Source organism: Moschus berezovskii, chromosome X (assembly GCF_049115385.1).
Source record: "Moschus berezovskii isolate FMDL1 chromosome X, NW_MosBer_1.0, whole genome shotgun sequence".
Classification (NCBI taxonomy): Eukaryota; Metazoa; Chordata; class Mammalia; order Artiodactyla; family Moschidae; genus Moschus; species Moschus berezovskii.
The window spans coordinates 132,741,264-132,885,442 of NC_142488.1; positions in this window are offsets into that span (position 1 = coordinate 132,741,264).

Below are 144,179 nucleotides of genomic sequence, written 5' to 3' on the forward strand. Positions count from 1 at the left end.
TGTCACCTAAATTATTTCAGTTTATTCTTGAAACAATTCCTTGAGGTACATGGCTCAATATTATCATCTTTATTTCAGAGACTAATAAAGTGTCAAAAGAATAAATAATGTCTAAATTAGCATGAAACTATTTAGTGTTGAAGCCCAGATTCAAACAGTGAATCATACTTTGCAGTTTTTCTGACGGCACAACATGATGGTTGTGTATTGTTAACCAAGGATTCTCTCTGAACTCAGTGTAATCACTTTTCCTTCATAAGCCTCAGTCTGAATTTGATAAGAGGTAGCATTAGGACAGCTCTGAAGAACATGTTTAGCTCTGATAGCCTGCAGATCTATTCAAAGTACCCACATTTGGCCTCTCAGGATTCACCAGGTCCTAGAACATAAGATTTTGCTTTCTCTTAGTGACCTGCTAAACTCCTGCTATGATAAAAATGTGTTACCTAAACATATCCCCACAAAGAACATTATGAGCATACCTATAAAATTTGACAGTCAAATCTTTACTGAGTATTAACTACCTGAAGAACTATGTGCTCAGAATTGAGGCAGGGAAAAGAATAGAAATAACGAAGTTTGTTCTGTAGGTAGGGAACTCAATTAAACTGAGAAGTTGTCAGGTTTCTTTTTTCATAAGTTGTAACTTGTTGAGACGGAGAAGGCAATGGCAAGCCACTCCAGTACTATTGCCTAGAAAATCCTATGGATGGAGGTGCCTGGTAGGCTGCAGTCCGTGGGGTCTTGAAGGGTCGGACACAACTGAGCCAATTCACTTTCACTTTTCACTTTCACACATTGGAGAAGGAAATGGCAACCCATTCCAGTGTTCTTGCCTGGAGAATTCCAGGGACGGGGGGAGCCTGGTGGGCTTCCGTCTATGGGGTCACACAGAGTTGGACATGACTGAAGTGACTTAGCAGCAGCAGCAACTTGCTGAGAGATGAGAGAGAGGAAAGGGTCAAGGAAAGAGAGAGGAGGATATAGGCATCAGAGAGATGAGGATGCATATGTGTGTGGTACTAAAAAGAGATGAGATTAAGAGAAAAAAAATTGTGCTACACTATGTAAAAGGAGATAGAAGGTCCACTTAGAAGGAACTAGCAAAACAGAAATAGGAGATAAAAATAGTTACCCAGAGCTAAATAGGATAGGAAATGAGTTGACTGTCAGGCCTGTGACAGAGAAAAGGAAAACTGTCTCCCTACTCTGAACTTTGGGAATTTGGGAAAGTGGATTTCGTTTAGTTGTCAGATTTAGAAAATAAATTTACAGGGTGCTCAATTCAATTGGAATTTTGTGTAAAAATCAAATGTGTTCTTAATGTATCTTCTCTGTAATTTGGGGGACATATTTATATTAAAAAAACATTTGTTGTTTATCTGAAATTCATGTTTAACTGAATACCTTGTAATTTTTTTAAAATATAGCAACCTGTTGCAAGAGAAATGTTACCTAAGAGCACTACTGTTGGGGGGAGGCAAAGCAATCCCCCGAATACTGCAGCAGATGGTGAGGCAGGGAGGAGGGTGGTGAGTCACCCTCTCCAGTCTCCAGCTTTAAGTTCCACTACATGGAGACCTCGAAGACATAACTTAATTTACCAGCACTTTCAGTTCAGTTCAGTTCACTTCAGTTGCTCAGTCGTGTCCGACTCTTTCCGACCCCATGAATCACAGCACGTCAGGCCTCCCTGTCCATCACCAACTCTCGGAGGTCACTCAAACTCATGTGCATAGAGTCGGTGATGCCATCCAGCCATCTCATTCTCTGTCATCCCCTTCTCCTCCCGCCCCTAATCCCTCCCAGCCTCAGAGTCTTTTCCAGTGAGTCAACTCTTCGCATGAGGTGGCCAAAGTATTGGAGTTACAGTTTTAGCATCAGTCCTTCCAGTGAACACCCAGGATTGATCTCCTTTAGAATGGACTGGGTGGATCTCCTTGCGGTACAAGGGACTCTCAAGAGTCTTCTCCAACACCACAGTTGAAAAGCATCAATCCTTCGGTGATCAGCTTTCTTCACAGTCCAACTTTCACATCCATACATGACCACGGGAAAAACCATAGCCTTGACTAGACGGACCTTGGTTGGTAAAGTAATGTCTCTGCTTTTTAATATGCTATCTAGGTTGGTCATAACTTTCCTTCCAAGGAGTAAGCGTCTTTTAATTTCATGGCTGCAATCAGCATCCGCAGTGATTTTGGAGCCCAAATAAATAAAGTCTGATACTGTTCCCACTGTTTCCCCATCTATTTCCCACGAAGTGATGGGACCAGATGCCATGATCTTTGTTTTCTGAATGTTGAGCTTTTAGTCAACCTTTTCACTCTCCTCTTTCACTTTCTTTTTTTTTTTTATTTTTTAAATTAATTTATTTTTTATTGGAGGCAAATTATTTTACAATATTATATTGGTTGGTTTTGCCATACATTGACATGAATTTGCCCCAGGTTTACATAAGATACCCCTCTTGAACCCCCCCTCCCACCTCCCTCCTCCCTTTATCCTCCCTCTGGGTCATCCCCACACGCCAGCCCCGAGCATCCTATAACATGCATCAAGAAGCTTTTGAGTTCCTCTTCACTTTCTGCCATAAGGGTGGTTCCATCTGCATATCTGAGTGTATTGATAGTTCTCCCAACAATCTTGATTCCAGCTTGTGCTTCTTCTAGCCGAGTGTTCCTCATGATGTACTCTGCATATAAGTTAAATAAGCAGGGTGACAATATACAACCTTGACGCACTCCTTTTCCTTTTTGGAACCAGCACTTAGTTTCCAACAAAGGTCCGTCTAGTCAAAGCTATGGTTTTTCCCGTGGTCCTGTATGGATGTGAGAGTTGGACTGTGAAGAAAGCTGATCGCCGAAGAATTGATGCTTTTGAACTGTGGTGTTGGAGAAAACTCTTGAGAGCCCCTTGGACTGCAAGGAGATCCAAGCAGTACATTTTTAAGGAGATCAGACCTGGGTGTTCATTGGAAGGACTGATGCTAAAGCTGAAACTCCAATAATTTGTCAACCTCATGTGAAGAGTTGACTCATTGGAAAAGAATCTGATGCTGGGAGGGATTGGGGGCAGGAGGAAAAGGGTACGACAGTGGAAGAGATGGCTGGATGGCATCATCAACTCAATGGACATGAGGTTGAGAGAACTCCTGGAGTTGGTGATGAACTGAGAGGCCTGGCATGCTGCGATTGATGGGGTCGCAAAGATTCGGACATGACTGAGCGACTGAACTGAACTGAACTTAGTTTCCTATTTGTAGTATTGTATATTGTGACACTAAATCAGCTCCCTTGGGGCATTGTGCACATTAAATGAGTATACACACGTACAGACACATAGAAGAGGGATACACGGATATTTCACACAGTGATATATATATATAATATATGTAAATATTCTCGGGAACATAGTAATTGCTCCATAAATTTTAACCCTTATTATCCAAATATATCATGATAATGAGCTTTCTCCTGGGTAACACCCAGAGACAGCTTATGGAACACATTAGAATTTCCTGAAGATCCCTTATGTTTGAAGGACAAGCCAGAACTTCCAGCTGTCAAATGGAAACAGACTATTTTAATTTGAAAATTAAAAGGAAGTATGCACTTAAAACTTGATGACATCTGAGTTATTCATTCTTTCTTGGCTAACAATACTGATTAATTTAATCCTCCCTTTACCCATCCATTTAACAGCTTTCATTTAGCAGTTACTATAGTACCTGGTCGGAGAAGGCAATGGCAAGCCACTCCAGTACTCTTGCCTAGAAAATCCCATGGATGGAGGAACCTGGTAGGTTGCAGTCCATGGGGTCGCTGGGGGTCGGACGCGACTGAGCGACTTCACTTTCACTTTTCATTTTCACACATTGGAGAAGGAAATGGCAACCCACTCCAGTGTTCTTGCCTGGAGAATCCCATGGACGGGGGAGCCTGGTGGGCTTCTGTCTATGGGGTCGCACAGAGTCGGACACGACTGAAGTGACTTAGCAGCAGCATAGTACCTGGTACACAATGATTGCTCAGTATATTTGTCCCTATCAAGAGATCATTAAATTATTACAAACTGTGCGAAAAGTAAAGGAGAAAAGGAAAGATATAAGCATCTGAATGCAGAGTTCCAAATAATAGCTAGGAGAGACGCTGGCCCCGGCGGCGCAGACGCGAGAGACGCCGGCCCCGGCGGCGCAGACGTGAGAGACGCTGGCCCCAGCGGCACAGACGCAAGAGACGCAGGCCCTGGCGCAACCGACAAGGCAAAGAGGCGCGGCCGAGAGGAGCTACCCCACGCCTGAGGCCAGAGCTGGCGGCCGAGAGGAGCTACCCCATGTCCAACAGGCGGTGGCTGCCCGGGCGCAGGAGGGCCGAGAGGAGCTACTACATGTTCAAGGTCAGGAGGGGCGTCCTTGAGGAGATACCCCTCGTCCTAGGTAAGGTACAGTGGCTGCACTTTGCTGGAGCGGCTGTGAAGAGATTTTCCTCAACCAAGGTAAGAGAAACCCAAATAAGATGGTAGGTATTGCGAGGGGGCATCAGAAGGCAGAAAAACTGAAATCATAATCACAGGAAACTAGCCGATCTGATCACATGGACCACAGCCGAATGTGGTCCACTGGAGAAGGGAATGGCAAACCACTTCAGTATACTTGCATTGAGAACCCCATGAACAGTAACAAAGGGCAAAATGATAGGATATTGAATGAGGAATTTCCCAGGTCGGTAGGTGCCAAGTATGCTACTGGAGCTCAGTGGAGAAATAACTATAGAAGGAATAAAGGGATGGAGCAAAAGCAAAACCAATACCCAGTTGTGGATGTGACCAGTGATAGAAGCAAGGTCCAGTGCTGTAAAGAGCAGTTTTGCATAGGAACCTGGAATGTTAGGTCAATGAATCAAGGCAAATTGGAAGTGGTCAAGCAGGAGATGGCAAGAGTGAACGTCGACATTCTAGGAATCAGTGAATTAAAATGGACTGGAATGGGTGAATTTAACTCAGATGACCATTATATCTACTCCTGTGGGCAGGAATCCCTTAGAAGAAATGGAATAGGCATCAGGGTCAACAAAAGAGTCCGAAATGCAGTACTTGGATGCAATCATAAAAATGACAGAATGATTTCTGTTCCTTTCCAAGGCAAACCGTTCAATTTACAGTAATCCAGGCCTATGCCCCAACCAGTAATGCTGAAGAAGCCGAAGTTAATCCGTTCTATGAAGACCTACAAGACCTTTTAGAACTAACACCCAAAAAAGATGTCCTTTTCATTATGGGGGACTGGAATGCAAAAGTAGGAAGTCAAGAAACACCTGGAATAACAGGCAAATTTGGCCTTGGAGCACGGAATGAAGCAGGGCAAAGGCTAATAGAGTTTTGTCAAGAGAATGCACTGGTCATAGCAAACACCCTCTTCCAACAACAGAAGAGAATGCTCTACCAATGGACATCACCAGATGGTCCACACTGAAATCAGATTGATTATATTCTTTGCAACCAAAGATGGAGAAGCTGTATACAGTTAACAAAAACAAGACCAGGAGCTGACTGTGGCTCAGATCACGAACACCTTATTGCCAAATTCAGACTTAAATTGAAGAAAGTAGGGAAAACCACTAGACCATTCAGATATGACCTCAATCAAATCCCTTATGATTATACAGTGGAAGTGAGAAATAGATTTAAGGGACTAGATCTGATTGATAGAGTGCCTGATGAACTCTGGACGGAGGTTCGTGACATTGTACAGGAGACAGGGACCAAGACCATCCCCATGGAAAAGAAATGTAAAAGAGCGAAATGGCTGTCTGAGGAGGCCTTACAAATAGCTGTGAAAAAAAGAGAGGCGAAAAGCAAAGGAGAAAAGGAAAGATATAAGCATCTGAATGCAGAGTTCCAAAGAATAGCTAGGAGAGATAAGAAAGATTTCCTCAGTGATCAATGCAAAGAAATACAGGAAAACAACAGAATAGGAAAAACAAGAGACCTCTTCAAGAAAATTAGAGTTTTCAAGGGAACATTTCATGCCAAGATGGGCTCGATAAAGGACAGAAATGTTATGGACCTAACAGAAGCAGAAGATATTAAGAAGAGGTGGCAGGAATACACAGAAGAACTGTACAAAAAAGATCTTCACGACCAAGATAGTCACGATAACATGATCACTGTCCTAGAGCCAGACATCTTGGAATGTGAAGTCAAGTGGGCCTTAGAAAGCATCACTACGAACAAAGCTAGTGGAGGTGATGGAATCCCAGTTGAGCTATTTCAAGTCTTAAAAGATGATGCTGTGAAAGTGCTGCACTCAATATGCCAGCAGATTTGGAAAACTCAGCAGTGGCCACAGAACTGGAAGAGGTCAGTCTTCATTCCAATCCCAAAGAAAGGCAATGCCAAAGAATGCTCAAAATACCGCACAATTGCACTCATCTCACATGCTAGTAAAGTCATGCTCAAAATTCTCCAAGCCAGGCTTCAGCAGTATGTGAACCGTGAACTTTCAGATGTTCAAGCTGGTTTTACAAAAGGCAGAGGCACCAGAGATCAAATTTCCAACATCCGCTGGATCACGGAGAAAGCAAGAGAGTTCCAGAGAAACATCTATTTCTGCTCCATTGACTATGCCAAAGACTTTGACTGTGTGGATCACAATCAACTGTGGAACATTCTGAAAGAGATGGGAATCCCAGACCACCTGACCTGCCTCTTGAGAAACCTGTATATTGTCACCCTGCTTATTTAATTTATATGCAGAGTACATCATGAGGAACGCTGGCTTGAGGAAGCACAAGCTGTAATCAAGATTGCTGGGAGAAATATCAATAACCTCATATATGCAGATGACACCACCCTTATGGCAGAAAGTGAAGAGGAACTCAAAGGCCTCTTGATGAAAGTGAAAGAGGAGAGTGAAAATGTTGGCTTGAAGCTCAACATTCAGAAAACGAAGATCATGGCATCTGGTCCCATCACTTCATGGGAAATGGATGGGGAAACAGTGGAAACATTGTCAGACTTTATTTTGGGGGGCTCCAAAATCACTGCGGATGCTGATTGCAGCCATGAAATTAAAAGTTGCTTACTCCTTGGAAGGAAGGTTTTGACCAACCTCGATAGCATATTAAAAAGCAGAGACATTTCTTTGCCAACCAAGGTCCATCTAATCAAGGCTATGGTTTTTCCCGTGGTCATGTATGGATGTGAGAGTTGGACTGTGAAGAAAGCTGATTGCCGAAGAACTGATGCTTTTGATCTGTGGTTCTGGAGAAAACTCTTGAGAGTCCCTTGGACTGCAAGGAGATCCAACCAGTCCATTCTAAGGGAGATCGATCCTGGGTGTTCATTGAAAGGACTGATGCTAAAGCTGAAACTGCAATACTTTGGCCACCTCATGCGACGAGTTGACTCACTGGAAAAGAGTCTGATGCTGAGAGGTATCGGGTGTGGGAGGAGACGCGGACGACAGGGAATGAGATGGCTGGATGTCATCACCGACTCAATGGACATGAGTTTAAGTGAACTCCGGGAGTTGGTGATGGACAGGGAATCATGGCGTGCTGTGATTCATGGGGCCGCAAAGAGTCGGACACGACTGAGCGACTGAACTGAACTGAACTGTGCTAAGATTATTATGAAGGCCTTTTGCTAAGATAGTAGGTGACAAAGTTTATATCAGACCTGATCAGGAATATCAAGAAAGTGATATTTTAGCTAAGCTTTGAAGCATGAATACCAGTAAGCCAGTCAAAGTTTAGTGGGAAGAATATTCCAAGCAGAAATAAAGGTTATTCAAAGACCTGGATGTGGGAAATAAGGTACCCACAAGAACCCATCTGGGGAAGTAGGGAAAGCAGATTGGAATGTTCATAGAATGAAAGGAAGAATCAAGTCATGCAAAGTCTTGTAAGTGTGAAAATTTGGGGACTTTTTGCCAAAGATCAGAAGAAAAAAGTAAAGAGTAACATTGTCAGGTCTTTGTTTCCAGAAGATCCTTCTAGCTGCTGGGACAGTGATTTGGAGTATTTCTGTGGCATCTGAATTATAAATAATTAGATGTTTTAATATTTAAAATGTTTCTCATTCTACTTTCCTTAGTCTGACTTTCAAGAGCTTATGTGATGCACTTCCAACATGTTACCCTCAACCCATTTAATCCTATCCCCTAACCTATCTGGAAAGCCTGTCCCCAGGCTTGATGTGTGTCTATCTGACCTGTGAATTGGAGCAATGCTCAGAGCCACCTTCTCAATGAGCCTCTAAGTTCTCAGCAAACAGATTTTGTAACTTTCTTTAGGTATTGTTTATTTTTTACATAAAAATGGCTCTGAGCATTGCTCCAATTCAAGGTCAGATAGACACACATCAAGCCTGGGGACAGGCTTTCCAGATAGGTTAGGGGATAGGTTTAAATGGGTTGAGGATAACAAGTTGGAAGTGCATCACATAAGCTCTTGAAAGTCAGACTAAGGAAAGTAGAATGAGAAATATTTTAAATATTTATAACATCTAAATATTTATAATTCAGATGCCACAGAAATACTCCAAATCACTGTCCCAGCAGCTAGAAGGATCTTCTGGAAACAAAGACCTGACAATGCTTCCCTGGTGACTCAGAGGTTAACACGTCTGCCTCCAATGTGGGAGACCCGGGTTCGATCCCTGGGTCAGGAAGATCCCCTGGAGAAGGAAATGGTAACCCACTCCAGTATTCTTGCCTGGAGAATCCCATGGATGGAGAAGCCTGGTAGGCTACAGTCCATGGGGTCGCAAAGAGTCGGACACGACTGAGTGACTGAATGGAACAGAACTCTTTTTTAAATTCTTTTCCCATTTAGGTTATTAGAGAATACTGAGCAGAGTTGGTCCCTGTTGCTTATCTGCTTTATATTTTATTTATTTATTTTTTACTTTACATTATTGTATTGGTTTTGCCATACGTTGACATGAATCTTCCCCGGGTGTACATGTGTTCCCCATCTTGAACCCCTCTTCCACCTCCCTCCCCATCCCATCCCTCTAGGTCATCCCAGTGCACCAACCCCGAGCATCCTGTATCATGCATTGAACCTGGACTGGCGATTCGTTTCACATATAATAATATACATGTTTCAATGCCATTCTCCCAAATCATCCCACCCTCGCCCTCATAGTAATGTGCACATGTCAATCTCAAATTCCCAATCTATCCCTCCCTCCCACTTTTCCCAGCTAGTAACCATAAGTTCATTCTTTAAATCTGTGAGTTTGGTTCTGTTTTATAAATAAGTTCACTTGCATCATTTTTTAAAGATTGTGCATATAAGTGATATTATATGATATTTTTTATATAATATCACTTATATGCACTCTGACTTACTGGGGTACCTAGGTGACTCAGTGGTAAAGAATCTGCCTGATGATGAGGGAGATACAGGAGATACCGTTTTATCCCTGGGTCGGGAAGATCCCCTGGAAGAGGGAATGGTAACACACTCCAGTATTGTTGCCTGAAAAATGCCTAGGACAGAGAAACCTGGTGGGCTTGAGTCTTTGGGGTTGCAAAGAGTCAGATACGACTGAGCATGTCTGAGTTACTTCATTTATCATGATAATCTCCATGTCCATTCATGACAGTGCAGTTCAATTCAGTTCAGTTCAGTCGCTCAGTCACGTCTGACTCTTTGTGACCCCACAGACTGCAGCACGTCAGGCTTCCCTGTCCATCAGCAACTCCAGGAGGTTACTCAAACTCATGTCCATCAAGTCAGTGATGCCATCCAACAATCTCAACCTCTTTTGTCCCCTTCTCCTCAGGCCGTCAATCTTTCCCAGCATCAGGGTCTTTTCCAGTGAGTCAGTTCTTTGCGTCAGGTGGCCAAAGTATTGGAGCTTCAGCTTCAGCATCAGTCTTTCCAAAGAATATTCAGAACTGATTTCCTTTAGGATTAACTGGTTTGATCTCCTTGCAGTCCAAAGGACTCTCAAGAGTCTTCTCCAACACCACAGTTCAAAAGCATCAATTCTTTGGTGCCCAGGTTTCTTTATACTCCAACTTTCTCAACCATACATGACTTCTGGAAGAACAATAGCTTTGACTAGACAGAACTTCGTTGGCAAAATAATGTTTCTGCTTTTTATTATGCTGTCTAGGTTGGTCATAACTCTTCTTCCAATGAGCAAGTGTCTTTTAATTTCATGGCTGCAGTCACCATCTGCAGTGGTTTTGAAGCCCCAAAATGTAAAGTCTGTCACTGTTTCCATTGTTTCCCATATATTTGCCATGACGTGATGGGACCAGATGCTATGATCTTAGTTTCCTGAATGTTGAGTTTGAAGCCAGCTTTATCACTCTCCTTTTCCACTTTCAGCAAGAGGCTTTTTAGTTCCTCTTCACTTTCTGCCATAAGGGTGGTGCCATCTGCATATCTGAGGTTATTGATATTTCTCCCAGCAATCTTGATTCCAGCTTGTGCTTCTTCCAGACCAGCGTTTCTCATGATGTACTCTACATATAAGTCAAATAAGCAGAGTGACAATATACAACCTTGATGCACTCCTTTCCCAATTTGAAACAGTCTGTTGTTCCATGTCCTATTCTAACTGTTGCTTCCTGACCTTCATACAGATTTCTCAGGAGACAGGTCAGGTGGTCTGGTATTCCCATCTCTTTCAGAATTTTTCACAGTTTGTTGTGATCCACACAGTCAAAGGCTTTGGCATAATCAATAAAGCAGAAATTGATGTTTTCCTGGAACTCTCTTGCTTTTTCAATGATCCAATGGATGTTGGCAATTTGATCTCTGGTTCCTCTGCCTTTTGTAAATCCAGGTTGAACATCTGGAAGTTCACGGTTCACGTACTGTTGAAGCTTGGCTTGGAGAATTTTGAGCATTTCTTAGTAGCATGTGAGATGTGTGCAATTGTGCAGTAGTTTGAACATTCTTTGGCATTGCCTTTCTTAGGGATTGGAATGAAAAGTGACCTTTTCCAGTCCTGTAGCCATTGGTGAGTTTTCCAAATTTGCTGGCATATTGAGTGCAGCACGAATCACAGCATCTTCTTTCAGGAGTTGAAATAGCTCAACTGGAATTCCATAACCCCCACTAGCTTTGTTCATATTGATGCTTCCTAAGGCCCACTTGACTTCACATTCTAGGATATCTGGCTCTAGGTAAGTGATAATACTATCGTGGTTATCTGGGTCATGAAGATCTTTTTTGTATAGCTCTTCTGTGCATTTTTGTCACCTCTTCTTAATATCGTCTGCTTGTGTTAGGTCCATATGATTTCTGTCCTTTATTGAGCCTATATTTGCATGAAATGTTCCCTTGGTATCTCTAATTTTCTTGAAGAGATTTCTAGTCTTTCCTATTCTTTTGTTTTCCTCTATTTCTTTGCGTTGATCACTGAAGAAGTCTTTCTTATCTCTCCTTGCTCTTCTTTGGAACTCTGCATCCAAACGGGTATATCTTTTATTTTCTCCTTTGCCTTTATCTTCTCTTCTTTTCTCAGCTATCTGTAAGGCCTCCTCAGACAACCATTTTGCCTTTTTGCAAGTGATATTATTTTATTCATTTTAATGGCTGAATAGTATTCTATTGTATATATGTACCACATTTTCTTTATTCATTCTTCTGTAGGTGGACATTTAGGTTGCTTCTATGTCTTGGCAATTGTAAACAGTGCTGCAATGAATATTGGGATGCATATATCTTTTTGAACCATGGTTTCTCTAGATATATGCCCAGGAGGGGGATTACTGGATCATATGGTAGCTCAGTTTTTTAGGACACCTCCTTACTGTTCTCCCCATGAACAGTATGAAAATACAAAGATATGACACTGAAAGATGAACCCCCCCCCCCGAGGCAGTAGGTATCCAATATTCTACTGGATAAGAGCAGAAAAAGAGCTCCAGAAGAAATGAAAAGGCTGATCCAAGGCAGAAACGATGCCTAGTTGTGGTTGTGTCTGGTGGTATAAGTCCAATGCTGTGAAGAACGATAATGCATATGAACCTCAAGTGTTAGATCCATGAATTGAGGGAGATAATTGGAAGTAATCAAATAGGAGATGGCGAGAGTGGACATTGATATTTTAGGAATCAGTGAACTGAAACGGACTGGAATGGGCTAAGTTAATTCAGATGACAGTTGCATCTACTGCTGTGGACAAGAATCCCTTAGAAGAAATGGAGTAGACCTCATAGTCAACAAAAGAGTTTGAAATGCAGTACTTGGATACAATCTCAAAAATGACAGATTGACCTCGGTTTGTTTCCAAGGCAAACCATTCAACATCACAGTAATCTAAGTCTATGCCCCAACCACTGATGCCAAAGAAGATAAAGTTAAATGGTTCTATGATGACCTACAAGATCTTCTAGGACTAATTCCAAAAAACAAACAAACAAAAAAAGATGTCCATTCCATCATAGGGGACAGAAATGCAAAAGTAGGAAGTCAACAGATACCTAGAGTAATTGGCAAGTTTGGCCTTGGAGTACAAAATGAAGCAGGACAATGCCTAAGAATTTTGCCAAGAGAATGCACTGATCATAGCAAACACCCTCTTCCAACAACACAAGAGACAACTCTACACAGGGACATCTCCAGATGTCAATACCGAAATCATGTTGATTATATTCTTTGTAGCCAAAGATGGAGAAGCTCTCGGGGCAGATTCATGTCAATGTATGGCCAAACCAATACAATAATGTAAAGTAATTAGCATCCAATTAAAATAAATAAATTAAAAAAAAACCAAGATGTGGAGCTGACTGTGGCTTAGATCATTAACTCCTTATTGTAAATTCAGACGTAAATTGAAGAAGCTAGGGAAAAACCCTAGACAATTTAGGTATGACCTAAATCAAGTCCCTTATGTTTATACAGTGAAAGTGACATATAGATTGAAGGGATTATATTTGATAGAGTGCCTGAAGAACTATGGACAGAGGTTTATAGCATTCTACAAGAGATGGTGACCAAAACCATTCCCAAGAAAAAGAAATGAAACAAGGCAAAATGGTTTTCTGAGGAGGACTTTCACACTGTGGCCCTGGAGAAGACTCCTGAGAGCCCCTTGGACAGCAAGGAGGTCAAAGTAGTCACACCTAAAGGAAATCAACCCTGAATATTCACCGGAAGGACTGATATTGAAGCTGAAGCTCCAATAATTTGGCCACCTGATGCGAAGAGAGAACTCATTGGGAAAGACCCTGATGTTGGGAAAGACTGAGGGCAGAAGAAGGGGCTGACAGGGGATGAGATGCTTGGATGGCATCATAGACTCATTGGACATGAGTTTGGGCAAGCTCCAGGAGATAGTGAAGGAGACGGAAGCCTGGTATGCTGCAGTCCATGGATCTCAAAGAGTCAGACACCTTGAGGGACCAAACAGCAACAACAAAAACTGTTCTCCACAGTGGTTTTACCAATTAATATTCTGACCAACAGTGTAAGAGGGTTCCTTTATCTCCACACCCTCTCCAGCAATCAGTGCTTGTAAATTTTTTGATGATGACCATTCTAACTGGTGTGAGGTGAAATCTGATTATAGTTTTGATTTGCATTTCTCCAATAATTAGTGATGCTGGGCATCTTTTCATGTGCCTCTTAGCCATCTGTGTGATTTCTTTGGAGAAATGTTTATTTAGCTCTTTGACCCAATTTTTGCTTACACTGTATTTTATATATAAATATTGAACCCCATGAACTGTTTTAAATTTTGGAGATTAATCCCTTCTTTCACATCATTTGCAAATTTCTTTCTTAAAAAGCATATTCTAGATTTAAAATCCATTCTCAGCTCTCTCACTGGACTGTCAGTTCCTTGAAGGCAATCACTAATGTTCTCAATCAACTTCCTGAATATGCTACGTGCACAGTACAATTTGTGTCAGCAAATAAGTCAGTAAATACATATTCTCTATTCAAATGAATGCAAAGTAGAAGCAAAATAAATGGTTAAATTGACATAATTTATTTTTAATCTCAGTGCCTTCTATTACTGATCATTTTTTTAAAGTAAAGCTAAGTTTTATTACTTTCAATGTAAAATAATTTGTAATATTCTGAGGCTTTGTGATCAAAAGAACAATTATTTTCTTTTTAAAAAATTCAAATTTTTATACAATTTTAAAGGTTACTTTCCATTTACAGTTATTACAAAATATTGAATATATTCCCCATATTGTATGATACATCCTTGAGCCTATCTTAGCTTTTTTTTTTTTTTCTTAAGGATTGCTTTGTTTTTGCCTGAATGGTACCAATTTCCATTCAGAGGTCTATCTATGTGCTTGACTGGACAGGACAAGATAATTTTTTCAACCTCTTCCATACATACACAGTTATACTCTTTAATATATGAATATATTTAATTAATATAATATTCATTGGAACGACTGGTGTTGAAGCTGAAACTCCAATACTTTGGCCACCTGACGCGAAGAGCTGACTCATTTGAAAAGATCCTGATGCTGGGAAAGATTGAAGGCGGTAGGGGAAGAGGATGATGGAGGATGAGATGATTGGATGGCATCACCGACTCAATGGGCATGAGTTCGAGTAAACTCCGGGAGTTGGTGATGGATGGGAGGCCTGGCATGCTGGAGTCCATGGGGTCTCAAAGAGTAGGGCACCATTGAGCAACTGCACTGAACTGAACTGAATCTTTAAAGTTGGTATAAGAATGGAATAGTGTAATGTGTAATTATCTATCCTAAGTTCAAGTTCCAGATAACTACCTATTATGTATGCATTAACTTTTATCAAGTCTTTAGTAAACCAGGTCTATAATTCTACAAGAATATAAGCTTTAGTAAACCAGGTCCATAATTCTATAAGACAGACATTTTTTATATTCATGAGGTTATGTACTGTGTGTCCAACCTCATCCTTCTGTCACACACACATCATCAACATCATCATCATTCATCATCCTTTTTCATAATCCGCAGCTTAAGTGAGAGATATTCCCATGCTCAAAATTGTGTAATCTTTTTGAGTTTATTGTTATCTTCTGGAGACTACATAATAAAAGATGAAGGAAAAGACATCAGGATGTCCCTCTGGAAGCCTGTACCTGAGTAGTACATTTCCAACTATAAGTGTATGATGCCATGAAGAACTTTTCTATTGAGTTTTCTTTAAGATTTTTATGACAGTAGCCATTTATAAAATCTTAATGAATTTGTTACAATATTGTTTTGGTTCAGGGTTTTGGATGTGTGGAATGTAGAATCTTATCTTCTCAATCAGGGATCAAGCCTACACCCCCTGCATTGGAATGTAAAGCCTTAATTTCTGGAACACCAGGGAAGTCCTTAGGAAGAATTTTTAAACAACTATTATTTTGTCATACCTCCTTAATAGAAACTGATGGGGGGTGGTTAGAAAAGTTTATGTGTAACTCTTGTTATCCATCTGGTTAGTATTTAGTCTTAAGATGTAATGATATCAATAATTTTAATCTGCAATTTATGAAACACAGCTGGGACTTCTGTTGTTCATTTTGTCATCCCTCCCCATGCCCTTTAGAGATGATAGTGTATAGGTTCTCACTCCTAAGTTTAGTCCAGCAGATGGAAGTTTTGAGATAGTTTCTCCATGAGATTGCCATAACAAAATATGCATTGAATTCTCTAAACAAATTTGTCAAAGATTTCAAAAAATAGCTATCCAAATTTATTACCAAAAATGAAGATCAGATATAGCATGTCATTCTAACTAGGACTAGCAATTCACAACTGATGTTCCTCTGATATGCTGAAACCATTTTAGCATCTTTGTTGTTGTTCAGTTGCTAAGTACTGTTCAACCTTTGTGACCCCATGAACTCGAACACAACAGCCTCCCCTGTCCTTCATTATCTCCCAGAGTTTGGCAAATTCATGTCCATTGAGTCAGTGATACTATCTAACCATCTCATCCTCTGCTTCCCTCTTCTCCTTCTGCCCTCAATCTTTCCCAGCATAAGGGTCTTTTCTAATAAGTCCACACTTTGCATCAGGTGGCCGAAGTACTGGGGCTTCAACTTCAGTATCAGTCCTTCCAATGAATATTCAGGATTGATTTCCTTTAGGATTGACTGGTTTGATCTCCTTGCTGTCCAAGGGACTCCCAGAATCTTCTCAAACACCACAATTCAAAAGCATTAATTCTTCAGCACTCAGCCTTCTTTATGGTCCAACTCTCTCATCCATGGATGACTACTAGAAAAGCCATAGTGCTGTCTATATGGACCTTTGTCAGCAAAGTGATGTCTCTGGTTTTTAATATGCTGTCTAGGTTTATCATAGGTTTTCTTCTAAGGAGGAAATATCTTTTAATTTCATGGCTGCAGTCAACGTCTAAGAAAATAAAATCTGTCACTGTTTATACTTTTCCTTTTTCTATTTGCCATGATGTGATGGGACCGGATGTCATGATCTTAGTTTTTTGAATGTTGAGTTTTAAGAAAGCTTTTTCACTCTTCTTTCACTTTCATCAAGAGGCTGTTTAGTTCCTCTTTACTTTTTGCCATTAGAGTGGTATCATCTGCATATCTGAGGTTGTTAATATTTTTCCTGGCAATCTTGATTCCAGCTTGTGCTTTATCCAGCCCAGGATTTCACATGATTAAATAAGCGGGTTGACAGTATACAGCCTTGATGTACTCCTTTCCCAATTTGGAATCGGTCCATTGTTCCGTGTCTGGTACTAACTGTTGCATCTTGACCTACATACAGGTTGCTCAGGAGACAAGTAAGGTGGTCTGGCATTCCCATCTGTTTCAGAATTTTCCACAGTTTTTTGTGATCCACAGAGTCCTTACATAAGTCAGTGAAGCAGAAGTAGATATTTGTCTGGAATTCCCTGGCTTTCTCTATGATGTAATGAATGTTAGCAATTTGATCTCAGGGTCCTCTGCCTTTTCTAAATTCAGCTTGTACATCTGGAACTTCTCAGTTCACATACCACTGAAGCCTATCTTGAAGGATATGGGGCATAACCTTACCAGAATGTGAAGTGAGTGGAATTATTTGGTAGTTTGAACATTCTTTGACACTGCACTTCTTTGGGATTTGAATGAAAAAACTGACCTTTTCCAGTCCTGTGGCCACTGCTGAGTTTTCCAAAGTTGCTGGCATATTGAGTGCAGCACTTTAGCAACACTATTTTTTAGGATTTGAAATAGCTCAGCTGGAATTCCATCACCTCCACTAGCTTTGTTGGTAGGGATGCTTCCTAAGGCCCACTTGACTTAACACTCCTGGATGTCTGGCTGTAGGTGAGTGACGACACCATCGTGGTCATCCCAGTCATTAAGAACTTTTTTGTATTGTTTCTCTGTGTATTTTTGCCACCTCTTCTTACTCTCTTTTGCTTCCATTAGTTCCATACCATTTCTGTCCTTTACTGTGCCTATTCTTGCAAGAAATGTTCCCTTGATATCTCCAACTTTCCTGAAGTGATTTTTAATTTTTCCCATAGTATTGTTTTCCTCTATTTCTCTGCATTGTTCACATAAGAAAGCTTTCATATCTGTCCTTGCTATTCTCTGGAACTCTGCTTTCAATTGAGTATATCTTTCCTTTTCTTCCTTGCTTGTCAGTTCATTCCTCAGCTATGTGTAAAGCCTTCTCAAACAACCACTTTGCATTCTTTCATTTATTTTTCTTTGGCATGGTTTGATCACTGCCTCCTGTAAAATGTTACAAACCTTTGTCCATAGTTCTTTAGATACTCTGTCTACCAGATCTAATCCCCTGAATCTATTCATTACCTCCACTGTATAATCATAAGGGATTTGATTCAGGTCAACCCTGAATGTCCTAGAGCATCTTACACAGATCATAAATAACTTGATGAGTAATATGATCTAAAAAGGAAACATAGGGATCATTACTTGGCTGAAAAATTAGCTTCAAGGATAATGTGTCCCAATTTGAAATGAGAATTGCTTTTTTTCCCTCTAAGTTAATATCTGGAGTCTGATTTTATATTTGAATATATAACTCAAAATGACAGCAACAGTTTTCAACCTCTTCTACTGTATGTTTGTTTCATATAGTTGTATAAGATTTAGTAAAATCTACATTCCATGTCTCATATCATTTTTAAAAATGCCTAAATGTTTTTCTGATTCAAGTGTAATTCATTTTCAGTGTTGGGAAATCTACGTGCATTGTGTTCATATAATTTGTAAAGGACTCCCCCTCTTCATCCGAGCTGTAATATGTTTAGAAACAAAAAGCATGCCTGGACATCATGTGTTCTACCATCTAATATACAGTGGATAATTAGATATTAAATATATGATCATAACATCAATAGAACTGGAAATGTAATGTGAGGGAAGCAGGTGGTATTAGGAGATTTTAGCTCAATATAAAAAGGCTTTCTTCAGTTTTAATTTCTGAGATTCTGTTGTGAGAGAGCAGCAGTGAAGGTTTATGATTAGAGGCTCTGCCATATGTAGAATATGTTACCGGAGAGTTTGGGTAGAATCATGACCGAGAGCAATGATACAGGATGCCATTTCAAGAACCTACTGGGGGGAAAAGAAAGTAGATCCAACTGTTTGAAAATGGCAAGATGAAGTAGGGGGTTCTTAGACATAAAAGCAGAAGAAATGCTATAGTCATACTGAAGATCTTTCAGAATTTCAGCAAATATTGGTGTAAACACATTATTTTTACCAGACAGTTTACATTGTATTGCTTCATATTGACTTAATTAGTGTTCTCAACAACCCCAAGAACTATTATTATAATTATTATATAGGTGGAGAGACCGAGGTGCAGAAAATGGTGTAAGATCCTATCAGGGCTGAAACTCAAACCCAAGCTTGTTTTATTCTAATGCCATTATGCTTTCCAGTGCATCACACTGTCTCTCAATACCTAAGGTATATTATTTTGAATAATATTTCAATAACCATTAATGGTCATGTTTCTTGTTTAAAGGTAATCTGTGATTTGAAAATCAGTTCTAAAAAATAAGATAGATGACGATACAGCTTTTGTTAAACAATAAGAACAAAATAAAACAAGGTATCATCAGTAGGTACTAGATACATGTGCGTCCAAATATATATTATTTTTCAGATTCTTTTCCATTACAGGTTATTGCAAGATATTGAACATCGGACAATAAGGACCTACTGTATAGTACAGGAAGCTGTATTGAGGTCTGTAATTTCAGAAGTTAAAACACTTTTGAGCAGAGAATGTGCTTGCACTCTGAAAGTAGACATGTATTCGGATGAGTTTGCTAAAAAAGAAGAACCTGACTCTTTTGTATCCGTTAGTGGTTCCTCAAAGTCTCAAATATAGCACGTAGGACACTGCACTTTATGCTGTGTTTAAACATCTACTTCATTTCAATAGAGCCAAAGTTCTTTGAAAATAGGGACTCTTTTGGATTGCACACCTCACAGAATGTCTGTAATTTCAGAGGAAATAAACAGGTTAAGTAGGTTAGGATTAAACTTGATTCCAAATATTTTATTCTTTCTAATGTTTGTGAAATTATTTCCATTTCTCCTCATTAAACTTTTGGTTCTTTGGAATTAAAAGCCACAGGAAATAGACACTACTTTTAGGTGTTCTAGGTGAATGTTTGCCTTTGTTTCCCACCCTATCCTTAATCTAGAAATTACACAACATTAAAATGGCTTTCCAAATTTTCTTTGATCTCTGAGAACAATGTGGTTTTATTAAAAAAAAATACTCTGCATATGTGCCATGTGGACTCCCCACAGCTGCTTGAGCAATTGATATAGTCTCACTTTTGTGCCTTCAGTTTAGTTCAGTTCAGTCACTCAGTCGTGTCCGACTCTGCAACCCCATGAATCACAGCATGCCAGGACTCTCTGTCCATCACCAACTCCCGGAGTTCACTCAAACTCATGTCCATCGAGTCGGTGATGCCATCCAGCCATCTCATTCTCTGTCGTCCCCGTCTCCTCCCACCCCCAATCCTTCCTAGCATCAGACTCTTTCCAAGTGCCTTAATTATGGAATAACAGTTCAGTTCAGTTCAGTCACTCAGTTGTGTCCGACTCTTTGCAACCCCATAGACTGCAGCACGCCAGGCTTCCCTGTCCATCACCAACTTCTGGAACTTACTCAAACTCATGTCAATCGAGTCGGTAATGCCATCCAAGCATCTCATCTTCTGTCGTCCCCTTCTCCTCCTGCCTTCAATCTTTCCCAGCATCAGGGTCTTTTCAAATGAGTCAGCTTTCCACATCAGGTCGCCAAAGTATTGGAGCTTCAGCATCTGTCTTTCCAGTGAATCTTCAGGACTGATTTCCTTTAGGATGGACTGGTTGGATCTCCTTGTGGCCCAAGGGACTCTCAAGGGTCTTCTCCAACACCACAGTTCAAAAGCATCAATTCTTTGGTGCTCAGCTTTCTTCATAGTCCAACTCTCACATCCATACATGATTACTGGAGAAACCATACCTTTGACTAGACAGACCTGTGTTGGCAAAGTAATGTCTCTGCTTTTTAATATGGTGTCTAGGTTGGTCATACCTTTTCTTCCAAATAACAAGCCTTCATTAAATTATAAGCCTACAACTTAAAACATGCAACATATTTTTCAATGATTTTTTTGTGTGTGTGCCACTTGTTTCCCACATGATAATCTCTAATTGAGCTCTGAATTTTATAATTTGGGTCAAATACAGTGTTTTTCTTAATGTTGTTTTATTTATTTGTTTTAGCGCTGAAACAAGCATCTTATGCTTTTTAAAGCCTACCCCAAAGGAATAATTGTTTTGGGGCAGTCACGAATATAGTAAACAAAACACACTGCTTCTTTTCCACTTCACACTTGTCTCTGATGGTGGCACCATATGATTTTTGTTCACAAGCATCTCCCTCCTCGACATGATTAAATAATTCATTACTTAGATAAGTGGTGCAACAGACTGACAAAACATTTATTCTGTTAAAGTACAAAAGCATACTTAGAAAAATTATACTTAGTTCCAAATGATAGATCACATTTAATATATTTTCTTGAACTATTATTTACTAGTTTTCACTAAAAGTAGTTATTTGTGAGTTCTCCACAAATGTTAGACATGTATGGTTTAGTTTGGCTAGTAAAATAGATGAAGAGAAGTCAGGTGTTGTATGACCAGGCCACCCAACATGGCTGTGGTCTTGCTGTCTGTTCATGACCCTGCTCCACCAGTGCCTGCTTCACCTACACCTACTCACATGACTGACTTTCCTACATACTTGCTCCCACCTCAGGTGGTGATTGTTCTTATCAAAGGGGAGGTGAGGGGCGTGCCCCTCTGCTGGTTTCCCTGCTTGCCAATGAGCCAACCTGAGGTCATTTCCCTTTATAACTGATAATCCCCCCTTCCCTATCCCCTCCCCAGCAAAGACTGCCACTATGTCCTGCCCCCCATCCATTGCACACAGGGCGGAGGTACTCTGGGAACCTTGCTTCAAACCTTTAAGATCCTCCACCCATTAACACTGATGTATCTCTCTTGCTCACTCTGGGCTCTTTCTTAGGTTTTGACGCTGGGCAAGTACAGGGCCTATAGACCTGTGGGATGCAGTTCAACAGGTACCTTTTCAGAAGTGATTATTATGTATCTGCAATCCTGTGAGAATATTTAGCAAATTGAGGCTTGTGATGGTCAATAACACCTATCGATCACTCAGTCACACTTAGGTGACTGCTAATTAGTTACAACAGATAAGCAGGCATAAGCACAAAGTGTAGACTCACTTGATTAGCTACAAAGGGGAAACAAAAACAGAAGAAAAGCTTCTGAATTCATAGTCCAGACTGATATTGATTAACCACAGAGTAGGAAAAAAGGCTTTCAAAATATAATTGTGAGTACAGATGTGTCTAAGTACATGACACTGTAGATCCAATATTTAACTAAGATTACACCTGTCCCTGTGCTCTCTCCAAAGACACTTTATTTGAATGCCTGGGGGACCTCCATGGAAAAGAGGAACATGATAATCTTTCTGATATTTGCAAGAGGAATGCTTTTTTAAATTATTAAAAATTAAGATAATTCTGGATTTTCTTTTGTGTTTTTTATTCCCTCCCTATGGTTTCTGCATGAAGTAGGTTTAAAGTAATATCTCATCATCTTTTCACTTTTTACATCATTCTGGGATTTAAATTTTTGACTAGAAAACAAGCCAAGTCTATTTTCTTTCCTCTGTGCAGTGCTTTCTCTTACATTCAAAGACAGAGGTCAATAAACTATGACCACAGGCCAAATCTGGCCCTGTGGATTTTTTTTTTTTTTGTAAATAAAATTTTATTGGAACCGAGTCAGGCCCATTCACTTGTGTATTGTCTATAGCTGCTTTCTTGCTACACCAGCACAGTGGATAAGCTGCATCAGAGACCACAGGGCCCACAAAGCTGGCAGTATTCAGTGTATGACCCAACCAAAAATAATTGTCAATTTCCTGTTCTAAGAGCAAACAGATAAGCTTAGCTACCAAGAATGAGATTTTTCTGTAAAGATACTTAAAGTAATCTTTAGTTATTGAAAAGGAAAAATGGTTTAGAAATCAAATCCAATTAACATTTTAGGGCATAGTAACCTGTCATTTTCTCATTTCACTCTTCACAATAACCCTATGTAGTGGGTGTGACTAATTCTTTTATACAAAATTGGAAACTGAAACTCAAAGATCTAAAGGTATTCACTTGCCCAAAGTTGCACAGTTACACAGTGAATAAGGCTGATATTTGAACCCAGACCTATCTTACATGAAGTGTAGTGCTATTTAAACCACATTTGAAAATCTAACTAGGAATATAGGTGTTGAGCAACAGGGGGAATATGAAGCCGAATTTCCTGATTTCTTTAGCTGGAAGGATTTTCTATTTTCTTATTACTCAGCAAGAACAAGTAGAAAAGAATGATTGTGTAAACCCCTGTCAGGAAGGGAGACAAGAGCAGAATTGTTATTAAAGAAGATTTATGGTATCTGATTTATGAATGAAATCTGTAAATGTTGCAATAGGGATAACATGATGGGAACGTTGATCATGAATTCATTAGGAAACCTGTGAAGGAAAGGGTTCCAAAGAGTCTTGATTCCAGGACTGATTCAGGAAAGGGATCAAAGGAAATAATTTTTGGAAACTCACCTTAGTGAAAGTGTAGAGCTCTCACACTCAAGATCAGGGCACGTGGGGGACACTGCTGCAGGAGTGGCTTCTTAGAAATTCCCTAGTGTTCTAGTGATTAGGACTCCACACACTCACTACCAAGGACCCAGCTTATGCCTGGCTGAGAAACTAAGATCCTGCAAGCAGCACGGCGTGGCCAAAAAAAAAAAAAAAAAGAGTGGCTTCTTTGTCATTAAGGATGAAGTCATGTTGCTTGTCATCGGTTCAGTCAAGTTACACTAGGTTATCTCTCCAAATTCCAAGGCTATTTGGGGCTAAATTGGAGACAGGTGATTCCAGTATGCAGCTGATTGAGATCCATAGTCTCAAGCAGAAAGCTTTATTCTCACGCTTGTATCAGTGATTTTGTACAGACTGTCTTTAATGCACTTACCACTTCCTCAGTCTGTCAAAACCCCCTTATCCTCCAAGACCAAGATCAAATGTCCCTGACCTTTCTAGTAGAGTGGGTATATTATACTTCAGAGTATGTATGGCCTTTTATCTTATTCTATCCAACTGTTGCTCACCCAAGACTGAACTCTGAGGGTGGGAACTGATTCTTATTAATCTCTTTTATTTTTAATGTTAGACTTTAGGATAATGCTGTGCATATAGAAAACATTCTATAAAATTTTTAATGAATTAACACTTTTGAAATAGAATTACTGTATATATTTAGGCAGATTAAATATAGAATCCTTTATTTTATTTTTTTTTAATTTTAAAATAATAAACTTTATTTCAGAGCAATTTCATATTTACAGAATAGTTGTGAATATAGTAGAGAGTCCCCTTATAGCCCACCCTGTTTCCTCTTTTTTTTTTTTTTTGGACTGTGTTTTTTTAATTTTTTTAATTGGAGGCTAATTATTTTACAATATTATATTGGTTGGTTTTGCCATATATTGACATGAATCTGCCCCAGGTGTAGATCAGCTCCCCTTCCTGAGCCCCCCCTCCCACCTCCCTCTTCCCTTTATCCTACCCTCTGGGTCATCCCTGCACACCAGCCCTGAGCATCCGGTAACATGCATCAACACTAAACTAGCGATTCGTTTCACATATAACAACATACATGTTTCAATGCCATTCTCCCAAATCATCACACCCTCAAACTCTCCCACAGAGCCCCAAAGACTGTTCTATACATCTGTGACTCTTTTCCTGTCTCGTATAGAGGGTTATCATTTGCATCTTTCTAAATTCCATATATATGTGTTAGTATATTGTATGGGTGTTTTTCTTTCTGGTTTAATTCACTCTGTATAATAGGCTCTAGTTTCATCCACCTCACTAGAACTGATTCAAATGCATTCTTTTTAATGGCTGAGTAATATTCCATTGTGTATATGTACAAAAACTTTCTTATCCATTCGTCTGCAGATGGACATCTAGGTTGCTTCCATGTCCTGGCTATTATAAACAGGGCTGCAATGAACATTGGAGTACATGTGTCTCTTTCAATTCTGGTTTCCTCAGTGTGTATGCCCAGGAGTGCGATCAGTCTTCATTCCAATCCCAAAGAAAGGCAATGCCAAAGAATGCTAAAACTACTGCACAATTGCACTCATTTCACATGCTAGTAAAGTCATGCTCAAAATTCTCCAAGCCAGGCTTCAGCAATATGTGAACCGTGAACCCCCAGATGTTCAAGCAGGTTTTAGAAAAGGCAGAGGCACCTGAGATCAAAGTGCCAACATCGGCTGGATGATGGAGAAAGCAGGAGAGTTCCAGAAAAACATCTATTTCTGCTTCATTGACTATGCCAAAGCCTTGACTTTGTGGATCAGAATAAACTGTGGAAAATTCTGAAAGAGATGGGAATGCCAGACCACCTGACCTGCCTCTTGAGAAACCTGTATGCAGGACAGGAAGCAACAGTCAGAACTGTACATGGACAACAGACCTGTTCCAAATAGGAAAAGGAGTACGTCAAGGCTGTATATAGTCACCCTGCTTATTTAACTTATATGCAGAGTACATCATGAGGAACACTCGGCTGGAAGAAGCAGAAGCTGGAATCAAGATTGCTGGGAGAACTATCAATAACCTCAGATATGCAGATGACACCACCCTTATGGCAGAAAGTGAAGAGGCACTCAAAAGCCTCTTGATGAAAGTGAAAGAGGAGAGTGAAAAGTTTGGCTTGAAGTTCAACATTCAGAAAACAAAGATCATGGCATCTGGTCCCATCACTTCATGGGAAATAGATGGAAAAACATTGGAGACAGTGTCAGATTTTATTTTTTTGGGGCTCCACAATCACTGCAGATGCTGATTGCAGCCACGAAATTAAAAGATGTTTACTCCTTGGAAGGAAAGTTATGACCAACCTAGATAGCATATTAAAAAGCAGAGACATTACTTTGCCAACCAAGGTCCGTCTAGTCAAGGCTATGATTTTTCCCGTGGTCATGTATGGATGTGAGAGTTGGACTATGAAGAAGGCTGATCACCGAAGAATTGATGCTTTTTTACTGTGGTGTTGGAGAAGACTCTTGAGAGTCCCTGGACTGCAAGGAGATCCAACCAGTCCATTCTAGAGGTGATCAATCCTGGGTGTTCATTGGAGGGACTGATGCTAAAGCTGAAACCGCAATACTCTGGCCACTTCATGCGACGAGTTGATACACTGGAAAAGACTCTAATGCTGGGAAAGGTTGGGGGCAGGAGGAGAAGGGGATGATAGAGAATGAGATGGCTGGATGGCATCACCGACTCTATGGACATGAGTTTGGGTGAACTCCGGGAGTTGGTGGGAGGCCTGGTGTGCTGTGTTTCATGGGGTTGCAAAGGGTCGGACACGACTGAGCGACTGAACTGAACTGAACTGATGGCAGTTCTATTTCCAGTTTTTTGAGGAATCTTCACACTGTTCTCCATAGTGGCTGTACTAGTTTGCATTCCCACCAACAGTGTAAGAGGGTTCCCTTTTCTCCACACCCTCTCCAGCATTTATTGCATGTAGACTTTTGGATTGCAGCCATTCTGACTGGTGTGAAATGGTATCTCACTGTGGTTTTGATTTGCATTTCTCTGATTATAAGGGATGTTGAGCATTTTTTCATGTGTTTGTTAGCCATCTTTATGTCTTCTTTGGAGAAATGTCTGTTTAGTTCTTTGGCCCATTTTTTGATTGGGTCATTTATTTTTCTGGAATTGAGCTGCAGGAGCTGCTTGTATAATTTGGAGATTAATCCTTTATCAGTTGCTTCATTTGCTATTATTTTCTCCCATTCTGAAGGCTGTCTTTTCACCTTGCTTAGAGTTTCCTTTGCTGTGCAGAAGCTTTTGATTTTAATTAGGATCCATTTGTTTATTTTTGCATTTATTTCCACTCTCACCACTACTATTCAACATAGTTCGGGAAGTTTTGGCTACAGCAATCAGAGCAGAAAAAGACATAAAAGAAGTACAAATTGGAAGAGAAGAAATAAAACTTTCACTATTCACTGATGACATGATCCTCTACACAGAAAACCCTAAAGACTACCAGAAAACTACTAGAGCTAATCAATGAATACAGAAAAGTTGCAGGATATAAAATCAACACACAGAAATCACTTGCATTTCTATACACTAATAATGAGAAAATAGAAAGAGAAACTATTCCATTCACTGTTGCAACGAAAAGAATTAAATACTAGGAATATATCTACCTTAGGAAACAAAAGACTTGTACATAGAAAACTATAAAACACTAATGAAAGCAATCAAAGAGGACACTAACAGATGGAGAAATATACCGTGTTCGTGGATTGGAAGAATAAATATTGTAAAAATGAATATACTACCCAAAATAATTTATAAATTCAGTGCAATCCCTATCAAGCTATCAATGATATTTTTCACAGAACTAGAACAAATAATCTCACAATTTGTATGGAAATACAAAAAACCTCGAATAACCAAAGCAATCTCGAAGAAGAAGAATGGAACTGGAGGAATTAACCTGCAGGACTTCAGGCTCTACTACAAAGCCACAGTCATCAAGACAGTATGGTACTGGGATAAAAACAGAAATATAGATCAATGGAACAAAATAGAAAGTCCACAGATAAATCCACGCACTTATGGACACCTTATCTTTGACAAAGGAGGCAAGAATATAAAATGGAGAAAAGACAGTCTCTCTAACAAGTGGTGCTGGGAAAACTGGTCAGCCACTTGTAAAAGAATGAAACTAGAACCCTTCCTAACACCATACACCAAAATAAACTCAAAATGGATTAGAGAGCTAAATATAAGACCAGATTCTATAAAACTCGTAGAGGAGAACGTAGGCAAAACACTCTCCGACAGCAGGATCCTCCAAGACCCACCTCCCAGAATATTGGAAATAAAAGACCCAGAATTTTAGCTGAGCCTCTCTCTTTCTCTTTACCACCTTTTGACTTCCTTCTACTATTATCTTCCTGTACTTTCTCCAGCAAATCCCATCCAAGTGTATCTCTATAATTTCTTTTTTTAGACTTGATTAAGTGAGACTCTTGGAGGAACAACAACAAAAAAAGATAGACTGGGAATGAGATATCAGTTGCATCACACAAAATCTATGCAACTTTTAAAGTTTTACTTAATCTTGTACTTCTATTTCATTATGTGTAAAATGTCCACTAGAGAAGTTTATTCAAACAATTATGATATGCTTCATTCACTCTTGTCACTTTGCTATGGCTATAATTCCCTGCACTACACAGTATATCCTTGTTTATCTATTTATATTTTACATCTGTTAATCCTGTACCCCTAATTTGTTTCTCCCACCTTCCTTCTTTCTTTTGGTAATCACAAGTTTGTTTTCCATATCTGTGAGTCTGTTTCTGTTCTATATACACATTCCTCGGTAGCAAAGATCTCCTGGAGAAGGGATAGGCTACCCACTCCAGTATTCTTAGGCTTCCCTTGTAGCTCAACTGGTAAAGAATCCACCTGCAATGCGGAAGACCTGGGTTTGATCCCTGGCTTGGGAAAATCTCCTGGAGAGGCTACCCATTCCAGAATTCTGGCCTGGAGAATTCCTTGGACTCTGTAGTCCATGGGATCACAAAGAGTTGGACATGACTGAACGACTTTCACTTTTCTTAAGTGATATCATACAGTATTTATCTTTCTCTAATACCACTAGCCATAATATTCTCTAGGTCCATCCACATTCCTGCAAATGGCAGTATTTAATTTTCATGGCAAAATAATATTTCACTATATATGTGTGTGTGCCAGTTTAGTTCAGTTCAGTCGCTCAGTCATGTCTGACTCTTTGCGACCCCATGAACTGCAGCACACCATGCTTCCCTGTCCATAACCAACTCCCAGAGTCCACCCAAACCCATGTCCATTGTGTCGGTGATGCCATTCAACCATCTCATCCTCTGTCGTCCCCTTCTCCTCTGGCCCTCAATCTTTCCCAGCATCAGGGTCTTTTCAAATGTGTCAGCTCTCTGCATCAGGTGGCCAAAGTATTGGAGGTTCAGCTTCAACATCAGGCCCTCCAATGAACACCCAGGACTGATCTCCTTTAGGATGGACTGGTTGGATCTCCTTGCAGTCCAAGGGACTCTCAAGAGTCTTCTCCAATGTCACGGTTCAAAAGCATCAATTCTTCTGCTTTCAGCTTTCTTTATAGTCCAACTTTCACATCCGTACATGACCACTGGAAAAACCATAGCCTTGACTAGATGGATCTTTGTTGGCAAAGTCATGTCTCTGCTTTTTAATATGCTATCTAGGTTGGTCATAAGTTTCCTTCCAAGGAGTAAGCATCTTTTAATTTCATGGCTGCAATCACCATCTGAAGTGACTTTGGAGCCCAGAAAAATAAAGTCAGCCCCTGTTTCCACTATATCCCCATCTCTAGTCATGAAGTGATGGGACCAGATGCCATGATCTTATTTTTCTGAATGTTGAGCTTCAAGACAACATTTTCACTCTCTTCTTTCACTTTCATCATAGTTTCATCTTTAGTTCTTCTTCACTTTCTGCCATAAGGGTGGTGTCATCTGCATATCTGAGGTTATTGATATTTCTCCCGGCAATCTTGATTCAAGCTTGTGCTTCCTCCAGCCCAGCGTTTCTCATGATGTACTCTGCATATAAATTAAATAAGCAGAGTAACAATATACATCCTTGACATACTCCTTTTCCTATTTGGAACCAATCTGTTGTTCCATGTGCAGTTCTAACTGTTGATTCCTGACCTGTATACAGGTTTCTCAAGAGTGTGTGTGCGTATATAAACATACTGTATATAATGTATACACACGTATATTATATATACATATACAGACACATAAATACATACATACATATACATATATATATATATATACACACACACATATCACACATCCTATTAATCCAATCATTTGTTATTGGGAACTTGGATTGCTTCTATGTCTTGACTATTGTAGACCGTGCTGCTATGAAAATTGGGGTGCATGTATTTTTTTTAATTACTTTTCTTGATTTTTTCAGATACATACCTAAGAACGGAATTGCTGGATCATATGGCAGTCCTATTTTTAGTTTTTCAAGGAACTTCCATTATGTTTTCCATAGTGGCTGTGCCAATATGCATTCCCATTAATGGTGTATAAGAGCTCCCTTTTCTCCACACCCTTTCCAACATTTGTTATTTATAGGCATTTTGATGATAGCCATTACAACTGATGTGAGGTGATATCTCATTATAGCGTTGATTTGTACTTCTCTAATAGTGGTGTTGAGCATCATTTTTCATGTGCCTGTTAGCTATCTGTGTGTATTCTTCAGAAAAATATCGGAGGTATTCTGCCCATTTTTAAATTGGGTTGTTTTTTGATATTGACTTCTATGAGCTGTTTGTACATTTTTAATATTTACCCTTTGTCCATTACATCATTCGCACATATTTTCTCCCAGTCAGTAGGTTGTATTTTTGCTTAGTCAGTGGTTTCCTTTGCTGTGCAGAAGATTTTAAGTTCAATTAGGTCCCATTCGTTAATTTTTCCTTTTGTTTCTTTTGCCTTAGGAGACTGATCCAAAAAATATTGGTATTATTTATGTCAAGGTGCGTTCTGCCTATGTTCTGTTCCGGGAGTCACGGTCATTTATCTTAAAGATGACTACTCTAAGCTCCTTCACACTCTATATCTCTATGCCTTTCCTCCATCAAGAAACAGAGCTCTTCTGTCCAGTTGCTTGAATCTGGATTAGCTTGGATTACTTTGACCAATAGAATATGGCAGAAGTGATGCTCTGTGATTTCTGAGGCTAAATCATAAGTAGCCATGCAGCTACTTCCTGTTTTGTTTTGTTTTTCTTTGAACAATCCATGTAGGAAAATTCAATAGCCATGCAAGAAGTCTGATATCTCTGAGACAATTGTACTGTGAAGAAGGCCATGCCAGCCACATGGGCTGCATTATGAAGAAAGAGATTCCCAACTAGCCTCCAGATGTTCCAATTCTCTCAGTCTAGGCACCAAACATAAGAATGATGAAGCAACTTTTATGAGACACCTCAATGAGAACCACTTAGTTGATTGCATTAAATCATAGAACTATCAGAGATAAGAATTGATTTTGCATTATGCCATAGATTTATAAGATAGTTTGTTATGCAATGATAGATAAATGGAAACAAACGTTTCTTTCCAAGACACATAATTACCCCTGATGTACTGGTTTAGGACTGATTCAAGTATATCATATACTCTTTTAGGAACTATTTTCCCCTTCCTATCAAAGTAAAAGATATTATATTGGAGGAGTGGAGTATATTAGTTTATATAATAAGTACATAGAATGTATTTGGTTAATGGTGGTGACAAGTTATAATTATGTAATTACACATGCTCAGAAATATTTTGTGTTTGACTAATTCAAACAGAATGCATCAAATTGGTGGATTTAGGAGAATTGGCCTTGATCAGGTAGATTAAAGAAAATATATCTAAGATGAAGAATAGGAAAGGGAGGAAAAGGTCTGTTAACATTTCCAAAGGCAATCCAAGAACTAAAATTTTACTGAATACAGCAGAAGACTTAGATAATAATAAACTTTCCTCCATACACACCTATTTTGGAAACCCCTCCTCATGATGATGCTATTGTAATTAGGGGTAAAACATGTAAATGAAGTAATTAGTAATCCTCGACAGAAGTATATGTGATTTTGTAAACTCTAGCTTTCACAGAAAATTAGATGAATTGTGAGAGGATTAGAAGAGAACATAGAACTCGAAATTATATATGGGTATCTTGGATAGTAAATAAAATGATACAATACACTGATGACCTCTAGATTCTTTTCACTTTAAATGTGGTCCCTGGACCACCATCATCTGAAAGCTTGTTAGGAATACAGAATCTTGGACCCCACTCCAGACATATTGACTCAGAAGCTGCATGCAGAAACAACTCTAGGTCACTCTTATGATAGTAGTACTTGAGAAGCACTTACCTACAGCATTTTAGCATGATACCTACCCGCCATTTTTATTTTCCTACCTTTGTGGTATAAATAAATAAGGTATGCATGAATTCAAGGTGCCCTACTATCTTGTCTGTTGTCACTACTAAATGGGAGGAATTTTGGACTAGGGGCTAAAAGAACTCACTTTTGTTTGCTTTTGTGAATTGGTTTAGGTTTCAAGCTATTGTAGCAAATTGCTATTTGTGTTGTTGTCCTTTTCTCTTCCTGCTGACACGAAGTACAGTTGTCCCCATCCCCATCCTACCCCTGCTTATCTGTGGTTTTGCTTTCTTCGGTTTCAGTTACCTGTGTTCAACCATGGTCTAAAAATATTAAATAAGAAATTGCAGAAATAAACCATTCAAAGTTTTAAACTGCATAGTGTTCTGAGTAGGGTGATGAAATTTCATGCCGTCCTGGACCATCCCACCTGGGATGTGAGTTGAATCAACCCTTTGTCCAGTGAATCCCACCATATAGTCACTCAGTAACTGACTCAGGTATCAGATCAACTGCCAAGGTATCACAGACTTGTGTCCAACTAACCCTTGTTTTACTTAGTAATGGTCCCAAAACACAAGAGTAGTACAGCTGGCAATTTGGATATTCCAAAGAGAAGCCATAAAGTGCTTCCTTTAAGTGAAAAGGTGAAAGTTCCTAACTTGATGAACAAAGAAAAAATTGCATGCTGAAATTACTAAGATCTACAGTAAGAATGAACCTTTTATTTGTAAATATGTGAAGAAGGAAAAAGAAAAATAAATTTGTCCTAGTTTTCACTGTTGCACTTCAAACTGTAAAGGGCTAAATTCTTAGTTAAGGTAGAAAAGGCATAAAATTTGTACAATAAGACATTGTGAAGACTTCTCTGTGGCACATGGGTTAAGCATCTGCTTTCCAGTGTAGGGGACATGGGTTCAATCCCTGGCTGGGGAACTAAGATCCCACATGCTGCAGGGCAACTAAGCCCACATGTCGAAACTAGAGAGCCTGCATCCTGCAACAACTAAGTCTGAGTGCTCCAGAGTCCACATGCCACAACTAGAGAAGTAACCAGTATACTGCAATACATGTTATGTGAATGTGGTCTGTCTCTCTCAAATTATCTTATAAAAATATATGTATTAATATTTCATAAATAAGCACTGAATTACAGAATATTGTTAAAATTTTTCTATTTAGTTACTAATTATTGCCATTAATTTCTTACAATCCTTAATTTATACATTAAGTTTTATCATAGGTATACTTGTATAGCCAAAAGCAGCATATGTACGGTTTGATACTATCTGCAACTTCAGATATCCAATGGGGAGCTTTGGAACGTATATCCTATGGATAAGGCATTACTAGTACATTCAGTTCAGTTCAGTCTCTCATTCATGTCCAACTTTTTGTGACCCCATGAACCACAGCACGCCAGATCAACCAGTCCATCATCAACTCCCGGAGTTTACCAAACTCATGTTCATTGAGTACATGCTATCATCTAACCATCTCATCCTCTGTCGTCCCCTTCTCCTCCTGCCTTCAATCTTTCCCAACATCAGGGTCTTTTCACATGAGTCAGGTCTTCACATCAGGCGGCCAAAATATTGGAGTTTCAGCTTCAGCATCTGTCCTTCCAATGAATATTAGGGACTGTTTTCCTTTAGAATTGACCAGTTGGATCTCCTTGTAGTCCAAGGGACTCTCAAGAGACTTCTCCAACACCATAGTTCAAAAGCATCATTTCTTAGGTGCTCAGATTTCTTTATAGTCCAACTGTCACATCCATACATGATGACTGGAAAAACCATAGCCTTGATTAGACAGATCTTTGTTGACAAATTAATGTCTTTGCTTTTTAATATGCTGTCTAGGTTGGTCATAACTTTCCTTCCAAGGAGTAAACATCTTTTAATTTCATGGCTGCATTCACCATCTGCAGTGATTTTGCAGTGCAAAAAAATAAAAGTCAGCCACTATTTCCACTGTTTCCCCATCTATTTGCCATGAAGTGATGGGACCGGATCACTTCATGAACCGGATGTCATGATCTTAGTATTCTGAATGTTGAGCTTTAAACCAGCTTTTTCACTCTCCACTTTCACTTTCATCAAGAGACTCTTCAGTTCTTCTTCACTTTCTGCCATAAAGGTGGTGCCATGTGCATATCTGAGGTTATTGATATTTCTCTTAACAATCTTGATTCCAGCTTGTGCCTCCTCCAGCCCAGTGTTTCTCATGATGTACTCTGCATATAAGTTAAATAAGCAGGGTGACAATATATAGCCTTGACATACTCCTTTTCCTACTTGCAACCAGTCTATTGTTCTATGTCCAGTTCTAACTGTTGCTTCCTAACCTGCACACAGGTTTCTCAAGAGGCAGGTCAAATGGTCTGGTATTCCCATCTCTTTCAGAATTTTCCACCGCTTATTGTGATCCACACAAAGGCTTTGATATAGTCAATAAAGCAGAAATAGATGTTTTTCTGGAACTCTCTTGGTTTTTCCATGATCCAGCGGATGTTGACAATTTGATATCTGGTTCCTCTGCCTTTTCTCAAACCAGCTTGAACATCTAGAAGTTCACGGCTCATGCATTGCTGAAGCCTGACTTGCAGAATTTTGAGCATGAGTTTACTAGCATGTGAGATGAGTGCAATTGTGCGGTAGTTTGAGCATTCTTTGGCATTGCCTTTCTTTGTGATTGAAATGAAAATGGACCTTTTCCAGTCCTATGGTCACTGCTGAGTTTTCCAAATTTGCTGGCATACTGAGTACAGCACTTTCACAACATCATCTTTCAGGAGTTGAAAAAGCTCAACTGGAATTCCATCACCTCCACTAGCTTTGTTTGTAGTGATACTTCCTAAGACCCACTTGACTTCACATTCCAGGATGTCTGATTCTAGGTGACTGATCACACCATGGTGATTATCTGGGTCGTGAAGATCTTTCTTGTACAGTTCTTCTATGTATTCTTGCCACTTCTTAATATCTTCTGCTTCTGTCATGGCCATACCATTTCTGTCCTTTTTTGAGCCCATCTTTTCATGAAAATTTCCCTTTGTATCTCTAATTTTCTTGAAGAAATCTCTAGTATTTCCTATTCTATTGTTTTCCTCTATTTCTTTGCATTGATCACTGAGGAAGACTTTCTTATCTCTCCTTGCTATTCTTTGGAAGTCTCCATTCAAATGGATATATCTTTCCTTTTCTCCTTTGATTTTTGCTTCTCTTCTTTTCACAGGTATTTGTAAGGCCTTCTCAGACAGCCATTTTGCTTTTTTGCATTTCTTTTTCTTGGGGATGTTCTTGATCCCTGTCTCCTGTACAATGTTTTGAACCTCCGTCCATAGTTCATCAGGCACTCTATCAGATCTAATCCCTTAGGTTTATTTCTCACTTCCACTGTATAATCATAAGGGTTTGATTTAGGTCATACCTGAATGATCGAGTGGTTTTCCCCACTTTCTTCAATTTAAGTCTCAATTTGACAATGAGGAGTTCATGATATGAGCCACAGTCAGCTCCCAGTCTTGTGTGTGTTGACTGCATAGAGCTTCTCCATCTTTGGCTACAAAGAATATAATCAATCTGATTTCGATGTTGACCATCTGATGATGTCCATATGTAGAATCTTCTCTTGTGTTGTTGGAGGAGGGTGTTTTCTATGACCAGTGTGTTCTCTTGGCAAAACTCTATTAGCCTTTGCCCTGCTTCATTCTGTACTCCAAGTCCAAATTTGCCTGCTACTCCAGGTATTTCTTGACTTCCTATTTTTGCATTACAGTCATAATATTACACAAAGTGAGAAAAGGTAAGGGTCTACATCCATGTTACATCCATGTTTTCTGCTGAGTGTAAATCACTTTCCAGTGTCCTTCCAAAGTAGAATACCAAAAACAAAACAGGGATGACAATAACGAGCAGGCACCCCATGGTAATCAGATCAACAGATGCCGCCTTATGTACCAAGGTCTTAGACAGTGGTTCTTCAGTAATTGTTGTTCAATTGCTCAGTTTTATCTGATTCTCTTCGACCCCATCGACTACAGCATGCCAGGCTTCCCTGTCCTTCACCATCTCCTGGAGTTAGCTCAAATACATGTCCATTGAGTCAGTGATGCCATCCAACCATCTCATCATCTGTTGCCCCCTTCTTCTCCTGGAGTTCCACAAAACAAAATCAACACGTGCCTCACTAAGAAGCTAACTGACTTGTATAAAGGGATCTTGTCAACAGAGACCAGACTTGAGCCACCACAACAGAGGGAGGCAAATTCTGGATCAGTTTTCAAATCTGAGCTACAATGTAGATCCAGAGTCTCACGAATGAAAAAAAATAACCTGGCATTGCTAAGGAAAGACACAAGTAAGTTGTGAGTTTTCTGCTTATTACCTTCCACAAAGAATGCTTATAAGTATGTATTGGGACAACAGTACACTGGGGAAAGGTGAAAATCAGAAATTTCAGGCATGAATGAACATTAGAATGAAACTAATTCTAGTTTTTGGGAAGTCAACATAATTATAACACACTAGTAACTGAAATTTATAAAGGTCAGGTGATAAATATAATTCTGGCCAACATGTATATCATGGTAAGTCCAATTAGACTCTGAATACTCAGTGTATATCTGTCTATGTGTGTACATGTCTATGTGCAAGTGACTTCTACCTTTATTATAACTTCACATTTTGGGTTCTAGCTTGCCTCACTGATATTCTATACTTGATCTGTTTTTTTTTTTTTTTGACATGATTATCACACTGCTTTATCCACTCTAATGTATTCCAGCTGAGCTATTTCAAAATCCTAGAACATGATGCTCTTAAAGTGTTTCACTCAATACACCAGCAAATTTGGAAAACTCAGCAGTGGCCATAGAACTGGAAAAGGTCAGTTTTCACTCCAGTCCCAAGGAATGCTCAAAGTACTGCACAATTGCAACCATCTCACATGCTAGCAAAGTAATGCTAAAAATTCTCAAGCCAGGTTACAACAGTGTGTGAGCTGAGAACTTCCAGATATTCAGGGTGGGTTTCGAAAAGGTAGAGGAACAAGAGGTCCAATTCCAAACATCCATTGGATCATAGAAAAAGCAGGAGAGTTCATAAAAACAAAAACAAACAAACAAACAAACAAAAAAACATATACCTCTGCTTTATTGACTACTTCAAAGCTTTTGACTGTATGGATCACAACAAACTGTGGAAAAATTCTTAAACAGATGGGAATACCAGAACACCTTACTTCCCTCCTGAGAAACCTGTATGCAGGTCAAGAAGCAAAAGTTTGAAGCTGACATGGAACAATGAACTGGTTACAAATTTGGTAAGGAGTGTGTCTAGGCTGTATATTGTCACGCTGTTTACTTACCTTATATGCAGAGTATATCATGCAAAATGCCGGGCTGGATGAAGCACAAGTTGGAATCAAGATTGCCAGGAGAAATATCAGTAACCTCAGATATGCAGATGACACTAACTTATGGCAGAAAGTGAAGAGGAACTGAAGAGCTTCTTGATGAAAGTGAAAGAGGAGAGTGAAAAAGCTTACTTAAAACTCAGTGTTCAAAAATCAAAGATCGTGGCATCTGGTCCATCACTTCACGGCAAATAGATGGGGAAACAATGGAAGCAGTGAGAGATTTTATTTTTCGGGGATCCCAAATCACTGCAAATGGTGACTTCAGCCATGAAATTAAAAGACGCTTGCTCCTTGGAAGAAAACCTATGACCAACCTAGACAGCATATTAAAAAGTAGAGAAGTTACATTGCCGGCAAAGGTCTGTCTAGTCAAAGTCATGGTTTTTGCAGTAGTCATGTAGGCATTCAAGAGTTGGACCATAAAGCTGAGCACCAAAGAATTGATGCTTTTCAACTATGGTGATGGAGAAGACTCTTGAGAGTTCCTTGGATGGCAAGGAGATCCAACCAGTCCATCCTAAAGGAAATCAGTCCTGAATATTCATTGGAAGGACTGACATGGAAACTGAAACTCCAATACTTTGGCCAACTGATATGAAGAACTGACTCATCTGAAAAGACACTGGTGCTGGGAAAGATTGAAGGCAGGAGGAGAAAGGGACAACAGAGAATGAGATGATTTAATGGCATCACTGACTCAATGGACTTGAGTTTGAGCAACCTTCAGGAGTTGGTGATGTATAGGGAAGCCTGGCGAGCTGGTCTGTGGGGTCACACATGACTGAGTGACTGAACTGAACTGAAAACTTTAACTTATTAATAATTTCATTTTAATTTTAGTATTTTTAAATTGTTTTTATTATTAGGACAACTTCTGACACTCATCTCTCAAAAGAAATGGAATTCTTTTTTTTTTCTTTTTCTTTTTTTTTACTTTACGGTATTGTATTGGTTTTGCCATACGTAGACATGAATCTGCCTCGGGTGTACATGTGTTCCCCATCTTGAAGCCCCCTCCAACCTCCCTCCCCATATCATCCCTCTGGGTTGACAAGTGCACAAGACCCGAGCATTATGTACCATGCATCGAACCTGGACTGGTGATTCGTTTCACATATGATAATATACATGTTTCAATGCCATTCTCCCAAATTATCCCACCCTCTCTCTCTCCCACAGAGTCCAAAGACTATTCTATACATCTGTTTCTCTTTGGCTGTCTCGCATATGGGTTATCGTTACCATCTTTCTAAATTCCATATATATGTGTTAGTATACTGTATTGGTATTTTCCTTTCTGGCTTACTTCACTCTATGTAATAGGCTCCAGTTTCATCCACCTCATTAGAACTGATTCAAATGTATTCTTTTTAATTGCTGTGTAATACTCCTTTGTGTATATGTACCACAGCTTTCTTATCCATTCGTCTGCAGATGGACATCAAGATTGCTTCAATATCCTGGCTATTATAAACAGTGCTGCGATGAACATTGGAGTACATGTGTCTCTTTCAATTCTGATTTCCTTGGTGTGTATGCCCAGAAGTGGGATTACTGGGTTGTGGGATTCCCTGGTGGTTCAAACTTTAAAGCGTCTGTCTGCAATGCAGGAGACCTGGGTTCGATCCCTGGGTCGGGAAGATCCCTTGGAGAAGGAAACGGCAACCCACTCCAATATTCTTGCCTAGAGAATCACATGGATGGAGGAGCCTGGTGGGCTACAGTCTATGGGGTTGCAAAGAGTCGGACACGACTGAGTGACTTCACATCACTTCACTTCATGGCAGTTCTATTTCCAGCTTTTGAAGGAATCTCCACACTGTTCTCCATAGTGGCTATACTAGTTTGCATTCCCACCAACAGTGTAAGAGGATTCCCTTTTCTCCACATCCTCTCCAGCATTTATTGCTTGTAGAATTTTGGATAGCAGCCATTCTGACTGGCATGAAATGGTACCTCACTGTGGTTTGATTTGCATTTCTCTGATTATGAGTGATGTTGAGCATCTTATCATGTGTTTGTTAGCCATCTGTTTGTATGTCTTCTTTGGAGAAATGTCTGTTTAGTTCTTTGGCCCACTTTTTTATTGGGTCATTTATTTTTCTGGAATTGAGCTGCAGGAGTTGCTTGTATATTTTTGAGATTAATTCTTTGTCAGTTCCTTCATTTGCTATTATTTTCTCCCATCCTGAAGGCTGTCTTTTCACCTTGCTTATAGTTTCCTTTGCTGTGCAGAAGCTTTTAATTTGGTCCCATTTGTTTATTTTTGCTTTTATTTCCAATATTCTGGGAGGTGGGTCATGGAGGATCCTGCTGTGATTTATGTTGGAGAGTGTTTTGCCGATGTTCTCCTCTAGGGGTTTTATAATTTCTGGTCTTACATTTAGATCTTTAATCCATTTTGAGTTTATTTTTGTGTATGGTGTTAGGGAGTGTTCTAGCTTCATTCTTTTACAAGTGGTTGACTAGTTTTCCCAGCACCACTTGTTAAAGAGATTGTCTTTTCTCCAGTGAATATTCTTGCCTCCTTTGTCAAAGGTAAGATGTCCATAAGTGCGTAGATTTATCACTGGGCTTTCTATTTTGTTCCATTGATCTATATTTTTGTATTTATGCCAGTATCATACTGTCTGGATGACTGTGGCTTTGTAGCAGAGCCTGAAGTCTGGCAGGTTGATTTCCCCAGTTCCATTCTTCTTCCTCAATATTGCTTTGGCTATTCGAGGTTTTTTGTATTTCCGTACAAATTGAGAAATTTTTTGTTCTAGCTCTGTGAAAAATACCATTGGTAGCTTGATAGGAATTGCATTGTATCTATAGATTTCTTTGGATATTATACACATTTTCACAATATTGATTCTTCCAATCTACAAGCATGGTATATTTCTCCATCTATTAGTGTCCTCTTTGATTTCTTTCACCAGTGTTTTATACTTTTCTATATACAGGTCTTTTGTTTCTTTAGGTAGATATATTCCTAAGTATTTTATTCTTTCTGTTGCAACGGTGAATGGAATTGTTTCCTTAATTTCTCTTTCTATTTTCTCATTATTAGTGTATAGGAATGCAAGGGATTTCTGTGTGTTGATTTTACATCCTGCAACTTTACTCTATTCATTGATTAGCTCTAGGAATTTTCTAGTAGAGTCTTTAGGGTTTTCTGTGTAGAGGATCATGTCATCTGCAAACAGTGAGAGTTTTACTTCTTCTTTTCCAATTTGGATTCCAGGTCCAGACGGCTTCACAGCTGAATTGTACCAAAAATTTAAAGAAGAACTAACACCTATTCTACTCAAACAATTCCAGAAAATTGCAGAGGAATGTAAACTTCCAAACTCATTCTATGAGGCCACCATCACCCTAATACCAAAACCTCACAAAGATGCCACAAAAATGGAAACTACAGGCCAATATCACTGATGAACATAGATGCAAAAATCCTAAACAAAATTCTAGCAACCAGAATCCAACAACACATTTAAAGGATCATACATCATGACCAAGTGGGCTTTATCCCAGGGATGCACGGATTCTTCAATATCCACAGATCAATCAATGTATTACACCACATTAACAAAATGAAAAATAAAAACCATATGATTATCTCAATAGATGCACACAAAGCCTTTGACAAAATTCAACATCCATTTTTGATAAAAACCCTCCAGAAGGCAGGAATAGAAGGAACATACCTCAACATAATAAAAGCTATATATGACAAACCAATAGGAAACATTATCCTCAATGGTGAAAAGTTGAAAGCATTTCCCCTAAAGTCAGGAACAAGACAAGGGTGCCCACTCTCACCACTAATATTCTACATAGTTTTGACCAGAGCAATCAGGGCAGAAAGATATAACTTATTAATAGTTTTAATACCTACTATGCTTAGCCCTTTTTTTAAAATTTAATTTATTGGATGCAAATTACCTTACATTAATATATTGGTTGGTTTTCCATACATTGACACGAATCTGCCCCGGGTGTACATGTGTTCCCTTTATGGAATCCCCTCCCACCTCTCTCTTCCCCATATCCTCCCTCCACGTCATCCTCGTGCACCTGTTCCAAGTATCCTGTATCATGTGTCGAACCTGGACTGGTGATTCATTTCACATATGATAATATACATGCTACAATGCCGTTCTCCCCAATCATCCCACCTTCACCCTCTCCCACAGAGTCCCAAATACTGTTCTATATACCTATGTCTCTTTTGCAGTCTCCGATACAGGGGTAAGGTTACCATCTTTCTAAATTCCATATATATGCGTTAGTATACGGTATTGATGTTTTTCTTTCTGGCTTATTTCACTCTGTATAATAGGCTCAAATTTCATCCACCTCATTAGAACTGACTCAAATGCATTCTTTATAATGGCTGAAAAATACTCCATTGTGTATATGTACCAAAGCTTTCTTATCCATTCATCTGCAGATGGACATCTAGGTTGCTTCCATGTCCTGGCTATTATAAACAGTGTTGCAATGAACATGGGAGTACATGTGTCTCTTTCAATTCTGGTTTCCTCGGTGTGTATGCCTAGGAGTGCGATTGCTGGATCATATGGCAGTTCTATTTCCAGGTTTTGAGGAATCTCCACACTGTTCTCCATAGTGGCTGTACTAGTTTGCATTCCCACCAACAGTGTAAGAGGGTTCCCTTTTCTCCACACCCTCTCCAGCATTTATTGCATGTAGACTTTTGGATAGCAGCCATTCTGACTGGTGTGAAATGGTATCTCATTGTGGTTTTGATTTGCATTTCTCTGATTATGAGGGATGTTGAGCATCTTTTCATGCGTTTGTTAGCCATCTTTATGTCTTCTTTGGAGAAATGTCTGTTTAGTTCTTTGGCCCATTTTTTGATTGTGTCACTTATTTTTCTAGAATTGAGCTGCAGGAGCTGCTTGTATATTTTGGAGATTAATCCATTTTCAGTTGCTTCTTTTGCTATTATTTTCTCCCATTCTGAAGGCTGTCTTCTCACCTTGCTTATAGTTTCCTTTGCTGTGAAGAAGCTTTTGATTTTAATTAGGTCCCATTTGTTTATTTTTGCTTTTATTTCCAATATTTTGGGAGGTGGGTCATGGAGGATCCTTCTGTGATTTATGTCAGAGAGTGTTTTGCCTATGTTCTCCTCTAGGAGTTTTATATAATCTGGTCTTACATTTAGCTCTCTAATCCATTTTGAGTTTATGTTGGTGTTTGGTGTTAGGAAGTGTTCTAGTTTCATTCTTTTACAAGTGGCTGACCAGTTTTCCCAGCACCACTTGTTAAAGAGACTGTCTTTGTCCATTTATATTCTTGCCTCCTTTGTCAAAGATAAGGTGTCCATAAGTGCGTGGATTTATCTCTGAGCTTTCTATTTTGTTCCATTGATCTATATTTCTGTCTTTATGCCAATACCATACTGTCTTGATGACTGTGGCTTTGTAGTAGAGCCTAAAGTCCTGCAGGTTAATTCCTCCAGTTCCATTCTTCTTCCTCAAGATTGCTTTGGCTATTCGAGGTTTTTTGTATTTCCATACAAATTGTGAGATTATTGGTTCTAGTTCTGTGAAAAATATCGTTGGTAGCTTGATAGAGATTGCATTGAATGTATAAATTACTTTGGGCAGTATACTCATTTTCACAATATTTATTCTTCAAATCCATGAACATGGTATATTTCTCCATTTATTAGTGTCCTCTTTGATTACTTTCACTAGTGTTTTATAGTTTTCTATGTACAAGTCTTTTGTTTCCTTAGGTAGATATATTCCTAAGTATTTAATTCTTTTCGTTGCAACAGTGAATGGAATAGTTTCCTTAATTTCTCTATTTTCACATTATTAGTGTATAGGAATGCAAGGGATTTCTGTGTGTTGATTTTATATCCTGCAACTTTACTCTATTCATTGATTAGCTCTAGTAGTTTTCTTGTAGAATCTTTAGGGTTTTTCTGTGTAGAGGATGATGTCATCAGCGAACAGTGAAAATTTTACTTCTTCTTTTCCAATTTGGATTCCTTTTATGTCTTTTTCTGCTCTGATTGCTGTAGCCAAAACTTCCAGAACTATGTTGAATAGTAGTGGTGTGAGTGGGCACCCCTGTCTTTTTCCTGACTTTAGGGGAAATGCTTTCAGTTTTCCACCATTGAGGATAATGTTTGCTGTGGGTTTGTCAAATATAGGTTTTATTATGTTGAGATATGTCCCTTCTATTCCCACTTTCTGGAGGGTTTTTATCATAAATGGATGTTGAATTTTGTTGAAGGCTTTCTCTGCATCTATTGAGATAATCATATGATTTTTATCTTTCAGTTTGTTAACGTGGTGTATTACATCGATTGATTAATGGATATTGAAGAATCCTTGCATTCCTGGGATAAAGCCCCCTTGGTCATGATGTATGATCTTCTTAATGTGTTGTTGGATTCTGATTGCTAGAATTTTGTTAAGGATTTTTGCATCTATGTTCATCAGTGATATTGGCCTATAGTTTTCTTATTTTGTGGGATCTTTACCAGGTTTTGGGGTTAGGGTGATGGTGGCCTCATAGAATGATTTAGGAAGTTTCCCTTCTTCAGCAATTTTCTGGAAGAGTTTGAGTAGAATAGGTGTTAGCTCTTCTCTAAATTTTTGGTAGAATTCAGGTGTGAAGCCGTCTGGACCTGGGCTTTTGGTTCCTGGAAGATTTCTGATTACAGCCTCTAGTTCCGTGCTTGTGATGGGTCTGTTCAGATTTTCTATTTCTTCCTGGTTCAGATTGCCAAGGTGTAGTTTTCTAGGAATTTGTCCATTTCTTCCAAGTTATTCATTTTATTGCCATATAAGTGCTGATAGTATTCTCTAATAATCCTTTGTATTTCTGTGTTATCGGTTGTGATCTCTCCATTCTCATTTCTCATTTTATTGATTTGATTCTTCTCCCTTTGTTTCTTGATGAGTCCGTCTAGTGGTTTGACAATTTTATTTACCTTGTCAAAGAACCAGCTTTTGGCTTTGTTGATTTTTGCTACGGTCTCTTTTGTTTCTTTTGCATTTATCTCTGCCCTAATTTTTACGATTTCTTTCCTTCTCCTCACCCTGGGCTTCTTCATTTCTTCCTTTTCTAGTTTCTTTAGATATAGAGTTAGGTTATTTAGTTGACTTTTTTTCTTGTTTCTTGAGGTGTGCTTGTATTCCTATGAACTTCCCCCTTAGCACTGCTTTTACCGTGTCCCAGAAGTTTTGGGTTTTTGTGTTTTCCTTTTCATTCATTTCTATGCATATTTTGATTTCTCTTTTGATTTTTTCTATGATTTGTTCATTATTCAGCAGCGTGTTGTTCAGCCTCCATATGTTGGCATTTTTAATAGTTTTTCTCCTGTAATTGAGATCTAATTTTAATGCATTTTGGTCAGAAAAGATCCTTCGAATGATTTCAATTTTTTTCACTTTACCAAGGCTAGATTTATGGCCCAGGATGTGATCTATCCTGGAAAATGTTCCATGTGCGCTTGAGAAGAAGGTGAAATTCATTGTTTTGGGGTGAAATGTCCTATAGAGATTTATTAAGTCTAACTGGTCTATTGTATCTTTTAAAGTTTGTGTTTCCTTGTTAATTTTCTGTTTAGTTGATCTATCCATCGGTGTGAGTGGAGTATTAACCATAAACTTGACTAGACCGACCTTGGTTTTCAAAGTAAAGTCTCTGCTTTTTAATATGCTGTCTAGGTTCCACTTATCTCACACGCTAGTAAAGTCATGCTCAAAATTCTCCAAGCCAGGCTTCAGCAATATGTGAACCGTGAACTTCCAGATGTTCAAGCAGGTTTTAGAAAGGGCAGAGGCACCAGAGATCAAATTGCCAACATCCGCTGGATCATGGAGAAAGCAGAAGAGTTCCAGAAAAACATCTATTTCTGCTTCATTGACTATGCCAAAGCTTTGAACTGTGTGGATCACAATAAACTGTGGAACATTCTGAAAGAGATTGGAATACCAGACCACCTGACATGCCTCTTGAGAAACCTGTATGCAGGTCAGGAAGCAACAGTCAGAACTGGACATGGAACAACAGGCTGGTTCCAAATAGGAAAAGGAGTACATCAAGGCTGTATATTGTCACCCTGCTTATTTAACTTATGTGTAGAGTACATCATGAGGAACGCTGGGATGGAAGAAGCACAAGCTGGAATCAATAACTTCAGATATGCAGATGACACTACCCTTATGGCAGAAAGTGAAGAGGAACTCAAAAGCCTCTTGATGAAAGTGAAAGAGGAGAGTGAAAAGGTTGGCTTGAAGCTCAACATTCAGAAAACAAAGATCATGGCATCTGGTCCCATCAATTCATGGGAAATAGATGGAAAAACAGTGGAGACAGTGTCAGACTTTATTTTTTTGGGCTCCAAAATCACTGCAGATGCTGTTTGCAGCCAGGAAATTAAAAGACCCTTACTCCGTGGAAGGAAAGTTATGAACAACCTTGATAGTATATTAAAAAGCAGAGACATCACTTTGCCAACAAAGGCCGGACTAGTCAAGGCTATCGTGTTTCCTGTGGTCATGTATGGATGTGAGATTTGGACTGTGAAGAAAGCTGATCGCCGAAGAATTGATGCTTTTGAACTGTGGTTTTGGAGAAGACTCTTGAGAGTCCCTTATACTGCAAGGAGATCCAACCAGTCCATTTAAAGGATATCAGTCTTGGTGTTCATTGGAAGGACTGATGCTAAAGCTGAAACTGCAATACTTTGGCCACCTCATGCGACCAGTTGACTCACTGGAAAAGACTCTGATGCTGGCAAACCTTGGGGGTGGGAAGAGAAGGGGACGACAAAGAATGAGATGGCTGGATGGCATCACCGACTCGATGGACATGAGTTTGAGTGAACTCCGCGAGTTGGTGTTGGACAGAGAGGCCTGGCTTGCTGTGATTCATGGGGTCGTGGAGAGTCGGACATGACTGAGTGACTGAACTGAACTGAACTGACTGAGGTTGGTCATATATGGTTGTGAGAGTTGGACTTTGAAGAAAGCTGATCGCCGAAGAATTGATGCTTTTGAACTGTGGTGCTGGAGAAGACTCTTGAGAGTCCCTTGGACTGCAAGGAGATCCACCCAGTCCATTCTAAAGGAGATCAAGCCTGGATGTTAATTGGGCGGACTGATGCTGAAGCTGAAACTCCAATTCTTTGGCCACCACATGCATTGAGTTGATTCACTGGAAAAGAGTCTGATGCTAGGAGGGATTGGGGGTGGCAGGAGACGGGGACGACAGAGAATGAGATGGCTGGATGGAATCACCTACTAGATAGACGAGTTTGAGTGAACTCCGGGAGCTGGTGATGGACAGGGATGCCTGGCGTGCTGTGATTCATGGGGTCGCAAAGAGTCGGACAGGACTGAGCGACTGAACTGAACTGAACTGAGGTTGGTCATAACATTCCTTCCAAGGAGTAAGCATCTTTTAATTGCATGGATGCAGTCAGCATCTGCAGTGATTTTGGAGCCCAAAAAATAAATTCTGATATGTTTCCACTATTTCCCCATATATTTCCCACGAAGTGATGGGACCAGATGCCATGATGTTTGTTTTCTGAATGTTGAGCTTCAAGCCAACTTTTTCACTCTCTTCTTTCACTTTCATCAAGAGGCTTTTTAGTTACTCTTCACTTTCTGCCATAATGGTGTTCTCTAGGGATTGTCAAATGTCTCCTGAGGGACAAAGTCACCACTGAATTGGAAACCACTGCATTAAATATTGATGCTATAATAGGAAAATGTTGAGAATCATTCATCCAAATATTTACCTTAAGAAGTAAGTAAAAGAAAAGCAAATCAAGGCAAAATACATAAAAGGAATTAAATTATTAAACTTAAATAAATGAAATAGAAAACCAAAATCAGTGAAATTAACGCATATTTGTTTCTTTGAAAAAGTTAACCAAGAAGTTAATTTCCTAGCACTATTGACCAGCAACAGTAAAAAGAAACACAGATTACAAATACCAGGAATGAAGGAGAGAACTTTATTGTGAGTCCTATACTAATTTAAATGATGATAAAGAGATTTATGAACAACTTAATGCTACCCTGCTGGCTCAGATGGTAAAACGTCTGCCCACAACGTGGAAGACCCAGGTTCAATCCCTGGGTTGGGAAGATACCCTGGAGAAGGAAATGGCAACCCACTCCAGTAATGTTGCCTGGAAAAGCCCATGGACAGAGGACTCTGGTAGGCCACAGTCCATGGGGTCGCAAAGAGTCTGACACGACTGAGCGACTTCACTTTCTTTTTTCGTGAACAACTTTACACTAATAAATGTAGTAATTTAGATGAAATGGACATAGTTGTTGGGAAACACAATTTGCCAAAACTGACTCAATATAAAAGAGAAAATTCAAATAACATGAATTGATAATTAAAAACCTTCTCACAAAAACAAACTCCATATCCAGATAGTTTTAACAGTGAATACTATGAAACATATAATATAGAAACAACATCAGTCTTACACAACATTTTTGTAAGGATAGAATCATTGAAACATCTCAACTTGTTTTCTGACAACATAATCTTGAAATCTAAAACTTATAGATCTGTCATGAAACAAAACAAAACAAACAAAAACATCTCTCCTGAAGATAGATGCAAGAATCCTAAATAAAATACTATCTAATGTTTCATGTCTAAGTGGAATTAGTCCCAGGAATACAATTTTGATTCAACATAGGAAAAACAGTCATTGTCACTCCGTACATTAAAAGAAGAAAAACCATATTGTTATCTCAAAAGATGGAGGACAAAAAACTTTGAAAAATTCAACAGCAATCTGTGAGAAAAATACTTGACAATGAATATAAGGGGATTTCTTTCCCCTCATTAAAGGCACTTATGAAATTTCTAGCACTAACTTCATACTTAATGAGTAATAGTAAACACATTTCCCTTGAGATTAAGGACAAGACAAAAGTACACGCACTCACCACTTTTGTTCAATATTGTATTAGATATTCTATCCAATGCAGTATAGCTAGAAACAAAATGTTAAAGAGGATAAATTGAAGAGAAGTAAAATTATCTTTATTTGCAAATTTATTGATTGCATGGAAAACCCTAAGAAATTTACAAAAAAATATTAAAGCTAGCAATTAAATATATTACATTTTCAGGATACGAGGTCAATAAAAAATTTCATATATTTTTATTCCAGTGAGAATGAGATGGTTGGATGGCATCACTGATGCACTGGACAAATTTGAGCAAACTGTGGGAGACAGTGAAGAGCTGGTAAGCCTGGTGTGCTGCAGTCCATGGTATCACAGAGTTGGACACAACTGAGTGACTGAACAACACCAAATTCTATTAAAAACTAAACTAACTAGCACTTTTAATAGCATCAAATAATAAAAACTAAGGTACTTAGAACTAAATCTAGAAGAAGGCAAACAAAACCTCTATATTAAAAAATGAAAAACATTACTGAGAAAAAGAAAAATCAAATAAATGGAGAGACAAATCCTGTATGAGATTTGGAAGATTCAATGTGAGTAAGATGCTGGTTATTTTCAAGTTAATCTATATATCTCTCACTATCTTAATCAAAATCCAAGCATGGCTTTTGGTACAAATCGGAAAACTGATTTTAACTCTGTATGGAAATGTAGTGGATCTTGAGTAATGAAAGCAAGTTTCTTTTTTTTTTTTTACTTTATTTTAATTGGAGGCTAATTACTTTACAATACTGTATTGGTTTTGCCATACATTGACATGGATCCGCCCTGGGTGTACATGTGTTCCCCATCTTGAACCCCCACTCCCACCTCCCTCCCCATACCATCCCTCTGGTTCATCCCAGTGCACCAGCCACGAGCATCCTGTATCATGCATCAAACCTGGACTGGTGATTCATTTCACATATGATAGTATACATGTTTCAATGCCATTCTCCCAAATCATCCCACCCTCACCCTCTCCCACAGAGTCCAAAAGACTGTTCTATACATCTGTGTCTCTTTGGCTGTCTCATATATAGGTTTATCATTACCATCTTTCTAAATTCCATATGTATGTGTTAGTATACTGAATTGGTATTTTTCTTTCTGACTTACTTCACTCTGTATAATAGGCTCCAGTTTCATCCACCTCATTAGAACTGATTCAGATGTACTTTTTAATTGTTGAGTAATACTCCATTGTGTATATGTACCACAGCTTTCTTATCCATCCATCTGCAGATGGACATCTAGGTTGCTTTCATGTCCTATTATAAACAGTGCTGCGATGAACATTGGAGTACATGTGTCTCTTTCAATTCTGGTTTCCAATAAATGAAAGCAAGTTTTAAAAGATAATTAGAAAATTCACACTCTCTGGTTTCAATACTTACCATAAAGCTATAGCAATTAAGACAGGATCACATTTTCCTAAGTATATAGATATAAAACAAGATTAAAGGGACAGTATAGCATACAGAAATATACTCATATACATGGTGAATTGATTTTGTTAAAATTTTATATGCAATTTGGCTAGAACTGTAAAGTATTTTCAACAAATAATGCTAGAAAATCTAGATATTGATGCAAGGAAGAAAAAATATTTCAATATTACCTATCATCCTAGACAAAAGTCTTCCCAGGTGGAACAGTGGTAAAGAATTCGTCTACAATGCAGGATATGTGGGTTTAATCCCTGGGTCAGAAAGAAACCCTGGAGTAGGATATGACATCACACTTCAGTATTCTTGCCTGAAGAATCCCACAGACAGAGGAGCCTGGTGGGCTACATTCCATGGGCTTACATGATGGAGAAACTGAGCACAAGCACTACACAAAAATTAATTTGTAATTAATCATGGACCCAATTATACAAGCTAAAACCATACTTGTAAACAAAATTTGGTAAATCATCTTTACAAGTTAAGCAAAGATTTCTTAGGATAAACACTTTGTATAAAACAAAAAGTAATAATGAAATGAACTATATTAAATAAAGAACTTTTCTTTATCAAAAGTCTTAATTAAGAAAATTAAAAGATAATCCATGGAGTATATCAAGATATTGTTTTGGGCTTCCCAGGTAGTGCTAGTGGTAAAAAATCCACTTGCCAATGCAGGAGACGTAAGAGATACAGGTTCATTCCCTGGATCGGGAAGATCCCCTGGAAAAGGAAATCGTAAGGCATTCCAGTATTCTTGCCTAGAGAATCCCATGGTCAGAGGAGCCTGGCGGGCTACAGTTCATGGGGTCGCAAAGAATCAGGCATGACTAAGCATCTGAACACATAACTAATAACATATTTACAACTATTGTACATAAAGTATTCCTCCATTAAATAAGAAAATCCAGACAACTTTTCGACAAAATATATGAACATACACTTCACCAAAAAAGACATAAATTGGTAATAAGTTCATGAAAATTTGCTCAATATCATTAGTCATTAGGGAATGCAAATTCAAAACATAATGAAATACCACTTCACACCCACTGGAATGGCTAAAATTAAAGACTGACAACTCTGAATGTTGGCAAGGATGAGAAGCATCCACCTCTTTAGTACACTGATGGTGGGAATGCAGAATGTTGTCCTCACTGGGTGAAACAATTTGGCCTTTTCTTCTAAAGTTAAGGGCTTCTTCTCTGATGGCTCAGATGGTAAAGAGTCTGCCTGCAATGCAGGAGACTTGGGTTCAATTCCTGGGTCAGGGAGATCCCCTGAAGAAGGGAATGGCAATTCACTCCAGTATTCTTGCATAGAGAATTCCATGGACAGAGGTATTCTTACCTGGAGAATTCCACGGGTAGAAGCTACAGTCCGTGGAGTCACAAAGAGTCAGACATGACTGAGAGACTCACACTTACACTATAAATTTAAAGGGCTTCTCAGGTGGTGCTAAATATGTACTTTATACATGATGCTGGAAATCATCATGATAGTATCTCTCCTAGAAAAATAAAAGTATCTGCCCAAGAAGAGACTCTTAGAAGTATGATTTATAGAAGCTTTATTCATCATGCTTGAAAAGCGAAAAAAAAGGTCCATCAACAGGAAAATGGATAAATAACTTGTGTATTTGCAAAATGAAATGATATAGAAAGAGTTAACTACTGATATGTACAGATTTGTGAATAAACTGAAAATATCTTGTTAGGTAGAGAAGCTGACAATAGAACATATATATGTGTGTGTAAATTTTATATGTATATATGTATACATACATACATATATATGTATATACATTTTTATGGACTTCAAGAACAGAGGATTCTAACCTATAATTATATAAATCAGAACAGAGATTATTTATGGGGGTAGGAAGTGGCTACAATGAGGCATTGGGTAATTTTCTAGGTTGATAAAACTATTTAATAAGTTAATTCATTTTAGGTTACATGGATGTACTAAGGGTATTCTGGCATCAGCTCTTAACACCTTGAGAAAGCCAACAGTGCACATCTTTTTCCAAATCTGCTTGCAAGGTTATCACATCAGTAGGTTGAAGTAGGCCATTGATTGGAGAGTTTTCATCCTGGAAATCAGCAAAAGTTGCATATCATAGCTTTGCTATTCAGAGAGCTGTGGTTTTCAGCACATAACTGAATTCTATAAAGTTCCAAGCTGTTTATCAAACTGTTCACTTAAGATTTATGATATTGAACACATAGGGACTCTTCACCAACTGAAACATTTCAATATGTCCTAAATTCTTTCCACCCTAGAAGGAAAAATGATATCTCTGCCCTCAGTTCTTACATACAGTTTATCTTGGGCAAAACATCAAGTTTATATTCAAACCAGGATTGTGCTTTTTTCAAGAAAAAGAAGTGTAAGATTATATTTTTAAATTATCTTTTCCACTCCATATACATAGATGTATGTGTCCTGGAGTTTCTGACTCTTTCTTGTTAATCAGGTTGTTGACTAAACTCCTTTCTCCTTCTATTATCTTTATTCTCTTCCTTCATATATTCAAAATAAATAAGTGTTTCATCTCAAAACCTATAAGCAAACACTTTCTTTGCAACATATTAAATCACTGTAAGGGGTGAATGTGTCAATGTGCATGTGTGTGTATGTTCTTTTTCTAATTGCATAAAGCAGAATGATTAGGAAACATTTAACCAAAGCAGTGTTGCTATTTATATTACCACACTTTGAGCAAATAACAAGCATAGCTTTGTTTGTTGATTTTTTTTTAAAGTCAGATCCCCTATTTTCCAAAGAAGAATTAAAACCTTTTTTAAATAGCACCTCTAATTGTACTTTAGCATGGAAAATGCTCATATGATTTTATTGTTTTGCTAAAATTATGCTTAAAATTAGTTTGAACAGAACATACTCTGCAAGTGAATTATTTTACTCCGAGTTCAAAATAAGACAAACTGAAACAAGGAGACCTATGGTCCACAAATGAGATGCTTTCAGAAAATAACTATAGATTGAAATTGCCAAGATACATTCTCAGCCTTAATAAAAATAAAAGTATTGGGAAAATATTAAGATTGGTAATTTGTAGTGGAAAAATGAATTTCATCTTTTTATTTCAGATGAAGTGAAAGTGTTAGTCGCTCAGTCATGTCTGACTCTTTGCAACCCTATGGACTCTAAACCGCCAGCCTCCTCTGTCCATGGGATTTTCCAGGCCAGGTTACTGGAGTGGGTAGCCATGCCCTTCTCCAGGGGGTCTTCCTGACCCAGAGATCGAACACAGGTCTACCACATTGCAGGCAGGTTCTTTACCATCTGAGCCACCAGGGAAGCCCCTTACTTCAGGTGGACAGGGTTAAATTTACTCATTTGAAGCAAATGATACACATAAATTGTATTGAGATCATTTGTTTCTCTTTCACCCTACAAATGATGCATGTTTGAGGCAAATGTCTGTAAGGAATGCTGTTTGAGAACTGGAATTGGTAGACAACGTCACTTTTTGTGACTTTGTACAGGAAAAATCATTAGAGCCCCCTCGTTAAACAAAGACGTTTTCTTCTAGGGATGCAGTAACTATGGACTTGGTTTATAACTTAGTGTTTCCGTTCAGTCACTCAGTCGTGTCCGCCTGTTCGTGATCCCATGGACTGCAGCACACCAAGCTTCCCTGTCCATCATCAGCTCCCAGAACCTGCTCAAACTCATGTCTATTGAGTTGGTGATGCCATCCAACCATCTCATCCTCTATTGTTCCCTTCTCCTGCCTTCAGCTTTTCCCGGCATCAGGGTCTTTTCAAATGAGTAAGTTCTTCGCATCAGTTGGCCAAAGTATTGGAGTTTCAACTTCAGCATCAGTCCTTCCAATGAGTATTCGGACTGATTACCTTTAGAATGGACTGTTTGGAGCTCCTTGTCATCCAAGGGACTCTCAAGGGTCTTCTCCAACATCACAGTTCAAAAGTATCAATTCTTCAGCGCTCAGCTTTCTTTATAGTCCAACTCTCACATCCATACAACGACTACTAGAGAAACCATAGCTTTGACTAGACAGACCTTTGTTAACAAAGTAATGTCTCTGCTTTCTAATACGTTGTCTAGGTTGGTCATAACTTTTCTTCCAAGGAGTAAGTGTCTTTTGATTTCATGGCTGCTGTCATCATCTGGATCATGTAATTGGGAGTTTATAGGACCTCAGCTCGGAGAAGGCAATGGCAAGCCACTCCAGTACACTTGCCTAGAAAATCCCATGGACGGAGGAGCCTGGTAGGCTACAGTCCATGGGGTCGCGAAGAGTCAGGTGCGACTGAGCGACTTCACTTTCACTTTTCCCTTTCACACATTGGAGAAGGAAATGGCAACCCACTCCAGTGTTCTTGCCTGGAGAAGCCCAGGGACGGGGGAGCCTGGTGGGCTGCTGTCTATGGGGTCACACAGAGTCCGACACGACTGAAGTGACTTAGCAGCAGCAGCAGCAGGACCTCAGCTTGAATCTATGTTCAGTCAGTTTCAAGTTCTATGGCATTATTCAAGTTAATGAATTTCTCTGAGCCTCTGTTAGTCCTGGTACATAATAAATGATATGCAGGTATTTTACAGTTTATTATTGTTTTAATTAAACCCACTAAATTATTAATATTCACACTAGTATAGTGGCTTATTTAGCTTTTCCTCAGTAACCAGAATAGGGTCTGAGGAATTTTCAATGCTCAATAAGTGTCATGTACTCACTGTGCTTCATTTAGGTTTTGAAATGGCTTTATATTATGGACAATTTCAAACATAAAACTGTAAAGAGAAGAGTACAGTGACTTTGTGTGTGTTGCTGCTGCTGCTGCTACTGTATGCTTAGTCTTCTTCGACTCTTTCAGACCCCATGGACTGCTGCCCATCAGGAGCCTCTGTCCATGGGATTCTCCAGGCAAGAATACTGGAGTGGGTTACCATTTCCTTCTCCAGGGATCTTCCCAACCCAGGGATGGAACCTGCTTCTGTTGCATCTCCTGCATTGGCAGGCGGATTCTTTACCACTGTGCCACCTGGGAAGCCCCATATGTCAAAAACCCAGATTTACAGTTCTCAACTCTCAGTCAGTTTTGTTTCACCAATATCCCTTCCTGTCCCATCTTTCTTGAAGAATATTGAGTTCATTTTTAATCCATTCTACCATGAACTCCATTGCCTTTCCCCTTCTGGCATGCTCAGGAATACAATGACATTTGAAAAGGTGCATAAACATAACAAAAGGGTGACCTGATATCTACTGCTATGATCACAGAAAGCATTTCCCAAGCTTAAGAGAAAATATGGATTTTCTGCTGCTGTTTTTGTCCCTTAAGGTAGATATTCAAGGCTCAGTCAGGAAACAAGGGACAGCTGGTTAGAGTTTTGAGTCTTTCTGAAATTGACAGATAAAGTACAGTGATTGGTTTTTCTCTCTTGGATTGAAAGTAACTAGCTGCTTTTCTTGTACAAGCACATAGAGAATATAGAATTTGCCCAGCAGTCGAAGGGCTAAATTAATTTATAAGCATTTATAGCAGATAAAGTAGCTATTCACCATACAGCTGTGAGCCAAAAGAAAGGTTAAGGATGTTCTAGTTGGTACCAGTCATTTAATATAAAAGCAATTTAAAAAGTCTCAAATTATCCTTGATGATTATTACCCACAGTTCCCTCTTCCTCATGAAATTCATGTTGCTGTTGTTTATGGGGCTTTATCACTTTTAGCACCGGGGAACAGATTTCATTAGTTATATGTAAGAAAGGTGGAGCACAGCAGAAGTCCCAGTAGCAATATTATATTAATCACAAACATTATTCTGATGGCTTCATATTTTCTTGCAGAGAGGCAGGCAGCAATGGCAGTAGCAAATATGTAATGGTTTAGGGAGACATTTGACATTATTTTCTTGATGTAATAGCATGTTTCCTTAAAGGTTATTTGAACTTGCCTTGTGTGATGCAAGGAAAGGGCAGAGTAATTTTTGTTGTGTCAGGATTCATTGATTTGGGGTAGCTCTATCGATTTCATGTGCATCTCAGATTATTACAAATAGAAATTTTGCAAGCATATCTTGGTTGTATTGGCAGGCTGTCTAATACACCAAAGGTATCTCTGAGCAACACAGAAAACAAGCTTATTTTGTAACTGAGAAAGATGTTAAAGCGTCTACCTAGTATTCATTCTTTCAAAAATTGATATCCATATTTATATTCATTTTATCATTCAGTTATTTACCCAATACATAGTTATTGCCAATTTATGCTATATTTAATCTTTTAGTAGGCTATGGGAATGTACATGAATCAAGCTCAGTTTCTTCCCTTAACATCACACAGTCTGGTCAAAGAGGCATATATCTATACAAAAAGTAGTCATAGTCTGACAAATAGAGGACAAAATGAACCTTATTTTGAGCTAATTTGAAAATAATTGTATGGTGTCTAATCATTAGTAGAGCATTTAATATCCACATCGATTGATTTTGAGAAGAATTGCTCCATAGAATAAGATAAATTAAATATCTTGTTAATTAATTCTTGACATTTAACAAAACATTTTCAGATTTGAGTCTCACAGAAAGCCTATAAAATAAAACTTAGTATATTGATCTCTATTTCTCTGCTGCCTTTTCCAAACAAAGCAAAAACAAAAATTCATTTGGTTATCTACACCCACTGATTTCCACTTCACTTTTTTTTCTTGATATCATTTCAATCAGTATTTCACCAACACTACTATGCAAAATATGCTGTTATCATGCCACCAAAGACTTCTTTGTCATCCAATACAATGTTCAATTCTTAGTCTTCATCTCACTTTCTCCTCCTTGTTACACTTTCTTTATTTAGCTCTCAAGACCCATTCTTGTGGTCCTCTTCTTACCTCACTGGTGGTGCCTTCTGTTTCCTTGGCTGGCTTCCCTTCTTTTCTCCAACCTCCTAATAGCAGGGCCTAAGTGTTCAGTCATCAGATTATTTATCTTTTTTATTAACTTTTAATCCCTTCATGACCTAATACAATTCTATTACTTTAAATGTTATGTATACACTGCTGACAACTCCCTAATATATATCTATAATAGAGACCTCTCCATTGAAATCCCAATTCATATATTTAACTGTCTACTCGATACTCAATTTAACTCTGTTAACATTATAAGGCAGGAAATCTTAATTTCTAATTCCCCAAGGCATGCAATAACCTTTGTGACCCTCATATTTGTAAATGGCAACTTTATTATTTTGCTTACTCTAGTCAATAACTACAGTTATATTTGACTCTTCACTTTCACATAAAATTCATATTTCATCAATTGACATGTTAGTTTGGCTCTTCATTCAACTTACCTATTTATTGAGTGCTTACTGTCAAGCACTATTTGAATCACTGGGGATAAGTTAGTACCAAAAGGGACAAATTTCTCAACTTTCGTGGAGTTCACATTCTAGTGGATAGCTTACAATTCAGTGTCTCTACCTTCAAAATATATTCAGAAACTGAGTATATATATATATACTCACCACTTCTACCACTACCTCCCTAGTGTAATTCACTATCAGTTTTTACTGTAATAACTCTCTAACTGATCTGCCCGCTTCTGCCCTTGATCTTCTACCATCTATTCTCAACAAAGCAGTCAGAATGATTCTATAAAAATGCCAGTCAGATAATTTCATTTCTATGTTCCAAATAAAAAGCATTCTTAGGGCATATAGCACTGTATAGCACATGGAACTCTGCTCAGTGTTATGTGGCAACCTGGATTGGAGGGGAGTTTGGGGGAGAATGGATATATGAACTAATATATGTATGGCTGAGTCTCTTCCCTGTTCACCTGAAACTATCATAATGCTATTAACCTGTTATGTTTGAGCATGTGCTCAGTCACTTCAGTTGTGTCCGACTCTGTGGCCTTATGGACTATAAACCACAAGACTCTTCTGTCCACAGGATTATCCAGGCAAGAATACCGGAGCGGGTTGCCATACCCTTCTCCATGGGATCCTGCCGACCCAGGGATTGAACCTGAGCCTCCTGCCTCTCCTGCATTGCAGGTGGATTCTTTACAGCTGAGCCACTGGGGAAGCCCGTTCATTGGTTATACTACAATACAAAATAAAAAGCTTAAAAATTAATAAAAAAAATATTCTTCCTCCAGATATTCACATGGCTCACCCCTTCACTTCCTTTTTTTGCTACTCAACTGCCATCTTATTGGAAATGTGTAAAATTAAAATAAATTTAAAAAAAAGAAAATGCAAAACAAAAATATAAAAAAATAAAGAACTTTCCTGTAAACCATGAAAAAAAATACTTCATATTTTCATGAAAAAAAGGAACATGTGGTTGTATATATTTATACATGTACACACAAACACCAATTACTCATTGTCCCTTTACCTTGTTTTACTTTATCTATCACAGAGCCGTTTCTTTAGTTGTCAAGGTTTTCCTTCCCTTTCTGGAATGCAAGCTTCGTGAAAGTAGGGGTTTTTCTGTTTTGTTTAATCAAGTGTCTACCCTCAAGGAGAAATCCATCTAGTGGAAGTTCAGTTCAGTTCAGTCGCTCAGTCATGTCCGACTATTTGCAACCCCATGAATCACAGCACGCCAGGCCTCCCTGTCCATCACTAACACCCAGAGTTGACTCAAACTCGTGTCCATCGAATCGGTGATGCCATCCAGCCATCTCATTCTCGGTCGTCCCCTTCTCCTCCCTCCCCCAACCTTTCCCAGCATCAGACCTTTTTCCAGTGAGGCGCCACATCGCATGAAGTGGCCAAAGTATTGGAGTTTAAGCTTCAGCATCAGTCCTTCTAATGAACACCCAGGATTGATCTCCTCTAGAATGGACTGGTTGGATCTCCTTGAAGTCCAAGGGACTCTCAAGAGTCTTCTGCAGCACCACAGTCCAAAAGCATCAATTCTTCAGCGATCAGTTTTCTTCACCGTCCAACTCTCACATCCATACATGACCATGGGAAAAACCATAGCCTTGACTAAACAGACCTTGGATGGCAAAGTAATGTCTCTGCTTTCTAATATGCTATCTAGGTTGGTCATAACTTTCCTTCCAAGGAGTAAGCGTCTTTTAATTTCCTGGCTTCAATCAGCATCTGCAGTGATTTTGGAGCCCCCCAAAAATAAATTCTGACACTGTTTCCACTGTTTCCCCATCTATTTCCCATGAAGTGATGGGACCAGATGCCATGATCTTTGTTTTCTGAATTTTGAGCTTCAAGCCAACATTTTCACTCTCCTCTTTCACTTTCATCAAGAGGTCTTTGACTTCCTCTTCACATTCTGCCATAAGGGTGGTGTCATCTGCATATCTGAGGTTATTGATATTTCTCCCGGTAATCTTGATTCCTGCTCGTGTTTCTTCCAGCCCAACGTTCCTCATGATGTACTCTGCATGTAAGTTAAATAAACAGGGTGACAATATACAACCTTGACGTACTCCTTTTCCTATTTGGAACCAGTCTGTTGTTCCATATCCAGTTCTAACTGTTGCTTCCTGACGTGCATACAGGTTTCTCAAGAGGCAGGTCAGGTGGTCTGGGATTCCCATCTCTTTCAGAATGTTCCACAGTTTTTTGTGATCCACACAGTTAAAGGCTTTGGCATAGTCAATGAAGCAGAAATGTTTTTCTGGAACTCTCTTGCTTTCTCCATGATCCAGCGGATGTTGGCAATTTGATCTCTGGTTCCTCTGCTTTTTCTAAAACCTGCTTGAACATCTGGAAGTTCAAAGTTCACATAATGCTGAAGGCTGTCTTAGAGAATTTTGAGTATGATTTTACTAGCGTGTGAGATGAGTGCAATTGTCTGGTAGTCTGAGCATTCTTTGGCATTGCCCTTCTTGGGGATTGGAATGAAGACTGACCTTTTCCATTCCTGTGGCCACTTCTGAGTTTTCCAAATTTGCTGGCATATTGAGTGCACCACTTTCACAGCATCATCTTTCAGGAGGTGAAATAGCTCAATTGGAATTCCATCACCTCCACTAGCTTTGTTCGTCGTGATGCTCTCTAAGGCTCATTTGACTTCACATTCCAAGACGTCTGGTTCCAGGTGAGTGATCACACTATCGTGATTATCTTCGTCGTGAAGATCTTTTTTGTACAGTTCTTCTGTGTATTCTTGCCACTTCTTCTTAATATCTCCTGCTTCTGTTAGGTCCATACCATTTCTGTCCTTTATCGAGCCCATCTTGGCATGAAATGTTCCCTTGGAATCTCTAATTTTCTTGAAGAGATCTCTTGTTTTTCCTGTTCTGTTGTTTTCCTCTATTTCTTTGCACTGATCGCTGAGGAAGGCTTTCTTATCTCTCCTAGCTATTCTTTGGAACTCAGCATTCAGATGCTTATATCTTTTCTTTTCTCCTTTGCTTTTTGCTTCTCTTCTTTTCACAGTTATTTGTAGGGCCTCCTCAGACAGCCATTTTGCTTTTTTGCATTTCTTTTCCGTGGGGATGGTCTTGGTCCCTGTCTTCTGTACAATGTCGCGAACTTCCATCCAGAGTTCATCAGGCACTATGTCTAACAGATCTAGTCCTTTAAATCTATTTCTTACTTCCACTGTATAATCATAAGGGATTAGATTTAGGTCATGTCTCAGTGGTCTAGTGGTTTTCCCTTCTTTCTTCAATTTAAGTCTGAATTTGGCAATAAGGTGTTCATGATCTGAGCCACAGTCAGCTCCTGGTCTTGTTTTTGTTAACTGTATACAGCTTCTCCATCTTTGGTTGCAAAGAATATAATCAATCTGATTTCAGTGTGGACCATCTGGTGATGTCCATTGGTAGAGCATTCTCTTCTGTTGTTGGAAGAGGGTGTTTGCTATGACCAGTGCATTCTCTTGACAAAACTCTATTAGCCTTTGCCCTGCTTCATTCCGTGCTCCAAGGCCAAATTTGCCTGTTATTCCAGGTGTTTCTTGACTTCCTACTTTTGCATTCCAGTCTGCTATAATGAAAAGGACATCTTTTTTGGGTGTTAGTTCTAAAAGGTCTTGTAGGTCTTCATAGAACCGTTCAACTTCAGCTTCTTCAGCATTACTGGTAGGGGAATAGCCTTGAATTACTGTAATATTGAAAGGTTTGCCTTGGAAACGAACAGAAATCATTCTGTCATTTTAAAGATTGCATCCAGTTACTGCATTTCGGACTCTTTGTTGACCATGATGGCTACTCCATTTCTTCTAAGGGATTCCTTCCCACAGTAGTAGATATAATGATCATCTGAGTTAAATTCACCCATTCCAGTCCATTTTAGTTCGCTGATTCCTAGAATGTCTATGTTCACTCTTGTCATCTCCTGTTTGACCACTTCCAATATGCCTTGATTCATGGACCTAACATTCCAGGTTCCTATGCAATATTGCTCTTTACAGCATCGTACCTTGCTTCTATCACTGGTCACATCCACATCTGGATATATGTTTCGCTTTGGCTCCATCCCGTCATTCTTTCAGGAGTTAATTCTCCACTGATCTCCAGTAGCATACTGGGCACCTACTGACCTGGGGAATTACTCATTCAGTATCCTATCATTTTGCCTTTTGATACTGTTCATGCCGGCCCCAGCAGCGCAGACAGGAGAGACGCCGGCACCGGCGGCGCAGCCCTGGCACAACCGACCACGCAGAGAGGTGCTGCCATGGGGAGCTACACCACGCCTGAGGCCAGGGGCAGCGGCCGAGACGAGCTACCCCATGTCCAATAGGCAGTGACTGTGTGGACACAGGAGGACAAAGAGGAGCTACTCCACGTTCAAGGTCAGGAGGGGCGGCCTTGAGCAGATACCCCTCATGCAAGGTAAGGTGCAGTGGCTGCGCTTTCTGGGAGCAGCTGTGAAGAGATATCCCACACACAAGGTAAGAGAAACCCAAATAAGACGGTAGGTATTGCGAGGGGACATCAAAAGGCAGACACACTGAAATCATAGTCATAGGAAACTAGTTGATCTGATCACATGGACCACAGACGAATGTGGCCCACTGGAGAAGGGAATGGCAAACCACTTCAGTATGCTTGCCTTGAGAACCCCATGAACAGTATCAAAGGGCAAAATGGTAGGCTACTGAAAAAGGAATTCACCAGGTGGGTAGGTGCGCAGTATGCTACTGGAGATCAGTGGAGAAATAAGTCTAGAATGAATAAACGGATGGATCAAAAGCAAAACCAATACTCAGCTGGGGATGTGACTGGTGATAGAAGCAAGGTCCGGTACTCTAAAGAGCAATATTGCATAGGAACCTGGAATGTTAGGTCCATGAATCAAGGCAAATTGGAAGTGGTCAAACAGGAGATGGCAAGAGTGAACATTGACATTCTAGGAATCAGTGAACTAAAATGGACTGGAATGGGTGAATGTAACTCAGATGACCATTATATCTACTACTGTGGGAAGGAATCCCGTAGAAGAAATGGAGTAGCCATCATGGTCAACAAAAGAGTCCGAAATGCAGTAATTGGATGCAATCTTTAAAATGACAGAATGATTTGTTTTCGTTTCCAAGGCAAACCATTCAATATTACAGAAATCCAGGCCTATGCCCCAACCAGTAACGCTGAAGAAGCAGAAGTTGAATGGTTCTGTGAAGACCTACAAGACCTTTTAGAATTAACACCCAAAAAAGATATCCTTTTCATTATAGGGGACTGGAATGCAAAAGTATAAAGTCAAGAAAAACCTGGAGTAACAGGCAAATTTGGCCTTGGATCACGAAATGAAGCAGGGCAAAAGCTAATTGAGTTTTGTCAAGAGAACACACTGGTCATAGCAACCACCCTCTTCCAACAACACAAGAGAAGACTCTACACATGGACATCACCAGATGATCAACACCGAAATCAGATTGATTATATTCTTTGCAGCCAAAGATGGAGAAGCTGTATACAGTTAACAAAAACAAGACCAGGAGCTGACTTTGGCTTAGATCATGAACTCCTTATTGCCAAATTCAGACTTAAATCGAAGAAAGTAGGGAAAACCACTAGACCATTCAGATATGATCTAAATAAATCCCTTATGATTATACAATGGAAGTTAGAAATACATTTAAGGGACTAGATCTGATAGATAGAGTGCCTGATGAACTCTGGACGGAGGTTTGTCACATTGTACAGGAGACAGGGACCAAGACCATCCCCATGGAAAAGAAATGCAAAAAAGCAAAATGGCTGTCTGAGGAGGCCTTACAAATATCTATGAAAAGAAGAGAAGCGAAAAGCAAAGAAGAAAAGGAAAAATATAAGCATCTGAATGCAGATTTCCAAAGAATAGCAAGGAGAGAAAAGAAAGCCTTCCTCAGTGATCAATGAAAGGAAATAGAGGAAAACAACAGAATAGGAAAAACAAGAGACCTCTTCAAGAAAATTAGAGATTCCAAGGGAACATTTCATGCAAAGATGGGCTCAATAAAGGACAGAAATGGTATGGACCTAACAGAAGCAGAAGATATTAAGAAGAAGTGGCAAGAATACACAGAAGAACTGTACAAAAAAGATCTTCACGACCAAGATAGTCACGATAACGTGATCACTGTCCTAGAGCCAGACATCTTGGAATGTGAAGTCAAGTGTGCCTTAGAAAGCATCACTAGGAACAAAGCTAGTGGAGGTGATGGAATTCCAGTTGAGCTATTTCAAATCTTGAAAGATGATGCTGTGAAAGTGCTGCACTCAATATGCCAGCACATTTGGAAAACTCAGCAATGGCCACAGGACTGGAAAAGTTCAGTCTTCATTCGAATCCCCAAGAAGGGCAATGCCAAAGAATGCTCAAACTACCGCACAATTGCACTCATCTCACACGCTAGTAAAGTCATGCTCAAAATTCTCCAAGCCAGACTCCAGCAATATGTGAACCATGAACTCCCAGATGTTCAAGCAGGTTTTAGATAAGGTAGAGGCACCACAGATCAAATCGCCAACATCCGCTGGATCATGGAGAAAGCAAGAGAGTTCCAGAAAAGCATCTATTTCTGCTTCATAGACTATGCCAAATCCTTTGACTGTGTGGATCACAGTAAACTGTGGAAAATTCTGAAAGAGATGGGAATACCAGACACCTGGCCTGCCTCTTGAGAAACCTCTATGCATGTCAGGAACCAACAGTTAAAATTGGACATGGAAAATCAGACTGGTTCCAAATAGGAAAAGGCGTACGTCAAGGCTGTATATTGTCACCGTGCTTATTTAACTTATATGCAGAGTACATCATGAGGAACGCTGGGCTGGAAGAAGCACAAGCTGGAATCAAGATTGCTGGGAGAAATATCAATAACTTCAGATATGCAGATGATACTTCCCTTATAGCAGAAAGTGAAGAGGAACTAAAAAGCCTCTTGATGAAAGTGAAAGAGGAGAGTGAAAATGTTGGCTTGAAGCTCAACATTCAGAAAACTAAGATCATGGCATCTGGTCCCATCACTTCTTTGGAAATAGATGGGGAAACAGTGGAAACAGTGTCAGACTTTATTTTTGGGGGCTCCGAAATCACTGCAGATGCTGATTGAAGCCAGGAAATTAAAAGACACTTACTCCTTGGAAGGAAAGTTCTGACCAATCTTGATAGTATATTAAAAAGCAGAGACATTACTTTACCAACAAAGGTCCACCTAGTCAAGGCTCTGGTTTTTCCCGTGGTCATGTTTGGATGTGAGAGTTGGACTGTAAGAAAGCTGATTGCCGGAGAATTGATGCTTTTGAACTGTGGTGTTGGAAAAGACTCTTTAGAGTCCCTTCGACTGCAAGGAGATCCAACGTGTCCATTCTAAAGGAGATCAATCCTGGGTGTTCATTGGAAGGACTGATGCTAAAGCTGAAAGTGAAATACTTTGGCCACCTCGTGCAATGAGTTGACTCACTGGAAAAGACTCTGATGCTGGGAAAGGTTGGTGGCGGGAGCAGAAGGGTCGACAGAGAATGAGATGGCTGGGTGTCATCACTGACTCTGTGGAGATGAGTTTGAGTGAACTCCTGGAGTTGGTGATGGACAGGGAATCCTGCCGTGCTGTGATTCATGGGGTCGCAGAGAGTCGGATACGACTGAGCGACTGAACTCAATTGAACTGATGGGGTTTTCAAGAATGTGGTCCCCTGGGGAAGGGAATGGCAAACCACTTCAGTATCTAGTGGATGAGCTAGTCATATATTTTGTAACAGAAGGCAGAGTCAAGTTATAGAAGCAAGAATTCTTCATTCTGACTAAGAGGCTCAGGGAAAATGTCATTCATTTACTAGGTGGCATTACATCTTTACTTTGAGGGATACTAATCATTTTGATAGCTAGAGAATAATGGCAGAAGTCGCTCAGGTCAAAGAAATAATAGGGTAAGAGAGTATAAGAATTCATTAACACACTGTGCATTCATGGTTGGTGGATTGGAGAGTCATCAATAAATCTGGAAGAATTTAGGGAAAACAATGCTGAAAGTATAGATGATGTTATAACTAGGAAAGACTATGTGTGGTTTTTTTTAAAAGTTTGGTCATTATTTTGTAGGACACAGAAATCTATTATTAAGGCTTTACAGGAAGGGATAGGCATGGTCTCATATATATAATAGGAAGATTAATCTAACAGTCAGGCCAAAGCTGGATTAAAGAAGCAAGATGCACATTATGAACCTTTGAAATAGTCTACATGGAAAAAAATGAGGATTTCAGTTTCTCTGCTCACTTCAGTGTGACCTTTTCATACAGATCTTTCTGAACTCAGATGAAGGATGAGGGTTCAACTTTGTATTTGCATGCTTTACTCCTGTTTTACAATATTGGGTGGAAAGCAGGGAGGGGGAGAAAGATGTATTTGACTTAGAAGAGAGTATATAGAATGAAATAATTTAAAAATCCATATGCCAGTGTCAAACACGAATCTAAAACAAAGGAATGATTAGGTAAACTATAGTCGCTCCATTTATGGAATTTTATGCAACTACTAGAAAAAAGTTTATGAAGAATTTTTATAGATTGCCAACATCCGCTGGATCATCGAAAAAGCAAGAGAGTTCCAGAAAAAACATCTATTTCTGCTTCATCGACTACGCCAAAGCTTTTGACTGTGTGGATCACAATAAACTGTGGAAAATTCTGAAAGAGGTGGGAATACCAGACCACCTGACCTGCCTCTTGAGAAACCTGTATGAAGGTCAGGAAGCAACAGTTAGAACTGAACATGGAAAACAGACTGGTTGCAAGTAGGAAAAGGAGTATGTCAAGGCTGTATATTGTCACCCTGCTTATTTAATTTACATGTATAGTACATCATGAAAAATGCTGGGCTGGAGGAAGCACAAGCTGGAATCAAGATTGCTGGGAGAAATATCAATAACCTCAGATATGCAGATGACACCACCCTTATGGCAGAAAGTGAAGAGGAACTCAAAGGCATCTTGATGAAAGTGAAAGAGGAGAGTGAAAAAGTTGGCTTAAAGCTCAACATTCAGAAAACAAAGATCATGGCATCTGGTCCCATCACTTCATGGCAAATTGATGGAGAAACAGTGGAAACAGTGGCTGACTTTATTTCTCTGGGCTCCAAAATCACTGCAGATGATGATTACAGCCATAAAATTAAAAGACGCTTGCTCCTTGGAAGGGAAGTTATGACCAATCTAGACAGCATATTAAAAAGCAGAGACACTACTTTGTCAACAAAGGTCCATCTAGTCAAGGCTATATTTTTTCCAGTGGTCAGTATGGATGTGAGAGTTGGACTATAAAGAAAGCTGAGCACCGAAGAACTGATGCTTTTGAACTGTGATGTTGGAGAAGACTCTTGAGAGTCCCTTGGACTGCAAGCAGATCCAACCAGTCCATTTTTAAGGAGATCAATCCTAGGTGTTCATTGGAAGGACTGATGTTGAAGCTGAAACTCCAATACTTTGGCCACCTGATGTGAAGAGCTGACTGATTTGAAAAGACCTTGAGGCTGGGAAAGATTGAGGGCAGGAGGAAAAGCGGACGACGGAGTATGAGATGGTTGGATGGAATCACTGACACAATGGACATGGGTTTGGGTGGACTCCGGGAGTTGGTGATGGACAGGGAGGCCTCGCGTGCTGCGGTTCATGGAGTCGCAAAGAGTATGGAGTGAACTGAACTGAACTGAAAACATGAATTAATTCAACCATCCATTCAACAAATATGTACTTAGATACTATTATGTCTCTGGCACTATTACAGATGCTGGGGTTGTATTCATGATTTAAACAAAGTCCCTGCTTTTAAGGAACTCACTTCCAGGGAGTAGAAAGCTTAGGTTATGACTCTCCGTGAGAAATACAGAATGCAAACTTGCAAATGCTGTTTCTAAGATAAACTAGGATAGATATAGACTATGTATAGGAAAGACTCAGGAAATTGTACTGAAATGTTTAAAACAGTATTTTCTGCATAATAGAATTATAAATGATTTTTTATTTTTCTTATTTAAACATTTCTGAATTTTCAGCAAATGTTGCTTTTATTGACAGGACATTAGATTTTAATAGTTGTGTAACAAACTGTCCCCTAATCAGTAGCTTAAATACACAATTGTGTTATATCACAATCTTTGAGGATCAGGACTTCAGGTCTGGCATAGCTAGCTCTGCTGCTCAGAGTCTCGCAAGGTTGAAATCAATGTGTCAGATGGACTGTATTCTTATCTAGGGGCTAAACACTGAAAAATCTGTTTCCTAGGTCATTTACTTTGTTGGAAGAATTAATTTCCTTACATTTGTAATACAGATTGCCCTGCTTCTAATGGTCTGTTGAAGGAAGGTCCCTTAACAATTAGAGACCACTTTCAGCTCCTAAAGGGCTTCCCTGATTGCTCACTTGATAAAGAATCTGCCTGCAATGCAGGAGATCCTTTTCAATTCCTGAGATGGGAATATCCCCTGCAGAAGGGGATGGCTTCCCACTCCAGTATTCTGGCTTAGAGAATTCCATGGACTGTATAGTCCATGGGGTTCCAAAGAGTTGGACACAACTGAGTGACTTTCTCTTTCACTTTCAGGTCCCAGAAGCTGTTTGCAATATTTGGAAGTTGTCTACTGTTCTTTCTGCATTGGCTTCCCCAAACTGGTCACTTACTACAGCAAAACAGCAAGCAGGATCATCTATGGCAAATAATACACAATGGAACCATCATGGGAGAGACCATCTATCGCATTTTCCATATTCTGTTTTTTAAAAGCAGATGACAGATCTTGCCCACAAAGCAGAAGGTATTACATATGATCAGTGATTATGAGTGGCCCTATCAGGTTTTCTGCCAAAATCAAAAATACTAAATATTTAACAAAATTGGATGACAATTAGAAAATAAGTTTTGTTATTTATCTATTTTTGCTTGCTGTTGCTGCTGCTAAGTCACCTCAGTCGTGTCCGACTCTGTGTGACCCCACAGACGGCAGCCCACCAGGCTCCCCCGTCCCTGGGATTCTCTAGGCAAGAACACCGGAGTGGGTTGCCATTTTTGCTTAGGTAATCAAAAACTCCAACTCTTAAGGTTTTAAGAAAAGGAATTATTTCTCCTCTTCTTTACATGTTGGGTACACGTGAAGCTGATTGCTTTGTATCTTCATTTATTCCAGGATCCAGGCTGCAAGAAGTAGGCAGCATCTGAGATATGTCATTCTCTTGCCAAAGGAAAAACAAGAGAGCTGGCAGAAACTCAATATGCCTGTTAAAACTTCTGGGTCTGCAGTGGCACACAAAATCTTGACTCACATTTAACTGGACAAAGCAAGTTTTATGATCAAGTTTGATGGCAAGGGAACAGGAAAGTATACTCTTGCCACCGGTGGACAGTGCCAGTCATGTGACAAAATGTAAGATGTATAATTGGGAATATCTAATATTATTATTATTATATTAATATAATATTAATATAATATTAATATTATAATTATCAATATCTCAGATATGCAGATGACACTACCCTTATGGCAGAAAGTGAAGAGGAACTCAAAAGCCTCTTGATGAAAGTGAAAGAGGAGAGTGAAAAGGTTGACTTGAAGCTCAACATTCAGAAAACAAAGATCATGGCATCTGGTCCCATCATTTCATGGGAAATAGATGGAAAAACAGTGGAAACAGTGTCAGACTAATTTTTTGGGCTCCAAAATCACTGCGGATGCTGATTGCAGCCATGAAATTAAAAGACGCTTACTCCTTGACCTTGAAAGGAAAGTTATGACCAACCTTGATAATATATTATAAAGCAGAGACATTACTTTGCCAACAAAGGTCCGTCTAGTCAAGGCTATGGTTTTTCCCGTGGTCATGTATGGATGTGAGAGTTGGACTGTGAAGAAAGCTGATCGCCGAAGAATTGATGCTTTTGAACTGTGGTGTTGGAGAAGACTCTTTAGAGTCCCTTGTACCGCAAGGAGATCCACCCAGTCCATTCTAAAGGAGATCAATCCTGGGTGTTCATTGGAAGGAATGATGCTAAATCTGAAACTGCAATACTTTGGCCACCTCATGCGATGAATTGACTCACTGGAAAAGACTCTGATGCTGGGAAAGGTTGGGGGCAGGAGGAGAAGGGGACGACAGAGAATGAGATGGCTGGATGGCATCACCGACTCTGTGGACATGAGTTTGAGTGAACTCCGGGAGTTGGTGATGGACAGGGAGGCCTGGTGTGCTGTGATTCATGGGGTCGCGGAGAGTCGGACACGACTGAGCGACTGAACTGAACTGAATATACTTATTATCTATCTGTTTAACAAGGGTTATCATTGAATGATTAAAATCAGAATAATAATTTTCCAATAATACAATAAAGTCTAAACACACAAAAAATAGTCCAACATATAAAATCAATTGTTGATTCAAAAAGCTGAAAGTACTTTGAAGCCTTATTTCATTAAGTAAGAATACCTGGTTCCCCTTTTCCATGAGTAAAACTCAATGTCTCCCTTGGTGTCTTAGTTTATTCTAATGTTACTTTGGTGGATAAATAGTGAAATATTCACTTCATAATAAAGTTTGCAATGATATTCTATTAATTTAATCTGTAGGAAAGATATCCCACATTATTTATTGATTTTCAAAAGAAGGAAAGAAACGGGAAGAAACATGTGCCTACCCAATGGAGTGCCAACTGAATAAGCAGTAAGAGTTTTATTGTGTCAGAGATGTCATCTAAATTGACTTAGAGAAACCCTTTACAAATGTCCCATTGAGCTTTAATTTAATCAAGCAAGATATTATTGAGCTTTCCTCATGTTCCCAGGGATGTGCTTAGTATGTGATATAGGAAGGGGTAGGGGATGAATAAATGAGTGTTGGAGCTTAAATTTCCTGCTTACAGGTCACAAGTGGCCTTGTGGTGGAAAGAGGGGAATTGGAATGGTAGTTGACCTAAGGATTTGTGTGTTATAAGTCACAGCTGGCCATTGGGATGACACGACAGACTCCTGTATTAGACCAGAACTTCCTCAACTTTAATGTATGGATAAACTACCTGAATCTTGCTCAAATGCAGATTTGATTTGTTAGAACCAGGATACGGCCTGATACACGGCATTTTTAGCAAGCTTCCAGATCATGCCAATGTTGTTGGTCCAAAGGTTAGACTCTGGGAAAGTTTTAGATAGATCCTTGTCCCCTGCTTGCTAGGAAACTGGATTAAAGGGAAAAGAGAACAAAGGCACCTATAAACCCAAATTCACTGTCTTTCATCTTTTAGGTGGTCTTTGTAACTTGTGATAATTACTTATCCATTTTGAGAAAACATGGAAATGTGGCTATCAACTACTCCCTAAGTAATTCTTTCTTAAAGTGTGATTTTGGCCCTGGCTGACTACTAAATCAGATTCAGTTCAGTTCAGTTCAGTCGCTCAGTCATGTACGACTCCTTGCGACCCCATGAATCACAGCACGCCAGGCCTCCCTGTCCATCACCAACTCCCGGAGTTCACTCAAACTCATGTCCATCGAGTCGGTGATGCCATCCAGCCATTGCATTCTCTGTCGTCCCCTTCTCCTCCTGCCCCCAATCCCTCCCAGCATCAGTCTTTTCCAGTGATTCAGCTCTTCGCATGAGGTGGCCAAAGTATTGGAGCTTCAGCTTCAACATCAGTCCTTCCAGTCAGATTAGAAATCTGCAAATACCATGATTCTGCAGGAATCATGGATAAGAAAAGAGATGTTGGAAACTACCAAAGAAAACCAAGTTGAAATAGAAGCAAGGTCAAGCAGTCATGACCTGAAAGGGGCAGAGCTCTGTACTGAAGTGGAAAAGCTGTTGTGGAGTGAGGCAAAGAGAAATTGGAAAGGAGGTGGGTGAATTAAGGAGATGGGCACAAAGAATCCAAATGTATTCTCATTGCAGTTCTATGCATTTCTTTCAGTCCTTAGAAATGTTCATTAATTTTTTTATTCTTTATATTTTTGTCCATGCAAATAACAGTACCGTTACATGAAGACTGACTTCCTAAAATGCCCTGACCTTTAGAATTGTTCTCTAAAAGATAATCAAAGTCTAATAGAACATTGTGGCAATCATCTAGTGATATATTTGTTTTATAGATGAGGAAACTGAGGCACATTGGAGAGGCTGGGGCCTAATCATCTGATCCTTTGTTCAGTGAATGTGGCCCAGCACTAATAGAAATGCATAACTGTTGACCCTAAGGTCACTGTGATGCTTAGTTTAACTTGTCTATAGAAGTTATAATATTAATAAAAATGCATTAAATATCATGAGATATTTTACTTAAATGCATATTTGTCAGCCCTGAAAATGATAAATAGTTTGCTGTGACAAGCTAATATGAAAGCTATCTTTTAATATATTCAGTTTGACATATTTCCATAAAAGCAAGCTGTACATAACTGCAGATTTATTGCTCATGTCTCAATGTTGTGTGTCACTGAAATCTGAAGTTTCAAACTCAAGAATAGGAAAGAAACTGATCATTATTATGTAATGATAATCCAGATAAACTTGGAAATTTTCTTCAGGGACAGGAGAAGGAGGAGATGACTGTATGCTAATTCCAAAACAACATGTGCCTGTGTTTCCAATGATGTATTGCTTGATTTTCAAAGGCTCCAGACAAAGTAGTTCTCCTTAGAGCTCAACTGAAAATAATGGATATGTATTTGCAGTGAGAATATTCCAAGCTCATAACTTTTTAACTGTGTGCAAAAGGAGGTGTTTTAGTGAAATTCTATCCATGATTATGTATCTATGTGAATACATTTTTTCTTTGCTTTGCCTTTTAAAAATAAAATAAAATAGGGAGTATAATCTATCAGACTTGTTATAGAATATATACTTAAGAAAATTAATTACTCTTCTCTGGCATTTATAATAATTGCTCTGATTTTGAATAATCAAAATTTTATAAAGTGAAGTTGTTGTTTTAGGTAATTTTCTGGTTAATTCAGATCAGTTAAAAGTAGCATTTGAAAGCGAAAAAATAAAAATAAAAAGTAAGACTGGGAACAAAATTACTATGATGGCTTGTCTACATCGATTAAAATCATGAAAGTTGCTTAACTTATTTCATACTTGTTTTTAAGTAGGGACTGGATTTGCAGTCATCAGTACCACTGTGCTGTTTTGAAGGCTGGTAAGACTATCAGAGTTCTCAACTCTGTATCCTCTGCTGAAGCATCAAGCACTGCTTACGGGATCTGTGAGCAAACTCTGATGGGGACAGTTTAGTTCAGAGGTTCTCAGTGGTGGAGGGAGTGCTTTGACAAGCACTTGAGAACTAACTTTTTTGGTTTTCTTCAAAGCAGTGAGTGTGCTACTAACATTTTACTGGACAGTAACCGTAAGAAAATATTGACATCAAATATCCTACTGCACCTTATAATTTGCTCCTAATTATCTGAACCTAGAAGCTAACTCAGTTTTTCTTCTAAACACTAAGTATTTTTGCATGGATTTAATATATGTGTGCTGAAATTTCCAGGAATGCAACTAGTGTGTAAATCAAGAAAAGATAATAGTTTGCTAAAAGTTTTGTGTGCTCTTTAAGAAAATGATGTTCCTGATAACAGTACTGTTCATGATATTAAGCTAGACTCTCCAGGCCAGAATACTGAAGTGGGTAGCTGTTCCCTTCTCCATGGGAGCTGATCAACCCAGGGATCGAACCCAGGTCTCCCGCATTACAGGTGGAATTTTTACCAGCTGAGCCACCAGAGAAGCCCAAGAATACTGGAGTGGGTAGCCTCTCGCTTCTCCAGGGGGTCTTCCTGGCCCAGGAATCAAACTGGGGTCTCCTGCATTACAGACAGATTCTTTACGAGCTGAGCTACCACGAAAGCCCTTAAATTATTGCACAGTCCAATACAACTGCATATGTGCCTGAATGCAAATCGCTCAGTTGTGTCCAATTCTATGCGACACTATGGACTGTAGCCTGCCAGGCTCCTCTGTCTATGCGATTCTCTAGGCAGGAACACTGAAATGGCTTGGCATGCCCTCCTTGTGGGGATCTTCCCAACCAGGGATCAAACCTGAGTCTCCTGCAATGCAGGTGGATTCTTTACTGCTGAGCCACTGGGGAAGCCCAATACAACTGCATTAGTCTGAGTTTTAAGCTGACAGTGTTTCTAGATGTGTGTGCAACCTTATAACAATTTCATTTCATTGATTTTCTCTACTATATCTGTATATGAGGACACATATGAAAGTATATGTGTTTTAAAATATTTTATTTTCCTTTTATCTTACAGTTAAAATAATATGTTATCTTAATGTTTATGAAATTATTTATAAATTCAACCAATATTAGTTAAATGGCCATTTTAAGGCAGACATTGTCCTACACAGTGGGATATACAATTAAAACCAAAGGTCAGTTTTCACTCCAACACAAAAGAAGAGCAATGCCAAAGAATAATGAAACTACCACACAATTACACTCATTTTGCATGCTAGGTAAGTAATGCTCAATATCCTTCAAGCTAGTCTTCAAAATACATGAACTGAGAACTTCCAGACCCAAGTTGAATTTAGAAAACGTAGAGGAACCAGAGATCAACTTGCCAACATCCGCTGGATCATAGAAAAAGCTAGGGAATTCCAGAAAAATATCTACTTCTGCTTCATTGACTACGCAAAAACCTTGACTGTGTAGATCACAGCAAACTGTGCAAAATTCATTAAGAGACAGGAATACAAGATCACCTTACCTGCCTGCTGAGAAACCTGTATGCAGGTCAAGAAGCAAATATGAAATGAGTCCCAAAGTAATTAGTGGATACACATAACCGAGATTAATATTTTCAATATCAGAAGAACTTTTGGCTGGTTGCACACACAAAATTTAAAGAGCCTGTGTCAGGTTTTTGGCAGTAAAGATTGTATGCTACACTTAAATAATAACCTCTGAAGAGATTCTATCACTGTCCCTTCAATTTGCAACTGTATAACCAAAAATACAGACTTCAATTTTTCCCAAAATGTATTTTGATCAAATCAATAAAACCCAAAGAAAAAAAATAGAATGTTGAATCAGTTCAGTTCAGTCGCTCAGTCGTGTCCGACTCTCCGCGACCCCATGAATCACAGCACGCCAGGCCTCCCTGTCCATCACCAACTCCCGGAGTACACTTAAACCCATGTCCACAGAGTCGGTGATGCCATCCAGCCATCTCATTCTCTGTCGTCCCCTTCTCCTCCTGCCCCCAACCTTTCCCAGCATCAGAGTCTTTTCCAGTGAGTCAACTCGTCTCATGAGGTGGCCAAAGTATTGGAGTTTCAGCTTTAGCATCAGTCCCTCCAATGAACATCCAGGATTGATCTCCTTTAGAATGGACTGGTTGGATCTCCTTGCAGTATAAGGGACTCTCAAGAGTCTTCTCCAACACCACAGTTCAAAAGCATCAATTCTTCGGCGATCAGCTTTCTTCACAGTCCAACTCTCACATCCATACATGACCACAGGAAAAACCATTGCCTTGACTAGACGGACCTGAAGCTGTCTGTCCATTCATCCTCCTCTGCAAATTAATGGGAGATATTTTGTAGGAACAGAAACAGTTGCCTGTTCCCTCCAACAGTTCTTTGTATGGCTGACAAGCAAATATCAAGACCATCATCATAGTCTGGGTGACAATTTAAAATCCAGCTTACCCTTTTGAGAGACATATATGTTGTACTGAACCAAACCAATTTAGGAGAAAACAACAGAGCTGATATGCTATGAGTATGGAAACAGGTGGACAAAAGGTAAGATTTAATGTTGAAGTCGAGTTACTGGTACCCATGGTGGCATTTAATGAGACCCCAGTGGTATCGAAGTGTTGGCTTGTTATGCTATGCTTTCTGCTATTGAAGGGAGTGATCACTGAAACTACTGGTTTCAATGCCTCATTTCCTCATTAACTACTTCAGGTGAACTTCAATAATTTATTTAAATTATTTGAGTCTCAGTTTCTTTATCTGTAAAATGGGAATCATGATTTATCCAGAGCATAAATCAGGAGTTTTTGAAACAACTGGATGAGATGATATCAGGAAGTACTTTAAAAGCTTTGCATTGCTTCATAATTAAGAAACATTTTTATATGAGATTATTCGTTCTTGAACATAGGACAGGTAGGACAGTGTTTGTACTGGGTACATCTATTGTCTTGGAGATATCTTTACTATGACTTGGTTATGAGTTGTCAACATTTATATGCATAACACCAAGCTTATTGTATTCTTTCCCAGGTATCTATCCAATGGCTTTTCATGGAAAACTCTCTTTGGCATCATGTACTCCTCCCTCTGTCAAAACTACCAAGATACACAAACTGTGACACAGGAATTATTGTCATATTTTTGCTATCAGAATAAATGTTTTTTTGACAGAAAATAATGTGGAAAAATCTTAATATTCAGATGGACTTTTATATATCTGCCCCAGGATCCCAATATTGCAGTCAATGGCAGTCAATATAACGCAGCTAGCAGATTCAGTGCCTCAAGAGTCAGGTTTCTCAGTTATCAGATTTACTCTCCATCGTTCCAGGATGTCTCTGCTCTCAAGGGTTGTCTTCAACTTTGTGCTTGGTACTCTGCCACATCGTAAGTGCCGTTCACATCTCAGTCTTACATGGGAGAGAAAACGATAGTCCCTGCTACCATTCTTCTCACCACTTCATATTATTGTCTTCCCCTTCTCTTTACTACTTTTCATTAGATGCTGTGATAGGTCCTTCTGGCCTTCCTTAGCAGTGTATATTCCCAATGAATATGCTAAGTCCTCTGTTTATTCAAAACTCAACTTGTTTTGTTAACCAATCATGAATTTGCTTCATTTTGACCACTTATCTTCGAGTTATATATAATTCCACTTGCAGTCACATGCATATTGTAAGCTGTATGGATGGGTACTAAACCAGATAGTTTTCCATTAGTTATTAAGGCCAGCTTTAGAACACGAAGCTATCTCAAATCCAGCAAAGAACAGATTTTTGCCTGTGGGGCCTGTTAAAATTAACCTTCTTCTGCCATTCAAATGAGGAGAAGCACAGCTATCCTTTAATTGGACCAGATGTTCTGAAGCAGCAATAAAGGTTCTAGCTAAACAGAGTGATTTAGATGACAAAAGAAATTTGAGTGTCTCCACTGCCAGCTCAATTAAAAGATGCTAAGTTTCTATTTGAAAAGAGTTTGTCAGCTACACAAAAGGATGATTGCAATGCTATGACAAATCAAAAGACACTTTTGGCCAGACTTAGATGTACACGGTTCACAGATATACGCTTGTCTGTGTTAGCCTGTAGAGAAACCTCAAACTGTAAGTCGTGCAACTGTCATGGTAAGACTTCAGGGCTTTTCCTGAGCTCATGACTATGCTCAAAACAGAGAAAGCTTCGTTATTCTCTGGAATACTTTTATTACCCACATCAGTCAACACGTCACATGATGGATACTATGCATTTTGAAAAGCTTAAGTACAGCAAATAGTCATGAGGTTGAAATGAAGGCTTTTAGGCTGGACACTTTGATCTGAGCCTCAACAAATAGATAGCATGAGCTTAGTCTTGGTGAATCGCTGACAACTATTGATTCCATTTGAGAGGAGCACAATTAGTGCCATTTGTCAAGCCATGTGTAATCTAAAGTGGAAATCCTAAATAGGAAATGGGGGAGGGAGGAAGGTAGCTAAAGTTAGCCTGTTTCCTATGATTTTTTATTTTTTAACTTTAAGTAAGTCTAGAAAACATAGGCTTTACAAGGAAACAGCACTTTGTCATCATTTCCCATCACCAGCTGCAATTGTATGGAATGGTGGCTGATCTAGGCAATTTCAGATGTAGTTTATGTCTGTGTTTACCTCGGTCCAGGGTCTCTGCAGTATCTATGCCCATTGTGCTTGAGTGCTGCCTGTATTTTGTTAATGTGGACTAGACAGTATACCTTTTATTAATCTTACTAATTAGATATTTTTAAACAAGTTATTAATGCAATCTTCACATGTTAGAATATATAACTTTATTTTCTACATGCAGATTTAGTCAGAAAAGTAATTAGCAACTTATTACAAATAGATGTTCAACATGTACTTCTATTAATAATATGGGCATGTATGTCATTTCTTTATATTATCAAAAGAATTTGGGATTCAAGTGTAGAAATACAAATATCATCCCCTGAAAAGCACTCATACCATAATTAACTGAAAAAATGCAAATGACTTGTGTTTTAAATATTCATTTATGACCCATCACAGTTAACCTTTGAACAACACTTTAGAAAATGTATTTGCAGAGCACTTTAGAAAGCAGTGGTGCACTTGTAGTCTTATTTTCCACTCATAGGACCTCTCTGAATGATAAATGGTAGCTATTATCACACTCATTACAAAAAGGCTCTGCATATCTGAAGTCCTGCTATTTTTATATCCCATAACTCTTTCCGTGAATTCAGACACGAAAGAATCAGTATTATACATTGTGATTGGAAACCCAAGGTTATAAAAATTTAGAATCCAACATTTTTGACAAATTATACATGTATTGACATAAAAAGCAAATGTTTAAAGCTGCCTAACACTTTAGCTATACTATTATTGACTCCTCTGTGGCATTGATTAATGAAGTATGTCATCACATTCCCCAAATAGTCAACATAAATAGTTTGAGTCACAATTCTGACCATTGGCAATATGAGCAATAGCCAACTTCCAAAATATCAGCTGCCATTCGGGAAAATTTTACCAATCCTATTCATCTCACATTTCTGGAACTGGTTGGATTACCCCTCTTCCATGACCACATCCTCTCTTCCTCTGGTCCATCTCTTTCCAGGCTCTAATAAACTAGTTCTTGTCCCTTTTCCTTTCCTGCTAAGTTATTCTTACTTTTGCTAGTCCCTGAGTACCTCCACATTCATTGTTGCTTCCATTAACCCTGGGCTCAACTCTGAATAGTCCTTGATTAAATTATCTTTGAATCACAGTTGAGTCCACCTTATGTTTCCTACTGATACTCTGACTAATGTTGTTCCAGGCCATTTATTTAAGCTTCTCTTATATCCCATGGTAAGATTCTATGTTTTTAGATAAAAGATTACATGCTTTATTTTAGATTAAATGTTATGCATTTTATAATGTTGTCTTAATTAATGGAACTTTTTTAAAAAAAATTTATAACTGGTTATATTGATTTATAGTCCTGAATAGATATAATGACATTGAGAAATGTTCACAATATAATGCAAAGCCAAGATAAAAGAGAATTACAAACTATGTAAACATATATAATTTAAAATATCATCCCTATAACTCAAATTTGTAGAAAAATATGCAGGGCATATAATGGCCTATATGTGGAAAATTGTTAAGTTGAAACTTCTACTTTCCTGGCCATACCCAACCACGAAAATCTTGACACTAAATCAAGTGAGAGCTGGACTCATAAATACCTTGCTATCCTACATTTTTTGTCAGTTCTTCCCCTTGGCTAGACCCAATCAGAAGCCAGAGGGTAAGGCTGCCTAGCTCATAGTCTCTTGACAGAAAGCAGTATGGAAATGGATGGGGTATGGGGTGGGATGTAGCACAAACAAGAGAGATTTAATACTTTTTTAAAAGACCCAATTCTTTACCAATTTAAGTTAGAAATTTAACACTATCTTAATCAAACTCCCAATGGGAAAAAAAAATTGAGGGAGGGAAGACCTTAACAAAAAATAAACAGTAATGACAGGGGAATTTTCTCTCTTACCCAATAAAATATGTTAGAGAGTAGGCTTGTTCGAATGCCTAATGAAACAATAGAAAATTCACTCATGTTTTCTGTTTTATTTAATTAATAAATGTTTATCCTTTGTCACCACAGAGAAAAGTATTCAGTATGCAATTGGGAACAAAGGGCAGGGTCCCTGCCCTCATGGTGTATTCAACCTCACGATTCAGGACAATATTAACCCAAAAGAAGAAATGCAAACTGAAGAAACACTTTGAAACTGACAGATTACAAAGAATGATAAATCCCAGAAATGAAGGGTCTGTGAAAGCATATTCACTTGTAGATTTTTACGTGCTGGCCACAGAAAAAATTATCATTGTAAAATACAATCTTTATTTTAAAATATGCATCTCCTATGGCCCAGGAAATACTCTTCTGATAGTGAATATGTATCAGTTAGGGTACATTGAAGAAAACAGAGCCAGAGATTCATTGAAAACATTTTGGATAGCTGAAAAGATAAATGGGAAAGTGAGACAATCTAAGAACTTGCAACAGCAAGAAGCTGCTACCAGTCCTAGGGCTGGAGGGACACAGGGCAGAAGTGGTGTTGGTACAGCTCAGGCTGCTGATGGGAACTGCAGTCATAAAGGGAGAGACTGTGCAAGCTGGAGCTGGAAAAGTGGAGATGAACTACTCTGCCAGAGAGACAACCTGAAGCAGGCAGAGAGAGGAAGAAATGCCCTGAATTCTCCCCTCTTTCTAGCTTCCATGTTCTTCTAGTGTCACTCATTAGTTAAAACATACGGGAAGGTAGTTGGCAATGAAACCTGGAAAGTGCAGTTTTCGTGGAATAACCTCCTCTTCATTCCCCCATCTCCCCATCCTGTACTGGGTACCATACAGAACTGATGGGGCAAGGGGAGAAAAAGACATAAGGGCAGACAACTAAGCGACTAGCAACACCCTTTATGAAGGTAATTGAAGAACATTGCAAACATGTAAAATTAGAAACATTGTAGCTTTTTTAATAATGGGGATGAAATGATGCTATAAAATAATATTTTAGCTGATTTTAAATGGTTAGAAAAGCATACATAGTAGAAAGGATATGGTCGTTGTTCAGCAGCTAAGTCGTGTCCGAATATTTGCCACACCATGGACTGCAACATGCCAGGCTTCCCTGTCCTTCACTATTTCCCAGAGTTTGCTCAGACTCATGTCTATTGAGTCGGTGATGCCATCCAACAATCTTATCATCTGTCATCCCTTTCTCTTCCTGCCCTCAGTTTTTCCCAGAATCAGGAAAGGTGATCCTGAGTCAGCTCTTTGCATCAAGTGGCCAAAGTATTGGAGTTTCAGCTTTAGCATCAGTCCTCCCAATGAATATTCAGAGTTGATTTCCTTTAGGATTGACTAATGTGATGTCCCTACTGTCCAAGTGACTCTAAAGACTCTTCTCCAACACCACAGTTTGAAAGCATCAGTTCTTTGGTGCTCAGCCTTCTTTATGGTCCAACTAGCAGATCCTTACATGACTACTGGAAAAACCATAGCAGTGACTATTGACCTTTGTAGGCAAAGTGATGTCTCTGTTTTTCATAACAAATCTAGACAGTGTATTAAAAAGAAAGTAAATAAAATCTGTCACTGATTCCATTTTTTTCACCATCTATTTGCCATGAAGTGATGGGACCAGATTCCATGATCTTAATTTTTTGAATGTTGAGTTTTAAGCCAGCTTTTTCATTTACCTCTTTCACGCTCCTCAGGAGTCTCTTTAGTTCCTCTTTGCTTTCTTCCATTAGAATGGTGTGCTGTGTGCTAAATCGTTTCAGTACTGTCCAACTTTTTGTGACCCCGTGGACTGTAACTTGCCATGAAAGGCAAGGATACTGGAGTGGGTTGCCATTTCCTTCTCCAGGGGATCTTCCTGACCCAGGGATTGAACCCAAAACTTTATATCTCCTGCATTGTCAGTTGGGTTCTTTACCAGTAGCACCACCTGGGAAGCCCTATTAGAATGGTATGGTCTGCATATCTGAGGCTGTTGATACTTGATTCCCGCTTGTGATTCATCCAGTCCAGATTTTCACATGATATACTCTGAAAAGAAGTTAAATAATCAGGGTGACAATATACAGTCCTGTTGTAATCCATTCCCAATTTTGAAACTGTTCCTTGTTCTATGTCCAGTTCTAACTATTGCTTCTTGATCTGCATACAGGTTTCTCAGGAGACAAATGATCTGGTTTTCCCATCTCTTTAAGAATTTTCCACAGTTTGTTGTGATCCACACAAAGGCTTTAAAGGAAGTAGATGTTTTTCTGAAACTCCCTTGCTTTTTCTATGATCTAATGGATGTTGGCAATTAGATCTCTAGTTCCTCTGCCCTTTCTAAACCCAGGTTATACATCTGGAAGTTCTTGGTTCACATACTATAGAAGTCTGGCTTGAAGCATTTTGAGCGTTAACTTGCTAGCATGTGAAATGAGAGCAATTGTCCTGTAGTTTGAGCATTCTTTGGCATTGTAGGCAATTCTTTGGCATTTCACCTTTGGTTTATCCTGTTTGAGACTCTCTGGGTTTCTTGGAGTTGGGTGATTATTTCCTTCCCCCTTTTAGGGGTGTTTTCAACTATTATCTCCTCAAGTATTTTCTCATGGTCTTTCTTTTTGTCTTCTTCTTCTGGGACTCCTATGATTCAGATATTGGGACGTTTAACATTGTCACAGATGTCTCTGAAATTGTCCTCATTTCTTTTAATTCGTTTTTCTTTTTTCCTCTCTGCTTCATTTATTTCTACCATTCTATCTTCTAGCTCACTTATTCTGTCTTCTGCCTCCGTTATTCTACTGTTGATTTCCTCCAAAGTGTTTTTAATTTCATCGATTGCATTATTCATTGTATACTGACTCTTATTTATTTCTTCTAGATCCTTATTAACCCTTTCTTGCATCTTCTTGATCATTGTCTCCAGGTTACTTATCTGTAACTCCAATTTGTTTGCAAGCTTTTGGATCATTTTCACTATCATTATTCAGAATTCTTTATCAGATAGGTTCCCTATCTCTTCCTCTTTTGTTTGGGTTGGTGGGCATTTATCCTGTTCCTTTATTTGCTGGGTATTTCTCTGCCTCTTCATCTTGCTTATCTTGCTGTGTTTGGGGTGGCCTTTCCGTCTTCTGGCAGTTAGTGGAGTTCTCTTTATTGTGGAGTTTCCTCACTGTGGGTGAGTTTGGATGGGTGTCTTGTCAAGGTTCCCTGGTTAGGGAAGTTTGTGTTGGTGTTCTGGTGGGTAGACCTGGATTTCTTCTCTCTGGAGTGCAATGAAGTGTTCAGTAATGTGTTGCGAGGTGTCAGTGAGTTTGGAGTGACTTTCGGCAGCCTGTATATTGAAACTCAGGGTTATTTTCCTGTGTTGCTGGAGAGATTGTGTGGTATGTCTTGCTCTGGAACTTGTTGACCCTTGGGCGGTGCTTGGTTTCAGTGTAGGTATGGAGGCATTTGATGAGCTCCTATCGATTAATGTTCTCTGGAGTCAGGAGTTCTCTGGTGTTCTCAGGATTTGGACTCAAGCCTCCTGCCTCTGGTTTTCAATCTTATTCTTGCAGTAGCCTCAAGACTTCTCCATCTGTCACTTCCAAGGTGGTTCCCTGTGTCTTAGTTTCTTCTGTTTTCTGGTATTTTCAGTGCCTAATTTCTGCCCTTACACTAGTGGGCGGTGATGGACACTTTTTCAGTTCAGTTGAGTTCAATTCAGTCGCTCAGTCGTGTCCGATTCTCCGCGACCCCATGAATCACAGCACGCCAGGTCTCCCTGTCCATCACCAACACCCTGAGTTCACTCAAACTCATGTCCACAGAGTCGGTGATGCCAGCCAGCCATCTCATTCTCGGTCGTCCCCTTCTCCTCCCGCCCCCAACACTTCCCAGCATCAGAGTCTTTTCCAGTGAGTTAACTCGTCGCATGAGGTGGTCAAAATATTGCAGTTTCAGCTTTAGCATCAGTCCTTCCAATGAACACCCAGGATCCATCTCCCTTAGAATGGACTGGTTGGATCTCCTTGCGGTACAAGGGACTCTCAAGAGTCTTCTCCAACACCAAAGTTCAAAAGCATCAATTCATCGGCGATCAGCTTTCTTCACAGTCCAACTCTCACATCCATACATGACCATGGGAAAAACCATAGCCTTGACTAGACGGACCTTGGTTGGCAAAGTAATGTCTCTGCTTTTTAATATATTATAAGGTTGATCATAAATTTCCTTCCAAGGAGTAAACGTCTTTTAATTTCATGCCTGCAATCAGCATCTGCAGTGATTTTGGAGCCCCCAAATTTAAAGTCTGACACTGTTTCCACTGTTTTTCCATCTGTTTCCCATGAAGTGATGGGACAAGATGCCATGATCTTTGTTTTCTGAATGTGGAGCTTCAAACCAACCTTTTCACTCTCTTTCAGTTTCATCAAGAGGCTTTTGAGTTCCTCTTCACTTTCTACCATAAGGGTGGTGTCATCTGCATATCTGAGATTACTGATATTTCTCCCAGCAATCTTGATTCCAGCTTCTGCTTCTTCCAGCCCAGCATTCCTCATGATGTACTCTGCATATAAGTTAAATAAGCAAGGTGACAATATACAGCCTTGACGCACTCCCTTTCCTATTTCGAACAAGTCTGTTGTCCCATGTAAAGTTCTGACTGTTGCTTCCTGACCTGCATACAGGTTTCTCAAGAGGCAGGTTAGGTGGTCTGGTATTCCTATCTCTTTCAAAATTTTCCACAGTTTATTGTGATCCACACAGTCAAAGGCTTTGGCTAAGTCAATGAAGCAGAAATAGATGTTTTTCTGGAATTCTCTTGCTTTCTCCATGATCCAGCGGATGTTGGCAATTTGATCTCTGGTGCCTCTGCCTTTTCTAAAACTTGCTTGAACATCTGGGAGTTCACAGTTCACATATTGCTGAAGTCTGGCTTGGAGAATTTTGAGCATGACTTTACTAGCGTGTGAGATGAGTGCAATTGTGCAGTAGCTTGAGCAATATTTTGCATTCCCTTTCTTTGTGATTTGAATGAAGACTGATCTTTTCCAGTCCTGAGGCCACTGCTGAGTTTTCCAAATTTGCTGGCCTATTGAGTGCAGCACTTTCACAGCATCATCTTTCAAGATTTGAAATAGCTCAACTGGAATTCCATCACCACCACTAGATTTGTTCCTAGTGATGCTTTCTAAGGCACACTTGACTTCACATTCCAAGATATCTGGCTCTAGGTCAGTGATCACGTTATCGTGACTATCTTGGTCGTGAAGATCTTTTTTGTACAGTTCTTCGGTGTATTCTTGCCACCTCTTCTTAATATCTTCTGCTTCTCTTAGGTCCATACCATTTCTGTCCTTTATTGAGCCCCTCTTTGCATGAAATGTTCCCTTGGAATCTCTAATTTTCTTGAAGAGATCTCTTGTTTTTCCTATTCGGTTGTTTTCCTCTATTTCTTTGCATTGATCACTGAGGAAGGCTTTCTTTTCTCTCCTTGCTATTCTTTGGAACTCTGCATTCAGATGCTTATATCTTTCCTTTTCGCCTTTGCTTTTCACTTCTCTTCTTTTCACAGCTATTTGTAAGGCCTCTTCAGACAGCCATTTTGCTTTTTTGCATTTCTTTTCCATGGGGATAGTCTTGGTCCCTGTCTCCTTTACAATGTCTCGAACCTCCGTCCAGAGCTCATCAGGCACTCTATCTATCAGATCTAGTCCCTTAAATCTATTCCTCAATTCCACTGTATAATCATAAGGGATTTGGTTTAGGTCATACCTGAATGGTCTAGTGGTTTTCCCTACTTTCTTCAATTTAAGTCTGAATTTGGCAATAAGGAGTTCATGATCTGAGCCACAGTCAGCTCCTGGTCTTGTTTTTGCTAACTGTATACAGCTTCTCCATCTTTGGCTTCAAAGAATATAATCAATCTGATTTTGGTGTTGACCATCTGGTGATGTCCATGTGTAGAGTCTTCTCTTGTGTTGTTGGAAGAGGGTGTTTGCTATGTCCAGTGCGTTCTCTTGGCAAAACCGTATTAGCCTTTGCCCTGCTTCATTCCGTGCTCCAAGACCAAATTTGCCTGTTACTCCAAGTGTTTCTTTACTTCCTGCTTTTGCATTCCAGTCCCCTATAATGAAAAGGACATCTTTTTTGGGTGTTAGTTCTAAAAGGTCTTGTAGGTCTTCACAGAACCATTCAACTTCGGCTTCTTCAGCGTTACTTGTTGGGGCATAGGCCTGGATTACTGTAATATTGAATGGTTCGCCTTGGAAAGGAACAGAAATCATTCTGTCATTTTTAAGATTGCATCCAAGTATTGCATTTCGGAGTCTTTTATTGACCATGATGGCTACTCCATTTCTTCTAAGGGATTCCTGCCCACAGTAGTAGATATAATGGTCATCTGAGTTAAATTCACCCATTCCAGTCCATTTTAATTCACTGATTCCTAGAATGTCTATGTTCACTCTTGCCACCTCCTGTTTGACCACTTCCAATTTGCCTTGATTCATGGACCTAACATTCCAGGTTCCTATGCCATATTGCTCTTTACAGCACCGGACCTTGCTTCTATCATCGGTCACATCCACAACTGGGTATTGGTTTTGCTTTTGCTCCATCCCTTTATTCCTTCTAGAGTTACTTCTCCACTGATCTCCAGTAGCATACTGGGCACCTACCGACCTGGGGAATTCCTCATTTAGTAACTTATCATTTTGCCTTTTGATACTGTTCATGGGGTTCTCAAGGCAAGTATACTGAAGTGGTTTGCCATTCCCTTCTTCAGTGGACCACATTCGGATGTGGTCCATGTGATCAGATCAACTAGTTTCCTGTGATTATGATTTCAGTGTGTCTGCCCTCTGATGCCCCCTCCCAATACCTACCGTCTTAGTTGGGTTTCTCTTACCTTGATCGTGGAAAATCTCTTCACAGCAGCTCCAGCAAAATGCAGCGGCTGTACCTTACCTAGGACGAGGGGTATCTCCTCAAGGCCGCCCCTCCTGACCTTGAACGTGGAGTAGCTCCTCTCGGCCCTCCTGTGCCCACGCAGCCACCGCCTGCTGGATGTGGAGCAGCTCCTCTAGGCCCCTGGCCGTGGCCTCAGGCGTGGGGCAGCTCCTCCCGGCCTTGACTCTTTGCCTGATTGTGCTGGGGCCGGCGTCTCTCGCGTCTTATTCAGTCATGCTGTGGAGAGGGAGGAATGCTCTAGACAAATATCTATGACGTCTGTGGGGATTGCTTGCAGTGTCTCGGCCACACTGAGTTTGCCCCTGCTCACGGCATGTGTTTTGTCCCAGTCTACCCTGCTCAGGCTCTAGATTGCTCTGCTGGAAATGGTCTGAGGCCGGCTCTGGGTTGCATGCACTTCCCAGGTCTAAGTCACTCAGATTCAGGTTCTTGGGTACTCCACAAAGGCACAGACTTGGTTGGGCCTGCGTTTTGTGCCCTTCCCCGGTCAGAGCAGCTCAAGTGACCAGGTGTTTGTCAAGCACGGTTGCTGTGACTTATCACCTCCCCGGTCCCTGCTACTTGGCTTTCTGAGTGTACAACCGACGCAACTTCTCAGGCGGATGTTGACCAGGCAGACACCCAAGAAGTCTTGGTTAGCAACAAAGCCTGTTTGCAGTTTGGTATTGGATTTTTCCTCTGGGGCCCCGATTGCCCCCTTCTGGCTCTGGCTGCCCTCCCCTCCCTGTCTCCGGCAGAGGATGGGGGATGAGCCATCTGTAGCCGGCGACCTCTAGTCCGCCCTTTGTTCTGTGAGCATGTATGGTAGTGACTTAGGTTAGTGCTTTTTGCCTTTTTGCAGTGTAGCTATCCCACAGTCTGCTTTGCTATCTCAAGTTAGTTCCCTCAGATTGCTCTCGTGGCATTCAGGCCCAGTCTTCACTCTAAGCAATGCAGCCTGAGCCTCGTGCCAAGCCCCTGCTTGCTAGTGGCGGATGTGGGTGTCTGCACTGTTTTTCCACTGGGAGTTACCAATGGGTGCGTAATCTGTGGTTTTGATTGTTTATTTTCCTCCTGGTTATATTGCCCTCTGAGTTTCCAAGGCTCGCCACAGACTCGCCGGGGAGAGTGTTTCCTGGAGTTTGAAAATTTCTCTTTTTTAAACCTCCCTTCCCAGGACAGATCTCTGTCCTTACTTCTTTTGCCTCTTTTTATCTTTTATATTATTTCCTACCTCCTTCCGAAGACAATGGGCTGCTTTTTTGGGTGCCTGATATCCTCTGCCGGCCTTGTTGTTTTGTGGATTTACTCAGCGTTCAAATGTTCTTTTGATGAATTTGTGGGGGAGAAAGTGGTCTCCCTGTCCTATTCCTCCGCCATCTTCCTCCCTCCCTCCAAGACCTTTTCTTGTATAGTTCTTCTGTGTATACTTGCCACCTCTTCTTAATACCTTCTGCTTCAGTTAGGCCCTTGCTGTTTCTGTCCTTCATTGTGACTATTTTTGCATGAAACGTTCTCTTGGTATCTCCAAGGGAAAGAAAGGAAACACCTTTATTTAATGTTATATAATAATATTTAGATATCATCATCACTTTTACTGTCATCATCGAGTGGAAAAAGTGAAGAAATTACGACGTATTGTCACCATATTAACATAAACTGTTGCTCAGTGGAATTTGTGTGACTTTCATTTTCTTCTGTGCACTTTTATATGAAAGTGTTAGTTGATCAGTCTTGTCGAACTCTTTGTGACCCCACGGACTGTAGCCCACTATGTTCCTCTGTCCATGGGATTCTCCAGACAAAAATACTGGATCGGGCTGCCATTCCCTTGTCCAGGGGATCTTTCCAACCTAAGGATCGAACTCAGGTCTCCCACACTGCAGTCAGATTCTTTACCATTTGAGCCCAATATATAGCCTCCAAAAGATTTTCAGAAGAATATGTAGTGACTTTCAGTTCAGTCAGTTCAGTCACTCAGTCGTGTCCGACTCTTTCATCAAGTGGCTTTTGAGTTCCTCTTCACTTTCTGCCATAAGGGTAGTGTCGTCTGCATATCTGATGTTATTGATATTTCTCCCGGCAATCTTGATTCCAGCTTGTGCTTCTTCCAGCCCAGCGTTCCTCATGATGTACTCTGCATATAAGTTAAATAAGCAAGGTGAAAGTGGGAATAGAAGGGACATATCTCAACATAATAAAAGCTATATATGACAAACCCACAGAAAACATTATCATCAACGGTGAAAAACTGAAAGCATTTCCCCTAATGTCAGGAACAAGACAAGGGTGCCCACTCTCACCACTACTATTCAGCATGGTTCTGGAAGTTTTGGCTACAGCAATCGGAGCAGAAAAAGACATAAAAGGAATACAAATTGGAAAAGAAGAAGTAAAACTTTCACTGTTCGCTGATGACATGATCCTCTACACAGAAAACCCTAAAGACTCTACCAGAAAACTACTAGAGCTAATCAATGAATACAGTAAAGTTTCAGGATATAAAATCAACACACAGAAATCCCTTGCATTCCTATACACTAATAATGAGAAAATAGAAAGAGAAATTAAGGAAGTTATTCCATTCACTGTTGCAATGAGAAAAATCAAATACTTAGGAATATATCTACCTAAGGAAAAAAAGACTTGTACATAGAAAACTATAAAACACTAGTGAAAGTAATCAAAGAGGACACTAATAGATGGAGAAATATACCGTGTTTGTGGATCGGAAGAATAAATATTGTGAAAATGAATATACTGAGCAAAGTAATTTATACATTCAATGCAATTTCTATCAAGCTACCAACGATATTTTTCACAGAACTAGAACAAATAATCTCACAATTTGTATGGAAATACAAAAAACCTCGAATAGCCAAAGCAATCTTGAAGAAGAAGAATGGAACTGGAGGAATTAACCTGCCAGACTTCAGGCTCTACTACAAAGCCACAGTCATCAAGACAGTATGGTACTGGCATAAAGACAGAAATATAGATCAATGGAGCAAAATAGAAAGCCCAGAGATAAATCCACGCAAATATGGACACCTTATCTTCGACAAAGGAGGCAAGAATATAAAATGGACAAAGACAGTCTCTTTAACAAGTGATGCTGGGAAAACTGGTCAGCCACTTGTAAAAGAATGAAACTAGAACACTTCCTAACACCATACACCAAAATAAACTCAAAATGGATTAGAGAGCTAAATGTAAGACCAGATACTATAAAACTGCTAGAGGAGAACATAGGCAAAACACTCTCCGACATAAATCACAGCAGGATCCTCCAAGACCCACCTCCCAGAATATTGGAAATAAAAGCAAAAGTAAACAAATGGGACCTAATTAAAATCAAAAGCTTCTGCACAGCAAAGGAAACTATAAGCAAGGTGAAAATACAGCCTTCAGAATGGGAGATAATAATAGCAAATGAAGCAACTGACTAAGAATTAATCTCAAAAATATACAAGCAACTCCTGCAGCTCAATTCCAGAAAAATAAGTGACCCAATCAAAAAATGGGCCAAAGAACTAAACAGACATTTCTCCAAAGAGGACATAAAGATGGCTAACAAACACATGAAAAAATGCTCAACATCCCTCATAATCAGAGAAATGCAAATCAAAACCACAATGAGATACCATTTCACACCAGTCAGAATGGCTGCTATTCAAAAGTCTACATGCAATAAATGCTGGAGAGGGTGTGGCGAAAAGGGAACCCTCTTACACTGTTAGTGGGAATGCAAACTAGTACAGCCACTATGGAGAAGAGTGTGGAAATTCCTCAAAAACCTGGAAATAGAACTGCCATATGATCCAGCAATCGCACTCCTAGGCATACACACCAAGGAAATCAGAATTGAAAGAGACACATGTACTCCCATGTTCATTGCAGCACTGTTTATAATAGCCAGGACATGGAAGCAATCTAGATGTCCATCTGCAGATGGATTGATAAGAAAGCTTTGGTACATATACACAATGGAGTATTTTTCAGCCATCAAAAAGAATGCATTTGAATCAGTTTTAATGAGGTGGATGAAATTGGAGCCAATTATACAGAGTGAAGTAAGCCAGAAAGAAAAACATCAATACAGTATACTAACGCATATATATGGAATTTAGAAAGATGGTAACCTTAACCCTGTATATGAGACTGCAAGAGACATAGGCATATAGAACAGTCTTTGGGACTCTGTGGGAGAGGGTTAAGGTGGGATGATTGGGGAGAACGGCATTGTAGCATGTATATTATCATAAGTGACCAGTCCAGGTTCAAAGCATGATACAGGAATCTTGGGGCTGGTGCACGGGGATGACCTGGAGGGAAGATATGGGGAAGAGGGAGGTGGGAGGGGGGTTCAAGAAAGGGAACACATGTACACCCGGGGTGGATTCATGTCAATGTATGGCAAAACCAACCAATATATTAATGTAAGGTAATTTGCCTCCAATAAAATAAATTAAATAAATAAATAAATTATTGCCAAAAAATAAATAACTTTGCACAATGGATTCCTTTTTATGAAAAAAAATCATAATTTTTTGTTTGTGAAAACATCATAAATACAAAATATAAATGGTGTATCCCAGATCACTCTCTGGGATGTGTACATTTAGCTATTTAAACCCTGAGCTCAACTTTCTCATTTGTGAAATGGAGATGATATTACTATCGGGCTCTTGGGTAGGCAAGTTAAGAATCCACCTTGCAATGCAAGAAACACAGATTCGATCCCTGGTCAGAGAACTAAATTCTCCATGTCCCATGGAGCTACTGAGCCCAGTGCCACAACTTGAGAGTCCACACACCACGATGAAAAGATTCCATGTGCCTCAACATTCAAAAAGTAAGATCAAGGCATCTGGTCACATCACTTCAAGGCAAATAGATGGGGAAAAAGTGGAAGCAGTGTCAAATTTTATTTTCTTGTGCTCCAAAATGTCTGTGGCTAATGACTGATCAGTTCAGTTCAGTTCAATCGCTCAGTTGTGTCTGACTATTTGCAACACAACTGGACTGACACTCCATGAACTGCAGCACACCAGGCTGCCCTGTCCATCACCAACTCCCAGGAGCTTGCTCAGACTCATGCCTATTGAGTCAGTGATGCCATCCAGCCATCTCATCTTCTGTCGTCCCCTTCTCCTCCTGTCTTCAACTTTACCAAAATCAGGGTGGATTCCAATAAGTCAGTTCTTTGCATCAGGTGGCCAAAATATTGGAGATTCAACTTCAGCATCAGTCCTTCCAGTGAATATTCAGTACTGATTTTCTTTAGAATTGACCAGTTGGATCTCCTTGTAGTCCAAGGGATTCTCAAAAGTCTTCTCCAACACCACAGTTCAAAAGCATCAATTCTTTGGTGCTCAGCTTTATTTATAGTCCAACTCTCACATCCATACATAACTACTGGAAAAAAACATAGCTTTGACTAGATAGAACTTTGCAAATTAATGTCTCGGCTTTTCAACATGCTCTCTAGGCTGGTCATAGCTTTTCTTTCAAGGAGTGAACATCTTTCAGTTTCATGGCTGCAACCACCATCTGCAGTGATTTCGGAGCCCAAGAAAATAGTCTCTCACTGTTTTCATTGTTTCCTTATCTACTTGTCATGAAATGATGGAACCAGATGCCATGGTCCTAGTCTGTTGAATGTTGAGTTTTAAGTCAGATTTTTCACTCTCCTCTTTCACTGTCATCAAAAGGCTCTTTAGCTCCTCTTCACTTTCTGTAATGAGGGTGGTGTCATCTGCATTTCTGAGGTTATTGATATTTCTTCCAGAAATCTTGATTCCAGCTTGTGCTTCATCCAGCCGGGCATTTCATTGATGTACTCTGTATAGAAGTTAAATAAACTGTGCAACATTGTACAGCCTTGACGTGCTCCTTTCCCAATTTGGAACCAGTCTGTTGATCCATGTCCAGTTCTAACTATTGTTTCCTGGCTTGCATACAGATTTCTCAGGAGGCATGTAAGGTTGTCTGGTATTCCCATCTCTTGAAGAATTTTCGACAGTTTGTTATGATCTACACAAAGGCTTTGACATAGTCACTAAAATAGATGTAGATTTTTCTTTGAACTCTCCTGCTTTCTCTATGAGGCAATGGATGTTGACAATTTTATCTCTGGTTCCTCGACCTTTTCTAAATCCAGCTTAAACATCTGGAAGTTCAGGGTTCACGTACAGTTGAATCCTGGCTTGGAGAATTTTGAGCATTAATTTGCTATCATGTGAGATCAGTGCAACTGTGAGGTAGTTTGAAGGTTCTTTGTCATTGCTCTTCTTTGGGACTGGAATGAAAACTGACCCTTTCCAGTCCTATGGCCACTGCTGATTTTTCCAAATTTGCTGGCATATTGAGTGCAAAACTTTCACAGCATCATCTTTCAGGATTTGAAATAGTTCTACTGGAATTCCATCACCTCCACTAGCTTTGCTTGTAGTGACGCTTCCTAAGGCCCACTTGACTTCACATTCCAGAATGTCTGGCTCTAGGTAAGTGATCACACCATCGTGGTTATTTGGGTCATGAAGATTTTTTTTGTACAGTTCTTCTGTGTACTCTGGCCACCTTTTGCTAATATCTTCTGCTTCCGTTAGGCCCATACCATTTCTGTTTTTTTTGTGCCCATCTTTGCATGAAATGTTCCCTTGGTATCCCTAATTTTCTTAAAGAGATCTCTGTTCAGTTCAGTTCAGTTCAGTCGCTCAGTCGTGTCCGACTCTTTGCGATCCCATGAACCACAGCACGCCAGGCCTCCCTGTCCATCACCAACTCCCGAAGTTCACTCAAACTCATGTCCATCGAGTTGGTGATGCCATCCAGCCATCTCATTCTCTGTCATCCCCTTCTTCTCCTGCCCCCAATCCGTCCCAGCATCAGAGTCTTTTCCAGTGAGGCAACTCATCGCGTGAAGTGGCCAAAGTATTGGAGTTTCAACTTTACCATCAGTCCTTCCAATGAACACCCAGGATTGATCTCCTTTAGAATGGACTGGTTATATCTCCTTGCATCAATTCTTTGGTGATCAGCTTTCTTCACAGTCCAACTCTCACATCCATACATGACCATGGGAGAAACCATAGCCTTGACTAGACGGACCTTGGTTGGCAAAGTGATGTCTCTGCTTTTTAATATATTATCAAGGTTGGTCATAACTTTCTTTAAAAAGAGTAAATGTCTTTTAATTTCATGGCTGCAATCAGCATCTGCAGTGATTTTGGAGCCCCAAAAAATAAAGTCTGACACTGTTTCCACTGTTTTTCCATCTATTTCCCATGAAGTGATGGGACCAGATGCCAGGATCTTTGTTTTCTGAATGTGGAGCTTCAAGCCAACCTTTTCACTCTCCTCTTTCACTTTCATCAAGTGGTTTTTGAGTTCCTCTTCACTTTCTGCCATAAGGGTAATGTCATCTGCATATCTGAGGTTATTGATATTTCTCCCAGCATCTTGATTCCAGCTTGTGCTTCTTCCAGCCCAGCGTTCCTCAGGATGTACTCTGCATATAAGTTAAATAAGCAAGGTGACATTATACAGCCTTGACTCACTCCTTTTCCTATTTGGAACCAGTCTGTTGTTCCATGTCCAGTTCTGACTGCTGCTTCCTTACCTGCATACAGGTTTCTCAAAAGGCAGGTCAGGTGGTCTGGTATTCCCATCTCTTTCAGAATGTTCCACAGTTGATTGTGATCCACACAGTCAAAGGCTTTGGCATAGTCAATGAAGCAGAAATAGATGTTTTTCTGGATCTCTTTTGCTTTCTCCATGATCCAGCGGATGTTGGCAATTTGATCTGTTGTGCCTCTGCCCTTTCTAAAACCTGCTTAAACATCTGGGAATTCACAGTTCACGTATTGCTGAAGTCTGGATTGGAGAATTTTGAGCATGTCTTTACTAGCGTGTGAGATGAGTGCAATTGTGTGGTAGTTTGAGCATTCTTTGGCATTGCCTTTCTTTGGGATTGGAATGAAGACTGACCTTTTCCAGTCCTGTGGCCACTGCTGAGTTTTCCAAATTTGCTGGCATATTGAGTGCAGCATTTTCACAGCCTCATCTTTCAGGATTTGAAATAGCTCAACTGGGATTCCATCACCTCCACTAGGTTTGTTCCTAGTGATGCTTTCTAACGCCCACTTGACTTCACATTCCAAGATATCTGGTTCTAGGTCAGTGATCACGTTATCGTGACTATCTTGGTGGTGAAGATCTTTTTTGTAAGTTCTTTTGTGTATTCTTGCCACTTCTTCTTAATATCTCCTGCTTCTGTTAGGTCCATACCATTTCTGTCCTTTATCGAGCCCATCTTTGCATGAAATGTTCCCTTGGAATCTCTAATTTTCTTGAAGACATCTCTTTTTTTTCTATTCTGTTGTTTTCCTCTATTTCTTTGCATTGATCACTCAGGAAGGCTTTCTTATCTCTCCTTGTTATTCTTTGGAACTCTGAATTCAGATGCTTATATCTTTCTTTTTCTCCTTTGCTTTTCGCTTTTTTCTTTTCACAGCTATTTATAAGGCCTCCTCGGACAGCCATTTTACTTTTTTGCATTTCTTTACCATTTTGTTTTCCTCTATTTCTTTGCATTGATCACTGAGGTACGTTTTCTTATCTCTCCATGCTGTTCTTTGGAACTCTGCCTCAAAGGTGTATATCTTTCCTTTTCTCCTTTTTCTTTAGCTTCTCTTCTTTTCTCAGCTATTTATAAGGCCTATTCAGACAACGATTTTGCCTTTTTGCATTTCTTTTTGGGGGAATGGTCTTGATCACTGCCTCCTGTACAATGTCAAGAACCTCCTTCCATAGTTCTTCAGGCACTCTATCAGATTTAGTCCCTTGAATCTATTTGTCACTTTCACTGTATACTCATAAAGAATTTGATTTAGGTCATACCTAAATGGTCTAGTGGTTTTCCCTACTTTCTTCAATTTATGTCTGAATTTGGCAATATGGAATTCATAATCTGAGCCACAGTCAGCTCCTGGTCTTGTTTTTGCTGACTGTATAGAGCTTCATTTTTTTTTTTTTTTTTTTGCTGCAAAGAATATAATCACTCTGATTTTGGTATTGACCATGTGGTGATGCCCATGTTTAGTGTCATCTCTTATGTTGTTGGAAGAGGGTGTTTCCTGTGACAAGTGCGTTCTCTTGGCAAAACTCTACTAGCCATTGCCCTGCTTTATTTTGTACTCTGAGGCCAAATTTGCCAGTTACTCCAGGTATCTCTTGACTTCCTACTTTTACATCCCAGTCCCCTGTGATGAAAAGGATATGTTTTTTTGGTGTTAATACTAGAAAGTCTTGTTAGTCTTCATAGAACCGTTCAGCTTCAACTTCTTAAGCGTTACTGGTAGTTCATAGACTTGGATTACTGTGGTATTGAATAGTTTGTCTTGGAAATGAACAGAGATCATTCTGTCGTTTTTGAGATTGCATCCAAGTGGTGCATTTCAGACTCTCTTGTTGACTGTGTGGACTATTCCATTTCTTCTAAGGGATTCTTGCCCACATTAGTGGATATAATGGTCATCTGAATTAAATTCGCCCATTCCAGTCCAATTTATTTCACTGATTCCTCGTATGTTGATGTTCACTTTTGCCATCTTCTGTTTGACCACTTCTAATTTACCTCAATTCATGGACCTAATTGTTGAGGTCCTTTAATGGACCAGAACCTGGTGGTCCAGAGTCAACGATAAGAAAGTGAAAGAGAGAGAGAAAGAGGATGATATTCCTTGGTTTATGCAGAAAGCCAATAAAGCCTTTGACACAAGGCTTGCACTGCTACACGTAGGCACACGGCACCCTTTCGAGGGGGTGAAGCCTTCACCAGAGGGTCTTAGAAGCCCGGTCAAGAAAGTGAGCTCAATGAGCCTCTGTGCTCCAGAGAATTAGCCTGAGAGAGAGAGAGAGAGACACGGGGACCCAAGCTCTGATGGAGCAAAGATGTTTATTTCAACATAGTGTGGGTATTTATACTGTCTTACAAGGTAACTATTTTCAGCAAAGATAAAAATCAGAAGTCCAGACTTATAAATTATGATAAGAAAATCCATATCAGAGAGAGAGGGTTGTAAATAATCACTTTTGCCATATGGTTCATAAAAAGGAAGAGGGTTGTAAATAGTTACTTATCACCATATGGAAAAACTGACAAAGGAAATGCATGCATTCTTCAGCCCCTGTGAATCGTTTGCTACTCCACTTAATTCCTGAATATTCAGGGATTAATAAGGGACAGGGGATTCATGACAGATCCAAAGCAGCACATAGGAAGCCTCCTGTTAAATGCTTCCTGACACCTAACATTCCAGGCTCATTTGCCATATTGCTCTTTACAGCATCACACTTTACTTCCATAACCAGTCATGTTCACAAATGGGCATTGTTTTTGCTTAGGCTCCATTTCTTTGTTATTTCTGCAGATATTTCTCCACTTTTCTCCAGTAGCATGTCTAGTGACTGTAGCCATGAAATTAAAAGATGCTTGCTCCTTGGAAGGAAAGTTATGACAAACTTAGACAACATATTAAAAAACACAGACATCACTTTGCTGACAAGATCCACATAGTCAAAGCTATGGTTTTTCCAGTAGTCATGCAGAGTATGAGAGTTGGACCATAAAGAAGGCTGAGCACTGAAGAACTGATGCTTTAAAACTGCGGTGTTGGAGAAGATTCTTGAGAGTTCTTTAAACAGCAAGGATATCAAACCAGTGTATCCTAAAGGAAATCAACCCTGAATATTCATTGGAAGGACTGATGCTGAAGCTGAATTTTCAATACATTGGCCAACTGATACAAACAGTTGACTCATTGGGAAAAAACACAAAAAACCTGATGCTGGCAAAGACAGAGGGCAGGAGGTGAAGGGGACAACTGAGGCTGAGGTGGTTGGATAATATCACCAACTCATGTCAATGGATATGAGTTTGAGCAAACTCCAGGAGGTAGTGAAGTTCAGGGAAGCTTGGCATGCTGCAGTTTATGGGGTTGCAAAGAGTCGGGTACAACTTAGTGACTGAACAGCAACAACAACAAATTCTATGTGGGCCTCGAGATTCTGTATTTCTAACAAATTCCCAGGTTTGAGAAAAGATGAACTAAAATTATTATTGATTCATTTTTTTTCTCTTCTCTTAAATTCAAAAGTGATCTAAGAGGGCATTGTATAATCAGTACTTTCTACACTCTACAAAAAATATAACAGTATATGGAACTAATGTTTCCTTGAAAGCATTTTTTTTTAGTTCAAAAGAGCATTCAGTTCAGTTCAGTTCAGTTCAGTTCATTTGCTCAGTCGTGTCCGACTCTCCGCGACCCCATGAATCACAGCACGCCAGGCCTCCCTGTCCATCACCAACTCCCGGAGTTCACTCAAACTCATGTCCACAGAGTCGGTGATGCCATCCAGCCATCTCATTCTCTGTCGTCCCCTTCTCCTCCCGCCCCCAACCCTTCCCAGCATCAGAGTCTTTTCCAGTGAGTCAACTCATCGCATGAGGTGGCCAAAGTATTGCAGTTTCAGCTTTAGCATCAGTCCTTCCAATGAACGTGAGCATCTAATCTGTAGTGTGAGCTTCTACATTGGCTCAGCAGTAAAGAAACCACTTGCAATTTAGGAGACACAGTAGACACGGGTTTGATCCCTGGGTCAGGAAGATCCCCTAGAGGAAAAAATGGCAACCCACTCCAATATTCTTGCTGGGAAAATCCCATGAACAGAGTAGCGTCGCAGGCTACAGTTCATAGGTCACAAAGAGTTAGACATGACTGAGCGACTGAACATACAACACACAAATGTGCAGTACATGGTGCTACAGAGGATCTTGAGGTACATAAGACCCAATGCTTGTCCTCACACAGGAGGAAAAATCCAATTCTAGGATGGGCCAGGAATGAGTTATGGCTTAAGAAGTGGTGGGGTTGAGGAAGCTTCAGGACATCTGTAGATGTGTTCCAGAAGTAGTTATATTGACCAGATTCTGTTAATTTTCAAGCAATTCTAATAACTTTGGGCACATATAAATAACTTCTGAAATTTTAAATATTATTTTTAATATGATTCTGTGCAGTAATAGAACATTTGGGATTCTTTTCTAATTTATTTTTCATCTGAGCTATTATTAATTACAATGATGCTTGAGGCCTGAGGAGATAATTAACAATCTTTGTAAGTGGGGAAAAGCATTCTGTGTGCTGGAATTTCTGCCAGTTCATTTGGCAGAAGTGGAACTAATTCCAAACATGGGAATCCAATAACTAATATATAAGCAAGTTAATGACTTTAGCAAGGATTCTTTTTGGCTGTCTTCTAGATATTTGTAACTAGGGTCCATGGACCCATGAGGGCTGTATATATGAGCCTTAAGGTCCTGACTCCCATGAAACTGTGTGCAAAAATGCTTGGGTACAATATTGCTTTGTTGTTGTTGTTGTTGCTTTAGAAGGACTAGTGGTTTTACCAGATTCGCAAAGGAGTTAACCACTTTCCTATGGGGATACCCGGAGAGAAACAAAATAATTGTAGCCCTAAAACTCTGATTTAACTTTTTGTTCTTGTATCACACCTATGGTGCATCCTACCTAGGATTTTTCCTCTTATATCTTCACCATATGTCATGAGGGGCCTTGTCCCTTACTATTTTCATGGAAAGAAGGGGTAGAAGAATATTAGCAAATAGAAATCATCCCCAGAAGGCAACCCAGATCTTTTTCACCATCTGTATCCTTATCTGGATTAGTGGCTTGTTGATTTCATATGTTCACTTAATCACTATTCATTTGATTGTCATTTAATATAGATAAATAATAACCACAGCAGCCAGAAAACTCCCTGGTCAAAGTAGGTGCAGATTTGTGATTTTGAATGAATATTCCTGGAACAAATACCTATGTGTTCTGTTCCCCTCCTTCCTTCTATCTATCTAAATTGTACCATCTGACAAGACCCAACTCAAATCCCTATTCCCCAATGAAATCTTCTTCAATAGTTACACCCAGAGCTCTTTTGTACTCTTCCTGATAGTACAGCAATGTTTGGGACTGTATTGGCCATTTTGTTACTCTTTTATACAAGGAGAATAAATGGCTGATATGTACCTAATGTGATTCAAGCACAGTGACCTGGACAGAGCAGGCTCTTAAAAATCATTGTTGAATAAATGCAGGAAATGGTCTCAGTTTGTCAATATTATTATCCATATTTGAGAAATAAAAACCCTGCCATTCTCAATTGGTTCCTTCATAGCACTTAACAGTAGTTCTAAGCACATTGATGTCCCATAAATTCATGGAAGTAAAACAGTAAGCAAAAAAACTGGAGTGTGGCACAGAATTTGTGACTTCTAGGGAGAATGAGTCAGCAGCTGATGTTGTCAATTTCTTCTGTATCCGTTGCAATCCAAAGCTTCTACATTACAGTGGATAAGAAGCATTTGAATTTTCAGCTTTGCTGCTAAGAGTCATATGGACAGCTTTAATCTCCAAAGAATGTGTTTCTGGACATGATATAAGCTAAATGTTGAAGATGTTTGTTCGCTGAAATCTCATTAATTCAGAAGCATGTAGTTATCATCCACCATTGAAGATGCAGACTCACAGTAAATGACTTAACAGCTGAAGTACAGCAAATACTTTCACCTGCTTTATCTCATTGATCTTTATAAGAACCCAAAGAGACATATGAGTTGTTCAAGGTCATTCAAGGACTTCATGACCTTTCCAATAAACTAGGCTACCATTCGAATTCATATATCCTGGCCTTTTGAATATTCCTACGAAATTCAAAAGGAAACTTCTCAACTGAAAAATCACTGTTCCTTGGCAGCTATATGATATAACTCTACTACCTTAAAACAACAGAGTGAAGATAAAACACAGACAAAATTATATTTGACAGCCTAATGGAGTACCCTTCTTTGTTATTTGAAAATAGCATTATTCAAGCATCATCATTCAACAGTCTTGAGTTTCAGCAAGAAAGGGGCATGTTTATTTGGCATTTGAAGGAGAGTTGAAACCACCAAATTACACAGTAGAAGGCAACATGGAATTCCACTTAGATTAGTTTTGTTTCCTACTGGTCCTTGATTTGAAAGGCCTAAGATCTAGTAGACAGTACGTTATATATTCTGTGTAATTGTTAGAAACAAAAACCATCCAACAGTCCAAATTTATTACATTTTATGACATTGTTTATTACACTTTTCCTTATTTTTTGGTACTTCTCATTTTACATAGGCTTGCAAAAGAATTTTCTAGTAAGTCCCTTGGCCTGGATGATTTACTGTCTTCTGTCTGAAGATAGCTTATTTGAGCCTAAGAGCTCCCAATGCTGACAGTCTCCTCTGAAGTATATTATTTTCCTAAAGCTCATGAACAAAAGAAAAACAGAACTTTCATAATCCTATCCTTTTTGTACCTGTTATTTCTGCCAGGAATGTCTTTTCTTTTTACCTGCTGCTGCTGCTGCTAAGTCACTTCAGTCGTGTCCGACTCTGTGTGACCCCATTGACGGCAGGCCACCAGGCTCCCCCGTCCCTGGGATTCTCCAGGCAAGAACACTGGAGTGGGTTGCCATTTCCTTCTCCAATGTGTGAAAGTGAAAAGTGAGAGTGAAGTCGCTCAGTCATGTCCTACTCTTAGCGACACCATGGACTGCAGCCTACCAGGCTCCTCCGTCCATGGGATTTTCCAGGCAAGAATACTGGAGTAGCTTGCCATTGCCTTCTCCGTTTCTTTTTACCTAGTAATGTCTAAATTATCCTCATGACACATGCTAGGACCTCAGTGAAATTCCTTGATTCCTGCAAGCAAAACGATCCTTTTCCTGCTCTATGTTCCCATAATATTTTATTCATTCCTTTATCCTATACTTGCTGAATTCTACTGTGGACAAAGAATGTCACCTGCCATATCAGTAAACAGAAGATGTTGCAGCCAGTAAACCATCAGCCTCTACAGCTGCCCCCACCCCTGTGATGCACCCTGAGGGGATTAAGAATGGAGAAAAATGGATACTACATCGTTAAGGTGCATATCAAAGGAAGGATTTCAGGGAGCCCAGACACTTGCATCTTCCCATACAAAGAAAAGTGGTAAATTCATTAACTTGAGATGTCTGCTTTTTCTTTAATTAACAATAATCTTTTGATGTTTCTACTACTCTACTTTTTTAGTTATTTTGTTTTGTTTTTTTTGCAGAAACTATTGGCTCCTCTCTTACCTCTTTGGAACAGACCCTCTTAGCTATCTGAGAGGCTGTCTTCTGGGCTTAAGTTCTCAGGAAGTCTGCCAAATAAGGCATAATTGTCAAACTTAATGTTGAACTTTTTTTTTGTCCCCAGTGGACACAATCAAAAGTCAATGTTTACTTCTTTGTTACCATATTGACCATGAGCAAATTGAGGTCAGGGCCCATTTCTGACTTCTTTATGTTCAAGGTATCATTCCTCCTTTCCTTACCCCTGTGTAGTGTGTAACTATAAGCATATAGACTTTCAAATATCATGTAAAGGACCTTAAGAGTTTAATCAATGAGACAACAAGTGTTATCCCAATTCATACTGTTAAGGAGGAAGAAATTTTCCTCTATTCTTCTAGGTTCTTCTGGCTGGTATAAGAATGAAATTGACAAGGAACAGACTAACAAGAAAAAATCAAACAAATTTAAGAATATGTATACATGAGAGAGACCCAGGAGAATTGAGTAGCTTGCCAAAATGGCTGAAAGCCTCACTTTAAACACCATCGTCAGCTAAAGACACAGGAGGATGTTGAGGAGTAGTGGTCTGGGTCTCCAAAGCTGAAGAAGGCAGTTGACATGGAAATGGAAAAGCAAACATTTGGTAAACAAATGTTAGCTGGGCCAGACAGAGACAATGGAACACAGAGTAGGTCCTGTTCCCCCCACCACACCTGGCCTGTGGTGTGCAGATATTTCTGGTGATAGCTCTTCCTCTTTTGGACCTTCATTATTTTCAGTCAAAATATATGTGTGCATGTGCTCAGTCTAGTCTGACTCTTTGCAACTCCTTGGACTGTAGCCCACCAGGCTCCTCTCTCCATAAGATTCTTCAGGCAAGAATATTAGAACAGGTTGCCAATCCCTTCTCCAAGGGATCTCCCTGACCCAGGGATCAAACCTGCATCTCCTGCATTGGCAGGTGGGCTCTTTACCACACAGACACCTCAGAAGATCCTGCCTAAAATAATCCACACGGCAAAGAGGTATTAATATTTAGCAGTGGCAAGTTTTGCTCCTACAATTCTCTGAGAAACTGAAAGGTACAAGGAGGCTCATAAAACTTGTCTAAGATGATGCAACTACATAGTTGAGAAGTCTGGATTTTATGGTGGATTCTTGTCAACGTATGACAAAATCAATACAATACTGTAAAGTAAAAATAAATAAAGAAAGAAAAAAGAAAGAAAGAAAAAATAATAAAATTGAATAAATTTTTTTTCTGAAATAAGATTAACTTAGCAATAAAGTTAATCATTTTAACATCAAAACTTCACAGAGATTTAGTTCATTTACAATCTTGTGCAACCTTCACATCTATCTAGTTTCAAAACATTTTCATCACCACAAAATGAATACTTATTCCCCTTTTCCACCACTGGCAACAACTAATCTGCTTTCTGTCTCTTGTTGTTGTTCAGTCACTCAGTCATGTCCAACTATTTGCCACCCCGTGGACTGCAACATACCAGGGTTTCCTGTCCTTCACCATCTTTCTTGCCCAAACTCATGTTCATTGAGTCAGTAATGCCATCCAACCATCTCTTCCTCTGTTGCCCCCTTCTCCTCCTGCCTTCAGTCTTCCCCACCATCAGGGTCTTTTTCAATGAGTAGGCTCTTCACATCAGGTGGCCAAAATAAAGGAGCTTCAGCTTCAGCATCAGTCTTTCCAATGAATATTCAGGGTTTTGATTTCCTTTAAGATCAACTGGTTTGACCTCCTTGCAGTCCAAGGGACTCTCAGGAGTCTTCTCCAACACCACAGTTCAAAAGCATCAGTTCTTCAGTGCTCAACTTTATGGTCCAGTTCTCACATCCATACATGTCTAATGGAGAAGCCATGGCTTTGACTAGGTGGACATTTGTTGGCAAAGTGATGACTCTGCTTTTTAATATGCTGTCTAAGTTTATCATAGTTTTCTTCCAAGGAGCAAGAGTCTCTTAATTTCATGGCTGCAGTCACAGTCCACAGTGATTTTGGAGCCCAAGAAAATACGGTCTGTCCTTTTTCATTGTTTCCCCATGTATTTGCCATGTGAAGAAAGCTGATCGTCGAAGAATTGATGCTTTTGAACTATGGTGCTGGAGAAGACTCTTGAGAGTCCCTTGGACTGCAAGGAGAACCAACCAGTCCATTCTAAAGGAGATCAATCCTGGGTGTTCATTGGAAGGACTGATGCTAAAGCTGAAACTCCAATACTTTGGCCACCTCATGTGATGAGTTGACTCACTGGAAAAGATTCTGATGCTGGGAGGGATTGTGGGCAGGAGAAGAAGGGGACGACAGAGAATGAGATGGCTGGATGGCATCACCGACTCGATGGACATGAGTTTGAGTGAACTCCGGGAGTTGGTGATGGACAGGGAGGCCTGGCGTGCTGTGATTCATGGGGTCGCAAAGAGTTGGACACGACTGAGGAACTGAACTGAACTGATGGGACCAGATGCCATGATCTTAGTTTTTTGAATATTGAGTTTTAAGCCAGCTTTTTCAGTCTCGTCTTTCATCCTCATCACTAGGCTCTTTAGTTCCTCTTTGCTTTCTGCCATAAAGGTGGTGTCATCTGCATGTCTGAGGTTATTAATATTTCTGCCAACAACTTTGATTCCAGCTTATGCTTCGTCCATCATGGCATTTCCCGTGATGTACTCTGAATATAAGTTAAATAAGTAGAGTTACAATATATAGCTTTGACTTACTCCTTCCCCAATTTTGACAATTCTGTCTCTAGGGATGTGCCTATTCTGGACATTCATATAAATGGAACCATGCAAGCTATGACCTTTTGTATCTGAAAAGCCTGACTCTTATTTCAATTCTCCCTAAATTTAGAGTCCATTCCCTTAGTTACTACAGTTTTTTGGTTTGTTTTACACGATTGTGTTAGCACCAGTTTGTATGCCCGAGGCACAGTGAGACCAAACAAATCAAAATCCTGCAGCTTGGAGAAGAATAAAAGGTTTATTTCAGGGCCATGCATGGAGATGGGTGGCTCATGACCTAAAATCCAAAGCTCCCTGAAGATTTTCAGCAAAACATTTTTAAAAGCCAGGTTGGGAGTGGGGAGTGTCACACAGTCTGTGATCAGCTTATGCACAATTCTCTGATTGTCTTATGATGAGAGTACAAAGTGATGTCACAGAGGTTAACATTGTCAGACCATAGGCTCCAGAAGGCCTGGGGCTATGTGCTTACGGCTATTAAGTAGATAACATCTTGGTGTTAACTACTTTGGTCCCAGGTTTTCACACCTATAAAACAACTCAGGAAAGGTGCATCAGTGCATCGGATACTCTTATCTAGGTACTTTAAGTTCAGTTTCAGCTCATTTGTGTCCGACTCTTTGCAACCCCATGAACTGAAGCACGCCAGGCTTCCCTGTCCATCACCTACCCCTGGAGCCTACTCAAACTCATGTCCATAGCATTGGTGATACTATCCAGAGATATAAGGGAAGGCATGTCCCAAGATGGCCCCATAGAGTCATGCTGGGTTAAAATAGGTGCCCACTGTATATTGGATGTATGAATAAATAATGAATGTTTATAGAGAGGATGATGATCAGGCAACTTATTTTCTACAGAACCCAGTTATTTATGATTTGATTTACTTTCATAAAAGGTACTCTGAAAGTGTAGCCACTCAGTCCTGTCTGACTCTGCAGTCCCATGGACTGTAGCCCACCAGGCTCCTCTGTCCATGGGATTCTCTAGGTAAGAATACTGGAGTGGGTTGCCATTCCCTTCTCCAGGGGATCTTCCCGACCCAGGGATTGAATCTGGGTCTCCCACATTGCAGGCAGATTCTTTACCATCTGAGACACCAGGAAGCCTTAGGCAGCTTTTAAAGTGCCAGTATGAGGGACAGCAGCTTATTCCCAGTCTAAGGAACAGAATGGAAGGTGGTAAGGAGCACACAGTTTCAGTTGTCTGTCTATTTAGGGTCCATGTTACTTTGAATTGACACCTACAATCGATTTACTCTATCAGATAAATGCAGAAGAGACTAGGTGATCGGAGTGATCACATAGCTGCATTGTATGTGAGTGGATTGTCATGAATTTGGTTGCTAAGACTAAAGGCTCAGCTTCTGCAGGGGAAATGAATACAGTTTTTCCTCAGTAACTACTTTTCTCCAACATGTGAACTATTTTTTTGGATAGAAATTGGACTGGGGAAGCTGGATTCTAAGGGCTGCCAAGATTTGAGAAGTGCCTCCTTGCTTGAAGGCAGTCTGATTTGTTAGTGGAGGTGTTGAGTGTTTTTTTTTTTTTTTTTGATTCCCAGTGTGGGAGGTGACTTTTGATACTACTTGAAAAGTAATTAAGTGCATGACATTTAATATTTAATAACCAAACTCTCTAGTTGTAACTAAGAAAATTCTAAATATTTCTTAATTTTTGATGTTTCTGTCCAAATGCACATTATTTTTATATTTCCTATATGCTGTGTGTCTCAGGAAGGTTTCTTAATGATGTCTTCATTTTTATTGGAAATTTCATTATACCTTCACGGATATGACAACAGAAAATTAGTATACAACTCTTAGACCATCTGCTCTTTGGGGCACTATTTCAAATCTGGCACTTCTTGTTTTGTGATACCAAGGGAAATTCAGTTTTAGTCAGATTTATTTCCAGGATAAAAGGAAATAAAACCCAGAGTCATAATTTTAAATGGCTTTCTACTGTTTATATAGGGATTTGGGGAAAGGGTAATTATCATCGCAGTTTTAGATATGGCTAGTTGTTTGTATATGACTATCTATCAGTTCAGTTCAGTTCAGTCGCTCAGTCGTGTCCGACTCTCCGCGACCCCATGAATCACAGCACGCCAGGCCTCCCTGTCCATCACCAACTCCCGGAGTACACTCAAACTCATGTCCACAGAGTCGGTGATGCCATCCAGCCATCTCATTCGCCGTCGTCCCCTTCTCCTCCCGCCCCCAACCTTTCCCAGCATCAGAGTCTTTTCCAGTGAGTCAACTCGTCTCATGAGGTGGCCAAAGTATTGGAGTTTCAGCTTTAGCATCAGTCCCTCCAATGAACATCCAGGATTGATCTCCTTTAGAATGGACTGGTTGGATCTCCTTGCAGTATAAGGGACTCTCAAGAGTCTTCTCCAACACCACAGTTCAAAAGCATCGATTCTTCGGCAATCAGCTTTCTTCACAGTCCAACTCTCACATCCATACATGACCACGGGAAAAACCATTGCCTTGACTAGACGGACCTTGGTCGGCAAAGTAATGTCTCTGCTTTTTAATATACTATCAAGGTTGGTCATAACTTTCCTTCCAAGGAGCAAGCGTCTTTTAATTTCATGGCTGCAATCAGCATCTGCAGTGATTTTGGAGCCCAAAAAAACAAAGTCTGACACTGTTTCCACTGTTTTTCCATCTATTTCTAGAAAGGTCTTCCATTTCATGTAAATTCATATTTTTATTTAGAGGTAATTGCAAATTCAGGTGCAATAATAAAAAATAATACAGAGCAGCCCAGTCTACTTTTCACATAATTCCCGAACACAGATATTTACCCAGTCAACATACAGAACAATTCCATCATCACAGGGATCCCTTGTGTTATCCATCTATAATTATACTCACCTTCCCTCAGTCTCCATCCCTAATCTCTAGCAACCATCAATCTTTATAATTTTGGAATTTCATTTCTTGTATGATCAGATCTCAATATTGTTGTTTTCAAGAGTTTCTTCACTATAAGCCAGTTTTTTAAAGGGAAATTAATCATATTCATTATGAACATGTGTCTACTCCTTGCTTCCATTCTATTTCTGTGTGACACTTATTCCAGCAACATAAAATCTTCAAGGGCAGTGACCATGCTGTGCTTACCCATCAGTATTGATTTTCTGTTGTGGATTGCACTTACCACAAAATCAAGAAACTACAAAGATAACCTGAGGGTTTGAAGAGTGGCAAGTTGTGTTTACTGTCCTGATTGACACTCAGAGAAATCTGTAAAGGGTCATTTATCATGTGCAGTTTTCCACTGAGATTATAAAAAATGAATCTAAAAGTCTTAGTGTGATATATGAATTAAATAAAGCAGGAGATAAAAATGTAAGTTCCGTTCCTTTACTATTTTTAAGTCAATCAAAAGGTTTTGTGGAGATTTTGTGGATAAACCAAATGTGATGCAGAGCTTTCACATTCAGCAAATCCAGTAGTTATTTCCTCTGTGTTTCTGCTGTTTTCTCAGCTCTGTTTAATAAAGGCACTATATGCCTTGATTATCAATGTAACTGGCTGAAAATTTAAGTTTCCTTTCTAAAATACTGTGGTGTGGTGTGAAAATCACTCAGTCATGTCCAACTCTTTGAGACCTCATGGACTGTAGCCTGCCAAACTTCTCTGCCTATGGAATTTCCCAGGCAAGAATACTGGAGTGGGTTGCCATTCCCTTCTCCAGGGGTTCTTCCCTACCTAGGAATCAAACCAAGGTCTCCTGAAATGCAGGCAGATTCTTTACCATCTGAGCCACCAGGGAAGCCTCCTAGAATAATATGTAAAAGGAAATACTTTTATAGAATTAAAGTGGCTTTTGTATGTTTAAGGTTAGTTTTTCTGGCTGAATTGTTCACACATATATTGCACCACAGTATAGTGGAAAGAATGTGATTTGAGATCAGAAAGACTTGGATTTGAGTCCCATATCTTACAGTTTGTTAACAGTCTCACATGGGCAAGATACTCAAAACCTCAGTTCTACACATAAAATATAGGATATTATTAATATTTATCCTATTCTAGCATTATCCCCATTTCTCTGATCCTCTTTGAAACATTTCTTGAAAGAGTTGCCTAGAATTTGTCTTCACTTCCTTACACCTGTTTTCAGCCACTCTGGAAGGTTTCCATATCTGCCATTCTGGTGAGATTTATCTTATCAGGATTATTAGTGATCTCAAAGTTTCAGTTTGGCAGTTGTAGCTGGTCTAGAGGACCAGTAGTACAAGGCCTAAAAAAGGTCTATTTACTTGAGAAACTCTGTGGCATCTTGGCAAACAACTCTTCTACTGGAAGGAGAGCTGTGTGTTACAAATGCTATCCAATATTAGCTTGGGAGAGGAAAGGAGAAAATGAAGGAAAGACTATAAGAACATAATTATGTCTATGACTCAGACTGCCCTCAAACCCAGCTCTGAAAGACCTGAGTCCTGGGGTCTAAAAATCATCATAATATATGATTTAAAAAAAAAGAAATATAAAAACTGTATCACTCAAGTCTTTGTAGGATATAAAGAGCACAGATCTCTAGTGTTTGGTATTCTGTGTATGTACTGGAATATAACACCTAAGTGCTAGGATGCAGTACCTAAAAGGACAAGGTGGGGCCCCTTCCTCATTTAGGGTGACTTTGTAGCACAGTGTTGCAGATACTGGAGCACAGAGCAGATACAACTCTGTGAGTCAGAACCATTTGGAGTGCAAACAGGCCATCACTCTTTAGTGCTTGGCAATAAATTTCGTAACCTCAAGGCAGTCCTGATGTTTGTGACATAGTGGTATTACTGTGGTCATTTATGCTATAGGTGAACCTATAGCAGCTGGAGCAGGAAAAGACAGGAAAAAAAATTGCAGGTGCTATATGGTAGCCAAGAGGGCTAATTGACAAGTGCATAGGAAACACATACTTTGACATTTCCTAGAGTTCTCTCTAAGGAATTTGAGAAGGAGCAAAGATAGCTTTGCTTTCTATTTAATTGAAAATGAAATTTACACTCCTTTTCTAACTTCCCAGGATCTGCAAAACCTCACCTGTACAGCCCTTACTTCTCTAAGCACATCTCATACAACCTTCTTTGTCCCTCAAACATTCCATTCACATTGTCCTTCTTTACATTTCTTGAACACTTTAAGATTGTTTATACCCTGTGGCCTTAAACTCTCAATTTATGTTCCTGAAATGCTCTTCTGACTGTCCTCTTGACATTTATGTCTCATCTCAAATGTCACATCTAGAGAAAGGCCTAAACTAGACACCTATCTAAAGTTCCTCCCTTCTTACTCTCTCACTCTTAAGTTAAACTCTGTTATATTTCCAGGTTTTGTTTTACTACATAAAAATTTTTTAAATGTAACAGCTTATTATCTACTTCCTTCACCACAACTGAAAGCTTAATGAGGGCAGAGTTCTCACCTGATCTGTTCAAGAGAGAACACCCAGCACTTAGAACAGTGTTTGCAAGGAGCAGGCATTCAATGAATACTTAATAAATAATACTTATAACTGATAATCATTTTGTAAATATATATTGTATGTCAAATATATTTGAAATATCAAATTATGTATTATCTGATTACATAGTATAAATATTTAATTATAGACTTGATCATTTTATGGGTTGTGCTGATAATAATTATAATTGTTTAATAATTAATTTTTAATGAATGGGGTCAATATTCATGGAATACTATGAATATCATGAATCTCAATATCATGTGCGTGCTTTTGATGTTGTAGTGACAAAGCACTGCTATCTGGCTTCTGCCTAGCTTCCTGGCCAGACTGAGCAATGAGCTCTGCCTTGTGTCTTTCCCATAGGCTGTCCCTCTTCATAGAACACTCTTCCTTCCCTATTCCCATGCCTCCTCTGACTGACTAATTTTAGCCAGCTTTCAGCTGAGAGATCACATTTTTTAGGAGACCTGGGTTATACATGCAGAGAAAGATTCCCTGCATCCATGTCATACAAATACAGAGCTGACTTGAATATCCAGTCTTCCTCGGCGATCCTGCCAAGGTAAGCTCACTTTTGCATTGCTGTATCTATCCACTCAATGTGTAAAAGAGCAATGTTCTCTTTGCTTCTGACCTGGTTAGCTTTCAGAATACCACGTGAGCTCCTCTTCTGCTGAGACATCTTAGAATCATTTTCCAGATGTGAGACAAGAAGGACTTTCCCCAAACACAAAAATGACAGATATCAATGCCGTTAATGGCATTACTTTCTCTCTGATGTCGCTGATGTCTTTCATCACTTGTGTCTACACCCTCTTCATGTTACCAACAGTACTCTTACTGATAAATAGAGATGGCTGTCTCTCCTTTGAGTGAAAAAGGAGAGGTTGTTTATTTGCCCTCTAAAGAGACCCCTGTCTTCTTTGGAAGTTGTGCTTCTAGGGGATTCATCTGGAAATTTGAAACAAACATTTTCATGTTTCATTTCTTGGTTTCCTTTCTGTGGGGAAAAGGGAGATCAAAGGGACACTCTGCCCCAGGGACTGCAGCTGTGGTCTAGGGTTCTGTGAAGCAGATATCTTTTATCTCTTTTCTCCACCATGCATTATGACTGCACATCAACCTGTCTACTATATAGTTCTTGGAGTTTGACAGATTTAGTATAATAGCCTTTGATATAGTAAGACCCTGATATGCAATTGAGAGTTGATTGGCCATGAACTGAATTATTCACTGAGCCTGATGACCTACCTTGTAATGTTTCCTTGAAGGGCATCCTTATCTTTGTGACTCTAAAATATTTGAACAGTTTCTGGACACTCATCCAGATGATGTTCTTGATAATGATAATGATAGCATCAAGGACTATGCTGATAATGAACATTTTTACTCACTAGGATTCAAGCTTCAGGAGAGCAAGGATTTTTGATTCTTGGGTTAATTATATACCCCAAATGCCTAAAACAGTGTCCAGTACATGGCATAAAATCAGAAAATATTTTTGAATGAATGAACATGCATGTACTACATACCAGAACCTGTGTTGAACATCTTTTAAAAAGTTCCTTTTTAAATCTGCTTAAGAACTCCATGAAGTGCTATTTATGACCTCACTTTACAGATAAGGAAACTAAAGCTTAGAGGTGTTAAAGATTGCTTTTCCAAGAACTTAGAGCTAATAAGTGATGAAAATGCAATTCAAACCCAAGCAATAGAACTTCACACCTCATATCCTTAACCTCTATATTCTATTTGCAGATTGATTGATATATTTTGCATCAATAAAATGCAAATTAAATGGATAATTCATAAGTAAAGCATTTTGGTTTTAGTATAAAATGTTTATGTGTGAATATGTGTTCTGCAAACTAGGAAGGGTGAGTAACCTTTGTGACAGATGTAGGGAAAATGCTAGAAACTGTTTTCAGGTTAAATTGGCTGCCTCTCAAGAGAATAAAATATCTTCCTTAAGATATTCAAATTCTCTCTGAGTTTTCCATGGAAACAGTTTGAATTGTGTTTCTAGAGCCTAACTAAAATGAGCAGGTTGCATTAATAATTAGTTTAGAAGAGTGCATAAAGGGCTCACATATAGCTAAATACCTATATGTGTTGTGGTTTTGCAGTTAAATATTGCTCACTATGTATGTTTTCTGAACTGAACTGAACTGATGTATGTTTTCCTATACCTTAGACTTTTAGTTATTATGTTTAATCTGTGAATCTTTTAGCTAAATGCTTTAAGTGGAATCTTTACCCTTGAGAAAGGCTCTGTAGTGTACTGTTTTGAATACATAGATTTGGGGACCAGAATTTGAATTTTGTTTCTTTACCTTCCTATTTGACCAGGGTGAATCACTGGAGTGGGAAAAACAATAGTATCTACTTGTCAGAGTTATAAGATTAAAATGAAGCAAAAATGAATCACTTGAAATAGATTTTGATATGTAGTAAGAGTTCAATAAATTATCCATGTAACTTTTTCTCAACAAATTCCTGTGGAAGACTAATATTTCATATACCTTGCATTCACATTCATTCTCTTGGACTTGATTATAAAAGCAAATCAGTAACAACCAAATAGAAAGTGCATTAGCTGAAAGAACAAGATTCAAGTCTTGGCTCCATATCTTTAGATCTCTGTGATCTCATACCTTTGCAAGCTGGGCATGCTTTTCTTAACAATTACATTTTTCCTGCTACAGGACACATGACCTGTTTGGACATATGCTTTCATTTTTAAGTTCTTCACATTGTAGGGGAGGAAAAGTTTCTCCTCTACCCTTTTAAGGTCTCTGACTGGACCTAAGAATTAAGCTGACATAAGACAGATAAACAAGAGAAAAGCATAACAAGCTTTAATTATTTTTTTATGTATTTATGGGAGTCTAAAGTAGAGAAATGAAGACCTGAAAAAGCAGTTAGTGTTGAATGCTATATACTGAGCTGGAAAAGGAGAACAAATTGTAAAAACCTGACAAGGCAAAAAGCCTAGGCTAGGGTAGTTGATTTGGTAGAAAAGTAACTAGGACGATAAAGGTTAGTTCAACAAGGTATGTCAGAGCAGAATTTTTTTTTTTTTAAACCTGAACTTCTGATCCTTGGACTTCCCTGGTGGCTCAGACTGTAAAGAGTCTGCCTACAATTCAAGAGACCCACGTTCAATCCCTGGGTTGGGAAGATCTCCTGGAGAAGGAAATGGTAACCCACTCCAGTATACTTGCCTGGAAAATCCCATGGACGGAGGAGCCTGGTAGGCTGCAGTCCATGGGATCGCTAAGAGTAGGACATGACTGAGCGACTTCACTTTCACTTTTCACTTTCATGCATTGGAGAAGGAAATGGCTACCCACTCCAGTGTTCTTGCCTGGAGAATCCCAGGGACGGCGGAGCCTGGTGGGCTGCCATTTGTGGGGTCGCACAGAGTCGGACACGACTGAAGCGACTTAGCAGCAGCAGCAGCATTCCCTCTATGGCCCAAGATATACTAAAGAAGGTGCTGTAATTAAATTAAACCAGCGAGGAGATAATTACCTGACTCATTTTGTCAGAACGCATCACAGATCTATTTTCACTGAACTTCCCATTGGGGATTTCATTTTATAGGAGGGGCCCCAAAGAAGCAGCCCTTGGAAATTCATGTTTCGTGTATTGTGAAGTTGTTTGTTAACTTACAATGTACATCCCCATAGGAACTTGGAGTTGCCAGAAAATTTTTATGGTGTTTATGGGGGAAGACTTGAGAGAAATTTTTATCTGATCTCAGTGTCAAATACAGTTGTGGTTCTGAAACAATTGATCGGGGTACTATAAACTTCACTGACTGAATATCCCTTTTTGTACAATGACTTGCTGGGAGGGATTGGGGGCGGGAGGAGACGGGGACGACAGAGAATGAGATGGATGGATGGCATCACCAACTCGATGGATATGAGTTTGAGTGAACTTTTGGGAGTTGGTGATGGACAGGGAGGCCTGGCGTGCTGTGATTCATGGGGTCGCAGAGAGTCGGGCACAACTGAGCAACAGAACTGAACTGAACAGAGATCTAAGAGTGAAGGTGATGACCTAAACAATGCAAAATAAGGTCCATTCTGACATGCATTTCTTATTATGAACTTTAATCAATTTTATATCTTGATTCTACATACTCTTCCTTCATTCATGTTTTTAATTTAGGCACTCTTGTTATATTTTATTTTTTTCTTCCTGGCTTAAATAATTTCCCATTTAAGGTGAGATATAGGTAAATGCATGCATATATTTTAGCCTTGAACAAACAATTAACTCAGAGAGAGTTTATCATAATAGCGTACGATCATGAATCAGAAATATCTGGATTCTGAACTGGGCTCTTTTACTTACCAGCTGTGTGATCTCTGGTTAGTTACTCAACCTCTCTCTGTCTCAGGTTTTACATTTTAAATGTAAATGATAACTGTAGCTACTCCATGAGGTTGTTGTGAGGAACAAATTAGTTTATACATATAAAGTGCTTAGCACAGTTCCTTATACATAGTAAGTGCTCAATGAAAAGTACTATTATGATCTAAGTACCTTTTCTCATCAGTAAAGTGGTGATAACAATACCTATCTTAATTTTCAGTGTTCTTTTGAATAGCTCATGAGTTAATGTGAATACACTCTTAGAATCTTGACAACTGTACAGCACTCACCTTTAGAGTTATACATGCATATATGTGTGTTATATATGCATGTGTGTATGCACATATACACACATGTACATATGCACAAACACTATACATGCGTGTATAGATGTAAATATTGGGTTGGCCAAAAAGTTTGTCTGGGGTTCCATAACATCTTATGGAAAATTCGAAAGAACTTTTTGGCCAATATGCATATAGGTAGTGTTTGTAGCTGCAAACTTCATGAAAGTCGAGATCTTGCCTGACTTTTTCAAGGGAATACACCCAGCCCCTAGCACCTAGAACAGTGTTTAGGATAGAGTAGGCAGGCACTCAAAAAATATTTAATGAATAAAGAATGATCACTGGTCCACATATCCAGAGTTTATGATTTTGTAGGTTCATGATGATGTTACTACTTTAAGAGCTAGTGGTTTAGTGAAAAGGGTAGAGTTTTTGGAATGAAACTCATCTGGATGCAAAGGGCTCTGCTGCTTGTATGTCTTTATGACTTATCTATCCTCTCTGAGATTCAGTATCAATCCAGTGCAGTTTAGTCGCTCAGTCCTGTCTGACTCTTTGTGACCTCATGAATCACAGCACGCCAGGCCTCTGTCCATCACCAACTCCCAGAGGTCACTCAAACCCATGTCCATCGAGTTGGTGATGCCATCCAGCCATCTCATTCTCTGTAGTCCCCTTCCCCTCCTGCCCCCAATCCTTCCCAGCATCAGAGTCTTTTCCAGTGAGTCAACTCCTCGCATGAGGTGGCCAAAGTATTGGAGTTTCAGCTTTAGCATCAGTCCTTCCAATGAACACCCAGGATTGATCTCCTCTAGAATGGACTGGTTGGATCTCCTTGCAGTCCAAGGGACTCTCAAGAGTCTTATCCAGCACCACAGTTCAAAAGCACCAAATCTTCAGTAATCAGCTTTCTTCACAGTCCAACTCTCACATCCATACATGACCACGGGAAAAACCATAGCCTTGACTAGACGGACCTTTGTTGGCAAAGTAATGTCTCTGCTTTTTAATATATTATCTAGGTTGGTCATACTCCAAGGGGTAAGTGTCTTTTAATTTCATGGCTGCAATCAGCATCTGCAGTGATTTTGGAGCCCAAAAAAATAAAGTCTGACACTGTTTCCACTGTTTTTCCATCTATTTCCCATGAAGTGATGGGACCAGATGCCATGATCTTTGTTTTCTGAATGTTGAGCTTCAAGCCAACACTTTCACTCTCCTCTTTCACTTTCATCAAGAGGCCTTTGAGTTCCTCTTCACTTTCTGCCATAAAGGTGTTGTCATCTGCATATCTGAGGTTATTGATATTTCTCCCAGCAATCTTGATTCCAGCTTGTGCTTCTTCCAGCCCAGCGTTCCTCACGATGTACTCTGCATATAAGTTAAATAAGCAGGGTGTCAATATACAGCCTTGACGTACTCCTTTTCCTATTTGTTACCAGGCTGTTGTTCCATGTCCAATTTTAACTGTTGCTTCCTGACCTGCATACAGGTTTCTCAAGAGTCAGGTCAGGTGGTCTGGTATCCCCGTCTCTTTCAGAATGTTCCACAGTTTATTGTGATCCACACAGTCAAAGGCTTTGGCATAGTCAGTGAAGCAGAAATAGATGTTTTTCTGGATCTCTCTTGCTATCTGCATGTTCCAGTGGATGTTGGCAATTTGATCTCTGGTGCCTCTGCCTTTTCTAAAACCTGCTTGAACACCTGGGAGTTCACGGTTTACATATTGCTGAAGCCTGGCTTGGAGAATTTTGAGCATGACTTTAGTAGTGTGTGAGATGAGTGCAATTGTGCGGTAGTTTGAGCACTCTTTGGCATTGCCCTTCTTTGTGATTGGAATGAAGACTGACCTTTTCCAGTCCTGTGGCCACTGCTAAGTTTTCCAAATTTGCTGGCATATGGAGTGCAGCACTTTCACAGCATCATCTTTCAAGATTCAGTATACACAACTGCAAAATTAAAATGATAGTGATATCTAATTCAAAGGTTTCCTTCAAGGTTTGAGTGATTTGGAATATACAAAGTCCCTCATCTAGTGCCTGGGACATATAGAGTACAGTTCAGTTCAGTTCACTTGCTCAGTCATGTCCGACTATTTGTGACCCTATGAGCCACAGCACACCAGCCATCCCTGTCCATCACCAACTCTCAGAGCCTACCCAAACCCATGTCCATTGAGTCAGTGATGTCAACCAACCATCTCACCCTCTGTCGTCCCCTTCTCCTCCTGCCCTCAATCTTTCCCAGCATCAGGGTCTTTTCAAATGAGTCAGCTCTTCGCATCAGGTGGCCAAAGTATTGGGGTTTCAGCTTCAACATCAGTCCTTCCAATGAACACCCAGGACTGATCTGCTTAGGATGGACTGGTTGAATCTCCTTACATATAGAGTTGGTTCTCAGTAAATATTAGTTTATTCTCATTTCATTTTAATAGATAATAATATTCTCTTTTTATCTTCTTTTACCTATTAAAAATATGCCAGATGGGTTTTTCCCTATAAGCAGGTTAATTGATTTGAATGTAGAATGAAAGTAATTGTATTGGAGTTTTCATTAAGCAGTGTTTGTTCACATTTAATGTCTGAGAGTAGATTTCAAATATATGTAAATATGTCTTGATAGATAAGAATAAAATATCTTTAAAAATATCTCTAGAGAACTCTTCCAGATGTTGTCTAATGGCAAAGTGGGGTACATCAACCACAGTATTCTCAAGCTGTTTATAGATTGAATGGGTGGATTAACTGTGATTGAGTCAGGTGCTCTGTGTTACCTTGGAGAAAGATTTTTAGATTTGCTTAAAATACTTTTAAAATTGAAACAGGATGATTTTCTATTCATAAACTGTCTAAGATTTCTGCCACATGGGAACAAATTTGTGATGGAATTTGGGCTCCGGAATTTCTCCATAGTGTCAGATGAGCCAGTTTCTAGCTGAACCTGCATTCTTGCTGAACTTTCCTCTCCATTTTTTATTCTGCTTCCCTCAAATCCCTTCTTGTGAGAGCACCTCACCCCACAGTAAGTCAGCTAAACAAAAACAGCTATCTCAAATTCTGCTTCTTGGAAACTTGACTAAATACAAAGCTCAAAACAAAATTTGACAGTATCAATTAAAAATTTTTATATAAATATTTAAAGTGTACAACATAGTGTTTTAGCATAAGTGTACCATGGGTAATAATTATTACTATCAAGGTAATTAACATATCCATCACTTCACATAGTTAGCATCTAGTGTGTGTGTGTTGAGAACACTTAAGGTCCACACATTTAGCAAATTTCAAGTATACAGTAGATAATTATTTACTACAGTTACCAGGGCTTCCCAGGTGGCTCAATGGTAAAGAATCCACCTGCCAATGCAGGTGATGCAGGTTTGATTCCTGGGTGGGAAAGTAGCCCTGGAGTAGATAGTGGCAACGCACTCCAGTATTCTTGCCTAGAAAATCCCACAGACAAGGGGAGCCTGGCGGGCTACAGTCCATGAAATCATGATTCAGACAGGACTTCACGAGTAAACACCTATAGTTACCATGCTGTGTATTAGATCTCTAGAATTTATTTTCTAACTAAAATTTTCTACCCTGTGACCACCATCTCCCCATTTCTTCCACTCCGTCCCCTAGTCACTGGCAACCAGCATTTTACTCTCTGTTTTTTTAAATTTGATTTTCTTAAATTTCACATATGAGTAATACCATGCAATATTTCTCTTTCTGTGTGTCTAGCATACATATGTAGATTAAAAATTTGTAAATATTGATCTTCCTATCTATATATTTATCTATATCTATATATCCATATATATTATACTTTCTTTATTCATTAGCTGTCCACTGACACTTAGATTGTTTCCATATTTTGGCTATTGTAACTAATGTTGCAATGAATATGGGACTGTAAATATCTTGAGATACAGATTCCACTTCTTTTGGGTATGTTCTAACAAATGATATTTCTAGATCATACCCTAGTTCTATTCTTAAATATTTAAAGAAACTCAATACTGTTTTCCATAGTGGCTGCACTGACTTATATTCCAACTAACAGTGCACAACAGTTCCCTTTTATTCACATCCTCCCAACACTTGTTATCTCTTGTAATTTTGATAACAGCCATTCTAACAGATATGAAATGATACCTCATTGTGGTTTGATTTGCACTTCCCTGATGATCAGTGGTTTGGTATTCCCATCTCTTTGAGAATGTTCCACAGTTTATTGTGATCCACACAGTCAAAGGGTTTGGCATAGTCAATGAAGCAGAAATAGATGTTTATCTGGAACTCTCTTGCTTTCTGCATGATCCAGCGGATGTTGGCAATTTGACCTCTGGTGCCTCTGCCTTTTCTAAAACCTGCTTGAACATCTGGAAGTTCACGATTCACATATTGCTGAAGCCTGGCTTGGAGAATTTTGAGCATGACTTTACTAGCGTGTGACATGAGTGCAATTGTTTGGTAGTTTGGGCATACTTTGGCATTGCCTTTCTTTGGGATTGTAATGAAAACTGACATTTTCCAGTCCTGTGGCCACTGGTGAGTTTTCCAAATTTGCTGCAGCACTTTCACAATATCATCTCTCAGGATTTGAAATAGCTCAACTGGAATTCCATCACCTCCACTAGCTTTGTTGCTAGTGATGCTTTCTAAGGCCCACTTGACTTCACATTCCAAGATGTCTGGCTCCAGATGAGTGATCATGCCATAGTGATTATCTTGGTCATGAAAATCTTTTTAATACAGTTCTTCTGTGTAATCCGGCCACCACTTGTTAATATCTTCTGCTTCTGTTAGGTCCATCCCATTTCTGTCCTTTATCTAGCCCATCTTTGCATGAAATGTTCCCTTGATATCTCTAATTGTCTTGAAGAGATCTCTTGTTTTTCCTATTCTGTTATTTTCCTCTATTTCTTTGCATTTATCTCTAGGAAGGCTTTCTTGTCTCTCCTTGCTATTCTTTGGAACTCTGTATTCAGATGCTTATATCTTTCCTTTTCTCCTTTGCTTTTCACTTCACTTCTTTTCACAGCTATTTCTAAGGCCTCCTCAGACAGCCATTGTGCTTTTTGGCATTTCTTTTCCATGGGGATGGTCTTGGTCCTTGTCTCCTGTACAATGTCACGAACCTCCATCCAGAGATCATCAGGAACTCTATTCTTCAGATCTAGTCCCTTAAATCTATCTCTCACTTCCACTGTATAATCATAAGGGATTTGATTTAGGTCATATCTGAATGGTCTAGTGGTTTTCCCTACTTTCTTCAATTTAAGTCTGAATTTGGCAATAAGGATTTCATGATCTGAGCCACAGTCAGCTCCTGGTCTTGTTTTCGCTAACTGTATAGAGCTTCTCCATCTTTGGCTGCAAAGAATATAATCAATCTGATTTCGGTGTTGACCATCTGGTGATGTCCATGTGTAGAGTCTTCTCTTGTGTTGCTGGAAGAGGGGGTTTGCTATGACCAGTGTGTTTTCTTGGCAAAACTCTATTAGCCTATGCCCTGCTTCATTTCTTGCTCCAAGACCAAATTTGCCTGTTACTCCAGGTGTTTCTTGACTTCCTACTTTTGCGTTCCAGTCCCATATAATGAAAAGGACATCTTTTTGGGTGTTAGTTATAAAAGGTCTCGTAGGTCTTCATAGAACTGTTCAACGTCGGCTTCTTCAGCATTACTGGTTGGGGCATAGGCTTGGATTACTGTAATATTGAATAAGGGACATTCTGAAAGAGATGGGAATACCAGACCACCTGATCTGACTCTTGAAAAACCTCTATGGAGGTCAGGAAGCAAGAGTTAGAACTGGACATGGAACAACAGACTGGTTCCAAAAAGGAAAAGGAGTACCTCAAGGGTGTATATTGTAACCCTTCTTATTTAACTTATATGCAGAGTACATCATGAGGAACACTGGGCTGGAAGAAGCACAAGCTGGAATCAAGATTGCTGGGAGAAATATCAATAACCTCAGATATGCAGATGACACCACCTTTATGGCAGAAAGTCAAGAGGAATTAAAAAGCCTATTGATGAAAGTGAAAGAGGAGAGTGAAAATGTTGGCTTGAAGCTCAACATTCAGAAAACAAAGATCATGGCATCTGGTCCCATCACTTCATGGAAAATAGACGGGGAAACAGTGGAAGAAGTGTCAGACTTTATTTTTCTGGGCTCCAAAATCACTGCAGATGCTGATTGCAGCCATGAAATGAAAAGACTCTTACTCCTTGGAAGGAAAGTTAAGACCAACGTAAATAGCATATTAAAAAGCAGAGAGATTACTTTGCCAACAAAGGTCCATCTAGTCAAGACTATTGTTTTTCCAGTGGTCATGTATGGATGTGAGATTTGGGCTGTGAGATAGCTGATCGCAGAAGAATTGATGCTTTTGAACTGTGGCGCTGGAGAATACTCTTGAGAGTCCCTTGGACTGCAAGGAGATTCAACCAGTCCATTCTAAAGGAGATCAATCCTGGGTGTTCATTGGAGGGACTGATGCTAAAGCTGACACTCCAATACTTTGGCCACCTCATGCAAAGAGTTGACTCACTGGAAAAGACTTTGATGCTGGTAGGGATTGGGGGCAGGAGGAGAAGGGGACGACAGAGAATGAGATGGCTGGATGTCATCACCGACTCGATGGACATGAGTTTGAGTGAACTCCGGGAGTTGGTGATGGACAGGGAGGCCTGGTGTGCTGTGATTCATGGGGTGGCAAAGAGTCGGACACGACTAAGCAACTGAACTGAACTTAACTGATGATCAGTGATATTGAGCACATTTACATATGCTTTTTGGACATTTGTTGATCTCTGTTAGGTAAATGTCTATGCTCTTTCTTTGCCCATTTTATAATTTTGTTTGTTTTTTTTGTTATTGAGTTTCATGAGTTCCTTACATGTTTTCGATAGTAACTCTATATCAGGTAGATATTTTGCTGCCATACTTGTGGTGGCAGTGGCACTAGTGTTTGGGGTATAGGCATTCATAGTCCCAGGTGAGCCAAGATCTTTGGGCCAGGACTACATGGAACAATCTCAACACCTGGGGCCTGGGGCACTAGTGCCCCTGCTCTGGCAGTGGTACCGATATCTGTAGTGTGGGCATGTGCAGATCACTCATGGAGTCAGGGTCTGGGTGATACAGGCCCCACAGAAGCTGAGACACAGCAGTTACACAAAACTAGGGCTACCCTGTTGCAGCTGTGTCTGAGGCCCCACGGCTAGAGTGGTAAAGTGGTGCCAGGAAGAGTATCAACTGAAACTCAGGCCCCAGGGGTGGAACAGAGTCAATAGCAGTTCAGGTCTGGTAAATATCAAGGCACCCTGGTTACTAGTTCTCAGAGAGTTGTGTGCAGAAGCAACTCATTTGCAGCTTTTATTCCAAACATTTCTGACATTTGCAAGTGGTCTTGGCCATCATTACCAGATTTCTAGGCCGTTATGTTTTGTGGGCTAGTTTTACTTTGGATAACACCCAACCACTTAGAGCCAAATATGGAGAAGATGATGTGTATGAAAACTGAGTGTTACTCTTGCTCTAGTTTTAGTAGGAAAATACATTGGCTATGTCTGATTTGGGGAATGAATTTTAAACTGGGAATTGTAGCTTGCTTAAGTTCAACTCAGTTCAGTTCAGTTCAGTCACTCATTCGTGTCCAACTCTTTGCCACCCCATGAATCACAGCGCACAAGGCCTCCATGTCGATCACCAACTCCCGGAGTTCACTCAAACTCACGTCCATCGAGTCGGTGATGCCATCCAGCCATCTGATCCTCTGTCGTCCCCGTATCCTCCTGCCCCCAATCCCTCCTAGCATCAGAGTCTTTTCCAGTGAGTCAACTCTTCACATGAGGTGGCCAAAGTATTGGAGTTTCAGCTTTAGCATCAGTCCTTCCAATGAACACCCAGGACTGATATCATTTAGAATGAACTGGTTGCATCTCCTTGCAGTCCAAGGGACTCTCAAGAGTCTTCTCCAGCACCACAGTTCAAAAGAATCAATTCTTCGGTGCTCAGCTTTCTTCAAAGTCCAACTCTCACATCCATACATGACCACTGGAAAAACCATAGCCTTGACTAGACAGAACTTTGTTGGCAAAGTAATGTCTCTGTTTTAATGTGCTATCTAGGTTGGTCATAACTTTCTTTCCAAGGAGTAAGTGTCTTTTCATTTCATGGCTGCAATCAGCATCTGAAGTGACTTTGGAGGACAGAAAAATAAAATCTGACACTGTTTCCACTGTTTCTCCATCAATTTCCCATGAAGTGATGGGACCAGATGCCATGATCCTAGTTTTCTGAATGTTGAGCTTCAAGCCAACTTTTTCACTCTCCTCTTTCACTTTCATCAAGAGGCTTTTGAGTTCCTCTTGACTTTCTGCCATAAAGGTGGTATCATCTGCATATCTGAGGTTATTGATATTTCTCCCAGCAATCTTGATTCCAGCTTGAGCTTCTTCCAGCCCAGCGTTCTTCATGATGTACTCTGCATATAAGTTAAATAAGCAGGGTGACAATATACACCCTTGAGGTACTCCTTTTCCTATTTGGAACCAGTCTGTTGTTAAATGTCCAGTTTTAACTGTTGCTTCTTGACCTGCATACAGGTTTCTCAAGAGTCAGGTCAGTTGGTCTGGTATTCCCATCTCTTTCAGAATTTTCCACAGTTTATTGTGATCAACACAGTCAAAGGCTTTGGCATAGTCAATGAAACAGAAATAGATGTTTTTCTGGACTCTCTTGCTTTCTGCATGATCCAGCGGATGTTGGCAATTTGATCTCTCGTTCCTCTGCCTTTTCTAAACCAGCTTGAATATCTGGAACTTAAATGCCAGAATTCTGATATATGTTGAAAACCAAGTCCTATTACTTGTCAGCATTTCATGTCTCTGCTGTTTCATGATTATTAACTTGCCAGTTCTAAAAATATGTTCTAAATGGTTATAAAATGATATTAGCCTAGTATGACATTAAAGTTGTGCTTCCTTCCATAGTTGGAGGGAATGCATTATGTAGAAAGATGAATGCCAGCCCAGTTCTTTACCTATTAATAGGGAATCAAGCGTGTCACTTTGCTTTACACACTTTCAAAATTCTTCCAATCCTTAAATTTCAAAACATTCCCAAAATAAGAAATTACCATGCTTAAAGATTGCTGATCATTTTTAAATAAATTTCAATTTTTTTGACAACAGATAAGAAACACTATTTTTAAAATTTAATTTACTTATTTTAATTGAAGGACAATTACTTTACAATATTGTGGTGGTTTTTGCCATACATTGACATGAATCAGTCATAGATGTACATGTGTCCCCCATACCAAATCCCCCTCCTACCTCCTTCCCCATCCCATCCCTCTGGGTTGTCCCAGTGCACTGGCTTTGAGTGCCCTGTTTCACGTATTGAACTTGGACTGGTCATCTAGCTTACATGTGTTAATATACATGTTTCAGTGCTATTCTCTCAAATCATCCACCCTGCCTTCTCCCACAGAGTCCAAAAGTCTGTTCTTTATATCTGTGTCTCTTTTGCTGTCTTGCGTGTAGGGTCGTTGTTACCATCTTTCTAAATTCCATATATACGCATTAATATACTCGGTTGGTGTTTTTCAAGAAACATTATTTTTAACATGTTTAAAGGTACTTTAAAATTTTTCATTCTCTACTTGTATTTGTATAATTCTTTTAATTGTTGCTAATATATGGTGATCACTTGAGTACATGTGTGGTACAAAAATTTCCTAGTCAACAAACCATCATCTTCTTTACAAATACCACTTGATTCAGTGGAATGGGTCCCCATCCATCAGGTCTGTAGCACAGGAGCCTAACCTGCAGCAAAGGCTGCTTATACCAAGAAGAGCCATCTGACCAAGCTGTATTGGTCAGATTAAACTAATTTTGAAATTTGGATACAGAAATTCTAATTTGGTCTGGTCTAATATGGGAAAGATTGAGGGCAGGAGGAGAAGGGGACAGCAGAGAATGAGATGATTGGATGGCATCACTGACTCAATGGACATGGGTTTGGGTGAACTCCGGGAGTTGGTGATGGACAGGGAGGCCTGGCGTGCTGTGGTTCATGGGGTCACAAAGAGTCAAACACACTGAGCAAATGAACTGAACTGAAGTGAATAAGAGAAAGGTTTGTAAACAACTTGAGACTCTGCAGTGACCATCTCTGCCATGCAGACCAAGTTCCAGTTCTTCCTAAGTCCTCACTGCATTTTGCTAATAGTTTCCATGAAATTGTTCTAATTATTTATGCACCAGAATACAGCTGTTCTTAATTTTTCTTTGTCTTTGGGAGGATGAAAAAGAGGATCATAAGTACATAGACTTGTAGTTGAGTGTAAAAATTTGAACTGCAAAATCAGAGCGTCCTAATCTTGAAAAATGAGAAGTGACTAATGTTCCATTTATATTAGAGTGTTCCCCTCACATTTTCCTTTATTTAATTTCTTTGGAATTTTCTATTTGGAACCTAAAATTTATAGTTAATATTCAATGGCTCTTGTAATGAAAATTTATTTCAACAACAAAAAGTTGTAGCCAGTGTAATAAAAACTACAAAATATATTAATATTTTCTTTTTAGTTCACGAACTTTTTAAAAATTTTTTACAACCCTATTAAAATATAATTGACATTTAACATTGATTAATACTTTAAAAAACACAAAACATCAATTGAATCAGACCATCAATATCAACACATTTTATAGCATTCCTGATCATTACCCACTCTGTCTTTTTGTTTGAACATTTCTGATAGAGGACGGATTGCTTTACAAGGCACCCTATTCCATTTTCAGACAATTCTAATTGGCAGCAGGTTCTTTGACATTTCCTCTTGCTGAGTTTTGCTCTGATGTGTAGAACAACACCTTTTCAGCCTGTTCTACTCTTGGGATCTAATAGAATTAATATACCGATTGTCGTCTTAAACACCTTTTCAGATATTAGAAGCCAACTGTGGGTACCTGCCAAGTCTTTCATCTTCTGGTCTATACATCCCATGTTACTACCACTACAACTCACAGCAGAGCATTTCTGGACTTTTCACTCTCCTCTATATATAGCCTTCTATCTATACTTCAGTTCAGATCAGTTCAGTCGCTCAGTCGTGTATGACTCTCTGCGACCCCATGAATCACAGCACGCCAGGCCTCCCTGTCCATCACCAGCTCCCGGAGTTCACTCAAACTCATGTCCACAGAGTTGGTGATGCCATCCAGCCATCTCATTCTCTGTCGTCCCCTTCTCCTCCCACCGCCAACCTTTCCCAGCATCAGAGTCTTTTCCAGTGAGTCAACTCGTCGCATGAGGTGGTCAAAATATTGCAGTTTCAGCTTTAGCATCAGTCCTTCCAATGAACACCCAGGATTGATCTCCTCTAGAATGGACTGGTTGGATCTCCTTGCAGTCCAAGGGACTCTCAAGAGTCTTCTCCAACACCACAGTTCAAAAGCATCAATTCTTCGGTGATCAGCTTTCTTCACAGTCCAACTCTCACATCCATACATGACCACGGGAAAAACCATAGCCTTGACTAGATGGACCTTTGTTGGCAAAGTAATGTCTCTGCTTTTTAATATACTATCAAGGTTGGTCATCACTTTCCTTCCAAGGAGTAAGCATCTTTTAATTTAATGACTGCAATCAGCATCTGAAGCAACAGTCAGAACTGTACATGGAACAACAGACTGTTTCCAAATAGGAAAAGGAGTACGTCAAGGCTGTATATTGTCACCTTGCTTATTTAACTTATATGCAGAGTACATCATGAGAAACGCTGGGCTGGAAGAAGCACAAGCTGGAATCAAGATTGCTGGGAGGAATATCAATAACCTCAGATATGCAGATGACACTACCCTTATGGCAGAAAGTGAAGAGGAACTCAAAAGCCTCTTGATGAAAGTGAAAGAGGAGAGTGAAAGTGTTGGCTTGAAGCTCAACATTCAGAAAACAAAGATCATGGCATCTGGTCCCATCACTTCATGGGAAATAGATGGAAAAAAAGTGGATGGATTTGCTTTAATTTTTTTTTTTTTAACCAGTTTTGGGAGGAATTCTGAAACAAAATGAAAATCTTACACATGTTTACAATTTAATATATAAAATCTCAGCTTTATCTTTTAATAACGTTGATGTTTCTTTGAGATGGAAAAGTCAATACATTTTTCAAATGCTTAATGGAAATTATAAGAATTTGCTAAATTCTCTAATATCTATCATAAATCCACACCACAAATATGTATCTCAATTTTCATACACATTTCATCATGCATTGAATCACTGTACTCATTTCACACACAACAATTGATGTCTATTTGAAAATATGATCCTTCATGTTTACTCTCCTGGCAGGGAGAAATAATATACTGGATCATCTCTTTACTAGAAGACAAGAACATCTAGATGACACTTCGGTTCTCCTTAAATTATTTCCCTAACCACAGGTATTCATTAAGAAGAATGGTCAGGATAAGGTAGTTTGTGTAGCCTGTTTTTTCCTCCAAAGGGGAGATGAACAAATCAATATATCTATGTGACAGACTGTTGTCTTAACAATTGCCTTTTTTTAAAAAATGAATGATGCCAATGTCAGTTCTCATACTAAACCATCCAAGAGCTTTAATTTATAGAAATCACACTAGTTTTAATGAGGTCATATTGTAAAATAATACTCTTCAATTGAAAGAGCAATTATATTGTGAAGTAACGCTTTTCATCCTAGAGAACTAAATAAAGAGTCCATTTTTAAATCTCTTTCAAAACCAGGGGGTGAAAAAACTTTTAAAGATGAAGCACTGTTTCCATTTATTTATTTTTGTTACAAATATTATTTTTCTCCTTGTCAGCCTAGATGGTGAACACTTTGAAGATAGGTTAGACATTGTTTCTCTTTCTAGTAACTGGCACTGTCCATGGTACCGGACAAATACACAATCAATGTTCTCTGACAGGTAAATGGACAAATAAGTACTAGGTTTTTGTCTTTGATGGTAAGAGTAGATAATGCCCTGGATGTTTTAGAGGTTGGTGGATGTGAGACTGAGAGTTAAGGTGCCACACAGAAACATTTCCTGGGAGAGTCAATCCAATGCCTGGCATCAGTTAAAAAACAAATGCTGTGGAAGTGGCACCAGTAAAAGCTTACTGCGGTTATTAAAAATTCTGCTGAAAGCAAGTGCTTGCTGTCCTTAAAAGAATAAAAATCAGTAAGGTAGACTCAGCACAGAGAAAAACACCATTATGGGTGGGGAGAGAATGCTATAGAAGCTATAGACAAAAGTCATAGATTCTAATATTTGCTAGACAGTAACTCTTTGTCCACATGAGGCAATCATTGCACAGTTAAATCAATTCTAGAAAATATTTTGAACTTTAGTTCAAATAGAACATAACAAATAAGGGAAAAATACTAATCAAATCCACAGAGGAAGAAATGTAAAGTCTGGGAATCAAAAATCCTGATTCTGATCCTGTATCTTGTATAATTGCTGAAGTATTACTTTTCCTACCATTGGCCTTTGTTTCCTTATCTCTAATGGGATAAATGGGATTAGTTGATTTTCAGACACCTTGCTGGGTCAGAAATGGTCTGATTTTATATTGATGATTGGCTGGACATGGTTAACTAACCAATTAAATCGTTCCTGAATGAAGGTTCAGGCTAAGAGAGAGAGCCCTCAGGGAAGCCCAAAGAGAGAGAGAGCAGGGCAGCTAAGAATCCAGTACTAAAGAAAACACAAAATTTGACCCTGCATTTCATTAAGAAACATTCTAAGAGAGTCAAAATGTCTTAATGTGAGTAGACTTAAGATGAAGTTTGGGGCTTACCTATAGCTCAGTTGGTAAAGAATCCACCTGCAATGCAGGAGACCCGGGTTTGACTCCTGGGTCTGGAAGATGTGCTGGAGAAAAGTTAGGCTACCCAGTCCAGTATTTTTGGGCTTCATTGGTGGCTCAGCTAGTAAAGAATCCTCCTGCAATGCGGGAGACCTGGATTCTATCCCTGGGTTAGGAAGATCCCATGGAGAAGGGAAAGGCTACCCTCTCCAGTATTCTGGCCTAGAGAATTCCATGGACTGTATAGTCCATGGGGTGGCAAAGAGTCAGACACCATTGAGTGACTTTCACTTTCACGATGAACCTTGCATGCCTCCACACTTCCTTCCTGTCTATATACATGGTTCAATATAGTTTTCCAAAGAACAGTGAAAGTTGGATATGGCTCTGGATTTTTTTAAATGTATTTTAATTAATTAATTTATTTGACTGCACTGAATCTTAGTTGTGGTACTCAGGATCTTTAGTTGCAGCAGGCAAGCTCCTAGTTGTGGTCTGTGAGATCTAATTCCCCAACCAGGGATCAAACCTGGGTCCCCTGCAATTGGAACACAGAGCATTAGCCACTGGACCACCAGGGAAGCTCTAGATTCTTATTTGATATAGTAAACAATTGAAAAATATAATGGTAACTTGATTTCCTATATCAGAGATTAATAAAAAGAATTGAAATTAAACAAAAAACAAACACATTTTTATTTTTCTAATTATTCTAAATAAATTTAGATATTTTCTGCTATTCTGAATTGAATTTTCTTTTTTATTTTCTATTAATTTGATTTTTTCAGTTTTGTAAATATAGCCTCTAATAAAGCTGCTATTTAGCATAAGCTATTAACCTTTCCCTTTCAAATATTTAAACTATTCATGATTGTTCAGTAGTAATTAACTGTTCTTCCCTATTGAATGGATTGATCTAAATCTATGATTGTGGATAAAACTTCCAATAGATTTCTAGTCAAGTCAAATCTTTCCTGTGTTACATTTTATTTAACATAGTTACTAGGATTTTAAGAGAGATTTTTGTTAACAATTTCAGGTCTAATTATACCCACTAAAGTATCTTAATTAATCATGCAATTAGAGAATAAATAAGCACTGTGTTCTACCTTCAGAAGATTCAACTATTCAGGGAATTTTGAAGTTACTTCAGAAAAGGTAGCATAGAGGACCTCTAGGTGAAAATATTTAAATGATACTGCATCACAGAAACTTCCTCATTAAAAAAGAAAGTAATAAAAATAATTATTATAAATATCTGTGGAAAAGCCTTGTCAACTGAACACAGAGTGTCAACCTTAGCCATAAATTTTTAAAATAATTTGCCAAATAAAGAAACTGAAGATTTATAGTTCAATGTGGGAGGACATAGCTTCTGACATGCCATCACTCACCATTCCCAATTTCCTGATTAGTTGGCAACATTCTAAAATTTCTCTTCAACGTTTCAAAACGTGGAGGAAAGATTACTGGTAAGGTGGTAAGGTATCCTTATTAATTCACTTCAATGACTAGGATATATTGAAAATAGCTTCTGGAAAGAAACAGGCAAATGAGAAAAGAGAACAGCAGACTGATAGGAAAACAAATCTCGGGAACTGTGCCTTGAACTGAGCATATGACTGGAACACCAACTAGCACACTGTGAGAATTCAATATACCTCACGACTATGTAGAATAAATTCTGTGCTAAATATTGTTGTTGTTTAATCACTAAGTCATGTTTGACTCTTTTGTCACCTCATGGACTATAGCCTGATAGTATCCTCTGTCCATGGGATTTCCCAGGCAAGAATCCTGGAGTGGGTTGCCATTTCCTTCTCCAGGGGATCTTCCCAACCCAGGGATTGAACCCATATCTCCTGCATTGGCAGGCAGATTCTTTATCACTGAGCCGCCAGGGAATATTACACAACAAAAATCAAAAGGTGTGAAAAGCCCAGGGATCACATGAAGGAGCATAGTAATTTTGATTCAGCTGTGTTCCTCACCCCCCTCATAGCCTCATTGTATAGAAAGATAGGTAAAACACCAAAATTCATTCCTCAAACTGGAACTTAAATAGACAATGCAGGTCAAGAAACTGCAGGAAAGGAATCAAAAAGTCTAAACTTAATACTACATGAGAATCAAGTTACAATCCTAAATGGAACCACCTATAAATAAACAAGGTGAAAAGAAATCACAGAGCAGCTGTGTCAAGAACCATACTAGGAATTCCTCAAAAAAAGTGAACCTAGCATGTGGAAAACAACCTTTACTCTACAAGCAAGCTGTGTAGGGAATGGGAGACAATTTCCCACAAGCATTTCACATTTTATAACAGTTTAATAAGAACACGAATTCAGTAAGAGAACAGTTCAAATATTAGATCAGAGTAGACATGAGTGAAGTAACAGTACTGTCATAGAAAGCTTGAGATAACTTAGTGACTGCAGATGACAAAGAGAAAGTGATCAGACTGCTAAGAAAGGAGCCAGTGGATGTGGAGGGCAGAGAAAATATATCAAATTATATAGAAATATATTACAAAGAGTTAAATATGAGAGAAAATAGCCAGTTTAACAGAATAAAAAAAGGAGTTCAGTAATTGACCCAAATACAAGTGAGGATTGCTGATATTGCAATAGGTTGATATTATAAACTTAAGTGGGAGAAGGATGATTAGCTGTTTGCAAAAAATGCAAATGTGGATCTCTGTTTCATTCCTTATTTCTAATATATTCTAGATGATGAAAACCTTTAAAAAGTTAAACAAAAAAAATTAGTCTAGAGATCATTAAGTCATAACTGTTCCTATAAATGAACGGCAAACTGGAAATTAAAATTAAGGGAAAAAAGACACACACTTCAAAGAAAGTTATCTGAAATAAGAAAATCATTCATTCAACAAACATTCAATAAATATGTATTGATTATCTCCAATATGCCAGAGCTTGTTTTAGAGGGTGAGGAATCAAATTTATCACTAGGTCAACACCTACTGACCTGGGAAGTTCCTCTTTCAGTGTCATATCATTTTGCCTTTTGATACTGTATATGAGGTTCTCAAGGCAAGAATACTGAATTGGTTTGCCTTTCACTTTTCCAGTGGACCATGTTTTGCTAGAACTCTCCACCATGATCTGTCTGTCTTGATTGGCTCTAAACAGCATGGTTCATAGTTTCATTGAGTAACACAAGGCTGTGATTCATGTGATCATTTTGGTTAGTTTTCTGTGATTGGTGTTTTCATTCTATCTGTCCTCTGATGGATGAGGACAAGAGGTTTTTGCAAACTTTATGACGGTGAAGTAGAGAGACATGCGTTCTTCTCCTGTAAGGGTTTAGGAGTCTCCAGCAGAGGCATGGGTCAACAATGTATATGCCACGGGTAGTGGCAGTCCTGGAAGGTGTAGCGTGCTGGCATAAGTCCCATATGCTACTGAAGAAGAACAGAGAAATAGCTCCAGAAAGAATGAAGAGGCTGAGTCAAAGCAGAAATGGCATCCAGCTGTGGATGTGTCTGGTGTTGAAAATAACTCCAGTGTTGTAAAATACAATATTGCATTGCATAGGAACCTGGAATGTTAGGTCCAGGAATCAAGGCAAATTGGAAGTGGTAAAACAGGAAACAACAAAAGTGAACATTGACTCTTTTGAAAGCAATGAACTAAAATGGACCGGAATGGGTAAATTTAATTCAAATGACAATTGTATCTACTACTGAGGTCAAGAATCCCTTAGAAGAAATGGAGTACTTCTCATAGTCAACAAAAGTCTGAAATGCAGTACTTGGATGCAATCTCAAAAATGATGGAATGATCTCAGTTCATTTCCAAGGCAAACCATTTAGCATCACAGTAATCCAAGTCTATATTCCAACTGAAGAAGATGAAGTTGAACAGTTCTATAAAGACCTACAAGACCTTCTAGAACTAGAATAAAAAAAAGATGTCCTTTTCATCATAGGGGTCTGAAATGCAAAAGTAGGAAGTCAAGAGATACCTGGATTAATGGGCAAGTTTATTCCTGGAGTACAAAAAGAAGCAGGGCAAAGGCTAACATAGTTTTACCAAGAAAATGCACTGGTCATAGCAGACACCCTCTTCCAATAACACAAAAGATGACTCACATGACCAGATGGTCAATAACAATATCAGATTTACTATATTCTTTACAGTCAAAGATGGAAGAAGCTCTATATAGTCAGCAAAAACAAGACCAGGAGTTGACTATGGCTATTGCAAAATTCAGACTTAAATTTAAAAAAGTAGGGAAAACCATTAGACCATTCAGTATGACCTAAACCAAATCCCTTTTGATTATACAGTGGAAGTAACAAATAAATTCAAAGGATTACATCTGATAGAGTGCCTGAACAACTATGGATGGAAGTTTGTAACATTGTACAGGAGGCAGTGACCAAAACTATCACAAAGAAAAAGAAATGGAACAAGGCAAAACAGTGACAGACTTTATTTTCTTGGGATCCAAAATCACTGCAGATAGTGACTGCAGACATGAAATTAAAAGACACTTACTACTTCGAAGAAAAGCTATTACCAAACTAGACAGCATATTAAAAAGTAGAGACATCACTTTGCTGACAAAGATCCATATAGTCAAACTATGGTTTTTGCAGTAGTCACGTATGAATGTGAGAGCTGGACCAGCAAGAAGATTAAGAGCCAAAGAATTGATGTTTTCAAACTGTGGTGTTGGAGAAGACTCTTGAGAGTTCCTTGGACAGCAAGGGGATCAAACCAGTCAATCCTAAAGGAAATCAGTCCTGAATATTCATTGGAAGGACTGGTGGTGAAGTTGATGCTCTAAAACTTTGGCCACCTGATGTGAAGAGCCAACTCATTGAAAAAAAAAAAAAAAAAGACTGAAGGCAAAAGGAGAAGAAGGCAGCAGGGGATGAGATGGTTGGATGACATCACCAACTCAATGGACATGAGTTTGAGCAAGCTTTGGGAGATGGTGAAGGACTGAGAAGCCTGGCATGCTTCAGTCCATGGGGTTGCAAAGAGTGGGACTAGACTGAGTGACTAAACAAAAGAGTTCAGTACCTTTTGATTCATGAAGCTTACTTTTTCTTTTGTAAGCAAACACACAAAAAATATAATTACAGATTTTTAGACTGAACCATGGACTGTTGCATACAATTTTCACACAGGATGCTTGAAGATTTAGCTTAGTTCAGTTACTGAATTTCTAGAATAATAATAAAAGTACTTTTCTAAGTATCCAAGATAGAAAAGCAAATAACCTATGAGACAAATATATCTGTGTTTTCCAAAATCATTTTAAAAACAAATGGGGAGATGAGCTACCCCGCGCCCAGGGTTATGGCGGTGGCTGAGAGGAGCTGTACCACGTTCAGGAGGCGGTGGCTGCTGGGGCACCGGAGGGCCGAGAGGAGCTGATCTACATTCAAAGCAGGAGGCGCGGCCTTGAGGAGACACCCCTCGTCCAAGGTAAGGTACAGCGGCTGCGCCTTGCTGGAGCAGCTGGGAAGAGACACTCCACGACCAAGTGGAATATAAGAATCCAGTGTTCTGGGGAGGAAGAAACAAGATGGCGGAGGGATAAGATGGCAAGACCACTTTTTCCCCCACAAATTCATCAAAAGAACATTTGAACGCGGAGTAAAGTCCACAAAACAACTTCTGAATACTGGCAGAAGACATCAGGCTCCCAGAAAAGCAGCCCATTGTCTTCTAAAGGAGAGAGAAGAAATCCAGCTCCACCCACCAGAACACCGACACATGCTTCCCTAACCAGGGAACCCGGACAAGTCACCCGTCCAACCCCACACACAGCGAAGAAACTACATAATAAAGAGAACTCCACAAACTGCAAGAAGAGGGAAAGGTCACCCCAAGCAAAGCAATATAAGCAAGATGAAGAGGCAGAGAAATACCCAGCAAGTAAAGGAACAAGATAATTGCCCACCAACACAAACAAAAAGAAGAAGATATAGGGAATTTACCTGATAAAGAATTTCAAATTTTGATGGTGAAAATGATTCAAAATCTTGAAAGCAAAATGGAGTTACAGATAAATAACCTGGAGAAAAGGATTGAGAAGGTGGAAGAAAGATTTAATAAGGACTTAGAAGAAATAAAAAAGAGTCAATATACAATGAATAATGCAATAGATGAGATCAGAAACACTCTGGAGGGAACAAACAGTAGAATAACAGAGGCAGAAGACAGGATAAGCGAACTAGAAGATAGAATTGTAGAAATAAATGAAACAGAGAGGAAAAAAGAAAAACGAATTAAAAGAAATGAGGACAATATTAGAGACCTCTGGGACAATGTTAAACGCTCCAACATTCGAATCATAGGAGTCCCAGAAGAAGAAGACAAAAAGAAAGACCATGAGAGAATACTTGAGGAGATAATAGTTGAAAACTTCCTTAAAATGGGGAAAGAAATAATCACCCAAGTCCAAGAAACCCAGAGAGTCCCCAACAGGATAAACCCAAGGCGAAATACTCCAAGACACATATTAATCAAATTAACAAAGATCAAACACAAAGAACAAATATTAAAAGCAGCAAGGGAAAAGCAGCAAATAACACACAAGGGGATTCCCATAAGGATAACAGCTGATCTTTCAACAGAAACTCTTCAGGCCAGAAGGGAGTGGCAAGACATACTTAAAGTGATGAAAGAAAATACCCTACAGCCCAGATTACTATACCCAGCAAGGATCTCATTCAAATATGAAGGAGAAATCAAAAGCTTTACAGACAAGCAAAAGCTGAGGGAATTCAGCATCACCAAACCAGCTCTCCAACAAATGCTAAAGGATCTTCTATAGACAGGAAACACAGAAAGAGTGTATAAACTTGAACCCAAAGCAATAAAGAAAATGGCTACGGGATCGTACTTATCAATAATTACCTTAAACGTAAATGGGTTGAAATTTTCAAAAAGGCTAGGAAACAATTCTCATAGCCATCAATAGTTCAGTGTTGAGTTCATGAATAGTTTTTAAAGTTTGGGACAAACTGTAGTATTTGCTATTTGAAGTACTATTTGTAATTGGCATATTACGATGTAACATTGGTCTTCATTTCCATCTTAAAACGCCTGAAAATGCCTAACAGGTTTTTAGATTTGTGAATTTTAGTTGAAATGTATTTTACGATGTTACTAAACCTGCAGAAATATTGAAATATTTCAGAGAACTTATTCACTGTACATTCAATTTATTTTATTTATAAAAGTTATGAACTGTAGAAGGTTTTACTTGTTGGGTCAAATGCTTGTTGCTTCAAATGCTTGTTGCATTTGAAGTGCTAGTTACAAGAAAATCAAATACCTTCAATGTATAAATGCTATTAAGTTTTTAAAGTACTCTGGAGTATAAGTAAGTTTGTTTAAAGAAATTTAGTCTGTTCAACTTGAAAAAATAAATAAAATTGGAAAAAAAAATAAAAAATAAAAATATATGCAAAAAAATAAAAATAAATAAAAAGGCTAACTCTTAAAAAAAAAATAAAGACAAATGGTCTTGAAATTATACCTCTAAATTCCAAAAAAAAAGAAGATGTAATTCAAGAATATTATTTATATATCCAAAACTATATCTTTCAAATAGAAGATAAGTAGGCAGATGTTCTTAAAACTTGAAAGAACTCACAGAATACAGGATCCAAATCCTTCTTTAAAACAAGCAAGCAAACAAAAACTGTTTCACAATGGAATCTGTGGCTAATTAAGAGATGATTCAAAATAAAGACTTTAGAAACAGAAAAGCTATATGGTGTATGGAGGGTGGTGGCACAGGTCAGTTAGATTTGAACCCACTGAAGCATAGAACTAATAATAAAGAAAAATGTGGAAATTATAGTTTTGAAACAAGATGTATATGTTAGAAACCTTGACATTATAAAATTAGTGACATAATTCACAATAATTGGGAGCTGCAGATCTAGGGAAAATGGGGAAAATGTGATAGAGCTAATGTCCTCATCTTTCACAGTGAGCAATCAGTTAATACTGTTCAAAAAGGAAATATTTAATTAAAACTAATAATGACTCCAATTTCTTCATATTGTTATGGTCTACCCTATTACTGTTGGAGGGATATTTTGAGAAATACTATCACATGTCATAAAGAAGCATGTATCTGAAGTGAAACATTTACTTTCTTCAGTTTATGTTTCTTTTCTTAAATTCAAGAAAAATTATAAACTGAAATGAAATTTAATTACATATGCACTGTAAAATTTTCTTAGTCCTTGTATCGATATTTCTATATATATACAGATCCATGGAAAGACATTTGGATAATATGTTCCTAATTGCTAATGCTAATTGCTTTGTTTGGTGAGATTTGGAGGAATTTAACTTTTTGCTAGTAAATAAAAGAATCTATGTTTTTATTCTTGATGGTGTTACTCTGTCATTTTTACAGACATATTAAAATGATTTTCCTTAAAAACAGTAGTATGAAATAAGCATAGGTAGAGTCTTCTAGTTGAAGGGCATTGAATGGAAATCAAGAGACCCAGTTCAAGTTCCAGATCTTTCTCTACTGAACGGTGTGACCTTATACAATGCAACTGAACTCATTATAGTTTTCACATCAGTAAAGTGGTTCTTTCTAGCTTTAAGATTACTATAACTTCATAGATTTCACCACTAAATTTTTTTTAATAAGTATTCCCAGAAAAAAAGCGGGGGTGGAGTAAAGACAAAAGTTTTTATGTGGGCTGCTTATCTGGGGATCCGATCCCAGGGAACAAGAATGAGGATTCAGTGAGTGTGAATTGGGAAAGGAGGGAAAGAAGTACAGGCATATGACATTGAGCTAGTTATGGTTGTTGACAATCGTAGCTTCATCCTACCAGGATCTTCCAAGTTGCTGTGCAGAACACGTCTCAGAATTTTTCACCCATAATTCAGAAAAATGAACATGGATACAACATCAGTTCCTGCACTGGGCAAGTGTTAATTCCCAGCTAAGATTGGAATATAGCACACTATTATATGTAAAATAGGTAAGAAACAAGGATCTACTGTATAGCATAGGAAACTATATTCAATATCTTGTGATAACCTATAATGGAAAAGAATCTAAAATGTGTGTGTGTATGTATAACTGAGTCACTTTGCTGTCCACTAGAAACAAACACAGCATTGAGATTAACTATACTTATTTTTTTAAATTGGTGTATAAAATGAAGGTTTGTGCATGCTTAGTCACTTCACATATGTCTGACTCTTTGTGACCCTATATGGACTGTCGCCCACCAGGCTCCCCATTCTCCATGGACAGGAATACTGGCAAGAATACAAATACAGGGCAAGAATACTGAAGTGGGTTGCCATTCCCTTCTCCAGGGGTTCTTCCAAACCCTGGGATAGAATCTGAGTCTTCTGCATCTCCTGTACTGACAGGCAGATTCTTTACCTCTGAACCACCGAGAAAGCCAGACAATGCACAATATCCAGTTAAATTTTAATTTCAGATAAATATTGTTTTTAGTATGAGTGTGTCCTAACATTGTATGGAACCTGTGTTAAGTAACTTCAGTCATGTCCGACTCTTTTTGACACTATGGACTGTATCCCACCAGGCTCCTCTGTCCACGGGGATTCTCCAGGCAAGAATACAGGAGTGGGTTGCCATGCCCTCCTCCAGGGGATCTTCCCAACACAGGAATCAGGGATCAAACCCAGGTCTCCTGTATTGCAGGCAGAGTCTTTACCATCTGAGGCACTGGGGAAGCCATATGAAGCATCAGTTCAGTTCACCTCAGTCGCTCAATCGTGTCCGACTCTTTGTGACCCCATGAATTGCAGCACACCAGGTCTTCCTGTCCATCACTAACTCCAGGAGTTTACCCAAACTCATCTCCCTCAAGTCGGTGATGCCATCCAGGCATCTCATCCTCTGACATCCCCTTCTCTTCCTGCCCCCAATCCCTCCAAGCAACAGGGTCTTTTCCAATGAGTCAACTCTTCGCATGAGGTGGCCAAAGTATTGGAGTTTCAGCTTTAGCATCACTCCTTCCAATGAAAACCCAGGACTGATCTCCTTCAGGATGGACTGGTTGGATCTCCTTGCAGTCCAAGGGACTCTCAAGAGTCTGTTCAAACACCACAGTTTAAAAGCATCAATTCTTCACCACTCAGCTTTCTTCACAGTCCAACTCTCACATCCATACATGACCACTGGAAAAACCATAGCTTTGACTAGATGGATCTTTTTGGCAAAGTAATGTCTCTGTTTTTTAATATGCTATCTAGGTTGGTCATAGCTTTCCTTCTAAGGAGTAAACGTCTTTTAATTTCATGGTGCAGTCACCAACTGCAGTGATTTGGGAGCCCCCAAAAATGAAGTCTGACACTGTTTCCCCTGTTTCCCCATCTATTTCCCATGAAGTGATGGGACCAGATGCTATGAATTTAGTTTTCTGAATGTTGAGCTCTAAGCCAACTTTTTCACTCACCTCTTTTACTTTTTTGTTTTTTATTTTCCAAGGGTGATGTATTTTATTTAAAGTTAACTATTTGTGGCTCAGAGGTTAAAGCGTCTGCCTCCAATGCGGGAGACCCGGGTTCGATCCCTGGGTCGGGAAGATCCCCTGGAGAAGGAAACGGTAACCGACTCCAGTATTCTTGCCTGGAGAATCCCATGGATGGAGAAGCCTGGTAGGCTACAGTCCACGGGGTCACAAAGAGTCGGACACGACTGAGCGACGGGACGGAATGGAATTATAATTATTAATTCTTTTTAAAATATTTTTTCATTTATTTTAATTGGAGGTTAATTACTTTACATTATTGTATTGGTTTTGCCATACATTGACATAAATCTGCCCTGGGTGTACATGTGTTCCCCGTCTTGAACCCCAGTCCCACCTCCCTCCCCATACCATCCCTCTGGTTCATCCCAGTAAACCAGCGCCGAGCCTCCTGTATAATGCATTGAATCTGGACTGGCGATTCGTTTCACATATGATAATATAAATGTTTCAATGCCATTCTCCCAAATCATCTCACCCTTGCCCTCTTGCACAGAGTCCAAAAGACTGCTCTATACATGTGTCTCTTTTGCTGTCTCTTATGAAGTGTTATCATTACCATCTTTCTAAATTCCATATATATGCATTAGTATACTGTATTGGTGTTTTTCTTTCCGTCTTACTTCACTCTGTATAACAGGCTCCAGTTTCATACACCTCATTAGAACTAATTCAAATGTATTATTTTAATTGCTGAGTAATATTCCATTGTGTATATGTAGCAAAGTTTTCTTATCCATTCGTCTGCAGATGGACATCTAGGTTGCTTCCATTTCCTGTCTATTATAAACAGTGCTGCAATGAACATTGGAGTACATGAGTCTCTTTGAATTCTGGTTTCCTCAGTGTGTATGCCCAGGAGTGTTATTGCTGGATCATATGGCAGTGCTATTTCCAGCTTTTTAAGGAATCTCCACACTTCTCCATAGGGTCTGTACTAGTTTGCATTTCCACCAACCATGTAAGAGGGTTCCCTTTTCTCCACACCCTCTCCAGAATTTATTGCTTGTAGACTTTTGGATAGCAGCCATTCTGACTGGTGTGAAATGGTATCTCATTGTGGTTTTGATTTGCATTTCTCTGATTATGAGGGATGTTGAGCATTTTTCATGTGTTTGTTAGCCATCTTTATGTCTTCTTTGGAGAAATGTCTGTTTAGTTCTTTGGCCCACTTTTTGATTGGATCATTTATTTTTCTGGGATTGAACTGCAGGAGTTGCTTGTATATTTTTGAGATTAATTCTTAGTCAGTTGCTTCATTTGCTATTATTATCTCCCATTCTGAAGGCTGTATTTTCACCTTGCTTATACTTTCCTTTGCTGTGCAGAAGCTTTTAATTTAATTAGGTCCCATTTGTTTATTTTTGCTTTTATTTCCAATATTCGGGGAGGTGGGTCATGGAGGATCCTGCTGTGCTTTATGTCGGAGAGTGTTTTGCCTATGTTCTCCTCTAGGAGTTTTATAGTTTCTGGTCGTACATTTAGATCTTTAATTCATTTTGAATTTATTTTTGTGTATGGTGTTAGAGAGTGTTCTAAATTCATGCTTTTATAAGTGGTTAACCACTTTTCCCAGCACCACTTGTTAAAGAGATTGTCTTTTCTCCATTGAATATTCTTGCCACCTTTGTTAAAGATAAGCTCTCCATAGGTACATGGATTTATCTCTGAGCTTTCTATTTTGTTCCATTGATCTATATTTCTGTTTTTATGCCACTACCATACTGTCTTGATGACTGTGGCTTTGTAGTAGAGCCTGAAGTCCGGCAGGTTGATTCCCCGAGTTCCATTCTTCTTTCTCAAGATTAATTTGGCTATTCGAGGTTTTCTATATTTCCATACCAATTGTGAAATTACTTGTTCTAGCTCTGAAAAATATCGTTGGTAGTTTGATAGGGATTGCATTGAACCGATAAATTACTTTAGATAATATATTCATTTTTACAATATTTATTCTTCCACTCCATGAGCACGGTATATTTCTCCATCTATTAGTGTCCTCTGTGATTTCTTTCACCAGTGTTTCATAGTTTTCTTTTTATAGGTCTTTTGTAGCAGAAGATATTAAGAAGAGATGGTGAGAATACACAGAAGAACTGTACAAAAAAGATCTTCAAGAATAAGATAATCACGATGGCGTGATCACTCACCTGGAACCAGACATTTTGGAATGTGAAGTCAAGTGGGCCTTAGAGAGCATCATTACGAACAAAGCTAGTGGAGGTGATGGAATTCCAATTGAACTATTTCAAATTCTGAAGGTTGATGCTGTGAAAGTGCTGCACTCAATATGCCAGCAAATTTGGAAAACTCAGCAGTGGCCACAGGACTGGAAAAGGTCAGTCTTCATTCCAATCCCAAAGAAAGGGATGCCAAAGAATGCTCAAACTACTGCACAATTGCACTCATCTCACATGCTAGTAAATTCATACTCAAAATTCTCAACGCTAGGCTAAAACAATACGTGAACCGTGAACTCCCAGATGTTCAAGCAGGTTTTAGAAAAGGCAGAGGCACCAGAGATCAAATTGCCAACATCCGCTGGATCATGGAGAAAGCAAGAGAGTTCCAGAAAAACATCTATTTCTGCTTCAATGACTATGACAAAGACTTTGACTGTGTGGATCACAATAAACTGTGGAATGTTCTGAAAGATGGGAGGACCAGATCTGACACATGAGAAGCCTGTATGCAGGTCAGGAAGCAACAGTCAGAACTGGGCATGGAACAACAGACTGGTTCCAAATAGGAAAAGGTGTACGTCAAGTTTGTGTATCGTCAACCTGATTGTTAACATTTATGCAGAGTATATCATGAGGAACGCCGGGCTGGAAGAAGAACAACCTGGACTCAAGACTGCCGGGAGAAATATCAATAACCTCAGATATGCAGATGACACCACCCTTATGGCAAAAAGTGAAGAGGAACTAAAAAGCCTCTTGATGAAAGTGAAAGAGGAGAGTGAAAAGGCTGGCTTGAAGCTCAACATTCAGAAAACAAAGATCATGGCATCTGGTCCCATCACTTCATGGGAAATGGATGGGGAAACAGTGGAAGCAGTGTCAGACTTTAGTTTTTGGGGCTCCAAAATCACTGCAGATGCTGATTGCAGCCATGAAATTAAAAGACGCTTACTCCTTGGAAGGAAAGTCATGACCAAATAGATAGCACACTAAAAAGCAGAGACATTACTTTGCCAACCAAGGTCCGTCTAACCAAGCCTATGGTTTTTCCAGTGGTAATGTATGGATGTGAAAGTTGGACTGTGAAGAAAGCTGATCACCGAAGAATTGATGCTTTTGAACTGCGGTGCTGGAGAAGACTCTTGAGAGTCCCTTGGACTGCAAGGAGATCGAACCAGTCCATTCTAGAGGAGATCAATCCTGGATGTTCATTGGAAGGACTGATGCTAAAGCTGAAACTCCAGTCGTTTGGACACCTCATGCAACGTGTTGACTCACTGGAAAAGACTCTGATGCTGGGAGTGATTTGGGGCAGGAGGAGACAGGACAACAGAGAATGAGATCTGGATGGCATCACCGACTCGATGGACATGAGTTTGAGTGAACTCCGGGAGTTGGTGATGGACAGGGAGGCCTGGCGTGCTGTGATTCATGGGGTCACAAAGGGTCGGACACGACTGCGTGACTGAACTGAACTGAGGTAGACATATTCCTAAGTATTTTATTCTTTTCGTTTCAACTGTGACTTGAATTGTTTCCTTAATTTCTTTTTCTATTTTCTCATTATTAGTGTATAGGTATGCAAGGGATTTCTGTGTGTTGATTTTATCTCCTGCAACTTTACTATATTCATTGATTAGCTCTAGTAATTTTCTGGTAGAATCTTTAGCATTTTCTATTTAGAGGATCATATCATCTGCAAACAGTGAGAGTTTTACTTCTTCTTTTGCAATTTGGATTCCTTTTCTGTCTTTTTCTTCTCTGATTGCTGTGGAAAAACTTCCAAAGCTTTGAGAAATAGTAGTGGTGAGAGTGGTCACCCTTGTCTTGTTCCTGATTTTAGGGGAAACGCTTTCAATTTTTCACCACTGAGGATAAAGTTTGCTGTGGGTTTGTCATATATAGGTTTTATTATGTTGAAGAATGTTCCTTCTATTCCCACGTTATGGAGGGTTTTGATCATAAATGGATGTTGAATTTTGTCAAAGGCTCTCTCTGCAACTATGGAGATAATCATATGGTTTTTATTTTTCAGTTTGTTAATGTGGTGTATTCAGTTCAATTCAGTTCAGTTCAGTCGCTCAGTCGTGTCCGACTCTTTGCGACCCCATGAATCACAGCACGCCAGGCCTACCTGTCCATCATCAATTCCTGGAGTTCACTCAAACTCATGTGCATTGAGTCGGTGATGACATCCAGCCATCTCATTCTCTGTTGTCCCCTTCTCCTCCTGCCTCCAATCCCTCCCAGCATCAGAGTCTTTTCCAGGGAGTCAACTCATCGCATGAGGTGGCCAAAGTATTGGAGTTTCAGCTTTAGCATCAGTCCTTTCAATGAACACCCAGGATTGATCTCCTTTACAATGGACTGGTTGGATCTCCTTGCAGTCCAAGGGACTCTCAAGAGTCTTCTTCAGCACCACAGTTCAAAAGCAGCAATTCTCCGGCGATCAGCTTTCTTCACAGTCCAACTGTCACATCCATACATGACCACAGGAAAAACCATAGCCTTGACTAGACGGACTTTTGTTGGCAAAGTAATGTCTCTGCTTTTTAATATGCTGCCTAGGGTGGTCATAACTTTCCTTCCAAGGAGTTCAGTTCAGTTCAGTCGCTCAGTCGTGTCCGACTCTCCGCGACCCCATGAATCACAGCACGTCAGGCCTCCCTGTCCATCACCAACTCCCGGAGTACACTCAAACTCATGTCCACAGAGTCAGTGATGCCATCCAGCCATCTCATTCTCCGTCGTCCCCTTCTCCTCCCGCCCCCAACCCTTCCCAGCATCAGAGACTTTTCCAGTGAGTCAACTCGTCGCATGAGGTGGCCAAAGTATTGGAGTTTCAGCTTTAGCATCAGTCCCTCCAATGAACATCCAGGATTGATCTCCTTTATCAATCCTGGATGTGGTGTATTACATTGTTTGATTTGCGGATATTGAAGAATCCTTGCATCCCTGGGATAAAGCCCACTTGGTCATCATGTATGATCTTTATAATGTGTTGCTGGATGCTGATTGCTAGAATTTTGTTAAGGATTTTTGCATCTATGTTCATCAGTGATATTGGCCTGTATTTGTCTTTTTTTGTGGCATCTTTGTCAGACTTTGGTATTAGGGTGATGATGGGTTCATAGAATGAGTTTGGCAGTTAACCTTCCTCTGCAATTTTCTGGAAGAATTTGAGTAGGATAGGTGTTAGCTCTTCTCAAAATTGTTGGTAGAATTCAGCTGTGAAGCCATCTGGACCTGGGCTTTTGTTTTCTGGAAGATTTCTGATTACAGTTTCAATTTCCGAGCTTGTGATGGGTCTGTTAAGATTTTCTATTTCTTCCTGGTTCAGTTTTGGAAAGCTGTAGTTTTCTAAGAGTTTTTCCATTTCTTCCAAATTGTCCATTTTAATGACATATAGTTGCTGCTTGTAGTCTCTTATTATCCTTTGTATTTCTGTGTTGTCTATTGTGATCTCTCCGTTTTCATTTCTAATTTTATTGAATTGCTTTTTCTCCCTTTGTTTCTTGATGAGTCTGGCTAGTGGTTTGTCAATTTTATTTACCCTCTCAACGAACCCGCTTTTGGTTTGTTGAGTTTTGCTACAGTCTCTTTTGTTTCTTTTGCATTTATTTCTGCCCTAATTTTTAAGACTTCTTTCCTTCTACTAACCCTTCATATCTTCCTTTTCTAGTTGCTTCAGTTGTAGAGTTAGGTTATTTCGTTGACTTTTTTCTTGTTTCTTGAGGTATGCCTGTATTTCTATGAGCCTTCCCCTTAGCACTCCTTTTACAGTGTCCCACAGTTTTTGGGTTGTTGTGTTCTCATTTTCATTCGTTTCTATGCATACTTTGATTTTTTTTTTTATTTCTGATATGGTTTGTTGGTTATTCAGCAG